This window comes from Bubalus bubalis, chromosome 17 (genome assembly GCF_019923935.1).
Source record: "Bubalus bubalis isolate 160015118507 breed Murrah chromosome 17, NDDB_SH_1, whole genome shotgun sequence".
NCBI lineage: Eukaryota > Metazoa > Chordata > Mammalia > Artiodactyla > Bovidae > Bubalus > Bubalus bubalis.
In genome coordinates, this window is record NC_059173.1 from 50749412 (window position 1) to 50893590 (window position 144179).

At 37.6% G+C, this 144179-nt stretch overlaps 1 protein-coding gene across 1 annotated transcript; it reads left to right on the forward strand.

Annotated features, from left to right (window-relative positions):
* Positions 1-36483: 36483 nt before the first annotated feature.
* LOC123329975 (endogenous retrovirus group K member 25 Env polyprotein-like) lies at positions 36484-116035 on the forward strand. The gene is made up of 3 exons (XM_045163168.1): positions 36484-36695; positions 108519-108621; positions 113679-116035. Exon 3 carries the CDS (start codon positions 114014-114016, stop codon positions 115223-115225), a length of 1212 nt encoding a protein of 403 aa, XP_045019103.1. The 5' UTR covers positions 36484-36695; positions 108519-108621; positions 113679-114013; the 3' UTR covers positions 115226-116035.
* The last annotated feature ends 28144 nt before the right edge of the window (positions 116036-144179 follow it).

Consider the following 144179-nt stretch of genomic DNA (forward strand, 5'->3'; position numbering starts at 1 on the left):
GGCAAGAATACTGTAGTGGGTTGCCATTTCCTTCTTCTAATAATTGATATAAATTCCAATACCTGAGAATTACTAACTATCAATGACAGAATGCTATATTCAGTTTTGCCTTGTAAGGCCTAAATGGCAGTCATGTGCATTATAAAAATTTCCTGCAAAAATATTCTGCTGTTATTTTAAATTTATTTTTATTTTACCCTTTAATTTATTTTCCTTTCTGATCTACTAAAAAGTATTTCATAGGCCATTGCTTCCTAAGTAAATATTGCTGTGAAACTAAAAAATCTCTACACACCCTCCCTTTGCTTACATATTAGGATCAGGAATGTCAGCTTGGATGAATAAATATTTTTTGCAAAAGCATATGGAAAGATAAGTTTACTAATGATGGCCACATTAAAAAAGGTCTTGATTGTCAATCTAAGAAGACGGAGTTTTGTTTTTATTTTTGTTTTTCAAACAAACAAAAGATTTAGAAATTTTTTGATATACAGAGGTACCATGAGCAAAGAAATTTTCTAAAATAACTAATCTGTTTGTAGTATGTCAAATAGAGTTTGCATGGGGGAAGGGGTCAGGATCAAACTCAGTATTAGAGAATGAATTTTAAAAGTTGTAGCAACTCTGGAGATAATAATGGAAAATCAAGACATTAGATTTTAACACCCTGGAGAAAATATAGATCAACCTAGGAAAAAACTCTAATGATTGAATATTGATGTATACTATACTTGAGACGTAGGAGGAAAGATAGAATAGAATTGACCCAAGTGGCTAAGAAAGATACAGAAAAAAGAAAATGCAGTGTTGAATCAGTAAATAAATCTAAAATCTTACTATATTAATCATTGCATGTCCTCAGTTCAGTTCAGTCACTCAGTCATGTCCAACTCTTTGTGACCCCATGGACTGCAGCACACCAGGCTTCCCTGTCCAGAACCAACTCCCAGAGCTTGCTCAGACTCATGTCCATCAAGTTGGTGATGCCATCCAACCATCTCATCCTCTGTCATCCCCTTCTCCTCCTGCCTTCAATCTTTCCCAGCATCAGGTGATTCGTATTTATTTTGTTTAGAATCATTGTTTCCATACTGATAAGCAAGATTGGTTCAAGATTTGCATTGCATATAAACTATATCTTTATATAATACTAAGATAAAATGGACTTGGAAGTTTTATAACTTTTACTTTTGCTTTGGAAATTCTTGGAGGCAAAGAAATAATTTTTTGCTTAATTTTACTTCAGTTTTTATAAAAAATCTTTGTTCAGATACCTCTGTGGATTAAAAGACTTTGTGGGTGGGCCTGGGCATTTTAGTTTTCTTGTTTGTTTAGGTTTTGTTTTTTGTTTTTTTTCTATTTTACATGTATTGGTAAATTTAGCCTTTCTATGATAATTTTATATATATTTGCACAATTCATTTATTTCCTCAAAACTCTATTCCATCTAGATTTCAAAATTAATAAGTATGTAATTGAACATAATATGCTTCAAACTGAGTCAGATCAATGAGGATTAATATATTGGAGTTCATTGGCATATATGTTACAGTCTGTCAATTCCTTTATTAACACAAGTACTATAAATATAAAACATAATAGTTCCATTAATATAGCTATTTTCTTTGTAATTCTTGTTATGGTCATATTGCCAAAAGGACATATTCGGTGATCTTATTTTTATGTATCTGTCTCTTTTTTTCCCTTCTTCTTTAATATTCTTGCTTGACACATTTTGACCCAAGTAAAATTCTCTTCACCTCAGAAATTGCCCTTGTTTCTTTGATGGTCCTTTTTTCTTGTTTACATGTTAAATCTTTCTAAAATTCCTATTAAATACTTTCTCAATTCTATCTTATGACTTAGATCTTTATGTTCGCTCAGTGGAACAAAGAACAGCAAGAACCTACCTGAGATTGCCAGTGCATCCCAAGGCGGGATCCTTTCTGTCTGCAGGATTTGCCTAACTATAGTCTGTTAACCTCAAACTGACTAGGGTCAGTAGGGCATAGATTGATAGAGTGAGAATAGCATTTAGTTGAGAAATTAAAACATTAATGTAATCCTGATAGAAGAATTTAGGAAATTTTCTACTCTACCCAGCATATCTAGAATCTGTTTTTCTACCTCTGTCTACTGTGATGAGATGGAGTTGCCTGAGATCTTTTCTGACCTTTGTTATCACCAAAATGTCTTGTTAGGCACTTATATGGCAAATACTGATGTGCAGAGGCAATGGAACCTAACAGTTTGAAGTAAAATCATACGTGTCTTCTGAGTACAAGTAAACCCTGGGTAGTTCTTTACCCACTTTAATCACTCCAATAAGTACTCTGTAACTTGCTGGGAGTTTACTTTGTTTGGGGGTTGCTTTTCATTTATTTTTGGTGTTCTTAAGGGAAAATCAATCAACAACCACCTCAAATAGTTTACCTCTCTCCTCTTTTGTATATTTGCTCTATTTTTTTTATCTTCTTCTGCTTTAAAACTTGTAAATTTGCTTAACATTTTTAATATTTTTGACATGATTACTTATTTCTAGTGATTGTATGGGTTAATTTATATTTTCATTTTTTTTCAATTGTCTCTGATTATATTGGTGGGGAGGATAATATATAAATTCAAAACTCACTTTTTGATATGAAGTCTTAATCATTTATCTCCAATAACCTTTTAACTTACATTAAAATGTTATACATTCAGATACTTTTTAAACTATCTAGACTGTTAAGATTCTTAATAAACTGGATATTTTAACAATTATCTGAGGATATATATAAATGCCCTAATATTCTAATGCCTATAAAGCCTTGTTTTCTAATATTTGGCATTAAATCAACTGGCTCAGAGTGCTGTTCCTTTAACTTGATTATTGACCGGGAAAATATTCTCACAATTAAGTCAGACCCTTAGTGCTGGTCTTTCAAGTTTTAGGATACAACTCACAGGAAGAAATATATTCTCTTAGACCAGCAGATTTTCCATGAGGACATCATCCAGAAATCTCCACAGCAGTCTGAAATTTTATTTTCAGTTCAGTTCAGTCGCTCAGTCATGTCCGAACTCTTTGTGACCCCATGAATCGCAGCACACCAGGCCTCCCTGTCCATCACCAACTCCCGGAGTTCACTGAGACGCACGTCCATCGAGTCAGTGATGCCATCCAGCCATCTCATCCTCTGTCATCACCTTCTCCTCCTGCCCTCAATCCCTCCCAGCATAAGGGTCTTTTCCAATGAGTCAACTCTTCACATGAGGTGGCTAAACTACTGGAGTTTCAGCTTTAGCATCATTCCTTCCAAAGAAATCCCAGGGCTGATCTCCTTCAGAATGGACTGGTTGGATCTCCTTGCAGTCCAAGGGACTCTCAAGAGTCTTCTCCAATATCACATTTCAAAGGCATCAATTCTTCGGCGCTCAGCTTTCTTCACAGTCCAACTCTCACATCCATAAATGCCCACTGGAAAAACCACAGCCTTGACTAGACGGACATTTGTTGGCAAAGTAATGTCTCTGCTTTTGAATATTCTATCTAGGTTGGTCATAACTTTCCTTCCAAGGAGTAAGTGTCTTTTAATTTCATGGCTGTACTCACCATCTGCAGTGATTTTGGAGCCCCCAAAAATAAGGTCTGACACTGTTTCCACTGTTTCCCCATCTATTTCCCATGAAGTGATGGGACCAGATGCCATGATCTTCGTTTTCTGAATGTTGAGCTTTAAGCCAACGTTTTCATTCTCCTCTTTCACTTTCATCAAGAGGCTTTTTAGTTCCTCTTCACTTTCTGCCATAAGGGTGGTGTCATCTGCATATCTGAGGTTATTGATATTTCTCCCGGCAATCGTGATTCCAGCTTATGCTTCTTCCAGCCTAGCCTTTCTCATGATGTAATCTGCATATAAGTTAAATAAGCAGGGTGACAATATACAGCCTTGATGTACTCCTTTTCCTATTTGGAACCAGTCTGTTGTTTCATGTCCAGTTCTAACTGTTGCTTCCTGACCTGCATACAGATTTCTCAAGAGGCAGGTCAGGTGGTCTGGTATTCCCATCTCTTTCAGAATTTTCCACCGTTTATTGTGATCCACACAGTCAAAGGCTTTGGCATAGTCAATAAAGCAGAAATAGATGTTTTTCTGGAACTCTCTTGCTTTCTTGATGATCCAGCGGATGTTGGCAATTTGATCTCTCGTTCCTCTGACTTTTCTAAAACCAGCTTGAACATCTGGAAGTTCACGGTTCATGTATTGCTGAAGCCTGGCTTGGAGAATGTTGAGCATTACTTTCCTAGCATGTGAGATGAGTTCAATTGTGCGGTAGTTTGAGCATTCTTTGGCATTGTCTTTCTTTGGGTTGGAGTAAAAACTGACCTTTTCCAGTCCTGTGGCCACTGCTGAGTTTTCCAAATTTGCTGGCATATTGAGTGCAGCACTTCACAGCATCATCTTTCATGATTTGAAATAGCTCAACTGGAATTCCATCACCTCCACTAGCTTTATTCATAGTTATGCCTTCTAAGGCCCACTTGACTTCACATTCCAGGATGTCTGGCTCTAGGTCAGTGATCACACCATCGTGATTATCTGGGTGGTGAAGATCTTTTTTTGTACAGTACTTCTGTGTATTCTTGCCAACTCTTCTTAATATCTTCTGCTTCTGTTAGGTCCATACCATTTCTGTCCTTTATCGAGCCCATCTTTGCATGAAACATTCCCTTGGTATCTCTGATTTTCTTGAAGAGATCTCTAGTCTTTCCCATTCTGTTGTTTTCCTCTATTTCTTTGCAATGATCGCTGAGGAAGGCTCTCTTATCTCTTCTTGCTATTCTTTGGAACTCTGCATTCAAATGCTTATATCTTTCCTTTTCTTCTTTGCTTTTCACTTCTCTTCTTTTCACAGCTATTTGTAAGGCCGCCACAGACAGCCATTTTGCTTTTTTGCTTTTATTTTCCATGGGGATGGTCTTGATCCCTGTCTCCTGTACAATGTCACGAACCTCAATCCATAGTTCATCAGGCACTCTATCAGATCTAGGCCCTTAAATCTATTTCTCACTTCCACTGTATAATCATAAGGGATTTGATTTAGGTCATACCTGAATGGTCTAGTGGTTTTCCCTACTTTCTTCAATTTCAGTCTGAATTTGGCAATAAGGAGTTCATGATCTGAGCCACAGTCAGCTCCTGGTCTTGTTTTTGTTGACTTTATAGAGCTTCTCTATCTTTGGCTGCAAAGAATATAATCAATCTGATTTTGGTGTTGACCATCTGGTGATGTCCATGTGTAGAGTCTTCTCTTGTGTTGTTGGAATAGACTGTTTGCTATGACCAGTGCATTTTCTTTGCAAAACTCTGTTAGTCTTTGCCCTGCTTCATTCTGTATTCCAAGGCCAAATTTGCTTATTCCAGGTTTTTTTTGACTTCCTACTTTTGCATTCCAGTCCCCTGTAATAAAAAGGACATCTTTTTTGGGTGTTAGTTCTAAAAGGTCTTGTAGGTATTCATAGAACCGTTCAACTTCAGCTTCTTCAGTGTTACTGGTTGGGGCATGGACTTGGATTACTGTGATATTGAATGGTTTGCCTTGGAAATGAACAGAGATCATTCTGTCATTTTTGAGATTGCATCCAAGTACTGCATTTCGGACTCTTTTGTTGACCATGATGGCTACTCCATTTCTTCTGAGGGCTTCCTGCCCGCAGTAGTAGATATAATGGTCATCTGGGTTAAATTCACCCATTCCAGTCCATTTTAGTTCACCGATTCCTAGACTGTCAGCGTTCACTCTTGCCATCTCTTGTTTGACCACTTCCAATTTGCCTTGATTCATGGACCTAAAATTCCAGGTTCCTATGCAATATTGCTCTTTACAGCGTCGGACCTTGCTTCTATCACCAGTCACATCCACAGCTGGGTATTGTTGTTGCTTTGGCTCCATCCCTTCATTCTTTCTGGAGTTATTTCTCCACTGATCTCCAGTAGCATATTGGGCACCTACTGACCTGGGGAGTTCCTCTTTCAGTATCCTATCATTTTGCCTTTTCATACTGTTCATGGGGTTCTCAAGGCAAGAATACTGAAGTGGTTTGCCATTCCCTTCTCCAGTGGACCACATTCTGTCAGACCTCTCCACCATGACTCACCCCTCTTGGGTGGCCCCATGGGCATGGCTTAGTTTCATTGAGTTAGACAAGGCTGTGGTCCTAGTGTGATTAGATTGACTAGTTTTCTGTGAGTATGGTTTCAGTGTCTTCTGCCCTCTGATGCCCTCTTGCAACACATACCATCTTACTTGGTTTTCTCTTACCTTACTACTACTACTACTACTAAGTCACTTCAATGGTGTCCAACTCTGTGCGACCCCATAGATGGCAGCCCACCAGGCTCCACTGCCCCTGGAATTCTCCAGACAAGAACACTGGAGTGGGTTTCCATTTACTTCTCCAATGCATGAAAGTGAAAAGAGAAAGTGAAGTCACTCAGTCGTGTCCAACTCTTAGCGACCCCATGGACAGCAGCCTACCAGGCTCCTCCATCCATGGGATTTTCTAGGCAAGAGTACTGGAGTGGGGTGACCTCGATATCTCTTCATGGCTGCTCCAGCAAAGCGCAGCCTCTCCTCCTTACCTTGGACAAGGGGTATCTCCTCACCGCCGCCCCTTCTGACCTTGAACATGGAATAGCTCCTCTAGGCCCTCCTGTGCCCTGGTGGAGAGATCCTGTAGAGGTGAGCAGAAAGCTACCTCAACTGGAAGGTTAGAAGAGCTTGTCCTCTTCGTGTTTCTTCTGAGTTTGGTTTCACTTTTCTTTCTCACTGGCAATTTAGCCTGTATTTAAAAATATCACTTTTGAAAATTAGTAAAACTTTGGGGTTTCACTTTTTGCTATTGTAAAGCATCTGCTAGTAACTGAAATTAACAGAAGTCACATACCAGTTAATTCATCCTGAGTTGTAGCTACAGCTCTGCTAGTTAATAAATGATGGCTGTGGGGAAGTAACTCAATCTCTCAAAGCTTCAGCTTCTTATACAATGTAATAAATGTAGTGATGTACTTCTTGCATAAGATAAATAAGAGACTCAAAGGAAAAAAATTACATAAATCAGGTTTAAATATGTCAAGATATTGTGCAAAAGTTTATATGACTTTATTAAATGAATATATTTTTAGGTGACTAAATTTCTGATTCTGATCTACTCTTGCATTGCAGTGTGCCTAACAAGAGGGTCTAAAGCAATAACAATGTAGATACTTAAGAGAATAAGAAATATTACCTGGTGTCTGAGAAGTGCAATCAGACATAGGTTCCCACATTAATAATTCCAAGCCCATGAACATGGACAAACACTTTCATTTCCGCTGTCAATAAGCACATTCTGATATGTGCATGCCCAGACAGTAGCTGTGCTATGTACAAGCTCCTCACATTTCTTTATGATATAGGAGAGCAAAGAGAATGACATCAAGGTACTCGTATCTTGGAACTTACCTTTCTGTCAATATTAGCAGATGCCAGTTGGGAGAGTATGGACAAAATATTGAGAGATGCTTGTCTGCTTAGTTCTAAAAAGACAAATTCTTCTCCCAAAACCATCTGCCATGTAATCAAATTCTCTGGTCATCACACACAGACAAACTCAGTCAAATCAAAGTACAGATGGTCGTTTATTACAAAACAACACAGGAGGCTCAGAATAGATGATACATTTGGTCATTTTTGCACATAAAGTCTCTGATTAAGTATGAAAAATGTGAACATTTGTTTATCTTGGAAAAACTGCTATTACTTGTCAGGCATGACCAATTAGTTATTTCTAAACTGTTATTCATATAATTAAGAAAAACAGCCATCTGTAAAGTCAGAAGTTTGTATCTCTTTTCTGATCCACATGTAAATGTAATTTCCATAATCTGATTTACTTAAAAGAGAATTACCAGGCACAATACCAGACAGATGATAGAAACGGATGTATTTTATAATTTCTTTCTCTGTTTATTCTTTCACTTATGGGAGAATATATAGCTACTGTGGCTGGAATGAGGAAAACCAAAAGAGCCTTACAAGAAAGTTTATCAGTATACTTATTTTTTCAAATACAAGACATGAGTGCTAGAAAGAAAAGTGAAATATTGATAGTTAAATAAGACAGTTTATGTTATTTTTATCACATTTAAGTATTTTACATAGTTAAGACAGGAAAAAAATGAAACATGATCGAGTCTTTAAAGATAATCACACTGGAATTCAATTTTAATGTGCATCTATATATAGATGCACATTAAAAAGTAGGTGCATGTATGTGCTTTATCTTGATAAATATTACTTTGTGATATGTTAAACATAACCTTTTTACTTAGCTAATTACTAACTATTTACAAAATGCTTATTTATATTTCATTTGTATCAGTCAGCATTCTTTATCTCAAACAAAACTCCTACATTATAGGATTCAATATCAAACTGTGAGCAGATGAACTAGTCACATAAAATGCAATTTTTGCTGCTTTTTCAAAAATTTTCCAGTAGTATTCAACACTTCCCTGAATTCCCAGAGTGGCAGTGGAGGATGTCACAAAAAAAAAAAATGCATCCATCACTTACAAATTCCAGATGTCCCTTATACCTACTCTTCTCAATATTTAATCATATACCTAGCTGTCTTTTCTTTGTTCACATAGGATATTTTTTAGTATTAAACATTTTAAAAGACCATAAACTGTTTTAATTGAAATTATTAATGCATAAAGCAAAAATATACTATATCTCTCATAAGCAGTTACTCTTGAATTACTTACTATTAGAATCTGAAGGGGCCAGTAAGAGATAAAATTTCAGAGGAGGTTGTCAGCAGAATAAATTGCTTATTTAATGACTTTATAATACTTTTAATTAGAAAAAAAGGAAAATTCAAGAACCAGGGAATATGCCATTTATACTATATATGTGAGTAGCAAGTATTTCTGCTATGTATGAATAATCAATAGGGAATATTTCACATTTTAAACTTGTAAAATATAATCCAGAATATTTAATCAAGCTCCTGTCTGCATTTAATGCCAGATAGTATATTGGAAGTCTGGCTATTAAATAGAAGCACTTTTTAAAATTTAAAGTGGTCTCTTGTTTTGTTTTTCTAAGAGCTCTTGTTTTTTAATTCTTAATACTATTTAAATTTCTGGGGTGATGACTCATGGCCTTCTGAGTCCTTAAATACACAGTTGTTTAGTCACTAAGTCGTATCTGGCTCTTTTTGGACCCCATGGACTGTAGTCCACCAGGCTCCTCTGTCCATGGGGATTTCCTAGGCAAGAAAACCATTTCCTTTTCATGGTTCTTACCCTTGAAAAATAAAGTATTTAATAATGGGAATATTGGTATTACAGAAAAGACTGAATTCTCGTGTTCAGGATAGAAACAGATGCTATGGAAACTAGACTTACTTTTTGCAACACTTGTCAAATGCCTTCCAGAGCAGAATTCAAGGCCATGAGGCCACAATCCATGTTCTTCCTATCTGAGTCAGTGTTGAAATAAGGAAGAAAAAAAATTGTAAACTGCAATTAAATCATATACAAAAGTTGCCAAATAAGTATTTCTCATGATAGTTATTGTAAAAGAAAAATTTAATGAGATGAAGGAAATAAGTGTTTGAATAAATTAAACATAAAGATCTGGTGTTTTTGTATGGTTAGTATTAGTACTAGTAGGGCTTTCCTGGTGGCTCAGTGATAAAGAATCTGCCTGCCAATGCAGGAGACACAGGTTTGATCCCTGGGTCTGAAGATCTGCTGGAGAAGGATATGGCAACCCCCTCCAATATTCTTGCCTCAGAAATCCCATGGACAGAAGAACCTGGAAGGCTGTAGTCCATGGGATTTCAAAGAGTCAGACACAACCGAGTATTCATGCACATTAGTTTTATAATAGTATTTTTTGTATTGAAAGAAAATTGAAACATTAAAAAATCAGTTTCCATGGTTGTCTTCTAGATCAGCTTTTCAGTCTTAAAAGGCCTTTTCCCTATTAGAATCTATTGAGGGTACCAAAGAGCTTTTCTTTATGTGGCAAATATTTACTACACTAGAAATTAAAACCAATAAATTTAAAACCATTTATTTATTAATCCATTGAAAGCTACAAGAATAAACCTCTTGCAAATTGATGGAAAAAAATAACTATAAAGCCCTAGAGAATTAAAAGGATGAGAAAAGTGATATGGTTTCATATTTTTGCTAATCATCTTTGATGTCTGACCTAAGAGAAATCAGCTGAATTCTTATCTCTACTTTTACATTCAAATCATTGTCATATCACATATGATGTAGCATCTGGAAATGGATAGTTGTAAGAGAACGAGAGTGAAAAAAGGCAAATAATATCGTGATATTATAAACAGATGAATAGTTTTGACCTCACTAAGACACAAAAGGGTTTCAAAATCCAATAGAACCTCAGAAAACACTGAGAACCACTATTATAAAGCATGAATAACACACAAATGACTTCAAACCTATGGAAAGCACTTGACAACCCAGTTCAATCTGTATATTACATGTGGTATGTTTGTACCTAATGTTCAAGTATGAGATAAAAAGTATAGTCATGAGTGTACTATATCTGTTACATCCATTAGATATATAACCATGTATAACTGCTTACACAAAGATTTAACACTGAAATATTTTAAAGTGAACAATGATGAAAAATACAGTGAATGTTTTAATTAATGGTATGACTTTTATTTAAACCAGAATGATATTTAACTGAATATAAGATTTACCTAAATTAGAAAACAAAGCATTGTTTTTTTGGCTTTGCAAATTAATATAGTAGTTTAAATGACGTCATCTAGATTATAAAACAAACTCTCTAGTTAACTGCCTTACCATAAAACACTAATCCCTGTTTTTGTAACACCATGCAATATTGGTGCACTTTATATTTATTCCTTGGCATAATATTAAAGATGAGTTTGTAAAATTGTCAGATGTAATGAGCTATGATAAAGCAGCAACATAGAGCATTTAGAGACATACACCTCATGGTGTTAAATTTCAGTGAATCAGACGCACTACATATAATGCTGACTCACATTATTTTCACTGCCTGCTAGCCTGCCAAAAAACAAAAGAAATTTATCATCAGGCTTTAAAAGCGATGGATTAATTTTTCAGTGAGGAATGCAACTGGAAAATAGCATGCATTATTCAATGATTTGCATGGAAATCCCATAGGATAATCCTTATATTAAAATTGCATGATAATGCCACACTCATCAGGTCAGAGCAATGGTGTTTCATAGAGTAAATAATTAGTGAATAAAGTGGTGAACAGATGAAAGACAAACATGGATTTGCTGACTAGATCTAGAACAGGTTGATAAGTAAGTGAGAAATGGAAAACAGTGTCAAGGAAAAATATAAAGCAGCACCAGATTTGTGATAGCATCTGGAAGAGAGTAAATGTGCTAAACCAAGGAAGACTGAGAGCTAGTCTAGCCAGCCAAGGCAAGCAAAAGCTTTCCAGATGGCAGGTCCACTTAATAAATGAGAGCTTGTTCTCTATCTGATCCAAAACTCACAGTTGGCACCAGTTAATTTTTAGATACTAAATTTCTTTTTCACGTTATCCACTCTTTAACTATAGAATGCTTTCCCCTACGATGAACATCACTGGTCAATATTGCAAAATATCAAAATAATAAGTGAATTTTTCCCACATAAAAACTGATTTGACTGATCAATGCACTCATTCCATTTATATTTCAAAAGTTAAGTTTTAGAATAGACAATTAAAGTGACTGAATTATCTTTAAAAGATGCAGGTTCAATCTCTGGGTCTGGAAGATTCTCTGGAGAAAGGAGTGGCAACCCAGTCCATTATTCTTGCCTGAAGAATCTCATGGACAGAAAAGCCTGGTGGGCTACAGTCCATAGGGTCACAAAGAGTCAGACATGTCTTAGCAACTGAACAAGTATCTGACTGCATTGATTTCTAGGTTTAATCACAGTAAGAGTCAGACTTGGATATTCCAGAAAATGTGTGATTATAAAGGGACCTAATTTCAGATAAGCTTACTGACAATAGAATTTCCTTATGACTTCTTACCAAAATTCCAGTCAACACTTTTCCTTTGTTACATTTGCACTGAGGAAGGGAGAAATTAGGTTATCTGCTGCACTCTGTTAGGAATGAGGGCATCAGAACAATTAAAACTGCAGAACTCTGTGTGCATAACAGCTCTGCCCAAACTTTCCCCCTGAGACACTTGACCAAACTCTAGCACAGCTTTTGGCAGCAGAAGGCTACGTCTTTAGAATGACACTGCAGCGCAACCCCTCACCCCACTCCCAGCCCTACACCCCACTTCCCATCATTAAAATGCCTGCCTGAGAAAGCCCAACATTCCCAGGAAAATATTTTACTATTTGTTCTAGCCAACGCTTATGACCTCCCTTTCTTAGATTGTTTACTAAGAAGGACTTGAAAATTTGAATATGTGCCGCTTGTAACAGAGGCATCTCTCTCCAGGGCCTGGGAACTATTCCTCTGACATGAAATCATTAAGAAGAAAGTCTCAGCCTCCCAGTCTCTGTGGGAAGATAAAACTCTGAATGGATAACTGCCAGCCTGCAAACCTAACTGGCCTATCACATTTACACTGACCACCCTTTGAACATTTTCACCTCTCTAATTCCACTGAGCCCCAAACTGGCCCTCTCTCCTTCTTCCTTAAAGTTCCCAGTCAGCTTTGCAGAATTGAAATGGAGCTCAGCTCTTTCTCTTACTGTCAGGGCTTACTGAATAAAATCTGTTTTTCACCCTTTAAACAAATGCCCCACTGTGTTTATCATTGACAGTATCACAGGCAATGTGTCAGCATAGGTAGAAATAGATAGATAGACGGACAGAAAGGAGGAAGGAGAAAGCATCCCTGAATCACTTAGGAAAGAGATGAAACCTAGTGTCCATTTCCTCTCTATCGTATGGAGACAGACTTTGGTGTTGAAAGTGAACGTGAAAGTCGCTCAGTCATGTCCTACTTTTTGCGACCCCATGGACTGCAGCCTGCCAAACTCCTCTGTCCATGGAATTCTCCAGGCCAGACTACTGGAGTAGGTAGCTGTTCCCTTCTCCTGGGGATCTTCCCAACCTATGGATCGGACCCAGGTCTCCCGCATTACATGCGGATTCTTCACCATCTGAACCACCAGGGAAGCCCGACCTTGGCATTAAAATCAGTTAAATATCCAGGAGTTGTCTGTGTCATTTGCTGTCTCTCATATCTTCTCATCACCTAACTAACCTGGGACTCACACCAACCCTCTTTCTTTTAATTTCAAAATCACAATGAAGTATGATGTGGGAGCATTCCATTATCTTGACCTAAGCCTCCCAGCAGCGCACAGTGGTCATTCCTGCTGACTTCCTGTTATGAGGTAGCAGAACTCCCTGTGTTAGAACAATAAGACCTCTTACTGATATAGATTTGCAAGTTGGAAACATTGATTTGTGGTCATATCTGAGATGTGAAAATTCATAATTGCCAGAGAAAAAGGGCATGATTGCTTGCTCTAAAATTACATTTGTTAAAAGATTTATGCCCTTGGGTGAAGTGTTACAGAGACATTTAAGTCCGGAAGGAAAATAGAAATCGTCAAATTTCCCAAAATAATAGTGAAATAATAGAAGTAACTAGGATGAAATATCTTCAAATTTTTATTTTGCATTACTCCATATAAGTTGGAAAGTATAAAGTGGTCACACAGAATAGGTTTTTACTTAATAAATATTCATATTAGCTAACAAGTTAACTAAAAGAAGTGAAAAATGGATCAAATGGAAATATTTTCTCAATTTTCATAAGATAAATTAATTTACCCCTTATGGTAGTAACTGATAAAATTAGAAGATAATTTTTATTGCATTGCTTCATGCACTTATTGGTTATTAGACTAGTTATGCAACTGGATGCTACAAATATCAATATCTATAGAAAGCATAAATTTATTAACATTTAAGAATTTATTTCTTTTTTGATTCTTACATATGACACAAATACCATCAGAAAATTCATTTTTGCAAAAAAGGAAATACAAATATTAGAAATATGGTTACCTAGAGAATATTATAGAGTGACATAAAAGACAAATATTAATATGGAGGGTATTTCTCAATGCCGATTCCATTAGGAGAGCAATTGTTCCATTTCTAGACACTGTCAATACTATGAATAGATAACTACATATATAATGTTATTTCAGAAGCCCCCAAAATACCCCTATCTGCACCCCCTATCTACAAAAAAACACCATAAATCTATTCACCCTGTTCATCAAAGCCTCATGTTCTAAAAATAATTTTTGGATAGAATTTTGGGCTCATTCAATGTAGTTACTTTGGTTAACAGTAAAAATTTAGACTGATCAGTCATTCATATCTTAATGTAAGTGAATTTATAAACTCTTTGGGAAGAGCAGATTTGCATTTAGATACTGTGAAGACTGAAAGTAATAATAGTCTTTATTGGTTTCAGGGTTCTTCGTTCTCCAATTTACGTGCTTTCCTTGGGTGAAATCTCTGGAAATTGTAAATGCTAATCTCCTAAATCATGAGTGGATATCACTTTCAAAGGAGATTGAGTTTTTCCTTCACAAAGTAATCTTGTCTGTCACATTCGTAATATTCTGTTGAAGTTGTAAATTATGTTGATTAATATTTTAAGCACACCTGCAAAGAAGAAAGGCACATGTGTGAGAGGGGGAAAACTGTGGGAGATATATTTATATTAACATTTATAGATATGTGTTTTCCCATAATGAAAAGCTATAAAACAATCAAAAAAAAAATGCAGAGGACAGGGAGAAAGAAAGCGAAACTAGAATACTTCATACCATGAAATAGTGACTTAGGCAATCGTTTTCCAGGAAAATGATGGGGGAGTAGCATGAACAATTATTTTCCATGCCTGTCTTATGTCCTTATCTCAACCCTTATTAAATGGCATGTTGGGAATGCAGTCTACTGCATGGAGGCGGATTGAGGGCATGTCAGGATGATGCTAAAGTTCTTATGCCTAGAGAAGATAGATAATACTGAAGGTCTCTCATCCTTCCAATTTAAAATGCTCAAGTCCTTCCATAAAAAGCACACTGATCTCAATATTTAAAATAAATATTAGTTTACCATTTTAGTAAACAATGAAAATGATGTTCTTTCACTGATTTGTATTTTGGGCATTGCAAAATACACAATTTTTTTGCATATGATTTTGAAAAATATGACCACCAGCACAGAATCATTTAGAGCTTTAATTAGAAATAGAGCAATCATATTTCTTGCACCTATAATAATGATAGATTTTTAAATATTTCTGAATCATAAACCTAGTAATTTCAGATACTTTTTCAAATGCATCAGTTCTTAGGAAAGGAGAGTATACTACTTATTATACCTACATATAATAAGGAATCCTAAAGGTAATTTGCTATTTTAGAATTAATTGATTTATAACTATTTTGTCTTTGGCTCTGGCAAGCATCAATAACATATATGATCTGTCCTTTATTGTGTTGTTTGCCTCCGTGTTTTTTCCACAGTACAAACATTTAAAAATATATTTACTTACATGTTGACTATTTATATCCTACTACAAGGACATGAGCTATATGAGAGTAATGTATGTTTCATTATACATTCCCATCATTTGAGACAAAGGCTATCTGTAACATTGACAGAGATTGCAAATAAGGTAGGTATCATAGACTTTTAGGAACCAGCACACTTGATAGGAGCAAAATTGTAACATTAGTATGATAATGGTACCTAGCTCAGTTTTCATGAAAATTAAGTGATATTCACATATGACACATATGTCATATGGCTTAGCTTTCTAAGCCAAACGTTTCCACTGATGGATATAGGTCTGAGCATATCACATAACTTAGTAGACAAGAAATCTGGGTATACTTTTCTGCAATGCTTATAGTTTTAGAGACTAGAAGTCCAAGACTGGGGTACAAGCAAGACTGAGTTCTGCTGAGATCCTACTCCCTGGCTTTTAGATAGCTACCTTCTAGCTGTGGAACACAGCCATACTGTCACATGGAGGAGAGAGCAAAAGGAATCAAGGTCTTCTGTGTTTCCTCTTTGATAGGATACTATCTATACTATACTTAGATAAGGATACTAATCCTTTCATGAGGACTCCGCCCTCATGACCTAATTACCTTTCAAATGCCCATTTCCTATTATCATTATCACACCAAGGGATAGGATTTCAAAATGTGAATCCTGAGGAGACAAAAACAGTTGAGTCCATAACATGGGTGGAGTCTCTGATCACCTCCCTTTGGATTTATGTGGGCTCTCTAATTGCTCTCACCAATAGACTGAATGCAGAGACTGGCAGCTCCCACTTCTTGTTTCCTAAATCCATTGCTCTAAAAGCTTTTAGCTGCAATGTGAGAAAAACAATGACCTGCTGGGGAGACCATATGAAGAGAACTTGAAGAAACGGGACAGGGAAAAGGGGAATGTCCTAGCTAACCCCAGTCTTCCAGTCATCCTTGCCAATATATTGTAAAGAAGACTTTTGTGTATGTATGTATGTGTGTGTGTGTGTGTGTGTGTGTGAGTCAGTTCAGTCACTCAGTCATGTCCGACTCTTGGCAACCCCATGAATCGCAGCACACCAAGCCTCCCTGTCAATCACCAACTCCTGGAGTTCACTCAGACTCATGTCCATCAAGTCAGTGATGCCATCCAGCCATTTCATCCTCTGTCATCCCCTTCTCTTCCTGCCCCCAATCCCTCCCAGCATCAGGGTCTTTTCCAATGAGACAACTCTTCACATGAAGTGGCCAAAGTATTGGAGTTTCAGCTTTAGCATCAGTCCTTCCAAAGAACACCCAGGACTGATCTCCTTTAGAATGGACTGGTTGGATCTCCCTGCAATCCAAGGGACTCTCAAGAGTCTTCTCCAAAACCACAGTTCAAGTATCAATTCTTTAGAGCTCAGCTTTCTTTATAGTCCAACTCTCACATCCATACATTATCATTGGAAAAACCATAGCCTTGACTAGACGGACTTTTGTTGGCAAAGTAATGTCTCTGCTTTCTTTTGTTTATTATTATTTTTTTTTTTTACTTTACAATATTGTATTGGTTTTGCCATACATCAACATGCATCCACCATGGGTGTACATGTGTTCCCCATCCTGAACCCCCCTCCCACCTCCCTCCCCATACCATCCCTCTGGGTTATCCCAGTGCACCAGCCCCAAGCTTCCTGTATTCTGCATCGAACCTGGACCGGCAATTCATTTCTTATATGATATTATACATGTTTTAATGCCATTCTCCTAGGTTGGTCATAACTTTCCTTCCAAGGAGTAAGTGTCTTTTAATTTCATGGCTGCAATCACCATTTGCAATGATTTTGGAGCCCCAAAAAATAAAGTCTGACACTGTTTCCACTGTTTCCCCATCTATTTGCCATGAAGTGATGGGGCCAGATGCCATGATCTTCATTTTCTGAATGTTGAGCTTTAAGCCAATTTTTTCACTCTCCTCTTTCACTTTCATCAAAAGACTTTTTAGTTCCTCTTCACTTTCTGCCATAAGGGTGGTGTCATCTGCATATCTGAGGTTATTGATATTTCTCCCGGCAATCTTGATTCCAGCTTGTGCTTCTTCCAGTCCAGCATTTCTCATGATGTACTCTGCATATAAGTTAAATAAGCAAGGTGACAATATACAGCCTTGACATACTCCTTTTCCTATTTGGAACCAGTCTGTTGTTCCATGTCCAGTTCTAACTGTTGCTTCCTGACCTGCATATAGGTTTCTCAAGAGGCAGGTCAGGTGGTCTGGTATTCCCATCTCTTTCAGAATTTTCCACAGTTTATTGTGATCCACACAGTCAAAGGCTTTGGCATAGTCAATAAAGCAGAAATAGATGTTTTTCTGGAACTCTCTTCCTTTTTCCGTGTGTGTGTGTGTGTGTGTGTAGCAGAGTTTTATTAAAGTGTAAAAGGGTAGAGAAAGCTTTTGACATAGACATAAAAAGGGGGATGGAGAGTGCCCCAATAGCTAGTCTTATCAAGGCTTTATATACTTTTCCCAGACCTACTCCCACAACATACATCTTAAATTAGCAAGATTAGAACTAACAATAGAAAACTCAGACGGTAAAGTGTCTGCCTGCAATGCGGGAGACTCGGGTTCGATCCCTGGGTTGGAAAGACCCCCTGAAGAAGGAAATGGCAATCCACTCCAGCACTCTTGCCTGGAAAATTCCATGGACTGAGCAGCCTGGTAGGCTACAGTCCATGAGGTCGCAAAGAGTCGGACAGGACTAAGCGACTTCACTTCACTTACCAGACCCACTCCCACAACTTATGTCTTCAGATAACAAGATTTGTCAGAAGGTTCTTGTTAAGAAGAAACATTTTCTCAAGCAAGATACATTGTTATATTGACTAAGACAAAGCAATGTAGGGAAAAAAAAAAGTCTCTTTCTCTTCCTTGGGGATCCTAGACTTCTTATGAACCTACCTAAGAACTGACTCTCTCATTTCCCCCTTTTCTTTAAGGAGAATTATGTTGCCAAGGGAGGAGGACATTGTTTTTGTTCTATAACTGCTTCCTACTGTTGAAGGGTGCCATCCCTAAATTGTTGAGGCAACATATTCACCTAATCTTCATATTGAGGGTCTCTGATCCAGGGGTCTCAAGTACTAGTTGGAGGAGGCTGTGGCACTCATAGGAGTCTGGACAATCATTTGTAACTTAAGAGCTTTTAGACAAAAACAAATCCAGTTTACACAGTCACAGATGAAGGGAGCAAACAGTAAAAAAGAATAATTAGAATTATTATGATTAAAATAGTTTTCCACCATAGGGAGCTAGTTAATGTTTCCCAAAATGAGGTGACTGAGGCTTTAGGAGTACCCATAGCCTGAATCATCTTGTTCACGTGTTTATTAAAGTGAGTAACATTGATGCTCATATCTGGTATATATTACAACACTGGGTATGAATAATGGCACAAATTCCTCCTTGTGCAGCCATTAGAATGTCTTAGGGCAATCTGTTTGGTAAAACCATCTTTCTAATTTGTATCTATTCAGCATTAAGGGTTGAAATAGCTTTTTGAGAATGTAAAGTCTATTGAGTAAAGTTAGAGCATCAACTCATAGCATAACATCTGTAGTTCCCAGAGAGAACGAATCATTCCTACAACAAATATTGTAGCCAGATAATCATACCAGTAAAAAACAGACCTTGCCCAACAAGTTTTAAGATGTGGCAGATTAGCAAGCTTCTCTAGAAGCTCTGAAAATACGAAGCCATGAGTAAAAGTTAGACCTAAAGCACATCTCCCTATCCAGCCAGGGGAAGCTACACCCATAGGTAAGAGCCGCATATCCAGTAGGTCTGGATTGGAGCAAGCCAGTGTGACTGAGGGATCCAGTCCCAATCAGTGCCTGGCCAGGCAAAAGGAGGACCTGGACTGGGATTGGAAAACACAGGAAGTATTACATTGTATATTTCTTGAGGCAAAAATCCCAATTGTTTCCAATCATTACAAATAATTTGTCATAACTTCTGGGGATGGCTCTATTTGTTCCCAGCATATGGGAGCATTAGATAGCAGGCATCCCTTTACAGGAGTTAGCCATATGACCTCATCCCATATTTAATAAACACCAGATAGAAAATGACCAGATCTAGACCCATTTACCTTCTTATGTGCACAAAATAGTCATTAAACCAAATTAAAACATAATCAAAATGAAAAGTCACATTATTTTCATAGTTAAGGTACAATATGTTATACCAGTCCATTTTAGGATTGTTAGATGTCATAAGATTTGCAGGGTTGAAGAAAGTCCTCTTCCTGAAGTGGAGAAACCCACCATGGAAAGCCTTCTATCGATGAGGAGGGGGAGTGCTCCGCAGACCCAGCAATTAGATTTTTTGTGGAATTCGGTATAGGAATGAGCTCAGGACAGGAAGGCATTGTCTTATGGTCAAAGAGCAGACTCAGGACTTTTGGAGTCAGCAGAAGCAAGCCCATATAGCTTGTCAAACTTATCTGGTAAGGGCTTTCCCAGAGGGGTTCTAGAGATTGTCCTCCAGACTCTAACATCTTTATTAGGACTTCTGTTCCTGGCTTGAACAGCAGCTTGTCTGGCTTGTCTGAGTCAGAAGCTGGGTCAGGAGTTACCTCCCGGAGTTTTCATAATGTCTGTTGAAAAGCTGAAAGCTGAGTCAGATAGTTAATTCTAAGGTTTTAGGATCTATAACAATATTTGTGCACAAAAACAGTCTGCCATAGAGACATAATCCCTTTTTTTTGGGGGGGGGGGGTTGCGGGGGTGGAAGCGGGAGGGGAAGGCAGTTCAAGCCCTCATTAAAGACCAGGCCTTCAAGCCATTCATCTCCAAAAGTAGTAGCTTCTTTCAAAACTCAAGTTGTCAAGTCAAGCAAGGAGTCAGCATCTTTCCCAAGACATACATTACATCTCTCCAAGTTAAGCTCATAAAATAAAGTTAGTCCCATAAAGACTTTGATGTACTTTTGGGATCTTCTAAATAGTCTCAACCACAACTGGGACTGTTTGAATTTCTACTGAGAGATGTCCCTTCTGAGTGTCACCACACCAGTATATGTGATAGCAAAAGAGGTGGTGGAGGGTCGGCCAGTGAGGAAAAAGTGATTTTTGTCCTCAAGCTACTAGGGCCAGTCCTTCCAGCTCATATTCACAGATTCCACAAAAGGAATGTCTAGGGAGTTGAGACAGAAGCCACTGGATAACTTTCTAAGGATTTGAGACAGAAGCCACTGGAGAGCTTTCTCTGGTCTGCTAAGAGCTAGCACTACCAAAGGAAGAAACCCACTGTGCTTCCAATCTGTGATTCCCAACTTATGTTCTTGGAAACCTCATGCTCGATAACAGGGCTTCCATCCATGTAGTTTGGAGGCACAGCTATGACAAGGACTTCTGGCCTCATATGGAAGCAGCCAAGAGAGAGATGCTGCTGAAGCTAAAGTTCCATCTAGTTCCTGAACAAGCTGCTGGAGCTGGAATTCCACCTCTTCCCGAACATACTCCTAGCAAGGCAGGGTGTCTCATGACTACCAAGCTTGGGGTCTAAATAAAAGTACACAGGACTAGCATGGATCACAAGTCCCTTGAAAGTCTATGATCTGACAAGTTAGGTTAGTATTTCTAACTCCTCACACAATTACAAAATGGTCAAAGAGACCAGGAAAATTTGACCGAGAAAGGAAAGTTCAGTCTACAGGCTTTGCCCATTTCTGGCCACTCCCCTTGCAGGGATGTTGGATGTCTTTTGGCATTGGCAGGTCAGTATAAACCCCTGACAAGGCTCCCCTTTTGGGGGCTGCTTTCAGTCATTACCAGGCATGGCAAAACTGTAGAGCAAGGCTCAACGCTCACTTCTTACTTATTTCTGTACATCTGTTTCATTCTACATTCACACAGACAGGCACACCACATAGAGTTAGTAAAGTAAAGCAGAAAACATGTATACTGAGAAAGCAGAGAGCCTAGCATTCTGAGCGTTCTTACCCTGTCTCTAAAATCCCAGATGAGGGACCAAGATGATAGCTTATGGGAAAAGATGTCAGATTCGTGATCTCCAAAGAAGAAGATTTAGCTTTGGGACCAGGGACCAGGTCTGATCACTCAGGAGCTTTTGTGTAGCAGAGTTTTATTAAAGTATAAAAGGGACAGAGAAAGCTTCTGACAGAGACATCAGAAGGGGGATGGCCAGTGCCCCCGAGAAAGGCTTTTTGATCCTTCCAGACCAAACCAATAATGAGCTAAATACCACAACAAAATATGGACCAAAAGGATCACCCTTTTGAGCCTTGCCAGAATTCCTGACTCACAGATAATAAACATAATAAAATTATTGTTGTCTTAAGCCACAAAATCTGGGGTGATTGGTTTTTCAGCAATAAATTCAACATAGAACTAGAACAATGTTTGTGCATTAGATAACTTTCAAACTATCTGTGCTAGTTCTATATTGCTGTGTAACAAGAAATATTCTTCATACATTTATTATACCACAGTTTCTGTGGGTCAGGAATCTGTGCACAGCATAGCTGGGTCCTCGGTTTCCAGGTCTCATAAAGCTGCAACCAATCTGTGGGGCAGGACTGTAGTCTCCTAGAACCTTGATGGACAGGATCTGCTTTCAAGCTCATACAGTTTTTGGAGGAATTAAGTTCCTTTGGGGCTATCAGCATGAGGGCCTCTTACTGGCCATTAGCTGGAGGCCATCTGCATATCCTTGGTACACTGGCATTACCTACATGACCACTTGCCTCCTCAAAGCCATCAAGGAGACAAGCTTCTACCTATATGATTTACAGTCTGATGTCATATAATCATGTGCAGATAGTTACATGCATTTATCACCTTTGCCTAATTTTATTGATTAGAAATAAGCCACAGTTTCTGTTCATAGTCAGGGGCAGGGTTAATACAGGGTATAAAACTAGGTGGCGGGGACCATGGAGGCCACTGCAGAGTCTGGCTGCCATGCTGTCTTACACCTGAACTGTTTTTTTTGTTTTTTTTTTTCATCTGTGATGAAGTAAATTCTTGGAGAATCTTTGTTTTTTAATTGAAGCCTAGTTACTGTTCAATATTCTATAAGTTACAGGCATACTGTATAGTGATTCACAATTTGTGAAGTTTATAGTCCATTTAGAGTTATTAGAAAATTGGGATATCCTCCATGTTGTACAGTATATCCTTGTAGCTTATTTTATACCTAGCAGTTTGTACCTCTTGTTCCCATACCCCATATTGCCCTTCACCTTTTCCTCTTCCTGACTAGTAACCACTAGTTTATTCTCTAAATCTGTGAGTCTCTTTTTTGTTATATTCACTAGTTTTTTTTAAATTTTTTTTTAGATTCCACATTTAAGTGATATCATACAGTGTTTGTCTTCCTTTGACTTATTTCACACAGAAAACTTTTTCATTTGGATTTACTGTTATTTGTTGTATCTAGGAGTATCCTAAGTGACACAGCAACCAGAACTGAAAGAGATTAACAGAAGACTGGTTAGGAAGCTCTGGCATTTAAAAATGTAGTTATAGATTTTGATATATTATAGCATTTGACTAAGAAATTTGCAATTATTAAATTATAATTTTGTCCCCATCAAAATAGGAATTAATATATTCTAATGCATGCATAAAAGACTGCCCTTATTTCCATTCTTCTAACTAATCTGTAAAATTTTAGTAAAAAAGAAAGGCATGGAAGAAAATGGCTGTTTCCTCAATACAATGAGGATAGTTATGAAAAAACAGGTCATTTAGGCATCAGGTTAGGCCATAATAGCAAGAGAACCCATAGTAGGTTCTAGTAAACCATGGATATCCCAGTATGCCATTTGTAGACTTTTGAAAATCAAGGTGTCAGAACTGCTTTTATGGCCCTGCCACTGCAGGCTACCCTAAAGGTCTCCTATGTCCACCCCAAATTAAGGTCTCTCTTTGACATACTATTGATGGAGTATCCTCAAGCACACCCAGTAAATGAACTTTGGAGAAAGACACCAGAAAAGCAGGAGAGTATACTGAGACTCTCAAGGAGAGATTACGGAAGTAGTGCTGCCTCTTTTTAGTTTCTCTTAAGAAAAGTCAGCATTTTAGAAAGAAGGTCCACATGAACAGCCTCAGACACTAAGCTAAGGTAGCCTAAGTGGAGACCTGAAGGTGGTGTTAGGAAACCAGAGAAGCTTCAGCTAGTGAGTCACCTGGACTCTATGGCCTTCCATTTTGTCATCTCACCAGGCAGACAGGATCCTAGAGTGAGGCAGGGTCCTTTGAGCTTACTTCTCAGCTAAGCCCCGGTCTTCACCCCCATCCTGCCTTTGGCTTGCCTGGTCCAATTTTAGCAATAATTATCCTAACTTACTTTCAGAGAGAATCCCACCTTTGATGTCTGATCATCCTTGATAACTCATCAAATTCTTCATCTCCTACTTGATATACAAGTCCTTCGTTAAGCTGGTTTAGTAAAAGTCCTCCCTACCTTTGATGTCCAGTGTTCCATGCCCTTGATCTTCTCATTGGCTCATTGGTTCTAAATCCTACTTGGCTCTAAATCCTACTTGTCTTTGTTCTACTCAAAGTAGAGCCTAATCTCTCTTCCTACTGTGAGAGTTTTGGTACATTTCACAACAGTTTTAGTGAGAGTTGGACCATAAAGAAGGCTAAGGACCGAAGAAAAGATGCTTTCAAACTGTGGTGCTGGGTAGGACTCTTGAGAGTCCCTTGGACTGCAAGGAGGTCAAACCAGTCAATCCTAAAGGAAGTCAACCCTGAATCTTCACTGGAAGAACTAACGCTGAAGCTGAAGCTCCAAAGGGCCACCTAATATGGAGAGCCGGCTCATTGGAAAAGACACTGATGCTGGGAAACATTGAGGGCAGGAGTAGAAGGTGGCAACAGAGGGTGAGATGGTTGTATGGCATCACCACCTCAATGGAGATGCATTTGAGCAGATGGCCCAGGGATGGGGGAGCCTGGTGGGCTGCCATCTCTGGGGTCACACAGAGTCGGACACGACTGAAGCGACGCAGCAGCAGCAGCAGCAGGAGATAATGGAGGACAGGGGAACCTGGTGTGCTGCAGTTCATGGTGTCACAAAGAGCACAAAGACACAGCTTAGTGGCTGAACAACAAAATTTATTTAACTGGCTGTGCTGGGTCTTAGTTGCAAAAAGAAAACTGTTAGTTGGGGCACGTGGGATCTAGTTTCCTGACCAGGGATCAAATCCAGGCCCTCTGCACTGGGAGCATAGAGTCTTAGCCATTGGATCACCAGGGAAGTCCTTCACAACAGTTCTGAATAAAGTCTTCCCCTACTGTTTTAATTAACAAATGTTGGAATATTTTTTTCTTTAATATTGCTGGCCCTGAGAATATGTGCAGGGCCAGAAACACACGCCACCGCCCCTCCCCCTGGGTGAGAACCTGAGATAGGAGAAATCCTAACTTGAGGCACCAAGGGACACTATGGAACTGGGTTGGAAAGCCAGCTGATACCACTCACCCACATGGACCTTCCACAAGACTCATTACCCTCAGGCTCATTTCACAGTTTATAAGTGCATATAACAATTTCATAAACCCAGAGAGATGTCTGTCCAATGTTTAGAACCTTGGATGGCTGAGCTTATTTCTGGTGGAAAAATACATTCTAAGAAAGCTAGTCTCTCAAAATTAAAAAAGTGTCCACTTTTTCCTTCTTGGAGAGCATGAAGAAAGTATTGCCCTGAAAACTTTGTATGAGATACCTGTAGAAAAGTTTGGATGTTTCTGAGATGGAAAGAGTATGCTAAAATAACTAACAACTAATTTTTGAAGTATAATATTTATTGACTAATAACTAGGTTTTATTTCATTGATGACCTGTTGAATAGCTTTATTTAAATTATTTTTACAAATAAAATTATTCATCAATATACAAAATACAAATGAAAACATTTTTTACATTTAAAATAACTTATTAGGAAATTTTTCCTGATATATACTCCTATAGTGGAAATTACTTCTCCACCATATCTACATTTAATATCAGTGTTTATACTTTTCCCTAGAACTTATATTTTTGTATAGTTTTATTTTTTAAATTTTGTCAAAGTTACCTACTATTTCTCTAAATTTATATTTAATGAATAATAAATTCAACTTCCTTGACTATTTAATAAACCCACTCTATGCCATAATACTATTTTAATTGGAAAATCACTCTATAGAAGCTGAAATATCTAGTAAGATTAGAGAAAATTCTGAAAATAAAAGATATTTTCAATTTCATTTCTACTGAAATTTATGTATATTTCAAATTACTTGCACATATAAATTTATTTTTCCCACATGTCATAGTAGCTTTCTTGGACAAATAGTATTACAATAAAACTAATAATATTACATGTCTATGAATCTTTAGAATATTTTATCAAAGTTTGATGGTATAACCAAAAACTTTCTAAATTTTATTTTATTCTATTAGACAATAAAAATATTAATTAAATATAGAAACCCCATCAAAAATAACTTTGGTACAAGTTATATACCAAGGCGAATTTATAAATTTAAAAAAAAAGCACATATTTTTATCTCAAATTATTTGTTTCCTTGCTCCTTTAGACTTTCAGGTGTTTATTTTAATATGAATATGTTCCTGTATCAGTGTTTTTAATAATTGCACATTAAAAAATACTTCAAAATTGAAATTATTTTTGTTATTCCATTATTTGAATATTATATTAAAGGTTTCAAAACAGTTTTGAAGAAAATAAAGCCAAAATGTATTGGAATTGTTTTCAAAATGCAAATGCCAAAGAGTGGTAAGACTAATTATTTATTTATTATAAATATTCAAACCCTTCAAAATTAATGATTGGCCACAAAAACAGGAAGCATTTATTATCATGCTGAACATACATTTTACATTTGATACCATATTTCACACAAAAATTGTAGTTGAGCTATTCTGTTTACACATTTTACATATACATTTGATAATAATAGCTCTTATTATTATTATTGTATAAAGATATTATGTACTAAGGTATTATTATTGTATATGACTAATTTATTGACTATGCCAAAGTCTGACTCTGTGGATCACAGTAAACTGTGGGAAATTCTGAAAGAGATGGGAATATCAGACCACCTGACCTGCCTCTTGAGAAACCTGTATGCAGGTCAGGAAACAACAGTTAGAACTGGACATGAAACAACAGGCTGGTTCCAAATAGGAAAAGGAGTACATCAAGGATGTATACTGTCACCCTGCTTATTTAACTTCTATGCAGAGTACATCATGAGAAACACTGGGCTGGAAGAAACACAAGCTGGAATCAAGATTGCTGGGAGAAATATCAATAACCTCAGATATGCAGATGACACCACCCTTATGGCAGAAAGTGAAGAAGAACTAAAAAGAGCCTCTTGATGAAAGTTAAAGAGGAGAGTGAATAAGTTGGCTTAAAGCTCAACATTCAGAAAACTAAGATCATGGCATCCAATCCCATCACTTTAGGGCAAATAGATGGAGAAAAGTGGAAACAGTGGCAGACTATTTTTCTGGGCTCCAAAATCACTGCAGATGGTGACTTCAGTCATGAAATTAAAAGACGCTTACTCCTTGGAAGGAAAGTTAAGACCAACCTAGATAGCATATTCAAAAGCAGAGACATTACTTTGCCAACAAATGTTCGTCTAGTCAAGGCTATGGTTTTTCCAGTGGGCATTTATGGATGCAAGAGTTGGACTGTGAAGAAAGCTGAGCGCCAAAGAATTGATGCTTTTGAACTGTGGTGTTGAAGAAGACTCTTGAGAGTCCCTTGGACTACAAGGAGATCCAACCAGTCCATTCTAAACGAGATCAGCCCTGGGTGTTCTTTGGAAGGAATGATGCTGAGGCTGAAACTCCAATACTTTGGCCACCTCATGTGAAGAGTTGACTCATCGGAAAGACTCTGATGCTGGGAGGGATTGGGGGCAGGAGGAGAAGGGGACGACAGAGGATGAGATGGCTGGATGGCATCACCAACTCGATGGACGTGAGTTTGAGTGAACTCCGGGAGTTGGTGATAGACAGGGAGGCCTGGCGTGCTGTAGTTCATGGGGTCGCAGGGTCGGACACAACTGAGCGACTGAACTGAACTGAACTGAACTGAATGCTTATTTAGAACTGATATGAACTTTTGAATTCCCTAGCAGTCCAGTGGTTGGGACTGTTTTCACTGCCAAGGGCCTGGTTTTGATCCCTGATTGGGGTACCGAATTCCACAAAGATCTTCTTTTCCACAGGAGAAAAAACAAGTTGATCCAAATATTTAGAAATAATATGAATTTTGTATACACCACCACAAATTCCAAGTACAGTTTTGCTCCATGTATATTTTGCCATAAATATATTATTTATATTACAGTGCAAAAGTAAATCATTTCATCTTCTAACTAGAATGTCTTAACAAAATTTGCAATCACATTTGAATAATTTTTTACGGTACATATCTACAGAATGTACCACTGAATAGTTTACCTTGGTTCTGTGAGATAGGTGAATAACTAAAATGATAGAAACTAACCCATCTTCTATCTGAAGCATCTGATGACTCTGGCATAAATTGAACTTCATTCAACTTTTGCCTATTTTGTCTTCTCCTGACATAATTAAGATATTGCTTCACGTTTAGTATTTGCAGGAGAAAACTTGGACTTGAAAATGAGTAACATTACTTTGGAGAAATAATTTGACCTAAAATAAAGGCCAAGTTTTATCGAGTAATAAGTAAATGCAAGTTCTGCAGTCAAACACTTTAAATTATCTTCATTCGGTACAGGATCCCGAAAATAAAGATTACTTTCAAAGTAATGGTGGCTGCATCTTCTAAGATTTGTTTCTTCTGGTTTTCACATGGTCAATGATGAAGGCTTGCTTTCCATTTATTTTGCAGATTACACACATACATCATCAAACATTAATATTCCTAAGAAATGGAAATTCAGTACTTATTAAACACTTATTCTTTTAAGATTAGTATTTTAAAATGAGTATATTTAAAAATTTTAATGTGTTATGAAGCAAAAAAAGTATCAAAAGTTGAGACTATACCAATAAAATTAAAAACACTGTAGGAAGAGTACTCAAGCTATTCTCTGTATTCTGATCAGCCTCAATTTTCTGTGTGTAATTTACAAATTACTTTATTATTTTGCTGTGTTTTCCATTGACACTATTGGCCACCATTGGCTGATAGCCTGTCTGCATCTTGCATGTTAAAAACCTCATCCTAAACCATGGCACACTGAGCTGTTTTAACAAATTGCAGATTGCAGCAATCCTATCTAGTATTACTCCTGCCATTGTTGTTGTTGTTTCGTCACTAAGTCATGTCCAACTCCTTATGACCCCATGGACTGTAGCCCACCAGGCTCCTCTGTCCATGGGGTTATCCAGGCAAGAATACTGGAGTGGGTTGCCATTTCCTTCTCTAGACTCCTGCCATAATCAGAAATAATTCATTAACCCTACTTACATGTGCCCCTTGTAATTAATTTTATCAGCTAGGCCTTGCCATGCTGACCTTGAAGAGAAGGGCTAGATAATTCTGCAAAAAGTTGAGGGGAAAGAGGGCATATTGCTGGTAGTTATTCATAATTGGCAACATACTAAAATGAGAACTTGGCACAGGGTATAATCATTTCACATATTACCAGCTGAGACCGTGGAAGAACTTGGATGGACAAAGCAACAATCTACCAAATTTATCCTGCTGCTGCTGCTTCTAAATCGCTTCAGTCGTGTCCAACTCTGAGCGAACCCATAGACGGCAGCCCACCAGGCTCCTCCATCCCTGGGACTCTCCAGGAAAGAACACTAGAGTGGGTTGCCATTTCCTTCTCCAATGCATGAAAGTGAAAGTGAAATCACTCAGTTGTGTCCGACTCCAGTGACCCCATGGACTGCAGCCTACCAGGCTCCTCCATCCATGGGATTTTTCAGGCAAGAGTACTGGAGTGGGTTGCCATTGCCTTCTCCCAAATTTATCCTGTATTATTTAATATTAATGATTAAAATTTAAAAGTTTAAAATAGTAACAGAAAATTAATCCATACAGATTTGATATAGCAAAAGATAAAAATGAAGATCAATATAGGCAAAGCAGAACACCTGGTCACCTTATTTGGCAAGCCTGACCAACAACAGAAGACTGAGACACAATGACTTCACGTCATGTGTGTAGGGCAAGTGCAGAGAAAAAGAGAGCAAGCCAGGCAGTCAGGCAAAAGGGAAATTTATTAGAGGGAAATGAGAGGGTGACTGGCCCTTAAGGAGAACCAGTGTCCTCTCTTCCTGATGGGGTCTTTCTTATATCCCACCAGTGAAAAATTCTCTGAAGGAATAGTTAATTTTTAGCCTGTAGTTAAGTCCTGCAGTCATGTAGCCAGAGGTCTGGAATCTGGTGGTCTTGTAGCTTTGAAAAGGTAGGCACCAATGAGAAAACAGAATGCCATTTGGGCAATTTGGTCAGTCTCAAGGTCAGTCTCTTTGTTTGCAAGTTCAACATAATGAACCATTTTAACAGTGAGACCCCATGTAGACCCTATCAACACGATGGCATATTGTAAAAGACCTTCAGTCACGTCCAACTCTTTGAGACCCCATGGACTGTAGTTAGGCTCCTCTGTCTATGGAATTGTCCAGGCCAGGATAATGGAGTGGGTAGCCGTTGCCTTCTCCAGGGGACCTTCCGAACCCAGGGATTGAGCCCAGGTGTCCCATATTGCAGGGGGATTCTTTACCATCTGAGCTATCAGGGAAGCCAGTGGAATACTAGGGAAAAATAAAACATCAGAATGGAAGGACGGGAATTTTCTTTCCTACATGCAAATTAGTTCCAGGGGAATAGCAGGCCAGGATAATTGTTGAGATACTAATACAGTTCTTTTTATTATTGATATTCTCTTCCTCTCCCTTTTCCAAAACATTGGTGTGATTCACAACTCTATCTCTTGGTAATTCTGACATGTTTAAGACCAGAAGCTGCGATAATCATTTGGGGGGCATTTTTGAAAATTGATATTCTTTATAGAAATTGTATTGATCATCCCACAGCATTGTTGGAGAGATGGGCATGGGACTGTGAAATAAATATGAGGAGAGGAATATTATTTAATGTTGGAAAGAGGATAGAAAGTGCAGATTTCTTTTTTTTTTTTTTAATTTGGCCACACCTGGAAAGCTCAGAGTCCTAACCACTGCACTGAGAGGAAATCCCACAAAGTGCAAATCTTATAGACAAAGATTTCTTAGGCCACAGAAAGAAATGACCATACAATTAAAGCAAGACAAAATACAATTTATCAAAATGAAAAATAAGTTTTGTTTGTCAAGACACATCATTAATAAACTTGCTAGGCAAGTCAATCTGGGGAAACTGTCAGCAAATCCTGTTTGGTAAAGCATATTAAGAATACATGAAAAGCTCTTATAAACCAATAATAACAAAAACATTTTCAATTATTTAAGAAAGTATACAAAGACTTGAACAGACACTTCTCAAAAGATGATCTATAAATGTTCAATAATGATATGAAAAGTTGTTTTATACAGTCGTTCATTAGGAAAATGTAAATTGAAACCACATTGAGATACCATTAGGTACCACTGGTATACCCACTAGAATTACTGAAATTTTTTAAAAAGTTCTGAACAGCATCAAATTTTTATAAGAATGTGGCACACCTGGAACATTCATACAATACTGATAGACTATAAAATGATACTACCATTTGGAACAAATTCTGGTATTTTTTTTAAATAAAGTTAAAGAGTATCTATAATTTGACTCAGAAATTTCACCTCTAGGTATTTTTCAATAGACGTAAAGAATATTCATCCACAAAACATTTGTACAAGAATGTCTTCAGCAATTTATTCACAGAGGTGAAAAGAAAAAAATACAGATGACAATAGGAAAATGAATGCAATAAGTAACTCAGCAACTAAAGGAACAAACTACAAAGACATGCAAAACATGGATGAATACACAAGAGGATGCCCAACAGTCCCAGTCAGCCTGGGACTGAGGTTCTAAAACAAGCACAGTCCCAGGAAAACAAGGATAGTTGTACTTTAAAAGAATTATGTTTATGATAAGAGGCAGACACAAAAGGGAACACTTGCATACTGTTGGTGCGAATGTAAGTTGATGCAGCCACGTGAGAAACAGTATGCGGGGTTCTTCAAAAGCTAAAAATACTGTATTGGTGTTTTTCTTTCTGGCTTTCTTCACTCTGTATAATAGGCTCCAGTTTAACAAAAAACACCAATACAGTATAGTAACGCATATATATGGAATTTAGAAAGATGGTAATGACAACCCTGTATGTGAGACAGCAAAAGAGACACAGATGTATAGAACAGTCTTTTGGACTCTGTGGCAGAGGGAGAGGGGGGATGATTTGGGAGAATGGCATTAAAATATGTATAATATATGAAACGAATCGCCAGTCCAGGTTTGATGCAGGATACAGGAAGCTTGGGGCTGGTGCACTGGGATGACCCAGAGGTATGGTATGGGGAGGGAGGTGGGAGGGGGGTTCAGGATGGGGAACATGTGTACACCCGTGGTGGATGCGTGTTGATATATGGCAAAACCAATACAATATTGTAAAGTAAAAAATTTTAAAAAACTAAAAATAGAACTGTAACATGACCTAGCTATTCTATTCCTGGATTTCTCCAAAGAAAACAAAAATACTAATTCTAGATGATTGATTTTTTTTTCATGGTAACTAAAAGATATAGGCCTGGAAAAAGTTATCCTGGTCAAATATGTGAGTAATATTCAGTAATAGTTGAAACTGCAAAGTATTCTCTGAGATAAATATCAACTTTTCTTTACATTATTTATTTATCTGCCCGTATTTTAAGAAAAATACTTGTATACTTTGGCATATGTTAAAAATTAAATCAGTTCAGTTCTGTTCAGTCACTCAGTTGTGTCCTACTCTTTGCAACCCCATGGACTGCAGCATTCCAGGCTTCCCTGTCCATCACCAACTCTCAGAGCTTGCTCAAACTCATGTCCATCGAGTCAGAGATGCCATCCAACCATCTTATCCTCTGTTGTCCCCTTCTCCTCCTGCCTTCAATCTTTCCCAGCGTTAGGGTCTTTTCCAATGAGTTAATTCTTCACATCAGGTGGCCAAAGTATTGGAGTTTCAACTTCAGTATTAGTCCTTCCAAAGAATATTCAGGACTGATTTCCTTTAGGATTGACTGGATTGATTAATTAAAAATCAAATAATTCCTTTTAAAAATCAGAACCCCGTCAAAAATGAAATTATATACAAATATATGTATATCATTTCATATATATGAAATGTATATATTTTAAAATATATGAAATTGGATTCTAAATGCCTTGCTTGGTAGAAATCTGATTGTTTGGCTCTGGAAATCCATTAGAAAGCCAAAGTTGTTGTGGAGATTAGGACAAGTGGCAAATGTACAAAATTGTGTTGTTCATGTCTAAGAATATATTTTCTCTACTTTTGTTTGGAATGTAGAAATAGTTGTTTATCACCAATTTTTCGGTTTTTCTTCTTCAATTTTCTTCAGGATACACCTGAATTAATCATTTTTACATTCATTTTGTGAACTCATAATTTATCAGGATAATCATTTTTAACATAATCAATTCCAGATAACTCTAGTTGACTATCCCTGGAAAGAATCACCCTAATATGTGTTATTAGAAGAATATTACTCTGGACTCTCCGCCAAGTATAAAGTCTTAGAAAACTCTAATTTCAAATATAAATTCAGTATCAATTTAGCAAAGTTTGTGTTCATTCTCTCCACCTTTGCAAATCAGCTTCATTACACTTTCATCCATTTTTACCATAAATGTGATGAAGCTGCTCAAATGAGACTGTTCACAAGTCACTTAAACTCAGTTTAGATAAATGTATATATTGGGCTTCCTAGGTAGTGCTAGTGGTAAAGAACTTGCCTGCCAAGGCAGGAGACGTAAGAGATGCAGGTTCAAACCCTGGTCCAGGAAGTTCCCCTAGAGGATGAAATGTCAATCTACTCCAGTATTCTTGCCTGCATAATTCCATGGACAGAGGAGCCTGGCAGGCTATGGTCCACAGGGTCACGACTTAGCATGCACATATGCACATATTTATACTACATAACTTTGATATAAAAGATACGAGATCACAGAGTTCCAGATAGGAGAAAACCTGAGATAATCCATAGCAATGTATTTAAAACTATGCATAAAAATTAAAAATTGAACTACCATATGACCCACCAATTCCACTCCTGTATATTTAGCTGAAAAAAATAAAAACACTAGTTTGAAAAACTACATGCAGCCCAGTGTTCATAGTAGCATTATTTACAATAGCCAAAACATGGAAACAACCTAAGTGTCCATACAGAGATCAATGGATAAATATATGGGGTGTGTGTGTGTGTGTGTGTGTATATATACACATACATGATCAGATATCACTCAGCCATATAAAAATATATGTGGTGTGTGTGTGTATATATATACATACATACACAATCAGATATCACTCAGCCATATAAAAGAATGAAATTTTGCCATTTGCAGCATCATGTATGGTCTTGGATGTCTTTCTGCTAAGTAAAATAAGTCACAGAGAGGAAGACAAACACTGTATGATATCACTTACACGTGGAATCTAAAAAAATACAACAAACTAGTAAACAAACAAACAAACAAAAAACAAACTCACAGATAAAGAGAACAAACTAGTGGTTACCAGTAGGGAGAGGGAAAGGGGAAGGAGTAAACTAAGGATATGGAAGTATGTGTGTGTTAATGGCTTAGTCGTGGCTCTTTGCACCCCATGGACTGTATCCTGCCAGGCTGCTCTGTCCATGGGATTCTCCAGGCAAGATACCCTTCTCCAGGGGATCTTCCTGACCCAGGGATTGAACCAACGTCTCCAGCATTGCAGGCAGGTTCTTTACCATTTGAGCTACTTGGGAAGCACTAGGGGAGTGCGTGTGTGCACATTTAGTCATATCCAGCTCTTTGCAACCAGCTGTAGCCCACCAGCCTCCTCTGTCCATGGGATTTCTCAGGCAAGGCTATTGGAGTGGGTTGCCTTTTCCTACTCCAGGGGATCTTCCAGACCCAGGGATAGAACCCTGGTCTACTGTATCATCTCCTGCATTGACAAGTGGATACCACTGTGCCACCTGGGAAGTCCAAGATGGGGAAAGAGGACAGAGAAACTGTTGGGTGTAAGATAGGCTCAAGGATGTATTATACAACATGGAGAATATTTGTAATAATCGTGAAAGGAAAGTAAGCTTTTGTAAAAATTTAAAAATTATTTTAAATAAACAAATCAAACTATGCATAAACAACCACTGCTAACAAGGATGTGTGGGTCACAGATTCATGGTAACCTAAGTTTCTCTCCTCCTATCTAATACACTGAGAGAAAATTTCCAATTGAACTGGTAGTATTCATTACACATATAGCCTACTCACTACAGAGACTACATCTTCATACTGTCACATTCCAGAAGCTTTAAGTAGTTAATAAATTCCATTTTTTAATTTGAATACCTCACAAACACTGGTTCAGTTTAGTTGTTCAGCTGTGTCTGACTCAGCGACCCCATAGACTGCAGCAAGCCAGGCTTCCCTGTTCATCACCAACTCCTGGGGCTTGCTCAAATTCATGTCCATCCAGCCAGTAATGCCATTCGACCATCTTATCCTGTCATCCCCTTCTCCTGCCTTCAGTCTTTCCCAGCATCAGGGTCTTTTCCAATGAGTCAGTTCTTCACATCAGGTTGCCAAAGTATTGGAGCTTCAGCTTCAGCATCAGTCCTTCCAATGAATATTCAGGACTGATTTCCTTTAGGATTGACTGGTTTAATCTTGCAGTCCAAGGGGCTTTCAAGAGTCTTCTTCAACACCACAGTTCAAAAGCATCAATTCTTTGGTGCTCAGCTTTCTTTCTAGTCTAGCTCTCACATCAATACATGACTACTGGAAAAACCATAGCTTTGATGAGATGGACCTTTGTTGGCAAAGTAATATCTCTGCTTTTTAATATGCTATCTAGGTTGGTCATAGCTTTTCTTCCAAGGAGCAAGCGATTTTTAATTTTACAAACACTACTGCTGCTGCTGCTGCTGCTAAGTCACTTCAGTCATGTCCGACTCTGTGCGACCCCATAGACGGCAGCCCACCAGGCTCCGCCGTCCCTGGGATTCTCCAGGCAAGAACACTGGAGTGGGTTGCCATTTCCTTCTCCAATGCATGAAAGTGAAAAGTGAAAATGAAGTCGCTCAGTCATGTGCGACCGCATGGACTGCAGCCTACCAGGCTCCACTGTCCATGGGATTTTCCAGGCAAGAGTACTGGAGTGGGGTGCCATTGCCTTCTCCTCACAAACACTAACCAGGACCTAAATGCATGTCCTCAGCAACCACTTTCCTCGTCTATTCACTTCTCCTTCAGTTTGCATCAGCTCATGGGGTTTCTAATTACATTCCAAGAAATAGAAATATAGGTTCCACATGGTTGGTTTTATTCTTTATCTTTTTTCCCTGATATCAGAATACTTTCTTAAGTCAGTTTACTTAGATATTTCTTCCCCCCCAAAAAAATTCATTCTGGGAGAAACAGAGCTGCTCTTGTTATACACATTTCTAAGTTGGTCTGAAACACAGTATTCCCCAGAGCCCTCTTGTGCACACATCTTCTCCCAATTATCAATTAAACAGTACTCTAGCTATCTTCCAGGAGGAATTCTGCAGTTACCAAATAACTTGACCTAACAGGAGCGAGATTAGTGGGCTTGACCAATCACAAAAAGTCTTTAAATCCAGGTCGAGGGCCGAGGCACCCTTTCCGGCTGGAGGTAAAGGCAACTTTGTCCCAAGTGATGAGGGCAGAATATGGCACCTGCGAGCAGCTTCAGAAGACAGTCAGAAAGGAAACAGTGACCTCAGTTCTACAACTGCAAGAAGACCCTGAGCTTTTCTTGGAACTTACATGCTTTAGAATTTAACTTGGAAGCGGACTTTGTCTGGAGCCTCCAGGTAAGGACTCAGCCTGACCCCACGCCTTGGCGTCAGCTTTGTGTTTTCCTGAGCAGGTATCCCAACCATATGGTGCCAGACTTTTAGGACCTAAAAAAATGGTGAGATAAGAATTTTTGTTATTTTAAGCTGTTAAATTTGTGGTAATTTGTTACCAAGCAGTATAAAAATGATACACCTCTAAATGTTCCATCTAAATGTTCCATATGCCCTTTTCCATACGAACAATATGCTTTCAAGTAACTGTCACATAAATTTTAAAGAATGTGTGCTGGTTTACCAAAAGACTGTGTGCTAGTTTAGCAAAAATTTTTGTACACTTGAACACTAGTTACATATTACACTATATATTTGTCAGAACTATCAATCTTTTCGTGTGCACTTCTAAAGGTTATTATAAATATTGCATTGCTTTTAGCCATTTTCCTTTGTAGCTCCTGGAAGAGAAACCCCAAAATAGTTCTAAGTTTTCGCGTTTTTCTACGTAATTAAAATCACCAGATGGCTGGTAAGAATGCCTGTTATGATCTTCTCTGATAAATTTTCAGGAATACTTTTCAGGTGACTCTTTTTGGTCAGAAACTAAAATGTATTTATGTCTGTGTCTTTTAATTCTTTTACTTTGTAAATTCTGAACAGAAAAAAAATTTAGTAAAAAAACTTCACACTTACTATGAAGTCTGTATTTCTTGTGTTTAGCTGCTAATGTTATCAACAATTCTGCATGTGTTGTAGATAGAATTTTATTTGGTGGTACTCAGTTTTATGACTATTTAGCTATTTATTATTTCCAGATATAATATTAGATATTGTTTCATCATGAATGCCACATAGAAAGTTGCAGACTTTTATTATGGAAGGCACACAAATATAGTTTCCAAATTTCATTGGAAAAACCTACAAAGACAGTTGTGATTTGAGAGATGCTATCATATTTTGTATCTATGTATTCAGAGTATTTTTGAGTTCCTATTTGAAATTGGAATGTTCAAATTGATGTTTGAAAGTAATAGTCTGGGTGGTTAATAGTTCTGATAATAACAAGATTTTGAAAGGTAATCCTAGATATTTTAGATTCAGTAGATGGATCTTAATATTCTTTCAAAAAGAATAAAAGCTTCCTAATACCAAAACATAGGCTGACATCAAACTTTTCAACATTTTACAAACTACAAAATTTTTTAAAAGGGTTCTTTGCAGTTTCAAAGGTGTAAAGTGTCCAGTTACCTGTGAAAATTGAGATTATATTTGCTGTTTTCTATCCTTGTGTATCATTTTTATTAACTGATGATATAATGCGGGTAACCATGAATAGATAGAAATGAGTATGCTACAGTGTCCTTTATAATTAAAACATCCAGCTAAAAAAGCGTGATAAATAGAAGAGCAGAAAATATATAAAAGATTGTAAATATGAATGCCAATCACAGATATACTTAGCCTTTTTAAATAAACTGGTATTTAACTGTCTCTGCAAGGTTGGTGTTAAAGCTTGGCTCCACCTTACTGTAATAAATGTAGGGGAGCCACTGTAAGATCAAAGTTGAATCATTAAGCCCCAGCCCAGGATTTTATCAGGATTATAGTTTGCTGCTGATAAGTCACTTCAGTAGTGTCCAACTCTGTGCGACCCCAGAGACGGCAGCCTACCAGGCTCCTCCAGATTATAGTTTACTGCTTATTAAAGCAGTTCATTAAACAATTTCGAGTGACGGTTTGGAGTTTTGTTGGTGCTATTAATATTACTGTGAAGCAGCTGCTTGATTTAATTCGAAAACACTTGTTCTTTTCTTTTACAAGCACGATTAGCACCTACTCTCTTGCCAATAAATTAGTCACTGTACCTATTCTTAAATGAAAACAGCTAACTACTGATTGTAATTAGAGCAGTAACCTATCACACCTGCCTAGGGCCTCTCATTCCAATGTTTTCCCCCACCTTAGAAATACAAGGAACTGATGCATCTTTGATATCAAAGTTCCTGTGTAAATATTATGCATTTTTTATTAAACATCTGAAGTAATGCTCCAAATAACTTAGTTTTGTATATTGAAGGGAGTTCCACTGTGTGTCAGAGTGTAGAGAGGCGATATAATTTATTGGACATTTACTACAGAATTGGTTTTGTAAATACATGAGGCACAATGTTATTCATATGGCTGCCTTAAAACCCATGAGAACATAACTTTAATTTAATAGTGTACTTAAATATTCTTAAAAATCAAAACAAAATAGCTGGGTTTTTTTAGTATCAAGTTAGTAGATTTAAGTTTTTGAAATTTCTCACTAGTTGTCTTGCTAACCCTCTCTCCTCTACTCACAACCCTCCACTCCTCATACACATCTGACAAAAATTTAACCTGAGGTATATAGCAAGAATATGATCACATTTAGAAGAAATTTTCTAAGTGCACTGTAGTATATTAAACCAAATTTTTCTCAGTCTGTCTACAATCTACTAGCTAGGCTGGCCAAAATGATTTAGATTAGATATCTCTATATAGGAATCCCTGGACTGATTCTTTAAAGATATTAATAAATGAAGATGACAAAAGGTTTTGCTGAGAATGCAGACTCTGTAATAAGTGCAAAGAGACATAACTCAAATAGATATTCAGCTGTCTAAACAACTTCTACAACTGAAATATAAATAATTACAGTGAATTTCTGATTATAGTATATTTGTCAATATTCAGTTTTTTCTCATCAAACACAGCCTATACCCAGGACCTGGCTTTGACCTGTCAGACCGTGAAGTGAGAAGCAGATGGATTTGAGTCAATCTAAGTGGATACTGAGCTGGATTTGGTTTTTAGTTTTACCTAGGTCACCTACAGTATGCTTGTCCTGATGGCTTAGTGGGTAAAGAGTCTGCCTGCATTGCAGGAGAACGGTGTTCTATCCCTGACTTGGGAAGAGTCCCTAGAGCAGGCAATGGCAGCCCACTCCAGTATTCTTGCCTGGAGAATTGCATGGACAGAGGAGTCTGGTGGGCTACATACAGTCCATGGGGTCACAAAGAGTGGGATACGACTGAGTGACTAATGCTTTCACTTTCAGGTCACCTACAGTAGGCTTGTAATGTTGTCCTAGGATCCTGGGTCCAGGACTGTTTCCTGCCCCAGCTGCAAAGATGGAGTTGTTTGTTTGGTTTCTTCCCTTGTCCTCTGAGGAGGTATCCAGGCTGGGCTAAGGCCATGTGCCTTTCCTGATACTGCAGCCAGTCACCCCCGTATATGTGCCCTACTGAGGCAGGCTCTCTGATTACCTGCTCTTCCTCTGACTTCCTCCTGAATACCACAAGGCATCTGTGAAGACAGTCCTTTTGTGTGGGGTTCTCTGAGGTCCCTTCATGTCAACCTGTCCCACAGTTGGCCTTTAGCATTTTGTTTAAACTGATTTCTCCTTGCCCACCTAGATAGTGGCTCTCACCACTGTCTACCATGTTCTGGATAGGTGAACTGCACTTGCAAGGTTCTTCCTTCTTGGAATTCAGGAAACTGTTTGTCCTGGCACCCCAGCATTCTGATGATTTCAAGAAAAGTACTAATTTTATGTTACCCTGCTCTTTTTTGTTTCAAAATGGGGAGTTGTATTCTTTCCAATTTTCTGTATCCTAGTCAGAAACTGCCTTATGTATTTTAAGCTCCTGCCTCATCCTCTTGAAAGGCTTTTGAGCTAAATTAGGATTTCATTTGGAATTCCTGCTAAAGTGACTCTAGGTCTGTTTATAAATCAATAAATTACTAAATAATCCATGGCAATTTTAATACTTATAACAATTTGACACTAGTTTTATTATCTAATAGAGAATTTTTTAAATATATGAGTTAATGTGATTAACTTTTATGGCATGTTATTTTGCATGGAAACATAAATCAGAAGAATCACAAACATCAAGTTCCATTCAGTTGAAGAACTAAATGAGAAAATATTCTTACAGTCAACGTTGCAATTTTTACTTCATAAAATTTTTACAAAACTTTTTCATTTGAAATGATATGGCTTAGCTGAAATACTGGATTTCTCTTCTGATGTGTTATAAAATGACCAAGTTTTTACAATGAAGGCTAGTATTTTGCACATTTGATGTAAAGAATCCACCATAGCACTTCTGATACAGTATTTTCATTAAACCTATTGCTGTCCTTTTTAGCAGTGATTATGATTTATCATTTTTGTTTTCCAAACTAGAAATTAATTCTTTTGTTGTTTTTTTAAATTTTATTTTTAATTGGAGGTTAATTACAATATTGTGATGGTTTCTACCATTCATCAATATGAATCATCCATTGGTGTATGTGTATATGTGTATATATATATATATAGCTAAGTTGCTTCAGTCGTGTCTGACTCTGTGTGACCCCATAGATGGCAGCCCACCAGGCTCCCCTGTCCCTGGGATTCTCCAAACAAGAACACTGAAGTGGGTTGCCATTTCCTTCTCCAACACATGAAAGTGAAAAGTGAAAGTGAAGTCACTCAGTCATGTCTGACTCTTAGCAACCCCATGGACTGCAGCCTACCAGGCTCCTCCATCCATGAGATTTTCCAGGCAAGAATACTGGAGTGGGGTGCCATTGCTTTCTCCGATATGTTCCTCCCTCTAAAACCTCCTTCCCATCCCACCTCTCTACACTGTCACACAGCACTGGCTTTGGGTTCCCCGAGTCATACAGCCAATTCCCACTGGCTACCTGTTTTACATATGTTAATGTATATGTTTCAATACTACTCTCTCAAATCATCCCACCCTCTACTTCTCCCACTGTGTCCAAAAGTCTCTTCTCTATGTCTGTGTCTCTGTTGCTGTTCTGCAAATACGATCATCTGTACCATCTTTCTAGATTCCATATATATACATATATATGCATTGATATATGATATTTGTCTTTCTCTTTCTTACTTACTTCACTCTTTATAATAAAGCCTGTTGATCTTATCAACGACTTTATTTGCTGAATCAATTCAAAACTATTAGATGGCCTCATACTACCTAATGGTCCTTGTTTCTCACAGTTGTTCTCTCTATATTCATTCAGCTCAGTTCAGTCGCTCAGTCATGTCCGACTCTTTGCGACCCCATGAATCGCAGCACGCCAGGCCTCCCTGTCCATCACCAACTCCCGGAGCCTATTCAAACTCATGTCCATCAAGTCGGTGATGCCTTCCAGCCATCTCACCCTCTGTCATCCCCTTCTCCTCCTGCCCCCAAATCCTCGCAGCATGAGAGTTTTTTCCAATGAGTCAACTCTTCACATGAGGTGGCCAAAGTGTTGGAGTTTCAGCTTTAGCATCAGTCCTTTCAATCTATATTCATTACTTTACTCAAAATATGTTTTTCCTAATACAAATACATTCTTATTATTTCTATTGTCTACATTTGTTACATATACTACATTCTCTTGCCTCTCATTATGCTTTCCCACTTATTTTTTATAATATTTTCTTTCATGATTTATCTAAACTATCAGCTGTTCTATGGATCTTTCCCCAGTTATCCCATTCGACATACGTCACTGCTCCCTTGCTAGAGTACTACCTCATTCTGTAGTTCAAAGTTTCTAATGAGGGATCTAATTTAGTATATTCTCCAGTCTCTTCTCCTGCAGAAGAATGTGACTTCTAGAGAGCAAGAAATGCATAGTTTTCATTAAATATCATACTTTCCTAAAATATATCTGGTATAGTGCTCAGCACCATTTATTAACCAATAATTAATTGATAAATCATTGGTTAATTATGTAGTGAAATTATATAAATATTTGTTTCATGAAAAAAATCTGTGCCTGTATACATCATTCAGTTTCACTGTAAAAATCAAATTCAGTTCAGCAAAAAAGAAATCTAATTTGGAAGAGTGTACTTATAAGATTCATACCGTGTTCTAAATCATTACATGTTTATTATTTTCAATCGCTTATTTAGAGACATCCATAGAACCATCATTTGTGAATAGGAAAAAAGTCATGATTACTGTCACTAGATATTTCCATTCTTTTAGCTCACTGAACTTTGTATATTAGAACTAAAATTTAAATATCAAATGCTCTAGAGACCAGTGGAAACTTACAACAAAGCATTAAATAATCTAAAGAAATTCAGTTTCTTTCAAACAGTGAGTCATTATTTTTTGAATTGATTTAAGAAATTGCATTTATTTTTCTGGAGTTGAGCTGTAGGAGTTGCTTGTATATTTTTGAGATTAGTTGTTTTAAAAAAAAAGAAATTGCATTTAAGACACTTTGATATGTACTTGAATACTAAGTCAGAAATTTTCTACCAAATTTTGTTATAATTTTATAAAACCCTTTTGTATATAAGTACTTGCATATTTATTTTCTTTTTATCTTTTAATAAAGGTTTTTAAAATTTAGTACAGTTTTAGACTTCAGATGGTTTTGGAAAGAGTTTCCATATGTCCCAAACCCATTTTCCCTTATTTTAACCTCCTCACATAGTATAAATGAGAAAGAAATGGCAGCCAGCCCACTCCAGTATTCTTGCCTGGAAAATTCCAGGGAGGGGGAGCTTGGTGGCTGTAGTCCATGGGGTCAAAAAGACTTAGACACTAGTGAAGTGACTTAGCAGGCACATAGTATTAACTTTTTACCCCCAAATAACATTTATTATACCACAAAACTAGATCCTAAGTATCTGTGAAAGGAAATGTTTGAGATCTTTAAGCTATGAATTTGTCTTTATATGAATACAGTACTTGTGCAAATATATACAAAATTGAGACCAGCAGCTGATTAATATGAGACTTAAAGTTCATTTAATAATAGACTTAAATACATTTAGGAGAAGGCATTGGCACCCCACTCCAGTACTCTTGCCTGGAAAATCCCATGGATGGAGGAGCCTGGTAGGCTGCAGTCCATGGGGTCGCTAGGAGTCGGACACGACTGAGTGACTTCACTTTCACTTTTCACTTTCATGCATTGGATAAGGAAATGGCAACCCACTCCAGTGTTCTTGCCTGGAGAATCCCAGGGACATGGGAGTCTGGTGGGCTGCCGTCTCTGGGGTGGCACAGAGTTGGACATGACTGAAGCGACTTAGCAGCAGTAGCAGCAAATACATTTATCAAAAATATCAACTATGTAGGCCTTAACATTTTTTCCAAGATTTAATTTGTTGTCTTCACTTTTCACTTTCATGTGTTGGAGAAGGAAATGGCAACCCACTCCAGTGTTCTTGCTTGGAGAATCCCAGGGACACGGGAGCCTGGTGGGCTGTCGTCTATGGGGTCGCAGAGTCAGACACGACTGAAGTGACTTAGCAGCAGCAGCAGCAGCAGCAGTTTATATTTTATGAAGTTAAATTGTAATTGCATTGTGTCTATGTGTGCTCAGTCACCTCAGTCGAGTCCAACTCTTTGCAACTCTGTGGACTGTAGCTCACCAGGCTCCTCTGTCCATGGGATTCTTCAGGCAAGAATACTGAAATGGGTTGCCATTCCCTTCTCTAGGTGATCTTACCGGCCCAGGGATCAAACCAGGGTCTCCTGCACTGCAGGCGGGTTCTTCACCACTGAGCCATCAGGGAAGCCATATTTGCATTGTAGTAATCTCAGAAGTGGAAATTTGCACACTGGTGTGTGTGTGTGTGTGTGTGTGTGTGTGTGTGTGTGTTGGGGGAGGGAGGTGAGCTGTGGAGGAAGGGTCAAGGAGGCAATATTGCTGGTTTGAAAGATGGAAAAGAGGTCATGAACCAAGGAATGCAGTAGAACTCTAGAGGCTAGAACATGCCGAGAAACAAATTCTCCCAGAAAGAAACATGATCCTTACATAAAGAAATACACTCCTGACAACACTTTAATTTTAGCTCAGTGAGATACAAATCAGCCTTCTGACCTGAAAACAATAAGATAATACGTTTGTGTCATTTTAAGCTTCTAAATTTGTAGTAATTTGTTGCAGCAGCATTAGAAAACTAATGTACTACCTCATGTAACAGATCATCTAAAATTGATGTGGGAAAGAGTGAAATAAAGTTCAGGAAAAATCCTACTGGATTGCTGTGGTCAGCTTGACTTGCCATTGGAGTGCTGTTGGGATCCATTTCATGGATTTGTGAGAAAATAACCTGCCCATCCCAGGAGAACTCACTCACTGTCCCATCCATATTATGCTTGAATGCTTTTCACTTGCTTGGTCACTGAGTTTCTTAGGTATGCAGCATTGCTCTCACATCTTTTATCTCCTGAGTTTTCTTTTTTTTAATTAATTTATTTATTTTAGTTGGAGATTAATTACTTTACAATATTGTAGTGGTTTTTGCCATACATTGATATGAATCAGCCATGGGTTTACATCTGTTCCCCATCCTGAAAACCCCCTCCCACCTCCCTCTCCATCCCATCCCTCTGGGTCATCCCAGTGCACCAGCCCTGAGCACCCTGTCTCATGCATTGAACCTGGACTGGTGATCTGTTTCATATATGATAATATACATGTTTCAGTGCTATTTTCTCAGATCATCCCGCCCTCACCCTCTCCCACAGAGTCCAAAAGACTGTTCTATACATCTGTGTCTCTTTTGCTGTCTCGCATATAGGGTTATCGTTACCATCTTTCTAAATTCCATATATATGTGTTAGTATACTGTATGAGTTTTCATCATTGCTTTAGGAAACCTTGAACCTGAAGAGTGGTAACTGTAGGCCACCTCTTAATCACATAGCACACAGCTAATCAGTAGGAGCAGTTCCTATACTCTTGCTTATGAGAGAATGTGGAACTCACAGAAACTTGATAGCTTGCTCAAAAATTGTTTGACCTCCTATTTGACCATTGTGTATCCTCCACATATCCTGCAGTGCCAGTCCTGCAGAATGACCCATTTGGATTATGGATAAAATTTTTATCTATTGTTGAGAAGTCAAATATTGGAATATACCAGTTAGGAATTATTTGAGTTACAAATTGGCAGAGTACTTATCATGGTAGTTAGTACATGCATTTAATTGTTTTACATAATTAGAGATCAGAGGTAGGAAATCTTAATACTTGGCACAATGCCACAGTGATGCTACAAACCTAATTTCCTTAATTTCACTCACCTGTCTATATTGCCTTTATCTTTTGGGTTGCCCATCTCAAGAAAAAGCAACATATTTTCAGAAAATAATAAGGAAGAATAGGTGAAAAGGCTTGGAAATAGAATATTTTTATGTATCTGGCTCTGTTACCAGAAAACTGAATATACCTCAGAAACCACTTAATTTCCATAAAACTTCCTCTTGGGGACTTGCTGACAATAACTGAGCTACATAACCACTTTGTCAGAAAAATGAATGAATATTTTAAATTTTTGAGAAAGAGCTAAAGTTTTTGCCTTTATAGTGGTTAATTTTATAGTGAATATAAAGAATAAAAAAATGAAGAATTTTGAATGATTAACTCTCATCAGTAAATTATTTAACAGGTACAAATATAATATTTTAAAGCATGTGATATATGGAGCAGGTAAACCATATACTCCATAAGGAAAAGTCCCCAAATCAGATCAAGAGAAAGAAATTAAATGGTTCTATTTTTAGGAGACCATAAAAAGCTAAGACCCAATCATTATTCATAGATTTTTACATATTCAAAACACTGTCATTATTATTTTGTGATGAATAGACTAAACAGTTATACCGTCAAGGACACATAGACAATGCCTTTTCTCCAAATTAGCTTTTATCAAGTTGACTATAGCTCCAAGACATACATTAGTTTAGGAGGAGATGATTTATATAGATTCCAATAATAGTCTGGCTGTCCTGGATACCAATCAATAGAGAATTTCTCTTACATTATTCACTTGACTTTGTCATTTATGCTGACAGACAAAGATCATTGTACAAGTTTATAAAGAGAGAGTTTTGGTGTGTTAGAATAATGCTTTTAAAAAGAACTTTCAACTTGAGTAAAGTATGTTTAATGACCTGATAGAACCAACTAACAATGTTTTAAATAACAGCAAGACATCTCTCACCTTTACCTCCTTATTTAAATATTCTTCTTCAAAGAAACTTCATTAATTCATTGCCACTTTGAAGTGCTACCTACTGAATTCAATTGAGTGCAGATTTCTTCTAGATTTTAGTAGTAATGGTAATGAAAAGATACACTATATGTTTAACATCAAAACAATAAGATTGTGCTTTAAATTAGTTCAGGATATTTTAAAGTGAAGTGAGTAGTGCAGTGGGGGATAAAGAAAGGGACATGTTGAATAGATTGGGAAATTAAACTCCTAGTTACTAAAATAGATCATGTTTTCTTGTACTCCTGTGTTCAAACTCTTAACAAATAATGTTTATTGAAACAAATCTCTTAAAAGAGATTTTTGGTTCCTGTTGATTTCTTAAAATACATTCTTAATATAAAAATTAAATATTAGAAATCAATATAAGCTTATTCTGTATGGAGGTAAAATAAGAAAGGGTGTGAAGAAGAATATATCTATGTACATTATAATATATAGTGATTTGTTACTGCCATTATATAAAATAAATTGTTTTAGTATTTTTCATCTGAGATCCAAATATTGCTGGCTCCTTTATATAACTTTAGGTTTACTTATGAAAAAAAATCTCTAAAATAATGGCTATTTCAAAGATACTATTTGTATGGAATATTGGAAAATTATTTCATAAAGTCACTTCCACAGTACAAGTTAGAAAAAAATTATATACACCCTAGGTGTCACCATAAAATCATGCCTTAAGCTAAAAACAGCTACAAAAAGATAGTATAAGGAGATTTTCAACTCCAGATGAACAAGTGACTGAGCACTGTTACTATAGTAGATTCGACTTCATCCCCATTGCTGTTAAAAAATCTTAAAATAATTTGACAGCACAATTTGTATCTCAGGAAGGGAAATGGGTATGATTTCATTTTGCTGCTACAAAAAAATACACAGAAACATTGAGAAATCTCTGTCTCTCACCCATTTTTATTATAAAGTGCTTCTTATTTTCAAATATTGAAGGAATCCAGAAGTAGATAAAGAGGAAAGTAATGCTTGCTTCTAAATGCCACCACTCAAGGGTATCTTATATTTCAAAATGCCTCAAGATTATTATCTGTACTTTCTCTCTCCCTTCCCCTTTCACACATAACCAACGTTTTCATGGTTTCATGAATTGCTTATAAATATTTTTGATGCATCTCCAGAAACTGGTTTGTTTTTGAAGTTGATGGCACTGATAGATCCCATTTTAAGATATGGAATATGAGATATCCATTCACTAATCTAAAATATATTCTTGGCAAAACTATTTAACTTCCTAGTATATTCACTTCCCACTTTCCCACTGCCCAAGTGACTGTTATACACCTCTGTCTTCAACACTCCAACAAAACCTTGGACTCTACTTACCCTTACCTGATGCTTTTGTCTCATAATTAACTGAGACTATGTAAGCAAACATTTAATAATCGTCTATCTTTCCACCAAATCTGCCTGCAATGCAGAAGACCCAGGTTCAATCCCTGGGTTGGGAAGATCCCCTGGAGAAGGGAATGGCAACCCACTCCAGTATACTTGCCAGGGGAATTCCATGGACAGAAGAGCCTGGCAGACTACAGTCCTTGGGGTCACAGAGAATAGGACATGACTGAGAGACTAACACTTTCACTTTTCTTCCACCACCAAATCTGTCAACAAGCCATCATCCATATGTGGCGGCCAACTGTGTATGGGAAATCTTTGTACTTTCTTCTTAATATATTTTCCTGTGTATGAACCTAAAACTGCTCCTAGTGTTCCCGCAAAAAGTGTGTATAAAGATAATATTTTGGCTAAACATTAAGTGACTATAGTTTTTTCATCTTTTCCCCCTGTTTTTTATACTTTTAAGAACTCATCAATTACATTTGCAGTCTCTGTAATCTTAGAGAAAAGGCATGTAGAATGTGTGTGCTGAGAATTTTATAAATACAAAGGCAAACCTCACCTTCTGTTTCACTTTGGCCACTAGACACAACCAATAAGATGCTCTCAATTTAACATTTACTCAATAATATGAACTTTTGCATTCATTCTCTTTTAGCAGTATTCTCATTATATTTCTTTATCAGGCCTATCTTTCCCAAATTCCTAAGATGCTCATATTAATCCAAATCTTATTGAAGCTACCACTTTTTAATTTCACCCCACACCATGTTCTGAATATCGTCTCGCCTCTACACTGTATATAATTTCCTTTCCTATAAATCCTTCAAATGAAGGTGCATATAATGAAGAGCTGGCTTAAAACTAAATATTTAAAGAACTAAAACCATGGCATCTGGCCCATCATTTCATGGCAAATAGAGGGGAAAGGTGGAAGTGGTAACAGATTTCCTCTTAGGTTCTAAAATCACTGTGGGTGGTAACTGAAGCCATGAAATCAGAAGATATTTGCTTCTTGGCAGGAAAGCTATGACAAACCTAGACAGTGTGTGAAAAGCAGAACTATTACTCTGCCAACAAAGATCTATATAGTCAAGCTATGTTCTTCCCAGTGGTCATGTACAGTTGTGAGAACTGGACCGTAAAGAAGGTGGAGCACCGAAGAATTGATGCCTTCGAACTGTGATGCTGGAGAAGACTCCTGAGAGTCCCTTGGACAGCAAGGAGATCAAACTAGTCAATCCTAAGGGAAATCAGCCCTGAATACTCATTGGAAGGACTGCTGCTGAAGCTGAAACTCCGGTATTTTGGTCATCTGACACGAACAGCTGACTCATTGGAAAAGTCCCTGATGCTGATCTGGGAAAGACTGAGGGCAGAAGGAGAAGAGGACGTCAGAGGATGAGATGGCTGGACAGCATCACCAATGCAATGGACATGAACTTGGGCAAACTTTGGGAGATGGTGAGGGACAGAGAAGCCTGGTGTGCTGCAGTCCATGGGTTGCAAAGAGTCAGACACGACCGGGTGACTAAACAACAATAACAATGAAGAGCATGTGAGCAAGCCCTCACACCTGTGTCTACATGTCTCTTTCCATTCCCTTTTTCTGGGGATATAAACTCCAGCTTCCAAGGTTTGAAAACCAGGACCAATACCAGGGAGAAGGAGACTGCGTCCTATTCCAGGCTCTGCAACTTTATAAACTAATCAGATATTGCCATTTCGAGCTCAGTTTTCTTCATCCACAAAATAGAAATGAAATCATTGTCTTAAAAAAAACAGGGGACTCTTAAAAAGTGAATGAGTCTTTCATTAATCAGATTGAAACAAGACCTGGTTGTCAGGGAGGGAATGAGAACTCCAATGCTGTACTGCAGTGGATTCAAATGAACCACATATTGAAAGGGAAGCAGTGACTTCTACAGAAGCTCTAGAACCTGAATGGCATGAAAGTAATATTTAAGGACTGTGTATATCTGACTAATCTAAGAACTCAAATAGATAATTACATGCTCAGGTTAGCAAATTATCTTACACAGCATGCTTTGAGAACAGGAGGGCTTATATGGAAGGTATGTTTGTTTCCAACAACTACAGAGCAGACTGTGTTGAAAATCAGACACAAAATGTCAAGAGAGTGGCAGAGTTACAAATTAAATGGGATTTTCCAAGAGTTGGACACTTAGAATGAGAGATTATCTGAGTGTTGAAATATAAATACTAATATCAATATTTAAATTTGTAGATTAACACTAGATGAAAGTACAGTTGGGTAGGGACCTATTTGTAATATTATGGCATTTGATTATGATGACTGATGGAGAAAGGCTAACTTTTATTGAGGAACTGATGTGCCAGAATTGTTTCAGTCTTTATGCGATAGCAGCATGGTAATACCTATTTCATGGGGAAAATTGAAGAGCTATTAAATCCTTTGCCCAAACCAAAAATTTAGAAATCCTGGAGCCAAAATTTCAACCTAGGTACATTGGCTCCACTTCACCATGTAAGAAAAAAAATGCTTTGTGTAATGTAAATGGGTTTGGCCTTTGCCTTAAGAACTGTTGAAGCTGTCAAATATTTGTATGAGCTTTGATTTAGGAGTTTGGAATTTATTTTAGTGTTCATACAGAGGATATTGTCCTGCTTTAGAATATTTACATGAATCTTCATGTGAAGATGGAGAGAAATTGATATATTGCAAAAAGCCTTATGAGGTGGAAATTATAAGTCTCGGAGACTGATTAGATGTGGTGTGGAATGTAATCAGGTATAATATTCATAGTATTCAAAGAATAAATACGACATAAGTAACAAACAGATTGCATGTCAAATCAATAAGAATAGATAGGAGCAACTTTACAATACTACTGGCCCTGGCCCATTCCCAGCTGGCTCATTATCATTATGAATAAGTGGGAGAGGCTGAAAATGTGTAGTCCATTTTTTTTTTTTTTATGACTTAAGTGAATTGGTAGATAGTAATGCTGATCTTTCTGACTGGGACATACTTTTGTACTGAAAGATAACGTGCTTATTCCCTTCACAAAACAATTTTGTATTAGCTTTTTATAGATGTATTGTGAAGATTAAAATAAAACATTTTTGTTGTCAGTTGCCTCAAAATTGAAAAAAAAATGCATCAGAAATATTATTTAATTAGATATGACCTTGTGAAGGAACTATATATTTAAAATACTAATGGTTATTACAATGTTAGAGGTATTGACATTCAATATTAAGTTAGTTTCAGATATACAACATAATGATTCTATATTTGTATATATCAAAAAATGATCAGAATAAGCCTAGTTGACATCTATCACCATACCTAATTACAGAACTTTTTGTGGTAAGAACTTTTAAGATTTACTCTCTTAGCAACTTTCAAATATGTAATATGGTATTGACTATAGTGGCCATGCTGTGCATTACATCCCCACGACTTATTTATACTAACTGAAAGTTTGTGCCTTGACTACCTTCAGCCATTTTGCCTACCATTTAACCCCCACCTCCTCCATCAGCTTTCAGTCTGTTATCTGTGTCTATGAGCTTGTGTGTAATTTTTTGGTTTGGGGGTTGTTGCTTTGTTTTAGTTTTATTTTTAGATTTCACATAAACTGAGATCAATCATATGGTATTTGTCTATCTGATTTATTTCACTTAGCATACTACCCTCAAAGTCCACTCATATTATCACAAACGGCAAGATTTCATTCTATTTTTATGCTGAATATTATTCTTGAAGTGTTCTAAAATACTTGCACCACAGCATAGACACATAATGACACCTTTGTTCCAAACATAGTTCTCTTAATATTGATATACATGAAATTAGATATAACTTCAATACCCAGATTTTGTAGGATATTTTAACAGCTTATGGTAAACTAACATGATGCTATATACAGACACTTACTGGTGGAATTATAAACTGTATGCACCCGCAACAAAAAAAGGTACACATTTATTTTGTAGATTTTAATGTGTATGTTAGTTATATTATAGGTGGTCTTGCTCTAATCACCTTTCCTCAGTAAATGACCCAAGGTAGCTTTTGACAGAGGACCATGGAAGGGTAATAAAAATAGAAGGAAAATTAATATTGATACAACTTTCCAAGTCTTTGTTAGGATAACAAGTTGATACAACTTATTTCAATGTAATTTAGATGTCAATAAAAATTTAAATGTTCATACACATATACTCATATATGTTCAAGTGAACACATCAACAGATGCTCATATTTTGATTTTTAATAGTACAATATGTGTGTATGTGTGCTAAGTAGCTTCAGTCATGTCTGACTCTTTGTTATCCTTTGTACCATAGCTTGCCAGGCTCCTCTATCCATTGGATTATCTAGGCAAGAACACTGGAGTGGATTGACTCCACTTCCAGTGGGTTCCCCTTCCAGGAAAAGTACCATATATAACATTAAAATCAACTTATGTATGTATATACAGGCAGACAACAGAAAGTATATTTTGTATACCCTGTGCCAGTTAAATCCAAAGCAGATTTTGAAATGAGCAAGTTGAATTTAATTGCTGACCCTCAGAGACAATGCGTTGTTAAGTGACAAAAGTGATTTCTTAGTTTTATATAGTATGAATGATACCTTTGGTAAAATCCTCATTTGGTAAAATGAATTCTATTCTAAGGACTCCAAAGCTTCTCTGTGTTCCTCTATGCTCTGATGCCTTCCAGCCATATTAACAAAAATTAGCATAAATATAGCCCTTGTGCCTTAGATTCCCCTGATAAAAGAACCTCTGATTAATTTTAGATTGGGGCATGGGTGCCTGGCAATATAGATCATCCTTAATTTGATTTAAGTCTCTGCTTGATTCACAGGAGTGTAAAATAAACCCATGAACTTATTTGTTTACACTGGAAAATGCATTCATAATCACTTATAAGAAAATACTTATAAGGCAATTAAGAAAGAACTCTAATTACAGGAAAACAGCATCATTAAATGTTATACCTATTGTGGAATAATGTGATAATCTTTTTAATAGTCAGATATGTGGAAAATATTAGAGTAGGAAGGAGAGGAGGGGGAATGAATGGAGAAAGAAGATAAGGAGTGGAGTTTTATTTTGCAAAGTATTCAACATATAATTCTTTATACTTTTACTAATCTACGCCCCACCCACATTCTTAAATTTGTCATAAATGGAGTAACTGAATGGCTCTACTTTTCTCTGTATATGCTCTGAAGTTTCTGTTTCCGTGACTTTGCTACTGCTATACCCTCCACCTAAATGTCCTTTCTCAAATCTGTGTATGTCTAAATCTTACTTGATGTTAAAGAGCATTCAGTGACCACCCTCTTCACAAAGCCTTTCTTGGTTAATCACCATGCCAGCCAAACCCGCAGTGAAATAAATCTAAATATACACAACCGTATTTTATCTGGAACTTTTAACAACATGTAATCTTTCCTAGAAGTGCTGGTATAAATGTCAGTATTTTGGTTTTCTAGTTCGCCTCTAAATAATATTCCTCATTTTTCACCATGGAGATATTGATGTTCTTTTTTGGCGTTGTGCTTTTTGCTTTTTTTTTTTTTTTGAAAAAACAAACCTTTGTTTATTCTGAAGTATGCTTGCCTTTTTGGAGTTTTAATGAATCATCTGCAATTTTGTTTTCCTCTGAAGTTTTTACAAAGCTATAACCAAGTTTGAAAGTGAAAGTGAAGTTGGTCAGTTGTGTCCGACTCTTTGTGACCCCATGGACTGTAGCCTATCAGGCTCCTCCGTCCATGGAATTTTCCAGGCAAGAGTACTAGAGTGGGTTGCCATTTCTTTCTCCAGGGGATCTTCCCGACCCAGGGATCAAACCTGGGTCTCCTGCATTGCAGGCAGATGCTTTACCGTCTGAGCCACCAGGGAAGCCCATAACTTTGTTGCTTATTGAAACAAGGACATATAGATTATTAACAGTAGTATCATATACATATTGATTAAAATAAATCCTATTTTGTCATCAGTACTGCTTAAAAGATGTTTCTACGCAATATCATAACTTGATTTCATTTATTATTTAAGTATCAATCTGTGCAAGCTGCTCACTGAATCTGTTTTAAGAAATCCTAAAGGCTTACCGCTACTGCTAAGTCACTTCAGTCGTGCCCGACTCTGTGAGACCCCATAGATGGCAGCCCACCAGGCTCCCCTGTCCCTGGGATTCTCTAGGCAAGAACACTGGAGTGGGTTGCCATTGCCTTCTCCAATGCATGAAAGTGAAAAGTGAAAGTGAAGTTGCTCAGTCATGTCCAACCCTCAGCGACCCTATGGACTGCAGCCTTCCAGGCTCCTCCATCCATGGGATTTTCCAGGCAAGAGTACTGGAGTGGGGTGCCATTGCCTTCTCCCCTAAAGGCTTAAAGTAGGCACAAATCAAAGTTACTCTGTATATCATTACAGGAAATGGGTTCTAAAGCTGCTTTTGGATATTAAAGAATTTGGCCTAATAAATATTTTATATAATATTAGTATATTGTATTATAAAACAGTATCATAAATATAGTATCAGTTCAGTTCACTCAGTCATGTCTGACTCTTAATGTATATATTAATGAAAAATATATTGATATATTAATGTGTATATGATTACTTATAAAATAACAAGCTGGGATTAGTAATATTCTCATTTCATGTAAAGCTGACCCTTGAACAATGTGGGGGCTGGTTAATCCACATATAACTTAAATTGGCCCTCAATATGCCCAGTTCCTCTACATCTGTGGATTCAAACAACCATGGACTCTGTAGTTCCATAGCATTCACTGTTGAAAAATACTTACTGTAAGGAGCTGTAAGTAGAACACTTGGACAAGTCTACCTGATGCAGTGAAGTTTTCACAATATTAAGGCTTTCACCTGTTTATTCCACCAGATAGTAATATGCCCAGGCTTTGAATTTAAATATTCATAAATGTATTATAGATTGTATTTGGTATTGATAGAGAAGATTTGCTTTTTTAAAATCCTGAATTACTTTATTATAAAAACAGCAAAAAATAGTTTTAGATTGTTATACATATAAACACTTAGATCAAGGCCAAACAGTATGATCATTTCAATGAAGAATGATATGTGGAATCGAAAAAAAAAAAGATACAAATGAACTTGTTTACAAACAGAAACAGACTAACAAACATAAAGAATGAATTTATGGTTATGGGTGGGAAGAGTTGTGGGGGGATAGATTGAGAATTTGGGGTTACATACACACTGCTATAGTTAAAATAGATAACCAACAAGGACCTACTATTACAGCACAAAGAACTCTGCTCATATTCTCAAATACCTAAAAGAGAAAATTTTTTGCAAAAGGATATAAGTATATATATAACTGAATCACTTTGCTCACACCTGAAACTAACACAGCATTGTTAATCAGTTATATTTCAATATACAATAAAAAATATTGACTACAAAAAGAAAGAAATGTTGCTACATTCTCTGTGCATTAAGAATTGGCCACTGTAGATTGCACAGTTTTGCATGCATGATAAAGTGAAGGGCACCAATCCCACAGACAAAAAGAAGCAGTTCCTGCTCTGTAATGATGGAGCAGCTGCTGTGGAAGACCAATTGTTGCTAGTTGTTTCAGCTTTTCCAACTTGAATAGACTCGGAAAGAGAGAGAGCAAGAGAGAAAAAGATGAATTGTAATAAATTCTAAGCCCCAAATATATTTCCTAACAGGAATGGGGGGTGGAGCATGGGGAGATAGAGAAAACACAGACATTATGTAGAAACAGATGAATATTTACTAGCGGAGGGGAATATGTGTGTTTGTGTATTCTTTACCAGAGGTGTGAAATTCAACTCAAAAAAGAAATTTAACTCAAAAATCACGTCTCCTTTTCATCATAGCACAAAGAGCAGAGGAGGGAAAGATAGCTCCTGCAATGAAAATGATGTGCTATTACTACCAGCTGTCTTGGATGGTTTGCCCAGTTTTTGAGTGATTAAAAGAAAAGTTACAAACCACAACACTTCACCTGCTTATTCATATTGATCTTTGATGTTAGAACACAGTACTTGTTTTGGCATGGATGAATATATGAGTTTATCTCATTAAGACCATAAGGGAAGTTAAGCTACTAAAGATGTTATTTTGATTTTAATTACATGATTTAAAAAAAAAATAAGGCATGCAAAATATATTGATAAATATACTTAACTTATAATAAAAATTTCTTTACAGAAACCACTCCTGAACATCTTTAATTGCAGTATGGATTGTTGTTTACTTGTAAAGTCGTGTCTGACTTTGTGACTCCACAGGGTACAGCATGCCAGGCTTCCCTGTCCATCACTATCTCCCAGAGTTTGCCTAAACTCATGTCCATTAAGTCAGTGATGCCGTCCAACCGTCTCATCCTCTTGCCGCATTCTCTTTCTGCTCTCAGTCTTTCCCAGCATCAAGACCTTGGCCAATGAGTTGGCTCTTCGCATCAGGTGGCCAAAATATTGGAGCTTCAGCATCAGTCCTTCCAGTGAATATTCAGGGTTGATTTCCTTTAGGGTTGACTGGTTTGATCTCCCTGCAGTCTAAGGGACTCGAGTCTCCTCCAGCACCTCAGTTCAAAAACAACAATTCTTTGGTGCTCAGCCTTCTTTATGGTCTAACTCTAACATCCATTCATACATGACTACTGGAAAAACCATAGCTTTTACTATATGGACCTTTTTGGCAAAGTGATGTCTCTGGTTTTTAATACACTAAGTTTGTCATAGCTTTTCTTCCAAGGAGCAAGCATTTTTAAATTTCATGGCTGTAGTCACCGTCTGCAGTGATTTTGGAGCCCAAGAAAGTAAAATCTTTTACTGTTTCCACTTTTTCCTCAGTCTATTTGCCATGAAGTGATGGGACCAGATGCTATGATCTTAGTTTTTTTTAATGTTAAGTTTTAAGTCAACATTTTCACTCTACTTTTTCACCCTCATCAAGAGGCTCTTTAGTTCCTCTTCACTTTGTGCGGTTTGAGTGGTAACATCTGCATATTTGAGGTTGTTGATATTTCTCCTGGTAGTATGGAAACCAAAAGATAAAAATATTGATCTATGTATTCATTAAGATAACCTACCAAGATATAACTAGATGGGACATTTTGTTAATCACCGCAACTCTGTGGCTAGATATATATAATATCAATTTAAATAAGATTATTTTGAGTGTTTTTATGAACTTTTGATTCCTTTTCACACTATTATGGATAGAGTGTTTGTTCATGTGCTACTCTAATAGGTCCCTTTATTAGTTGGACACATCTAGGAAACTGAAAACACTAATCAAGACTGGTCCATTTCTCCTTAGCAAATATTAACTAGAATTACTAAAACTGTACATTATCAGCAAATTTCAACTATCAAAGTCCAACATTTATAAGAAAAATGCTTATATTTCTATTCAATTTTGAGGTATTTCCTGTATTTTCTTTCACAATGACTAAAATTCTTCTAAATGGACCATTGTATTCCAGGCTTCTAGACTTCAAATTGCATTTGTTCTAAAGGGAAACGCTGCACTTCTGTGCAGCATCAAAGTTAATTTTGTCAGTGTGTTAGACTAGTTCAAGAGGGAAGGAGTAGCTATTAAGTTAGTTTTAAAAACGTCCCTCTGTGGGAGAGGGAGAGGGTGGGATGATTTGGGAGGATGGCATTGAAACATGTATAATATCATATATGAAACGAGTCGCCAGTCCAGGTTTGATGCACAATACTGGATGCTTGGGGCTGGTGCACTGGGACGACCCAGAGGGATGGTATGGGGAGGGAGGAGGGAGGAGGGTTCAGGATGGGGAACACATGTATACCTGTGGCAGATTCATTTTGATATATGGCAAAACCAATACAATATTGTAAAGTTAAAAAATAAAATAAAATTAAATTTAAAAAAAAGAAAGGGAAAAACAAATATCAGATAATATCTAGAGAAATGGTACTGCTGTGTGCTGTGCTTAGTCATTCACTCATGTCCCACTCTGCAACCCCATGGACTGTAGCCCACCAGGCTCCTCTGTCCATGGGGATTCTCCAGTCAGGGATACTGGAGTGGGTTGCCATGCCCTCCTCCAGGGCATCTTACCAACCCAGGGATTGAACCCAGGTCTTTCACATTGCAGGTGGATTCTTTACTGTCTGAGCCACCAGTACAGATGAACTTATCTGCAAAGCAGAAATAGAGACATGGATGTAGAGAACAAACTTATGGATACCAAGAGGGGAAGGTAGAGTGGGATAAACTAGGAAATGGGGATTGACATACACACACTGCTGCTGCTGCTGCTAAGTCGCTTGAGTCATGTCCGACTCTGTGAGGCCCCATAGACGGCAGCCCACCAGGCTCCCCCATCCCTGGGATTCTCCAGGCAAGAATACTGGAGTGGGTTGCCATTTCCTTCTCCAATGCATGAAAGTGAAAAGTGAAAGTGAAATCACTCAGTCGTGTCCAACTCCTAGCGACCCCATGGACTGCAGCCCACCAGGCTCCTCCGTCAATGGGATTTTCCAGGCAAGAGTGCTGGAGTGGGGTGCCATTGCCTTCTCCAGTACACACACTACAATGTATAAATGAGATAACTAATGAGAACCTACTGTATAACACAGGGAACTCTACTCAATACTCTGTAATGACCTGTATAATGAATCTAAATAAGAGTGGATATTTGTACATGAATAACTGATTCACTTTGCTTCACAGGAGAAACTAACACAACATTGTAAAGAAACTATACTCCAATAAAATTTATTTTTTTTAATAAATGAAGGGACAGGAGGGGCCCCGGGAGTTGGATCTGGGGAGTGGGTACATGCGGGTTTGCTTTTCTGTTCATGCTACTTTGTATGTTTTTTTAGTTTTGTACAATAAAAAGTTAAAAATAAAGTTGCAATAAACATCAATAAATAAATAAATAAAAACGTCAATTCAAAGGGTTTTTCTGAATTTTGTCAATCTCACTCAAAAGTTAATACACATTTAAAAGCAAGAGATACTATTTTATTCATCTACTTCATGCAATCAATTAGATCTTGTAGATTATATGTCAGATATACCAAATACTTTGGCATTCCTTTTTCTGCTACTGTAGGTCTTATGAAAGCTTACATTAGCTTTCTAATATGTGTTTCTCCTTTTACCTGTTTCCCAAGAATTTCGGCCTTATAAAAATAAAAACTATTGTAGGGAGTATTTTCCCACAAGTTTGAACTTACCTATTTCTTTCTAATTTGGTAGAAAATCCTGTAAAACATTTATGTATTCAATGTTTTATTGGTTGTTCCAAGTTTATTAGATGAAGTTCACATGGCATAAAATTAACAAGTGGCATTAATACATTCACATTGTTGGACAGCCACCAACTCTATATAGATCAAAGCTGTTTCAGGCACTGCAAAGTAAAATTTCTTACCTATGGAAAAGTTTCTCTCCATTTTTCCTTCCCCCTAACACAAGTAACTGTCTCTATGGATTTAATCTATTCAGTGTACTTCATATAAATGGAATCATAGAATGTAGGACTAGACAAGGTCAGTTTTCATTCCAATCCCAAAGAAAGGCAATGCCAAAGAATGCTCAAACTACCGCACAATTGCACTCATCTCACAAGCTAGTAAAGTAATGCTCAAAATTCTCCAAGCCAGGCTTCAGCAATATGTGAACCATGAACTTCCTGATGTTCAAACTGGTTTTAGAAAAGGCAGAGGAACCAGAGATCAAATTGCCAACATCCACTGGATCATGGAAAAAGCAAGAGAGTTCCAGAAAAACATCTATTTCTGCTTTATTGACTATGCCAAAGCCTTTGACTGTGTGGATCACAAGAAACTGTGGAAAATTCTGAAAGAGATGAGAATACCAGACCACCTGATCTGCCTCTTGAGAAATCTGTATGCAGGTCAGGAAGCAACAGTTAGAACTGGACATGGAACATTTTCCAAATAGGAAAAGGAGTACGTCAAGGCTGTATATTGTCACCCTGCTTATTTAACTTATATGCAGAGTACATCATGAGAAACGCTGGACTGGAAGAAACACAAGCTGGAATCACGATTGCCGGGAGAAATATCAATAACCTCAGATATGCAGATGACACCACCCTTATGGCAGAAAGTGAAGAGGAACTCAAAAGCCTCTTGATGAAAGTGAAAGTGGAGAGTGAAAAAGTTGGCTTAAAGCTCAACATTCAGAAAACGAAGATCATGGCATCCGGTTCCACCACTTCATGGGAAATAGATGGGGAAACAGTGAAAACAGTGTCAGACTTTTTTTGGGGGGGCTCCAAAATCACTGCAGATGGTGACTGCAGCCATGAAATTAAAAGATGCTTACTCCTTGGAAGGAAAGTTATGACCAACCTAGATAACATATTCAAAAGCAGAGGCATTACTTTGCCAACAAAGGTCCATCTAGTCAAGGCTGTGGTTTTTCCTGTGGTCATGTATGGATGTGAGAATTGGACTGTGAAGAAGGCTGAGCGCCAAAGAATTGATGCTTTTGAACTGTGGTGTTGGAGAAGACTCTTGAGAGTCCCCTGGACTGCAAGGAGATCCAACCAGTCCATTCTGAAGGAGATCAGCCCTGGGATTTCTTTGGAAGGAATGATGCTAAAGCTGAAACTCCAGTACTTTGGCCACCTCATGCGAAGAGTTGACTCATTGGAAAAGACTCTGATGCTGGGAGGGATTGGGGGCAGGAGGAGAAGGGGACGGCAGAGGATGAGATGGCTGGATGGCATCACCGACTCTATGGACGTGAGTCTGAGTGAACTCCGGGAGTTGGTGATGGACAGGGAGGCCTGGCGTGCTGTGATTCATGGGGTTGCAAAGAGTCAGACATGACTGCACAACTGATCTGATCTGATCTGATGACCTCTTGTGTCTGACTTATTTCACTTGGCATAATATTTGGAGGTTTATGCATGTGGTAGCACGTATCATACCATTTCTGCACTTAGTATGGCTGAATGTTCTATTGAATGTACATATCACAGTTTGTTTAACCATTCATCCACTGTTGCATATTTGGGCACTTTCCATGTCTTAGATATTATGAATAATTCTGGCATAATGAATTTGTATGTACATATATTTACTTGAGTGCATATTTTCAATTATTTTCGATATACTCCTTTGCCTCTAATAATGCATATTTAATTAGAGTATTATTTGTATAATATCGATATAATGGTTCTTAAAAAAAAAAAAGATTTTCTTGATGTAAAATTTCCACCATTTTTTATACTAAATTTTTTTCTTTTTTGGCCATGTTGTGTGGCATGCAGAACTTCTCCAATCAGGGACTGAACCTATGTCCCTGCATTGGAAGCATGGAGACCACCAGACCATGATGGAAGTCCAGTCTTCATCATTTTTAAGTGTGCAGTTCAGTAGTGTTAATTATATTCACATTGTTGTTAGAAAAAATGCCTAGAAATTTTTCATCTTAAAAATACAAAAAACTATGTATATTGTGTGATTAATCTCTTTTCCTCTTTCCCAACAGTTCCTGGTAACCATAATTCTATTTTCTGTTTATATGAATACAGTATTCTTGCCTAGAGAATCCTGTAGACAGAGGAGCTTGGTGGGCTGCTGTCCATGGGGCCGCACAGAGTCGGACACAACTGAAGCAATTTAGCATGCATGCATGCATTGGAGAAGGAAATGGCAACCCACTTCAGTATTCTTGCCTGGAGAATCTCAGGGATGGAGGAGCCTGGTAGGCTGCCATCCATGGGGTCGCACAGAGTCAAACATGACTGAAGCAACTTAGCGGCAGTAGCAGCAGCAGTGTGTGTATGTTGGGGGTTTCCAAGGTGGCGCTAGTGGTAAAGAACCTGATTGTCATTGCAGGAGTTGTAAGAGATGCATGTTCAATCTCTGGGTTGGGAAGATCCCCTGGAGTAGGGCATGGTAACTCACTGAAGTATTCTCGCCTGGAGAATCCCATGGACAGAGGAGCCTGGAGGACTACAGTCCATAGAGTCACAAGGAGTCAAATATGACCGAGGTGACATAGTGTGCATGCAGGCAGTGTGTGTATGTTCATGTCAACCTCCTAAATTATCCCCTCACTGTTTCCCATTTGGTAACCATAAGCTTGTTTTCTGAGTCCGTTTCTGTTTTGGAAATGTTTGTTTATATCATTTTTTAAAAATTAGATTCCATATATGAGTAATATCATGGTATTTGTTTTTCTGTGGTTTATTTCACTTAGTAACTGTAAAATAATCTCTAGGTCCATCCACATTGCTGCAAATGCTAGTATTTCATTCTTTTTATAGGTGAGTAAATTTCCATTGTGTATGTGCACCACATCCTTATCCATTACTCTGTCAATGAACACGTAGGTTGCTTTCATGTCTTGGCTTTTAAAAAAGTGCTGAAATGAACATTTGCTGGATAATATGGTAATACTATTTTTAGATTTTTGAGAGAGCTCTGTTATTTTTCATAGTGGTTACATAATTTGACATCATTACCAAAGATGCAGAGATCAGATCAGATCAGTCACTCAGTCATGTCCATCTCTTTGCGACCCCATGAATCGCAGCACAACAGGCCTCGCTGTCCATCACCAACTCCCGGAGTTCACTCAGACTCACGTCCATTGAGTCAGTGATGCCATCCAGCCATCTCATCCTCAGCCGTCCCCTTCTCCTCCTGCCCCCAATCCCTCCCAGCATCAGAGTCTTTTCCAATGAGTCAACTCTTCGCATGAGGTGGCCAAAGTACTGGAGCTTCAGCTTTAGCATCATTCCTTCCAAAGAAATCCCAGGGCTGATCTCCTTCAGAATGGACTGGTTGGATCTCCTTGCAGGCCAAAGGACTCTCAAGAGTCTTCTCCAACACCACAGTTCAAAAGCATCAATTCTTCAGTGCTCAGCTTTCTTCACAGTCCAACTCTCACATCCATACATGACCACAGGAAAAACCATAGCCTTGACTAGACAAAACTTTGTTGGCAAAGTAATGTCTCTGCTTTTGAATATGTTATCTAGGTTGGTCATAACTTTCCTTCCAAGGAGTAAGCATCTTTTAATTTCATGGCTGCAGTCACTATCTGTAGTGATTTTGGAGCCCAGAAAAATAAAGTCTGACACTGTTTCCCCATCTATTTCCCATGAAGTGGTGGGACCGGATGCCATGATCTTCGTTTTCTGACTGTTGAGCTTTAAGCCAACTTTTTCACTCTCCGCTTTCACTTTCATCAAGAGGCTTTTGAGTTCCTCTTCACTTTCTGCCATAAGGGTGGTGTCATCTGCATATCTGAGGTTATTGATATTTCTCCCGGCAATCGTGATTCCAGCTTGTGTTTCTTCCAGTCCAGCGTTTCTCATGATGTACTCTGTATATAAGTTAAATAAACAGGGTGATGATATACAGCCTTGATGAATTCCTTTTCCTATTTGGAACCAGTCTGTTGTTCCATGTCTAGTTCTAACTGTTGCTTCCTGACCTGCATACAAATTTCTTAAGAGGCAGATCAGGTGGTCTTGTATTCCCATCTCTTTCAGAATTTTCCACAGTTTATTGTGATCCACACAGTCAAAGGTTTGGCATAGTCAATAAAGCAGAAATAGATGCTTTTCTGGAACCCTCTTGCTTTTTCTATGATCCAGCAGATGTTGGCAATTTGATCTCTGGTTCCTCTGCCTTTTCTAAAACCAGCTTGAACATCAGGAAGTTCATGGTTCACATATTGCTGAAGCCTGGCTTGGAGAATTTTGAGCATTACTTTACTAGCGTGTGAGATGAGTGCAATTGTGCGGTAGTTTGAGCATTCTTTGGCATTGCCTTTCTTTGGGATTGGAATGAAAACTGACCTTTTCCAGTCCTGTGGCCACTGCTGAGTTTTCCAAATTTGCTGGCATATTGAGTGCAGCACTTTCACAGCATCATCTTTCAGGATTTGGAATAGCTCAACTGGAATTCTATCACCTCCACTAGCTTTGTTTGTAGTGATGCTTTCTAAGGCCCACTTGACTTCACATTTCAGGATGTCTGGCTCTAGGTCAGTGATCACACCATCGTGATTATCTGAGTCATGAAGATCATTTTTGTACTGTTGTTCTGTGTATTCCTGCCACCTCTTCTTAATATCTTCTGCTTCTGTTAGGTCCATACCATTTCTGTCCTTTATCGAGCTCATCTTTGCTTGAAGAGATCCCTAGTCTTTCCCATTCTGTTGTTTTCCTCTATTTCTTTGCATTGATTGCTGAAGAAGGCTCTCTTATCTCTTCTTGCTATTCTTTGGAACTCTGCATTCAGACGCTTATATCTTTCCTTTGCTCCTTTGCTTTTCGCTTCTCTTCTCTTCACAGCTATTTGTAAGGCCTCCCCAGACAGCCATTTTGTTTTGTTTCTTTTTTTTTTTTTGCATTTCTTTTCTATGGGAATGGTCTTGATCCCTGTCTCCTGTACAATGTCACGAACCTCATTCCATAGTTCATCAGGCACTCTTTATATCAGATCTAGGCCCTTAAATCTATTTCTCACTTCCACTGTGTAATCATAAGGGATTTGATTTAGGTCATACCTGAATGGTCTAGTGGTTTTCCCTACTTTCTTCAATTTCAGTCTGAATTTGGCAATAAGGAGTTCATGGTCTGAGCCACAGTCAGCTCCTGGTCTTTTTTTTTGCTGACTGTATAGAGCTTCTCCATCTTTGGCCGCAAAGAATATAATCAATCTGATTTCGGTGTTGACCATCTGGTGATGTCCATGTATAGAGTCTTCTCTTGTGTTGTTGGAAGAGGGTGTTTGCTATGACCAGTGCATTTTCTTGGCCAAACTCTCTCAGTCTTTGCCCTGCTTCATTCTGTATTCCAAGGCCAAATTTGCCTGTTACTCCAGGTGTTTCTTGACTTCTGCTTTTGCATTGCAGTCCCCTATAATGAAAAGGACATCTTTTTTGGGTGTTAGTTCTAAAAGGTCTTGTGGGTCTTCATAGAACCGTTCAACTTCAGTTTCTTCAGCATTACTGGTTGGGGAATAGGGGTTTCAATTTCTCCATATCCGGACCAACACTTTTTTTTTTTTTATATAGTAGTCATCCTAATGGGTATCATGTAATATCTCTTTGTGGTTTGAATATGCATTTTTTCAGATAATAAGTGATGTTGGGCATCTTTCCATATGCTTCACTGGCAATTTGTATATCATCTTTAGAGGAATATCCAAGCCTTTCACTCATTTTTAGATAGGTCTATTTAATTTCCTGCTGGGTTTCAAGAGTTCTTTATGGTTTCTAGATATTAGTCCTTTACCAGATATACTTTGCAGATATTTTCTCACATTCTCTAAGTAGCCATTCAATGATTGTGTCATTTGAACAAAAGTTTTTTAAGTTTGATATAGTTCATCATCTATATCTGCTTTTGGTGTCGGATATATCCAAGAAATCATTGCCAAAACCATTGTTATGAAATTTCCCTCAATATCCTTCTAGGAATTTCATAGTTTTAGGTCATGCATTTATGTCTTTATATCAAGTTCAGTTTTGGATATAGTGTACTATAAGAGTCTAACTTCAATTTTTGTATGTGAATATCCAGTTTTCCCAGCACCATTTGTTGAAGAAACTGTGCTTTCCCCAGTAGATGGTGTTGGCATCCTTATTGAATATCATTTGCCAATATACACAAAAGTGTATTTCTGGACTCTATTTCATTGCACTGTTTTAATGATCTGTCTTCATGGCAACACCAAATTGTTTTGATTTCTGTAGCTTTGTAATGTTTTTAAATCATGAAGTGAGTCCTCCCAATTTGTTCTTTTATAGTTTTTTAACCGTAAAAGGTCTTTCAAAGTTCCACATAAATTCTGAGATGAATTTTTCTATTGTGAAAAATGATAGTGGAGTTTTGATTGGGATTCTGTTAAATCAGTAGGTTGTTTTGGATAGCACAGATATCTTAATGTTAAATCTTTAACTGTACACTGGATATCTTCCATTTACTTGTACTTTCTTAAATTTCTTTCAGCAGTGATTTATAGTTTTCAGTGTACAAGTCTTTCACTTTCTTGATTACATTTATAATTTTATAAATGGAATCGTTTTTAGTTTCCTTTTTTGGATTGTGAATTGTTACTTTATAAATGCTTCTAATTTTAATACATTAATTTGGTATCCTGCAATTTAATTGGTTTACTAGTTCTAGCAAGTGTTTTGTTTGTGTGCATGTGCACATTGCAAGCATAACTTTCCTTTTTCCTTTTCTGCTTGGCTAGCTGGGTGCCTTTTATTTTTTTCCTGATTGCTCTGGCTAGGACTTCCAATAATATGTTGAATAGAAATTGTGAAAGCAGGCATCCTTGCTTTGTTACTGATATTTTAGAGGAAAAGATAGGAAAGCACAGGGGAGGAGCTAGAGATAGAGGGAGATATGACATTGCTTGTATTTAACTGGAACTAGATACATTAAATTTATTGTGATTATTTATAGATCGAGTTTTACTTCTCCTGTTGTGTTTTTGCTTTTTCTTCCCCATGTTCTTTGGCCTTCACTTTTTCTCAACAACTTTTAGGTTTATTGAGAGTTTCTGTTTACATCCCTTCTGTTTTTTACATTTCTCCTTCTGTTTTTGAAAACCTGATCTTTATTTCTCTACTTTAATCATTACTTGTAAATTTACCATGTGTATTTAGTTTTATAATCAGTATCTTTAGTATATTTATCTCTGTGAAAGGCATATAATACAGAATTGAGGCAAACACTGACAAGCTTACAAAGAAGAACCTGAGGTTGCAATCCTGATAGTAGATAAAATCAAATTCAGGACCACAGCAATAAATTAGACAAAGAAGGATAACTTATAATGCTAAAAATTACATTTCAAGATGAAGATACATCATTTGTGAATGACTGAACCAAATGATGCAGAATCCTCCAAAATAAAATAGAATCTACTGAAAATTAAAGCTTTACTAGGAGGTTGAGGTTAATTCACATATTGAAAGATATTTCAAATTACAACATAATGCAAAATTAATTTTATGCTCTATACAGAGAATAGTTATTTTAAAAGTTAATAAAATGACTAAGAATTAAAATGTAGACCACACAAAACAGAGCACTGGACAGAAAAAACTTAGTCACTTGGTGGGGTTTGGAGAAACAATCTCATATATTGGTAATGTAAAATGAATGTACCTAACAGATTTGGGGCAATATTTAACAAAAATATGAATCTATCCTTCAAGCAACCAATCTCACTATTAGGAAGATATCCTAAATATACACCTCCAATAATACAAAAACACATATGTACAAACTGATTAATTGCAACAGTGAGAATTACTTGAATGTCAAACATAAATAGTAAACCATGATACATAAACATACTAGAGTGGTTATACAACTGTAAAAAAGAATAAGAAAGATAGCAGTGAACTGAAACAGAACTATTTCTCAGAGTTATTTTTATATGAAGAAGCAATTGAAAAATAGAATATATATTATGCCACATTTGCTATAGGAAAGGAGAAACAGTAAATAATAAGCATAAGTTTCTTGTCTCTGAAAAGAAATGAAAAAGAATAAAACATGCAAAATGATGTCACCAAGAGCTGGGGTTGAGAAAGTGGATAAGAGCAAGTGATATTTCTATAAATAATATTTGTAAAATGCTGATTTCTGCAAACATGTGAATACTATTTATATTTCTTATGGTTGCAGTAAAATGGGAAGGATAAACTAAAAATGAAAACAGAAGCAAATTAACCCAACTGTATTCAAATGAATAAGATACCCAAATTGAAATAATTAATTGAATATGAATACACTATTTTTATTTAGAAAATGAGTGAATATTTTGATGTATTGGAAGCCAGAAACCTCACTTTGGAACAAAAAATAGCAAATATTCAAAGGCGTAAAGAAAGAAGATTATTGGCCAGGTTGAATTGAAGGTGTTCATAGGGACTGATCATTTCTAAAATAATGTATGTGCATGTCCTTGGAGAAATAGCTAATTGTATGGCTGGTTCAGGAAAGTACAAGATGAGACTAGAACATATTGCCATGCCAGAAAGTAAAGAAGCCTTAAAAAAAAAAAGAGTGCATGTGATAAGGACACAGATACCCCCCTCCCACTTTCCTCCCCATCCCATCCCTCTGGGCCATGGTGGATTCATGTCAATGTATGGCAAAACCAATACAATATTGTAAAGTAAAATAAATAAAACTAAAAAAAAAGAAAAAATAAACAGTACACAAGCTGAAAATAATTTACTGAAAATAAAAACTTTTCTATTAAAGCAAAAAAAAAAAAAAAAAAAGACACAGATACCACTTGAATGGGCTTCCCTGGTGGTACAGTGGTTAAGAATCCGCCTGACAATGCAGGAGACACAAGAGATTTGGGTTCAATTCCTGGATTGGGAAGATCCCCTGGAGAAGGAAATGGCAACCCACTCCAGTTTTGTTGTCTGGAAAATTCCATAGACAAAGGAGCCTGGCAGGCAGGCTATAGTTCCATGGAATCACAAAGATTCAGACACGACTGAACATGGACGTGTATAGGCAAGCTCACCACCTGAATAGGCTTCCACTGGCCAAATCTGGGACAATTTGATCTACAAAATAATTAAGGAGGGTGATGAATTATAAATTTTGAAATAAGATGTAATTCAAGAGACCACACCTATAACAAATGCTGGTTAGTTGGATAGCTCAGAAGGAAAAAGTAGACTCATTCAGTAAAAAGGCCAAATGTGGATCAGTAATTTTGGAGGAAATTACAGAGATAGAAATAATCACATTGTAATCATCACTAGTAAATGTCGGTGAGGATCTTAAAGTGTTTCATCATAGATTAAATATTGAAGATAAAATGAGTATCTTAGTGTCTCAGCATAATTTGCCTTTTAATTACAATGGAAAATAATAGTAACTATACAGCAGAGAATCTTACAACCCTTAGTACAATAGCTGAGTAATTTTTAAAATAATTCTACTGATCCAAAATAAATACCAAACAGCTCTATTTAATAAGGAGATTCAAACAATTTAATAATAGTTATATATGAAGGCTTAATAACCATTTAAAATATGCAAAATGTGAAAAGAAACATAAAACCATTTCCTTTCTTTCCTAAATAAATTCCTAATGGGATGTGTGGACATTTTGGACCTGGAACAAATTCTCAGATTTGAAGTCAGATTAGACACGGAGCATTTACATTGCTTTGCTGTGTTCTTTTCATCACAATGAACATTGAATACCTAGGTTTGCAATATTATGACATCTTGAGAAGAACACAGGATGATCTAACTGAACTGACCTCAAGCTAATAGTTTAACTAATAGTTTATGCAGTTACCAGCAGATAACAAGTGTTACTGTGGTTCCTTCAAAGATTAAAATTACCTTTGGTCACCCTATGTGTTCATCATGGGACCCTAGGGTGAGAACCCTGTGTATCATGAACATATCGGATAACACTTTGACATTATGATAAAAATTGACATTATTAACAAGAGGCAGGTAGACATTGTGTGCCTCAGATAGGATACCTACACTGAAAGGGACAAAATACAGAATAGTCAAGCTAGGAATATAAAACTTGAATCTAATCATAAGAAAACAAGACAAACTCAAAGTTTTGTTTTTAAATAAAAATTAAAGCAACATCCAGAGGGATGATAATTTTCAGTAATGCCAATTTATAAAATGCTAAATAAAAGCTGACAATTTTTTCTAGATCCAAGGAGACTGAAGAGAAATGACAACTCAATATAATACCTGATCCTAGACTGAATTTCTCTTTTAATTTTTTTCTATAAAATTTTGGGGGTTTTTTTGAAGTATAATTGATAGCATATTAGCTTCAGGTGTACATGATGATTATTTGATATTATATATATTGTAAAATGATCATCACAATGAGTATAGATAACATCTGGCACCATACATAGTTACAAACTGTTTTTTTTTTAATTGAAGTATAGTTGATTTATGATATCATTAGTTTCCAGTATATAACACAGTGGTTCAGTTACATATTTTTTCGGATTCTTTTCCCTTATAGGTTATTAAAAATTATTGAATATAGTTCTTGTGCCATATACTTTCATTCTTTTTATGGCTGAGTAATATTCCATTTTTTAGATATACCACTTCTTTATCCATTCCTTTGTCCATGGACATTTAGGTTGCTTCCATGTCTTGGCTATTGTAAATAGTGCTACAGTGAACATTGGAGTGCGTGTGTATTTTTGAATTATGGTTTTCTCTGGGTACATGCCCAGGAGTAGGATTGCAGTATCATATAGTATCTCTGATCTTATTTTTTTAAGGAACTGCCATGCTGTTCTCCATGACGACTATAGCAATTTACATTCCCACCAACAATGTAGAAGGGTTCCTTTTTTTCTACACTACAGAATTTATTATTTGTAGACTTTTTGATGAAGGCCATTCTGACTGGTGTGAGGTGATACCTCATTGTAGTTATGATTTGCATTTGTCTAAAAATTAGTGGGTGTTGAACATCTTTTCATGTGCCTTTTGGCCATATCTTCTTTGGAGAAATGTCTCTATAGAGCTTCTGCCTGTTTTTTTATTGGGTTTTCTTTTTTTGTTTAATATTGAGGTGTGAACTGTTTGTATATTTCGGAGGTTAATCTTGTCATTTGCAAATATTTTCTTCCGTGCTGTAGGTTGTCTTTTCATTTTATTTAAGTTTCTTTTGCTATGCAAAAGTTTTTAGTTTCAGGTCCCATTTGTTTATTTTAGTTTTTATTTCCATTACCTAGGGAGATGGATCCAAAAGGATTTTGCTGTAATTTATATCAAAGAGCATTCTGCCTCTGTTTTCCTGTAAAAGTTTAACAGTATACAGTCTTACATTTAGGTCTTTAATCTATTTTGACTTTATTTTTGTGTATGGTACTAGAGGATGTTCTAATTTCATTCTTTCAAATGAAGCTGTCCAGTTTTCCCAGCAATGTTTATTGAAGAGACTGTCTTTACTGTATATTCTTGCCTTCTTTGCCATAGATTAATAAACCATAAATGCATGGTCAAGCTTTATTTTTGAGCTTTCTCTCCTACTCCACTGATCGATATTTCTGTTTTTGTGCTAGTACCCTACTGTTTGAATTGGGCTTCCCTGGTGGCTCAGTGGTAAAAAAAATCTGCCTATCAATGCAGGACATATGAATTTGATCTCTGGGTTGTGAAGATCCCCTGGAAGAGGGCATGGCAACTCACTCCAGTATTCTTGCCTGGAGAAGTCCATGGACAGGTGCCTGGCGGGCTGCAATCCATGGGGTTTCAAAGAGCTGGACATGACTAAGTGACTAAACAACAGTACCACCATACTGTTTGGATTACTGTAGCTTTAGTCTGAAGTTAGGGAGCCTGATTCCTTCAGCTCCATTTCTTTTTCAGGATTGTGTTGGCCATTTGGTGTCTTTAATGTTTCTATACAAATTAAAAAATTAATTTTTAACTTTGTGAAAAATGCCATTAGTAGTTTAATAGTGATTGCATTGAATTTGTAGATTTCCCTGAGTAGTGTGGTCATTTTGACAATATCAACCAAAGAACATGGTATGTTTTTCCATCTCTTTGTGTCACCTTTAAATTCTTTCATAAGCTAGACTGGTTTCTTTACTAGAGGAAAAAAAAATGCTATACAATACAGTGGATTATTTTAGCAATCAACAAACTAGAATATGGAGAGCAATTTAGATAAAAGTCACTATTACATGTTCATAAATTCACTGTGGTTATATAAAAGAATATCCTTATTTTTAGAAAATACATACTGAAATGTTAGGGATAAAGGGAGATGACATATACAGCTTACTTTGTTCAGAGTGAAAGAAAAAGATAGGAAGAGAAAGAGCATGTGTAAAAGATAAATGGAGTAAGGTTATATAAAAATTGTTACTTATCTACTTTGTAAGTGTTTTGCAACGAAAGGTTGTCTTTTTAGGAATTCTTGAGAAAGTAAAATATTTTCATGTTTCACTCTGTATTTATTCAATAGGATACTTTTCAGAAAATAAGAGTATGGAAGAATTATTTTAAAGATGTCAGGAAATTCCTCTTACTTTGAATACAAGTTTTTTTTTAGATACGTTTTTGTTATTAATTCCATAATCTCCCTTTCAAGTTTGTCATAGTCAAACCAGATTAATTATGCATTTATATTACTCATCCAATTTTGAGCTAATTAGATTGTAAATAGCTTGATCTCTTTCATATTTTAATCCCTATTTTAAAAACCTGTGCATTTTAATTAATGTAGAAACACTCACAGATAAATTAAAATTACAACCTCATGCAGATTTTTCAGATACATAAGATACTGTTTTATGTCTTCTGAAATTAACATAAATTGAAGGATCATAATGTTAAAACAGATGCATTTATTTTACTTACTTCACCTTCTAACACAATGTTAATGCTTTCATGATGAACAGTATTTATGCAAATACCAAATGTTTCAAACTGATGTGTTTGAAAATACAATGATGGGCAGCCTCCAGTAATGAGAAATGATCATGAATATGCACATATCATTCCATCTGTGTTTTAACTTGCTCCAGTCTTACAGTACCCAAGCATATTATCTGATATATTCATAAAATAATCAACAATTTTTGAAATAATGAAAGAGGAATTATATTTGCAGGCAGTGGATACAGATTGCTACCATGTTGATCAATTATCCTCACCTCTGTTAGTTTAAGAAAGAAAACCAAAAACAAAAGAAAAAAAAACCCTGATCATTATACATGATATTTTGTCAAAGTTAAGAGAGTAGGTAGGAGTTAAGGGAGTAGTAGGGACAATGAGCCTATTGTCCCTATATGATTTTGAACCACAGAATGGAATGTAAAAAGATAGTAACCTCTTATTTAAATTTTATGCACACTACCAAAAGAGTCTGCACTGAAAATCATAGTGTCCTGTCTTCCTCATTCAAAATCCCATACCCTTCCCATATTTTATCCTTATAATCTATCATCTACTGCAGCTTCCTTCTTCTCAGAAAGATTTAGTGACCCACTCCAGTATTCTTCCTTGGAGAATCCCGTGGGCAGAGGAGCCTGGTGGGCTACAGTCCATGGGGTCACACATATGTTATATGCTGTCCATTCTACCTTTTAGAACTACACGCATTAAACAATATCTATGTGTTCTTAAGTGTTTCATGCCTTAAAGGAAGCATATATCCTTCCTTGAGAGTTACTGTATCTGTAACCCTACTGGTAGTGACTATTTACTCACCCCTTATGCACTTTGTTTGCTGTGCTTGATGTTGTTTGTACCTTGTTATAAGGTCCAGATCTATACTCACTAATCTGGTAGATATTCTGCACTTTGAAGCATGTGTCTTTACCTTATATTATCCAACATTTCCTCCTCTTGTTATGATCTATAACAAGTAGGCATCTCACTTAAGTATTCCTGTCCATCCTATTTATTGACAATATTCTGGGTGACCACACTTTCCATATAGATGACTATCTCAACACTCAGTCTCTCTGTTCTTTAATATCTTTATCTCCAATGATTTTTTTCCTTCTCCTTCCTCAGCCACATAATCCTACATCATAAGTTAGATCTTATTTCACCCATTAGTGTTCCTACCACCCACCTTTGCTCTTTGCCTTCTCAGCTCACTTGGGAATTACTTCCATTCATACATTCTTTTGGAGAAGGCAATGGCACCCCACTCCAGTGCTTTTGCCTGGAAAATCCCATGGTCAGAGGATCCTGGTGGGCTGCAGTCCATGGGGTCACTAAGAGTCGGACATGACTGAGCAACTTCACTTTCACTTTTCACTTTCATGCATTGGAGACCGAAATGGCAACCCACTCCAGTGTTCTTGCCTGGAGAATCCCAGGGATGGTGGAGCCTGGTGGGCTGCCTTCTATGGGGTTGCACAGCATCCGACATTACTGAAGTGACTTAGCAGCAGCAGCATACATTCTTTTCATCCCAGGTGAATCTCCACTTTCCTGTATTTCCATTTCTTGCCCTCATCATTTACCCTTCCATATTCAGTCTTTGCTATTTCGTTATTTTTATAACTCTCATGCCAACACCCTAATCCTCATTCATTTTTTTTAATTCTCATTGAATACACAGGGAAAATTCTAAATCATAATCATCTTTTTTTTTCTACATTCCAAACAAGGTCATATGTACTGCTGGAGAAACAGTACTCAACATATTTGTGCATTAGCACTATACATACTTTTCAGAACCTCAACAATGTCATCTCCACCCTCCTTCTAAGGAATTCTACATAACCTACTTTGTCAACTACTAACTTTATAATAAAACCTTTCAATGGTCAATGAAGCATGCTTATCAAATTATTTTTAAAATTGTCTATTAGACCATAGTGTGCTTAGTCGTGTCCCACTCTTTGCAACCCCATGGACTGTAGCCCACCAGGATCCTCTGTCCATGGGGATTCTCTGGGCAAGATTACTGGAATAGGTTGCCATGCCTTCTTCCAGGGCATCTTTCCAACCCAGGGATTGAACCCAGGTCTCCTGCATTGCAGCAGATTCTTTACCATCTGAGCCACCAGTGAAGCCCCTTCACAATGATGTTTCTTTAGAGTGGTTGACATGTGCTACATCTACTTCCTCACTTCTTTTTTTCCTCCTCAGACCCATTCAGTTGTCTTGTGCTCCAATCAGTCCATCAAAACAACAGTTACTATAATTACTCAGGACCTTCTGGAGGTTAATTTGGAAGTGTTTTTTAGGTTTCTTAATTGACTGGTGAATTACTTCCTTTTAAAAACATTTCCCTTGGCTTTTGCCACTCAAGCTTTATGTATCTCATTCTGCTGTACCTGGCCCTTGTTTCTCAATCTTTTTTTCTAGATCGCCACCTCTCTCCCTTACAACACTAGAGTTCCTCAAGACTTAGTGGTGTACCTTTTCTCTTCTTACCCTCACTTTATTTGTGTTAAAACTTACGTTGTCATCTGTGCATCATCTATATGCCAGTTTTTTTGCAAATTTATATTTAAACTTCTTCATTGAGCTCCAGAATCATATCTCTAATTGTCCACATAATACCTAAAGAACTAAAGCTTTTCTTAGCACAAAGTAGAGTAATAAAAATATGTTAAATAAAGCCCAAAAGTTGCCTTGAATTGAACATTTTCCAAATAAGTTTATAATCTCTTCCCCTTTTCTTCCCTAGCAAGAAAATTGAATGTATCTCTTAAAGTGTTGGCATCTCAGTGACCGATACCACTATTCATGTTTATGAATATGACTGATACTGAGAAGTCACATGTACTCACCCTCACATATTACATTCTTTTACCAATAAGTCCTGACTATCTCCAAAATTCCACTAAAAAACTTTATTTTCTTTCCACTGACATCATGCTAGTTCAAGTAGCCATCTCACCCTCCTGCTATTCTAACTATTGACTTGAAACTCAGAGGCCCCAACCTTTTTGGTAGCAGGGACTGGTTTCATGAAACACAGTTTTTCCATGGACTAGGATTGGAGCTTCCCTGATGGCTCAGTGGTAAAGAATCTGCCTGTCAGTGCAGGAGGCCCAAGTTTGATCCCTGATTCGGGAAGATCCCCTGGAGAAGGAAATAGCAACCCACTTCAGTATTCTTGCCTGGGAAATTCCATGGACAGAGGAGCCTGGCATGCTACAGTCCATGGGGTTACAAAGAGTTGCACATGACTGAGCATACATGCATAAAATGATTAGATATTTTCTTTAATAGAAGTTTGTAGATTGAAGATATAAGATATAGTCAACTGAGTAAATAAAAAAGTATTTCTTTTTACTACATTGCAGGCAGATTCTTTACCAGCTGAGCTACCAGGGAAGCCCCCCAAAAGTTTTTCTACAGAGAACTAAAATGACTTTTGTTGTTGTTCTTAAAATCTTAATATAGTAACAAATTAGAACACGAGTTACAAATGCTAGAATGTCAGTCATCTGAAGTAGAACAAATTAAATCTCCCAGGATTAAGGAAGGGATTTGTTTCAGAATCTTGGATGTAGCTGAGCCTGTAAAATATGCTAACTTGTTCTAGGTATATGGATTGGAAGATATCAAGAATAAATAGCCAGGTAAATGGTTACAGATTCTTTGTCTAAGTGAGGTTTCCAAAAGTCTTAATTATAATTAATTCATAATTAAATGCTTTGCATGTCTGAAATGCAAATGTCTTAGTTGTTTATTTAAAATAATCCATATGGTTTAGATACCAGATGTTCTGGTGACACAATAGGTAATTCTGTTCTAAATTTTAAAAATGCATCTATTCCTTTCTAGTTTGAAAGATAACCTCAAGAGAGTAGGCCAGAGTAGTCTGTGACCTAAGATTATTATATTTATGAAGGATTTAGAAGTATGCCTGACACATAGCAGCTGATTTATAATGGTAAAATTATTATTATACTCTTAAAAAGAAACTATTCCTATATGAAATGTACATTCATTTATTTATCACATCCCCATTAAAAATCCAGAATTTAGTTTTGAAAGTATGTATCTGGACAAATTAGTATACCATGAACAGATTTATTTTGAAATTGAAAAAAATTCATGGAATAATTATGTAGTATTCTACAATTTACTTGTGCTGATAAAAGGTTAATCCCAGTTACTGAAAACATAATAATTAAACTGTGAATGAAGTTTGACAGTTATTTACATATAAGAAGTTAAGCTTTCAAACAACATTTTCATTACTTCAGGGTTGGATTATCTTAATGAATTTAATTCAAGAAAATGTTTTAAGTTTCTCTTATATTCAGTATGTAACAAGAATAGTTGAGGAATGAAATAAAAAATTATCCAATTTGATCTTTATTCCTCAAGAAAATTTAGTCTATTTAGAAGAGATAGGCACCTATATAATAATAGTAACATGAGAAATGCCACAAATATTGGTACTTTGAGGTGTTAACACATAAAATTCAAAATGAAATTGGCTTTATTCAATGATTCATGAATCACACAGCATCCCATCTAGCAGATAGAAAGCAGCTCTAAGGAGCTGTACAAAGTGGAAGGCTTTTATAATCAGAAAGAGGGGAAAAGGAAGTTCCTAACAAAGAGTGGATTGTTTCAGACAAAACCATCTTCCTAGGGGGACAACTGGGGTATATCCAATGGATTACCTTGCTAGTGGTGACCAGATAATCCCAGACTAACTGGTTAAAAGTCACATTCCTGGGAGAGACCAAAACTGCCCATTAAGTCTTGGCTTGCTGACATGGGGCTTTGCACAAGTGACTCATTTGGAGGACTTTTATTTTTTAACAGAGCAAACACCTACTTCTGTACAGAGTAAGTGACACAATTTTTTATGTAAGGTACTTAATGTATCACTTAAGGATGTTCTTTGTGGGATTTTGCTGATCCTTTTGCTCTAGGGACCATTAAACAATTTACTAATTGTTTGGGTTAATGAGGGAGGTAATATCTCTGCAATGATTAACTGAAATTTAAATTATTCAAAGTTGTTTTCAAGAGATGGCTTAGTTCTCTCACCTCTGAATCTCCTGTTTGCCTATTATGTGTATACACCCTTTTGTAATGAGGTGAGGTACTTCCACACAATCAGTGGATTGGTAAACATTTACTGAAAACTTTTAAGTAATCTGTTTAAGCATTAGTAATTGTCATGTCTACCTTTAAAAAAAATTCTGTGTGATATATAATGAGTTGAATTCTTTCAGAATAATACCATGGAAGACAATTTATGTGCATTTTGCATTAAGAATGGAATTCTTTTTTCCTGAATAATAATCGATTTTTCTTTTTCTGACTATCCTATATTCTAACATATTTTTGATGGGCATATGTCTAGATGAAAAAATAAATGAGTTAGGTGCCCTCAGAACGTGCTTGATTCAGGGGGGAGAAATAAACAATTATCCCTTTTTTGGTTTTAAGTCTTGTGAATAAAACACCAGTGGGAGACACAGTATGGTGAAGCTGAAGTTATTTATTCAGTGTTTCCCTGATGATTCTGTTGGTTTCTGACTGTATCTTCACAAAATGTAAGATCTAGCTAGTATGCTGGTGGTGTTAGAACTGTGTTTTCTGTAGAATTTTCACTTACTCTCTTCATCCAGTTATAAGGCAAGGGAGCAGATGTATAGAATAAAGGTGAAGTTGTATTCCCTGCATATAGGGGACCATTATTGCCTTGAAAGAAAAATAAATCAAGTTAGAATTGGTAATAATTTAACATTTTTAATATTTGGTTGTACTTTTCTCAAGAACTTTATGGTATAGTTTCATTATAAATGTACCCTGTGACTTAGTAACTTTCTGGAAATCTGTTCTTCCTTTCAAGGCTACAGAATACAGGCTCTTCAGAGTACAAATGGGAAGTCTTATTCACCTTGGTCATGTCCCCTGGTGTTATTCCCTAAATGGAATTTGAAATGACTGTCAAGAAATCTAGTCTAGCTAAAGGAATGAAAATGACTAAAAAGCTCAATCATAATGTAATGAATAAAAGGATTTCACCAGAATTGTGGTCATCTGTAGCAAGAGATAAATTTTATTTAAATTTTATCAACAGTATTTCACAAATAGCTGCCTCTAACAATTGCTATAAATGAGGACAAATGACTTTACATGCATGTATAAATGAACAAAACCTCACCTGTTTCATTGGGAAAAGGGAACAAAGACATTCAATTAGAATGTTCCTGTTGCTGGCACCAGCAGCTTCAAGGTGTCCAGTTTGGCCTTATCTTAAAAGGCAGCCAGGTTCCAGCAATGAAACATTTCAAGACAAATGTACAGCTTAGAAAGGTGCCATTTTACAGAAACCTAGGTGAGTCCAAATATGGAGGTGGAGGGCTTTTGATATCTAACAATCCAATTATCCAGTATTCTCAGAACCCTTTGGGTATAACCTTTATATTGCTCATTTCTATTATAAGCTCATGGTGAGAAGTGAGATATATGTTTAGAATTATTTAGACCTTAGATTTTAATGAAGGCATATGGAAAACTGATAAATTTGTGTTCTGTATCATGCACTAGCCACTTCCATTTTTAATAAGTGAGTTATCATTAACATGTCCTTATTTTAAAAAGTAAACATCTTTTCATATTTCAGGAAACTGAAATTGTTCAATATGTTTTCCCTTAGAACAAAACAGATTGCTAGAGATATGAACATTTATATCCTTAGTCTCTGGACATAACATATCTCCACAGCCAGATTATGAAACACTGAATGAAATTCAGTGATTTGCTTATGGAATATGATTAATATAATTATTTGTTTTATATAGTAATTTAGTATAATTAAGTAACATTCTGGAATTCAGGCTTTTAATACCCAGCTTGTCTAAAATTCCCTTCAGTTCAGTCGCTCAGTTGTGTCTGACTCTTTGCAACCCCATGGACTACAGCACACCAGGCCTCCCTGTCCATCACCAACTCCCAGAATTTACTCAAACTCATGTCACTGAATCGGTGATGCCATCCAGCCATCTCATCCTCTGTCATCCCTTTCTCCTCCTGCCTTCAATCTTTCCCAGAATTAGGGTCTTTTCCAATGAGTGAGTTCTTTGCATCAGATGGCCAAAGTATTGGAGTTTCAGCTTTAGCATCAGTTCTTCCAATGAACATTCAGGACGGATTTCCTTTAGGATGGACTGGTTGCATCTCCTTATGGTCCAAAGTGCTCTCAAGAGTCTTCTCCAATACCACAGTTTAAAAGCATCAATTCTTTGGCGCTCAGATTTCTTTCTAGTCCAGCTCTTTCATCCATACATGACTACTGGAAAAACCATAGCTTTGACTAAACGGACCTTTGTTGGCAAAGTAACATCTCTGCTTTTCAATATGCTGTCTAGGTTGGTCATAACTTTTCTTCCAAGGAGCAAGCGTCTTTTAATTTCATGCAGTAACCATCTGCAGTGATGTTGGAACCCAAAAGTATAGTCTGTCACTGTTTCCCCATCAATTTGCTATGAAGTGATGGACCAGATGCCATGATCTTAATTTTCACATGGGCTTCCCTTGTGGCTCAGCAGGTAAATAATCTGCCTGCAATGTGGGAGACCTAGGTTTGATCCCTGGGTTGGGAAGATCCCCTGGAGAAGGAAAAAGCTACCCACTCCAGTATTCTGGCCTAGAGAATTCTACAGACTGTATAGTCCATGGGGTCGAAAAGAGTCGGACATGAGTGAGTGACTTTCACTTCACTTCACTTAATTTTCTTACTATTGAGCTTTAAGCCAACATTTTCACTCTCCTTTTCCACTTTCAACAAGAGGCTCTTTAGCTTTTCTTTGCTTTCTGCCATAAGGGTGGTGTCATCTACATATCTGAGGTTATTTATATTATTCCTGACAATCTTGATTCCAGCTTGTGCTTTATCCAGCCCAGCATATCTCATGATGTACTCTGCATAGAAGTTTAAATAACCAGGATGACAATATACAGCCTTGACACACTCCTTTCCCTATTTGGAACCAGTCTGTTGTTTCATGTCCAGTTCTAACTGTTGCTTCCTGACCTGCATACATATTTCTCAAGAGGCAGGTCAGGTGGTCTGGTATTTCCATCTCTTTAAGAATTGCCAACAAAGGTCTGTCTAGTCAAGGCTATGGTTTTTCCAGTGGTCATGTATGGATGTGAGAGTTGGACTGTGAAGAAAGCTGAGTGCCGAAGAATTGATGCTTTTGGACTGTGGTGTTGGAGAAGACTCTTGAGAGTCCCTTAGACTGCAAGGAGATCCAACCAGTCCATCCTAAAGGAGATCAATTCTGGCTGTTCATTGGAAGGACTGATGCTGAAGCTGAAACTCCAATACTTTGGCCACCTCATGCAAAGAGTTGACTCATTGGAAAAGACTCTGATGCTGGGACGGATTGGGGGCAGGAGGAGAAGGGGACGACAGAGGATGAAATGGCTGGATGGCATCACCGACTCAATGGACATGAGTTTGAGTGAACTCCGGGAGTTGGTGATGGACAGGGAGGCCTGGCGTGCTGTGATTCATGGGGTCGCAAAGAGTCAGACACAACTGAATGACTGAACTGAAGAATTTTCTGAAGTTTGTTGTGATCCACACAGTAAAAGGCTTTGGCATAATCAGGAAAGCAGAAGTAGATGTCTTTCTGGAACTCTCTTGCTTTTTCGATGATCCAATGGATGTTGGCAATCTGATCTCTGGTTCCTCTGCCTTTTCTCATTCCAGGTTGCACATCTGGAAGTTCACAGTTCACGAATTGTTGAAGCCTGGCTTGGAGAATTTTGAGCTTTACTTTACTTGCATGTGAGATGAGTGCAATTGTGCGGTAGTTTGAGCATTCTTTGGCATTGCCCTTCTTTGAGACGGAAATGAAAACTGACTTTTTCCAGTCCTGTGGCCACTGCTGAGTTTTCCAGATTTGCTCGCATATTGAGTGCAGCACTTTCATAGGATCATCTTTTAGGATTTGAAATAGCTCAACTAGAATTCCATCACCTCCACTAGCTCTGTCCATTGTGATGCTTCCTAAGGCTCACTTGACTTTGCATTCCAGGATATCTGGCTCTAGGTTGGTGATCGTGATTATCTGGATTATGTTGATCTTTTTTTGTACAGTTCTTCTGTGTATTCTTGCCACCTCATCTTAATATCTTCTGCTTCTGTTTGTCCATACCATTTCTGTCCTTTATTGTGCCCATCTTTGCATGAAATGTTCCCTTGGCATCTCTAGTTTTCTTGAAGACATCTCTAGACTTTCCCATTCTATTTTTTTCCTCTATTTCTTTGCATTGATCACTGTGGAAGGCTTTCTTATCTCTCCTTGCTATTCTTTGGAACTCTGAATTCAAATGGGTATTATCTTTCCTTTTCTCCTTTGCCTTTTGCTTCTCTTCTATTCACTGCTATTTGTAAGGCCTCCTCAGACAACCATTTTACCTTTATTTTCCTTGGGGATAGTCTTGATCCCTGCCTCTTGTACTATATCATGAAGCTCTGTCCATAGTTCATCAGGCACTCTGTCTATCAGATCTGGTCCCTTGAATCTATTTCTCACTTCCACTGTATTTTCGTGACGGATTTGATTTAAGTCATACTTGAATTGGTCTAGTGGTTTTCCCTAATTTCTTCAATTTAAGTCTGAATTTGGCAATAAGGAGTTCATGATCTGTGCCACAGTCAGTTCCTGGTCTTGTTTTTGCTGACTGTATAGAGTTTATCCATCTTTAGCTGCAAAGAATATAATCAATCTGATTTCAGTATTCCCTAGTCTTAAAATAAATATATGTAAGAATCACCTTGAGAGCTTGCCCTGTCCTAAAATATTCTTATTTAGTAGTTCCACAGTTGGGGATAAAGTCTGTGAATTATTTTTATCAAGTAACTCAGGTGATACCACCAGAAATCTGCAGAACTGGAAAAAGAGTATTCTAGGTTCTGTGGTACTGGGTTGAGTAGATTCTCAGGAAAGAAAGTTAAATGTCAGTGTCTTCTCAGGACATTCAGTATCATTCTGCATATAAAAGCAAATGTCATAAAGATCAAAAGAATTTCTAAATAAGTAATGGCTCTTCTTTTCCTAATTCTTTTTTCTCTTGGGTCACATAGTCCTCAAATACAGTTCACATTAGATAGCAAAGTAGAGATTGCTCATTGACCCCAGTATCCACTGTCCATTTATTCCTTAGAAAACTCACCCAGGATTTTATATCGATTTGGGTTGCTTAGCATAAAGGCTCTGTGTCCCAACATACATGAAAGGATTGAAGACTTGTAACTAAATATTGTCCAAATTTTGCCTTAAAATTTGCGTTCAAGTGGCCAGTCATAGTCTTTGAGTGGAGTTTCATGTAACAAATACATTAGATGTCAGGCTTCTTGGACATGGAGATTCTGAAAGTGTTTATTTCCTTATTACTTATCCTTCAAGACTGTAACAGTTCATGAAACACAGCAGACTAAAATATTCAAGCGAATTCCTTTTTTTCATATCTATTTTCAATTAAATATTACTTTTTAAATTTAAAAATTAAATCAGAACCCAATGTTTACATTTGTCACTGAAAGAATGAGAGTGAATTGCCACCACTGAAATTCTCTTAGAAATAATTCATGTAGTGAAGTTCTTTGCTAGTTATGGCTATCACCAGTGCAATTAAATTAGATTAAAGTTGCAAACATAATTATACAGTAGTTTTCTAGCATGTTAACTGGCAATTCTTTGGTAGATAGGGGTTATTATTTGGGAATAACCTTACAACTACTAAAATGGCAATTTAAATTGTAGCTTCACTCTAGTTTATAGGTTATTCATATCTATATGCAAGCCAAAGGCAGGGGTGGGAAGAGAAGAAATTCATTTAATATTATATTGTGCCATTAATAATTGACATAGCAGATAAAATTAAAATAGGCATTTTATTCTTGGCGATAAAAGTTCAGGCCTCTTCTGAGGCTCCATTTCCCCAGATCATAAGTACAGGGATTTTTTCCAAATTCTGACAGCAAGTTCTTTAATTAGATAAAAAATCTTGTAAGATAGTGACACAATTCTTAACTTTGTTTTCATATTTAATTATATTATTTACTGTGTGAAAACTAGTGGTTATTCAAATGCAGTAGTGAACATTACATAAATCTTAATTAATTTGCAAAAACATAGATAATATACTTTGCAGTGTTCCAGAAAACAGGATGTGCAAACAAAAGTTATGAATATATTTGTTCTCTCCCTTTTTACCTTACATATATAAATGATATCTACTTCAGAAATTTTCTAAGCAATTGGCATTTTTTCATATGAAAATCAATAATCTAGTTGCAGTTTGGTGAATTTGTAACTATTTGCCACAACGTTCATGAGACCCTTTCCTTCTAGGTTTTCCCAGCAGCACATTATCCTGGTTCTCCACCATCTCAGCTTGTTCTATATTTTCTTCAAGAACTCCTTATTTCTCCCATTCCCTAATTATGAGAGGTACATCATCCTCAATGTCTGTTCTGGTCTTGTAGACTGCTGACTTCATCTTTGTCTTTAAGATTAACTCACATGTTTAAATCACAAAATATCACATCACCTTCAGTTTTCAGTATGGATTTCTTTCTGCCTTGTTCATTTGCACCAGAATTGAAGCCAGAATCATTCAACATGGAATACATCCAAACTGGGAACTAATTTTCCTTCCCTCTTCCACATTCTAAATCAGCTTGCTCTTCAGAGTGCCAATTTCATTTCATTCCACTATTTTTTTTTTTAAGTGTCCTGATAAAACACAGAAGAAATGGACTTGATCCCTAAATCAGGAAAATCCTCTGGAAGAAGAAATGGCTACCCATTCCAGTATTCTTCCCTGAGTAATCCCATGGACAGAGGCCTCACAGCCTACAGTCCATTGGGTCACAGAGTTGGACCCGACAGGGCAACTGAATATGCAAGCACATCTTGCTAAAAACATTTCATGGCCATTTATGTGTACTTAAACATTTATCACTGCCATCATCTAATCATTACCACTTCTGTTTATTCAAAAATTTTGACCTCAAATTAAGTTAGCAAGAAAAGTTATTATGGTCCTTCTCTCATCTCATATTTAATTATTCTAAAACATTTTCATTTCGTTTTGAAGACTGCACTTTTAAATACCACATTACTTGCTTAAAGGCTTCCCAGGTGGCTCAGTCAGTAAAGAATCTGCCTACATTGCAGGAGACCATCTGTAGTATAAAAGACCTAAGTTCAATCCTTGGGTCTGGAAGATCCCCTGAAGAAGGAAATGGCAACCCACTCTAGTATTCTTGCCTGGAAAATTCCATGGGCAGAGGAGCCTGGTAGGCTACAGTCCATGGGTTGCAAGAGTTGGACATGATTTAGCAACTAAACCACCAACCACCACCACTACTTGCTTGAAGCATAAATCATTGCAATCAATCTTAAGTTGAAATGTTAAATTTGCTGATTTATCTCTGTAATTTATAAGAAAAGATACCAGAATACCAAATTCATTTTATTTGAAAATAATCATTTGGAAAATAGGAAGAAAATGTAATTAATCTATACATTTTGATTTAGATTGATCAGCATTCCTTATATTATTAGCATTAACATTCCTTGTATCATTCAAATTGAATGGATTTGTATACATTAATTTAGCTAATATAGTTTTTAATAATGTAAACACATTATTATGACAGCACAATTATTTTCCATTTTATTTTCAACTCAAACTATACCACCTAAGCAAAATAGCATAGACTACATATTTTTAGGGAGAGATTGCCATGGAATAGAATACTATTTAAATATTAATGGCTGTGTTTCAGCTTTCACTTCATCCCTTCTCCAACATTGCTCACTATTTCTACTATTTCTACATTTTCTACCATTCCCTGAAAAGCTGCCCATTGAAAAAGCATAAGGAAACTGGGCTAATGCCATTACACTTTATAGTAGAGTTGAAAGCCTGGAAGGCAAACTGAAAGTTACCAAAAGCTACTAGAGTTTCAGATCAACACAAAAACCCTAACTTCATCTTAACATGTTCTTTAAAATCCATCAAAATAGCTTTGTCTTGATTTCAGAAATAAGTTTTTAACTCATAGTGAAGTTCATTTTCTGAAAGATTGCCAATTATTTTAACTCAGACAGTGGCAATCAAAGTACATTATTATGATCGTTAATGATAATATATGATTACAGTTGACCCATCAATGGGTTCTTGAAACTGCACAGAAAGGCTCAGAATTTGCTGGTAAGGTTGTTTTGAATAGTAATTTTTTGAACTGGAACAGTTACCCACTCTGACCGAACGTGACCTGTTCAGATAGGCCTTCCCTAACTGGGTGCATGCATGCACGTTCAGTCATGTCTGACTCTTTGCAACTCCATGGACAGTAACCTGCCAGCCTCCTCTGATTATGGAATTCTCCAGGCAAGAATACTGGAGCGAGTAGCTATTTCCTCCTGCAAGGGATTTTCCTGACCCAGGGATTGAACCTTCATCTCTGGCATCTCCTGCACTGACAAGCAGATTCTTTACCACTAGCCACCTGTGGAACCAAGGAGGCCTTCAGGTTGGCATGGTTTAAAGTCTTTGTAGCCTTCATAAGCAAAACCTAAGCCAGTAAATGCCTCAAGGTTAAGAACTCAAAACCTAAGGACAAATAGTAACAAATAGTCAACTTGACTCTCCCCAAAACTACAAGAGCTTAAGCCATAGCCAACCAAATAATTTTCTTGCTTTGCTTTGACCATTTCTCTATAAATGGTTTTCCCTGAACTCTGGCCTGGTGGAATTCTCCTACCATTTCTGGTTTGGGACTACCCAATTTTAATCTGTTTTTACTAAAAAGCAAAACCAAAAATCCCTTAACTCTTTAAAAAAAATTTTGAATATGCTCCAGTATCTTTTAACATATCTAAGTGTGCCTGTCACCTTTTATGCTACTTACATTTTTTCACAACACTTATTATAACCTAAAATATTTATGTACTTGTTTATTGTCTATCATCATATCAACAATGAAAAGTGGATGTGGGAACATGTCTCATCTATCTCTGCAAGTAGAGCTAAGTGTTCTAAAATGGTTTTGAATGAAGTAAGGAATATTTCCCAAGTTTTATTTTTTTCATAAAATTGAATTACTGCTGTTAATGTCATCTAATTTAAACATTTTTGAAAGACCAAGGATATACATATATCATCAGCATCATATCATCACATTTAAAGTAGGGTGATATCTCAAAATTCCCAGCATGAAAATAGATAACTACTACATATAAAACTCATTGTAATGTAACAAAGTTTGCAGAAAAGTAAGCATAAAAGACACTAAGATTTATATAATAAAATGCACCTTAGATAAATAAATCTATTTTGCGATATCATTCCAAGTTGTTGAATACTGTATGATCTAGATTTAAAAGTGAGTCTGAACACAGTTAACATCATAATCCTTCTGGGAATATTTACAATATTCTATTACTGAGGCCACACTTAAGGAATCCTTGTTAAAATAGTTTTGTATATAAACTGAGGCTCAGTATTTTTGCAAAGGTCCCCACAATAATTCTAATTCAGTATCCTCACTGCTATATTTCTCTTTTTTCTAAAATAACATTTTGAATTCTAGTTGTCCAAAATTTCCTTCACTTTGTATTTCACATTGCATATGCTACTCTTTCTTTAAAATTAATTTTTATTGGAGTATAATTGCTTCACAATGTTGTATTAGTTTCTACTGTACAGCAAAAGGAATCAATTCTACATGCACATATTTCCCCTCGCTTTTGGATTTCCTTCCCATTCAGGTCACCACAATGCGGTACGTAGAGTTCCCTCTGCCATATAGTGTGTTCTCATTAGTTATCTATATCATACATAGTACCAATAGTATAAATGCGTTAATCTGAATCTCTCAGTTCCTTTCACCACCCCTCTTCCCCTTAGGTATCCATTATCTGATTTGTATCCATTTTTCTAGATTCCACATATATACATTAATATACAATACATGTTTTTCTCTTTGTGACTTACTTCACTCTGTGTGACACTCTCTAGATCCACCCATGTCTCTGCAAATGACCCAATTTTGTTCCTTTTAATGACTGAATAATACTCCATTGTATACACATGTATCACATCTTCATCCATTCCACTGCTATTGGATGTTTAGGTCTGGCTATTGTAAATAGTGATGCTATGAACCTTGGGGTGCATGCATCTTTTAGAATTGTGGTTTTCTCTGGGTATATGCCCAGTAGTGGGATTACTGGGTCATTTGTTAGTTCTATTTTTAGATTTTTAAGGAACGTCAATACTGTTCTCCATAGTCCCTGTATCAATTTACATTCCCACCAACAGTACATGACGGTTCCCTTTTCTCCACACCCTCTCCGACACTTATTGTTTGTAGATTTTTTTTATTATAAGCCATTCTAACCAGTGTGAGGTGATACCTCATTGTAGTTTTGATTTGCATGTCTCTGCAAGAAGATCCTGGTGGGCTGCCATCTATGGGGTTGCACAGTAGGACACGACTGAAGTGACTTAGCAACAGCAGCAAGAAGATCCAACCAGTCCATTCTAAAGGAGATCAGTCCTGGGTGTTCACTGGAAGGACTGATGCTGAAGCTGAAACCCCAACACTTTGGCCACCTCATGCGAAGAGTTTACTCATTGGAAAAGACTCTGATGCTGGGAGGGATCAGGGTAGGAGGAGAAGGGGACGACAGAGGATGAGATGGCTGGATGGCATCACTGACTCAAAGGACATGAGTTTGAGTGAACTCCGGGAGTTGGTGATGGACAGGGAGGCCTGGTGTGCTGCGATTCATGGGGTCACAAAGAGTCGGACACGACTGAGCAACTGAACTGAACTGAATAATTGTGAAAGTGAAAGTGAAGTCCCTCAGTCGTGTCTGACTCTTTGCGACCTGTGGACTGTAGCCCACCAAGCTCTTCCGTTCATGGGATTCTCCAGGCAAGAATACTGGAGTAGGTTGCCATTTCCTGAAGCGACATGCAAATAAGTTCATATGCTATTATTTTTTATCACATGTTCTAAAATTGCATTCCTTTGTTTTCACTCATATGAAAGAAAAATAGTAATTGAAAAAATAATTAAGAACTTCCCTGGGGGTCCCGTTGTTACCACTCCATGCTTCCAGTGTAGGAGGCACAGTTTTGATCCCTGGTCACTGAAATAAGATCCCACAGGCTATGAGGTATGGCCAAAAAAATTTTTTAATCATTTTTTCATAAAATGAAATATGATTTACAATTATATGTGAGACTGGTAGTTTCAACTTTCACAAAATGCTTTAAAAAAAAAGAAAACTAGGTTATTTTTATTTAAAATATTTCTATTGAAAATTTGGAACATTTTATGTTATGTGTAAGCTCTAGCTGACTTATCTTTGGGTTGTTTGACAAAACATTATTGAAATAATCTTACTACAATTCAATACTTACCTATGACAGCGTGGTCTACTGATTATTTTCACTAAATTGATGAGGTAACAATTTGTTATTTCAGATTAAAACTATGAGAAAGGCATAAATGTCTTGGTAATAAAAGAAGAAACACACTGAGTATACTGTCTCTATACTCCTGAAATTTTACACAGCATAGACACCAACCTAAAATGAGTGTTACTGTTTATGGTGCAACCTCTTTAGCTCTTAGTAAAATATGTGAGAAATGTGGCTGTATAAGACAAAATTGGATAATGGTGCTTGCTTTTTTCAATTTTCTTGAGTCTTGACACCACAATTTAAGAGTTTACCTGGTCCAGGGGAGTATGTAACACTATCTTTAGACTACTTCTCTAAATTAGTGCTTTATTAAAATATCAAAGGAATTTCCTTCCAAAACAATATATATTGCCTTTATGAGTGTGCATGCATACATTGTGTGTGTGTGTATAGTACAGCCCTTAATCCATGCAATTTAAGATCATTGTAGCAAGCCAGCCTAAATACTCCTTTCAGAATCTCATTTTGTTTTTATCCCACATATGTTTGGAGCTTTGATCCAAACATGATGGTTGCTGTGTTTCAGGCCAATAAAATAGGCCAATTAATGCTGTTCACGCTCTCACCTTAGTCTCTGGATGGCTGCTTGCTTTAACAATGCCAGGACTCTGATTACATTGTAGTGGTAAGAGTGATTTAAATCCAAGTAGAGAAGAAGCTTTCCAACTGTTCACACATCATAGGAACCTTGACATTTCCTATGAAATGCCATTAAGTGGACCCCTGCAGCAGTGACTTATTGTGCTAAAAGATGGGGCCTATCTGGTTGTTATGGTCACAAAACTTTATACATTCACTTACTTTGTACAGTAGTAAGGATTAAAGTTAATTTTTTTTTCAGTTTTTACAATATCTAAATGGCCTAACTGAGTTCTATTAAATGTTTAATTAATCAAGTTATTTAAATCTTCTAATACTGAACCTTGATTTTTTTTTTTTTCAAATGAGTCTTTTAACTTTTAAAAAGTGATATTTTAGACAGTTTCATTTAGGTACAATTTACATACAATAAAAGGGCTTTCCTGGTGGCTCAGTGGTAAAGAATTCATTTGCCAATGCAGAAGACATGGGCTTGATCCCTGGGTTGGGAAGATCCCCTTGAGGAGGAAATGGCAACCCACTCCAGCATTCTTGCCTGGGAAATCTCATGGACAGAAGGGCCTGGTGGGCTACAGTCCATAGGGTTGCAAAGACTCAGACACAACTGAGCAACTAAACAACAACAATCAATCAAATTCTCTGTTTTATGTGTATAAGTCAATGATTTTAAATAAACGTAGTATTGTGCAACCAGTACAGCAGTCCAATTTTAAATCCATCATTTAAAAAATATCATTTGTGTCTGTTCGCAGTTAACTGTCTCTACCTTGGCTGCAGGCAATTACTAATCTATTCATATTTTATATATCTAGAGATTTGCTTTTTCATATAAATGCAATCATACAATATGTGGTGTTTTGTGTAAGATTTCTTTCATAAACATTATGTTTTCAAGATCTGTATTATAGATGTGTTTTTTTGATCTTTATTGTTTAATAGTATATTTCATTGCTTGGAAATACTACACTGGTTTATCTGTTCAATAGATGGACATCTGAATTATTCCTGGTTTTTTGGATTTTATGAGTAATTCTGCTAAAAACATTTCTGTAATAATACTTGTGTGGACATATGTTTTGATTTTTTCTAGGTGGATCCTAAAGATGGAATTGCTTTGTTGTATAGTAAATGTATGTGTTTTTTTTTTTTTTTTTTTAAGAAACTGTCAACCTTTCTTTTTCAAAGTGACTGCTTCATTTTTCTGTTCTTACCTGCAAAATATGAAGGTTCCAGGGTTATCTAGTGGTAGAAACCACATGGAGAACAAGTCCCCACCAACTGACGCAGTTAACTGCCAGGCATGCGCATGATACAAGCAAGTTGAGCATAAACCTTCCAAGCTGAGCTCAGTCCAATTTAGAGTATCATGAGTAAATATATGCATGTAAATCTGGTTTTAAATATCATTATGTCCCGTAAAATCTTACTTGTTGCTAATTCATATAAAGAATATTCTTCCCTGGTGGCTCAGCGGTAGAGAATCTACCTGCCAATGCAGGAGACATGGGTTCGATCCTTGGGTCAGGAAGATTCCCTGGAGAAGGAAATAGCAACCCACTCCAGTATTCTTGCCTGGGGAAATTCCATGGACAGAGGAGCCTGGCTGGCTACAGTCCATGGAGGTGGTAAAGAGACGCAACTGAGCAACTAAACAACAGCATAAAGAATATTGGATCATGTGACAGTTTTGTGGTAAGTAGCAGTTGCTGTTCCTAAAGAACATTTCTGCTTTGGGGCTATTGGTGTTTCCCCTGGGAATCGTTGGTTATCAGTGCTGCTGCTGACTTAAATCAAGGGCATGGAAAAGAATATGATCTTTTGCTAGCAGTAGTATCCTTTTGGCTCTGCCAATGAGAGCCACTAGTACAGTGTTGGAGGGCTGGGACAAGACAACCCCATTCTACTTCTCACTCCTTCACTGAGTGCAGTGTTAAGCTCTGACACTGCATTGATTCACTCCTTCAGTGACAACAACAACAAAAAAACCATGATGCTCTTGCAAATGCCAAGAGCACCTTTGATACAGATGGCTATGCCCTCCTGAAACAGTAGAAGGACCTTCTTTCTTGTATTTTCTGATCTTTAAATAAGATTGCCCAGGCCATTTTTTAACCCTTCCCTCTAACTTTTCTGATAATTTTGCCACCCAACTCATTGCATTAAATTTCTGTGCATGAAATGTCAAGAGTAGGTTCATAGTGTTCTGACCAGTCCCTGACTGATACTTAGTGAAATGCCCCTTGAAAATCAGTTTCAAGAAGCTTCCCTGTCCAACCCCAAAGATAGAGACATATTTTACTGACACAGCTCTTTTAATACATATTTTGACAAATTTGTCATAATCTGACAAATTTGTTTTCTGTTAAACAGGAACTTACCTGGGGACAATAACACGTTAGGTTGTATTGAAGGAAGAAATGCTCCCCAGGTTTCAACTGCCACCTGCTTATCCTGTTTCTAGAACAACATGAGTCCTTTTTAACTCAAATAATGGCAGAGAGGGACAAAACAGTTACACGTTCTCTAAATTCTTCAAATTTTGTTCCTAAATTGAAAACTTTAAACATCAAATCTCCTCCACCCCACCTCTTGCCTATTTTACTTGTTCCATCAAAGCTTACTCACCCTTTCCTCATGGAAATCTTCTTCCCTGACCTTTCTAATTAGGTATACACCTCCACCCAAACATTTCACAGAACCATGGGTCTTTTTTCCTGCTATAGTGATGTAATTTTATAGTTGTTTGTATGATTATTGAATTTGAGGTTGTCCCTACTACTTACCTGTAAATTTCAGGACTATGAAACCATTCATTTGATCATTTTTGTTATTCTCACCATGTAATCTCCCTGTTAATTGACAATTTGAATTCTAGCTTGATATTCTGTTGTCTTTCTCCACCTTGTGAAAATCATTCCATCTCTATACTTCAGTATCCTAATTCACTTAATAGCTATGTTACTTTAAGCATATATGTAATTTGCTAAGCCTCAGTTTAATCATTTATTAGCCGTATAAGTTAGGGAGAATTTAAAATCCTCCTTAGTCGCCATTGTCATAGGAATAGGATACAGTGTTATTTGGAGGCTAAAAATTAATATGATATGATTACCATAGTGCTTTGTACTTGATAAGTGCTCTAGAAAGGTTATATTTTTCTCTTTTTCTTTTTAATGGAGGTAATATCCAAATAGTTGCTGTGATAATTACATTTTAAATAATAAAATCTATGCAATGTATAGATTGCATAGATTTACCTTTAATAGTTGAATCACAATACATTAAAAATTATAGTAGTTTTGTATGATAGGAGCAATCTTAATTGTAGGGAACTGTCTTTATTGTTAGGTGAAAATGTAGTCACAGGAGATGATATCAGATTGAAGGTTCTATTTTGGGTTTTGCCATTCAGTTCAGTTCAGTCACTCAGTCGTGTCCGACTCTTTGCGACCCCATGAATCACAGCATGCCAGGCCTCCCTCTTCATCACCAACTCCCAGAGTTCACCCAAACTCATGTGCATCGAGTCGGTGATGCCATCCAGCCATCTCATCCTCTGTCGTCCCCTTCTCCTCTTGCCCCCAATCTCATCCAACATAAGGGTCTTTTCCAATGAGTCAACTCTTCGCATGAGGTGGCCAAAGTATTGGAGTTTCAGCTTTAGCATCAGTCCTTCCAAAGAAATCCCAGGGCTGATCTCCTTTAGAATGGACTGGTTGGATCTCCTTGCAGTCCAGGGGACTCTCAAGAGTCTTCTCCAGCACCACAGTTCAAAGGCATCAATTCTTCAGCTCTCAGCTTTCTTCACAGTCCAACTCTCACATCCATATATGACTGCCATTAAGTATCACTAATTAGCAATGGGGTAATAGTGATAAGAGGACTAATTATAACAATAGAACTACTATTTATTTGGAAGGTCTACCATGTGCCAAAAGCTATCAAAAGTAACCCTAAGTGGTTAGTCAGACAAGACCTTGAGCTCATTGTTATCGTTCAGTCACTCAGTTGTGTTCTTTGTGATCCCATGGACTGCAGCATGCCAGGCTTCCCTGTCCTTCACTATCTCCTGGGGTTTGCTCAAATTCATCTCTATTGAGTTGGTGAGTTCCACCTAACTATCTCATCCTCTGCTGCCACCTCCTCCTTTGTCTTCCATCTTTCCTAGCATCAGGGTCTTTTCTAATGAATTGATTCCTCACATCAGGTGGCCAAAGTATTGGAGCTTCAGCATCAGTCCTTCCAGTGAATATCCAGAGTTGGTTTCCTTTAGGATTGACTGGTTTGATCTCCTTGCTGTCCAAAAGACACTCAAGAGTCTTCTCTAGAACCACAGTTCAAAAAAATAAATTCTTTTTTATGGTCCAGTTCTGGAGTAACAAGCAAATTTGGCCTTGGAATACGGAATGAAGCAGGGCAAAGACTAATAGAGTTTTGCCAAGAAAATACACTGGTAATAAAAAACACCCTCTTCCAACAACACAAGAGAAGACTCTATACATGGACATCACCAGATGGTCAACACCGAAATCAGATTGATTATATTCTTTGCAGCCAAAGATGGAGAAGCTCTCTACAGTCAGCAAAAGCAAGACCAGGAGCTGACTATGGCTCAGACTATGAACTTCTTATTGCCAAATTCAGACTTAAATTGAAGAAAGTAGGGAAAACCACTAGACCATTCAGGTATGACCTAAATCAAATCCCTTACGATTATACAGTGGAAGTGAGAAATAGATTTAAGGGCCTAGATGTGATAGATAGAGTGCCTGATGAGCTATGGAATGAGGTTCATGACATTGTACAGGAGACAGGGATCAAGACCATCCCCATGGAAAAGAAATGCAAAAAAGCAAAATGGCTGTCTGAGGAGGCCTTACAAATAGCTGTGAAAAGAAGAGAAGCAAAAAGCAAAGGAGAAAAGGAAAGATATAAACATCTGAATGCAGATTTCCAAAGAATAGCAAGAAGAGATAAGAAAGCCTTCTTCAGCGATCAATGCAAAGAAATAGAGGAAAACACCAGAATGGGAAAGACTAGAGATCTCGTCAAGAAAATCAGAGATATCAAAGGAACATTTCATGCAAAGATGGGCTCGATAAAGGACAGAAATGGTATGGACCTAACAGAAGCAGAAGATATTAAGAAGAGTTGGCAAGAATACACAGAAGAACTGCACAAAAAAGATCTTCACAACCCAGATAATCATGAAGGTGTGATCACTGACCTAGAGCCAGAAATCCTGGAATGTGAAGTCAAGTGGGCCTTAGAAAGCATCACTACAAACAAAGCTAGTGGAGGTGATAGAATTCCAGTTGAGCTATTCCAAATCCTGAAAGATGATGCTGTGAAAGTGCTGCACTCAATATGCCAGCAAATTTGGAAAACTCAGCAGTGGCCACAGGACTGGAAAAGGTCAGTTTTCATTCCAATCCCAAAGAAAGGCAATGCCAAAGAATGCTCAAACTACTGCACAATTGCACTCATCTCACACACTAGTAAAGTAATGCTCAAAATTCTCCAAGCCAGGCTTCAGCAATATGTGAACTAGGAATTTACTGATGTTCAAGCTGGTTTTAGAAAAGGCAGAGGAACCAGAGATCAAATTGCTAACATGTGCTGGATCCTGGAAAAAGCAAGAGAGTTCCAGAAAAATATCTATTTCTTATTGACTATGCCAAAGCCTTTGACTGTGTGGATCACAATAAACTGTGGAAAATTCTGAAAGAGATGGGAATAACAGACCACCTGACCTCCCTCTTGAGAAATTTGTATGCAGGTCAGGAAGCAACAGTTAGAACTGGACACAGAACAACAGACTGGTTCCAAATAGGAAAAGGAATACATCAAGGCTGTATATTGTCACCCTGTTTATTTAATTTATATGCAGAGTTCATCATGAGAAATGCTGGACTGGAAGAAACACAAGCTGGAATCAAGATTGCTGGGAGAAATATCAATAACCTCAGATATGCAGATGACACCACCCTTATGGCAGAAAGTGAAGAGGAACTCAAAAGCCTCTTGATGAAAGTGAAGGTGGAGAGTGAAAAAGTTGGCTTAAAATTCAACATTCAGAAAACGAACATCATGGCATCCGGTCCCATCACTTCTTGGGAAATAGATGGGCAAACAGTAGAAACAGTGTCAGACTTTATTTTTCTGGGCTCCAAAATCACTGCAGATGGTGACTGCAGCCATGACATTAAAAGACGCTTACTCTTGGAAGGAAAGTTATGACCAACCTAGATAGCATATTCAAAAGCAGAGACATTACTTTGCCAACAAAGGTTCGTCTAGTCAAGGCTATGGTTTTTTCCTGTGGTCATGTATGGATGTGAGAGTTGGACTGTGAAGAAGGCTGAGCGCCGAAGAATTGATGCTTTTGAACTGTGGTGTTGGAGAAGACTCTTGAGAGACCCTTGGACTGCAAGGAGATCCAACCAGTCCATTCTGAAGGATCAGACCTGGGATTTCTTTGGAAGGACTGATGCTAAAGCTGAAACTCCAGTACTTTGGCCACCTCATGTGAAGACTTGACTCATTGGAGAAGACTCTTATGCTGGGAGGGATTGGGGGCAGGAGGAGAAGGGGATGACAGAGGATGACATGGCTGGATGCCATCACTGACTCGATGGACGTGAATCTGAGTGAACTCCGGGAGTTGGTGATGGACAGGGAGACCAGGCGTGCTGCGATTCATGGGGTCGCAAAGAGTCGGACACGACTGAGCGACTGATCTGATCGGATCTGATGGTCCAGTTCTTACATCCAAATATGACTACTGGAAAAACTACAGCTTTGACTTTGTGAATCTTTGTCAGCAAAGTGATATCTCTGCTTTTTAATATGCTGTCTAGGTTTGTCGTAGCTTCTTCCAAGGGGCAAGCATCTTTTAATTTCATGGCCGCAGTCACCATCTGCAGTGATTTTGGAGCCCAGAAAAATAAAATCTGTCACTGATTCTACTTTTTTCCCTTCTATTTGCCATGAAGTAATGAGGCTGGATGTCGTGATTTTAGTTGTTTGAATGTTGAGTTTCAAGGCAGCTTTTTCACCCTCATCAAGAGGCTCTGTAGTTCCTCTTCACTTTCTGTCATTAGAGGGGATACCTGAGGTTGTTGATTTTTCTCCCAGTGTTTGATTCCAACTTGTGATTCATCCAGCCTGGCATTTCTCATGATACATTCTGAATATAAGTTAAATAAGCCGGGTGACAGTATTCAGCCTTATTGTGCTCCTTTCCCAATTTTGAACCAGTTTTTCCATGTCCCATTATAACTGTTGCTTCTTGTCCTGCATTCAGGATTTTGGGAAATGGGTGAAGTGGTCTGGTATTCCTGTCTCTTTAAGAATTTTCCAGTTTGTTGTGATCCACATAGTCAATGAAGCAGAACTAGACGTTTTTCTGGAATTCCTTTGCTTTCTCTATGATTCAGTGAGTGTTGCAATTTGATATCTGGTTCTTCTGTCTTTACAAAATCCAGTTTGTACATATAGATGTTCTTGGTTCACATACTCCTGAAGCCTAGCTTGAAGGATTTTGACAATAACCTTTCTAGAATATGAAATGAGCACAGTATTGCAGTTGTTTGAACATTTTTTGACATTTCCCTTCTTTGGGATTGGAATAAAACTGGGCTTTTCTAGTCCTGTGGCCACTGCTGAGTTTACCAAATTTGCTGACATATTGAATGCAGCACTTTAAAATCCTAAAGATGATTCTGTTAAATACCTTAACTGGAATTTCATCACCTCCTCTTGAGGTCATACTGACCATATATTAACATTTTATCCTTGGAAAATATTTAACCACCTCCAGACTCTTTTTCCTCACTAATAAAATGAGATTATAATAATTCTTATTCTCTTATGTGGTGGGAAATAAAACGATGTAATTTATATTCAATCTCAGTATAGTGTTTACTGGAGCAAGCAGTGGCAACCCACTCCAGTATTCTTGCCTGGAGAATTCTAAGGACAAAGGAGCCTGGTGGGCTATAGTCCATAGGGTTGCAAAGAGTTGGATGTGACTGAAGGAATTGAGCCACACACATACTATTGGATCCACTGTAGAGCCTCAGTGTGTGTCAACATTGATGTTGGTGCTGGTATTCATACTTCTGTATCATACCTGACTTCAGAGCCTCCTGAAGTTTTTCTCCCACTTGATTTATTTAACCAGTTTCTATACTTTCCTAAAGTGAAAGTGAAAGTCCCTCAGTCATGTCTTACTCTGCAACCCCATGAGCTATACAGTCCATGGAATTCTCCAGGCCAGAATACTGAAGTAGGTAGCCTTTCCCAACCCAGGGATAAAACTCAGGTCTCATGCATTGCAGGGAGATTATTTACCAGCTGAGCCACAAGGGAAGCCCAATAGTCATGTATGGATGTGAGAGTTGGACTATAAAGAAAGCTGAGAGCTGAAGAATTGATGCTTTTGAACTGTGGTGTTGAAGAAGACTCTTGAGAGTCCTATGGGCTGCAAATAGATCCAACCAGTCCATCCTAAAGGAAATTAAGTCTGGAACATTCACAGTAAGAACTGATGCTGAAGCTGAAACTCCAATACTTTGGCCACCTGATGTGAAGAACTGACTCATTTGAAAAGCCCCTGATGCTGGGAAAGATTTAAGGCAAGAAGAGAAGGAGACAACAGAAGATGAGATGGTTGGATGGCATCACCAACTCAATGGACTTGAGTTTGAGTAAACTCTGGGAGTTGGTGATGGACAAGGAGGACTGGCATGCTGCAGTCCATGGGGTTGCAAAGAGTTGGACACGACTGAGGATTACAATAAACTGTGGAAAATTCTGAAAGAGATGGAAATACCAGACCACCTGACCTGCCTCTTGAGAAACCTGTATGCAGGTCAGGAAGCAACAGTTAGAACTGGACATGGAACAACAGACTGGTTCCAAATAGGAAAAAGAGTACGTCAAGGCTGTATATTGTCACCTATTTAACGTATATGCAGAGTACATCATGAGAAATGCTGGGCTGGAAGAAGCACAAGCTGGAATCAAGATTGCCGGGAGAAATATCAATAACTTCAGATATGCAGATGACACCACCCTTATAGCAGAGTAAAGGAGAACTAAAGAGCCTCTTGATGAAAGAGGAGAGTGACAAAGTTGGGTGAAAACTCAACACTCGGAAAACAATCATGGCATCTGGTCCCATCACTTCATGGGAAATAGATGAAGAAAAACTGGAAACAGTGACTGACTTTATTTTTTTGGGTTCCAAAATCACTGTCAATGGTGACTGCAGCCATGAAATTAAAAGACGCTTCCTCTTTGGAAGGAAAGTTATGACCAACCTAGACAGCATATTAAAAAGCAGAGACATTACTTTGCCAACAAAGGTCTGTCTAGTTAAGGCTATGGTTTTTCCAGTAGTCATGTATGGTTGTGAGAGTTGGACTACAAAGAAAGCTGAGCGCTGAAGAACTGATGCTTTTGAACTGTGGTGTTGGAGAAGACTCTTGAGAGTCCCTAGGACTGCAAGGAGATCGAACCAATCCATCCTAAAGGAGATCAGTTCTGGGTGTTCATTGGAAGGACTGATGTTGAAGCTGAAATGCCAACACTGTGGCCACCTCATGCGAAGAAGTGATTCATTGGAAAAGACCCTGATGCTGGGAAAGATTGAACTCCGGAGGAGAAGGGGATGACAGAGGATGAGATGGTTGGATGGCATCACCAACTCAATGGACATGAGTTTGGGTAAACTCTGGGAGGTGGTAATGGACAGGGAGGCCTAGTGTGCTCTGGTTCATGGGGTCACAAAGAGTCAGACACCACTGAGCGACTGAACTGAACTGATACTTCCCTAGTATGCATACTTTTCCATAAAATGTAACTTTTTCATTGTTTTTCTAAACATGTCATCCAATTCCCATGTAAGTCTGCTCGCACATGTCAGAGGCTTTGGCTGCCTCTGATGGCAGTTTGAAGAGAGAGCCAAGTGGGGCCAGATGTACTCCTCTAGTCTGGCTCTTTGACATAGCCTTCTTTCCTTTGATGCTCAGTTCAGTTCTGTTTTATGAAATTAGTTTCTCTGACTGTTTTAACCCATTTCAATACTTAGCAGGTATTAACACCTTACTCCGAGAAGGCAATGGCACCCCACTCCAGTACTTTTGCCTGGAAAATCCCATGGACGGAGGAGCCTGGTAGGCTGCAGTCCATGGGGTCGCTGGGAGTCGGACAAGACTGAGCGACTTCACTTTCACTTTTCACTCTCATGCATTGGAGAAGGAAATGGCAACCCACTCCAGTGTTCTTGCCTGGAGAATCCCAGGGACAGGGAAGCCTGGTGGGCTGCCATCTATGGGGTCGCACAGAGTCGGACATGACTGAAGTGACTTAGCAGCAGCAGCAGCAGCAACCCCTCACTGCTTTTGTGTTTTTAATAAGCATAGGGGTCTGGTCCATACAAGAGGATTAGCAAACGGTATTAACTGGAATCCAGGGATTTTGCTAAGGCCTTTTTTACTTATCAAATATGTCAGAAGAGTGGTGACATTTTTCCCCACTAAAATATCTGTGAGAACTTGGGATAACTGAATGTGTGCATCATGTCCTTCACATATTAGCTCTAGGTCACAAAATATTCATATTTGTGCATCTTTATGCATTTGCAAGTAGAAATTCCTCCAAGACTTCGTAATAGCCTGGCTCAGTCCTCTAACTGTGAGGCTGATCGGGAAATTGAGAGTTTGAGGAAACTCAGTGGGAATTACAATGTCCAGTTTAAGTCCAACTGGACATAGTTTTCATTGGGCACAGATAGAACCAAAATATACCACTTTTAACCTGATTCTCCGCAGGCTAATTTAGTTTTCCTACCAACTTTTGAAGTTTGAAAAGCATGTTACAGTAAAATCTCCTTCATCAAGTAAAGAACAGGATGCAAAGTGGAATTGCATTGCTGTGTTTAAATAGAGTATCATATTTTTAAAATAATGAGAAATTTTCAAAGAAGAGGACACATCTATGTGTGCTGAAAACTAATCTGTTTGATTTGCAAATATCATTTTTTCTTATGGGAAAGATTTGAACAAGGTAATTTTAGGCAACAAGACTACTTTAGCTATTTTTGTCTAAATTTAAATTTAAATGAAAGCTCAGCAATCACTCCTTTCAAACCAGTGTTTTTCATTGTTATTAATTTATTTTGTCAACAGTGTATTATAGACTAAATCAGTGGTGCTTTTTAAAAATAATATTGTTAAGTAAAGGGTTTATTTTATTTCTTATCTGATTACATAATGCAAGCCACTTCTGGAAGCTTAACAGAAAATTACAAAGGCTTCTCTGGGCCAAGATAGGGGAACTAATTCAATTATAATAAAAAGGATTTAAACCCAAGCCATAAGAGTTCTTGCTTTTATTGATTATTTTTCAAGCCTTCTGAAGATTAAAATCGAAAAGCTTTAATGCAGGATTATAGACTAAGCTAATAATCTTAGAAAACCAGTCAATTCAGTAATGTTCGTATGAATTAGAATAGTTTAGCAAATATAATTAAAACATTAAAAGTCTAACCTCTGGCAAATAAAAACTTGCAAAATCCAGTGGATTTATAAAAGGAAAATATGTATTAAGTCATATCATTTAGATTTTTGCCACTGTATTGAAGCAGAAATTATATATGAAAATAAAAAATATTTGGTCCTCCTCAGAAAACAAGATGACCAATCTTGGATTTCTCTCTTGTGTTGCACAGCTTCTGATATTTTTATACCTCAGAGTTCACTATAACCCAACAACTGACTGAAAATAACAAACTGCTACTCTTCAGTCAAAAACAGATTGAGCTTACTGATCCGTAAAAGTGTAAGGATAGCAAAGGTGCTTAATACTGTTCTTAAAGGCCTCCCTCTGGTTATGTCACTCACTATTCTGTTCAAAATCTTCGAGTTCCCATTACTAACATGCTGCTGCTGTTGCTGCTAAGTCACTTCAGTCGTGTCCGACTCTGCGTGACTTCATAGACGGCAGCCCACCAGGCTCCCCTGTCCCTGGGATTCTCCAGGCAAGAACACTGGAGTGGGTTGCCATTTCCTTCTCCAATGCATGAGAGTGAAAAGTGAAAGTGAAGTCACTCAGTCGTGTCCGACCCTCAGCGACCCCATGGACTGCAGCCTTCCAGGTTCCTCCGTCCATGGGATTTTCCAGGCATAATAATAGTCAAATACCTTTGTATAAATAATGTGACATAAAAGTAGGATTGTCCTTTTAGCTGGTTTGTTTCCAAGAAATGCATGTGCAGGGCATGGGGCTGATTGTAGGGAGTCGACATTGACTTCTGAACCCTTAAGTTTTATTTGCGCAGCACACATTATTAGTCTGGTTCTGGTGCTTCCAGAAGAAAGGAGTAATCTTGACCTGTGTCTCCTGGAGGTTTTAGAGATGAAAAAGCTTCCTGAGAAAGTCTGTCTTTCCTGTGAAAATTCCAAAGGCACAACAATGACTGTAGCTGCCTCCAATGGCTAAATGCAGAGAACAGCATAGGGTTTGAGCAAGCTACAGTCACACAAGTGGTGGGGAAAGCTGTTTGGTCCTGTTGACCACATGCATACCTAGTGGAAAGAGGCCAGGACTTGAGTCCTTTGGAAAGAACTGTGGTCACGAGGCCAGATTAGAGGGTCAAAGTTACCTAGAAAGATGCAATATGAGGTGGATCACTGGAAGTCAGGGACTGATAGCAGAGGTGTAAGCTGCCGCTTAGCAGCAGTACGACCTAAACTGGAAAATGCAGAACAGAGATGGGTGAAGTCCTTACAAAACAATCAAAATGAAATAATTAAATGTAAATGAAATAATTCAACATCATCAACCACGTAAGACCTGTCCACCTTTGTTACATCGCCCATTTAGCCTTCCATTTTCAAAAGCTTAAAAAAGCAAAAAGTATACCGAATGGTGGGAGTTGAGGGAAAAAAGTCAGAATTAAGGAGGAAGAGTAAAACAAATACCAAAACTGACCAATAAAAAACACTTGGCCTTATTTACCACTCCCCTACCTTTCTCATGGAAGGGTTTTGAGATTATGGAAATTAGGTGGAAATTCTAGTTTGTATCACACAGTATCGTGTGTTTAGATTTGACCATATTCTATTGTGATTTTAAAAAAAATAAACTGAAATAGATTGTCCAATAAGATGCAAAAGTAAATAAAAGTGCTTCAGGATTCGTTTGATATATCTCCAGGACAGGGTGATTAAAAGGAGGTGCTTTAAGAATGCAGTTACTTTTTGTCTCATATACCATAAGTCTAGTTCACTAAAATAGGTGCCTGGAACTCTTGATTTTGACATTATGAATCTGATAATATATTTCACTTTCATAAACTTGACTAAGTCTCAAACCACATATGCATTTTCTAATACTACGCTACACTGAAAACACTTTTGATGTGTGTTTAGCCCATAATTAGCCCTCAATAGAAACTATTTTTTTGTTTTATTTTATTTTATTTATTTATTTTTTTTTACTTTACAATATTGTATTGGTTTTGCCATACATCAACATGCATCCACTGCGGGTGTACACATGTTCCCCATCCTGAACCTCCCTCCCACCTCCCTCCCCATACTATCCCTTTGGGTCATCCCAGTGCACCAGCCCCAAGCTTCCTGTATCCTGCATCGAACCTGGACTGGCGATTTGTTTCTTATATTATACATGTTTTATGCCATTCTTCCAAATCATCCCCCGCCTCCCTCTCCCACAGAGTCCAAAAGACTGTTCTGTACATCTGTGTCTCTTTTGCTGTCTCACATACAGGGTTATCATTACCATCTTTCTAAATTCCATATATATGTGTTAGTAGGCTGTATATTGTCACCCTGTTTATTTAACTTATATGCAGAGTACATCATGAGAAACGCTGGACTGGAAGAAACACAAGGTGGAATCAAGATTGCCAGGAGAAATATCAATAACCTCAGATATGCAGATGACACCACCCTTATGGCAGAAACTGAAGAGGAACTAAAAAGCCTCTTGATGAAAGTGAAGGTGGAGAGTGAAAAAGTTGCTTAAAGCTCAACATTCAGAAAACGAAGATCATGGCATCCGGTCCCATCACTTGGGGAAACAGTGTCAGACTTTATTTTTCTGGGCTCCAAAATCACTGCAGATGGTGACTGCAGCCATGACATTAAAGACGCTTACTCCTTGGAAGGAAAGTTATGACCAACCTAGACAGCATATTCAAAAGCAGAGACATTACTTTGCCAACAAAGGTCCGTCTAGTCAAGGCTATGGTTTTTCCTGTGGTCATGTATGGATGTGAGAGTTGGACTGTGAAGAAGGCTGAGCGCCGAAGAATTGATGCTTTTGAACTGTGGTGTTGGAGAAGACTCTTGAGAGTCCCTAGGACTGCAAGGAGATCGAACCAGTCCATTCTGAAGGAGATCAGCCCTGGATTTCTTTGGAAGGAATGATGCTAAAGCTGAAACTCCAGTACTTTGGCCACCTCATGCAAAGAGTTGACTCATTGGAAAAGACTTTGATGCTGGGAGGGATTGGGGGCAGGAGGAGAAGGGGATGACAGAGGATGAGATGCCTGGATGCCATCACTGACTCGATGGACGTGAGTCTGAGTGAACTCCGGGAGTTGGTGTTGGACAGGGAGGCCTGGCGTGCTGCGATTCATGGGGTCGCAAAAAGTCGGACACAACTGAGCAACTGATCTGATCTGATCTGATACTGTATTGGTGTTTTTCTTTCTGGCTTCACTCTGTATAATAGGTTCCAGTTTCATCCACCTCATTAGAACTGATTCAAATGTATTCTTTTTAATGGCTGAGTAATACTGCATTGCGTATATGCACCACTGCTTTCTTATCCATTCCTCTGCTGATGGACATCTAGACTGCTTCCATGTCCTGGCTATTATAAACAGTGCTGCGATGAACATTGGGGTACACGTGTCTCTTTCGATTCTGGTTTCCTCGGTGTGGATGCCCAGCAGTGGGATTGCTGGGTCGTATGGCAGTTCTATTTCCAGTTTTTTAAGGAATCTCCACACTGTTCTCCATAGTGGCTGTACTAGGTTGCATTCTCACCAACAGTGTAAGAGGGTTCCCTTTTCTCCACTTCCTCTCCAGCATTTATTGCTTGTAGACTTTTGGATCACAGCCATTCTGACTGGCGTAAAATGGTACCTCATTGTGGTTTTGATTTGCATTTCTCTGATAATGAGTGATGTTGAGCATCTTTTCACGTGTTTGTTAGCCATCTGTATGTCTTCTTTGGAGAAATGTCTATTTAGTTCTTTGGCCCATTTTTTGATTGGGTTGTTTATTTTTCTGGAATTGAGCTGCAGGAGTTGCTTGTATATTTTTGAGATTAGTTGTCAGTTGCTTCATTTGCTATTATCTTCTCCCATTCTGAAGGCTGTCTTTTCACTTTGCTTATAGTTTCTTTTGTTGTGCAGAAGCTTTTAATGTTAATTAGATCCTATTTGTTTATTTTTGCTTTTATTTCCAATATTGTGGGAGGTGGGTCATAGAGGATCCTGCTGTGATGTATGTTGGAGAGTGTTTTGCCTATGTTCTCCTCTAAGATTTTTATAGTTTCTGGTCTTACGTTTAGATCTTTAACCCATTTTGAGTTTATTTTTGTGTATGGTGTTAGAAAGTGTTCTAGTTCATTCTTTTACAAGTGATTGACCAGTTTTCCCAGCACCACTTGTTAAAGAGATTGTCTTTTCTCCACTGTATATTCTTGCCTCCTTTGTCAAAGATAAGGTGTCCATAGGTGCGTGGATTTATCTCTGGGCTTTCTATTTTGTTCCATTGATCTATATTTCTGTCTTTGTGCCAGTACCATACTGTCTTGATGACTGTGGCTTTGTAGTAGAGCCTGAAGTCAGGCAGGTTGATTCCTCCAGTTCCATTCTTCTTTCTCAAGATTGCTTTGGCTATTCGAGGTTTCTTGTTTTTCCATACAAATTGTGAAATTATTTGTTCTAGCTCTGTGAAAAATACCATTGGCAGCTTGATAGGGATTGCATTGAATCTATAGATTGCTTTGGATAGTATACTCATTTTCACTATATTGATTCTTCCAATCCATGAACATGGTATATTTCTCCATCTATTAGTGTCCTCTTTGATTTCTCTCATCAGTGTCTTATAGTTTTCTATATATAGGTCTTTAGTTTCTTTAGGTAGATATATTCCTAAGTATTTTATTCTTTTCATTGCATTGCTGAATGGAATTGTTTCCTTAATTTCTATTTTCTCGTTATTAGTGTATACAAATGCAAGGGATTTCTATGTGTTGATTTTATATCCTGCAACTTTACTATATTCATTGATTCTCTCTAGTAATTTTCTGGTGAAGTCTTTAGTGTTTTCTATGTAGAGGATCCTGTCACCTGCAAACAGTGAGAGTTTTACTTCTTCTTTTCCAGTTTGGATTCCTTTTATTTCTTTTTCTGCTCTGATTGCTGTTGCCAAAACTTCCAAAACTATGTTGAATAGTAGTGGTGAGAGTGGGCACCCTTGTCTTGCTCCTGACTTTAGGGGAAATGCTTTCAATTTTTCACCATTGAGGATAATATTTGCTGTGGGTTTGTCATATATAGCTTTGATTATGTTGAGTTATGTTCCTTCTATCCTGCTTTCTGGAGAGTTTTTATCATAAATGGATGTTGAATTTTGTCAAAGGCTTTCTCTGCATCTATTGAGATAATCATATGGCTTTTATTTTTCAATTTGTTAATGTGGTGTATTACATTGATTGATTTGCGGATATTGAAGAATCCTTGCATCCCTGGGATAAAACCCACTTGGTCATGGTGTATGATCTTTTTAATGTGTTGTGGATTCTGATTGCTAGAATTTTATTATGGATTTTTGCATCTATGTTCATCAGTGATATTGGCCTGTAGTTTTCTTTTTTTGTGGGATCTTTGTCAGGTTTTGGTATTAGGGTGATGGTGGCCTCATAGAATGAGTTTGGAAGTTTACCTTCCTCTGCAATTTTGTGGAAGAGTTTGAGTAGGATAGGTGTCAGGTCTTATCTAAATTTCTGGTAGAATTCAGATCTGAAGCCATCTGGACCTGGGCTTTTGTTTGCTGGAAGATTTCTGATTACAGTTTCAATTTCCGTGCTTGTGATGGGTCTGTTAAGATTTTCTATTTCTTCCTGGTCCAGTTTTGGAAAGTTGTACTTTTCTAAGAATTTGACCATTTCTTCCACGTTGTCCATTGGAGAAGGCAATGGCACCCCACTCCAGTACTCTTGCCTGGAAAATCCCATGGATGGAGGAGCCTGGTGGGCTGCAGTCCATGGGGTCGCTACGAGTCTGACATGACTGAGCAACATCACTTTCACTTTTCACTTTCATGCATTGGAGACCGAAATGGCAACCCACTCCAGTGTTCTTGCCTGGAGAATCCCAGGGATGGCGGAGCCTCATGGGCTGCCATCTATGGGGTTGCACAGAGTCAGACACGTCTGAAGCAACTTAGCAGCAGCAGCAGCAGCAGTAGTCTCTTATGACCCTTTGTATTTGTGTGTTGTCTGTTGTGATCTCTCCATTTTCATTTCTCATTTTATTGATTTCATTTTTCTCCCTTTGTTTCTTGATGAGTCTGGCTAATAGTTTGTCAATTTTATTTATCCTTTCAAAGAACCAGCTTTTGGCTTTGTTGATTTTTGCTGTGGTCTCCTTTGTTTCTTTTGCATGTATTTCTGCCCTAATTTTTAAGATTTCTTTTCTTCTACTAACCCTGGAGTTCTTCATTTCTTCCTTTTCTAGTTGCTTTAGGTGTAGAGTTAGGTTATTTATTTGACTTTTTTTCTTGTTTCTTGAGGTATGCCTGTATTGCTATGAACTTTCCCCTTAGGACTGCTTTTACAGTTTCCCATAGGTTTTGGGTTGTTGTGTTTTCATTTTCATTTGTTTCTATGCATATTTTGATTTCTTTTTTGATTTCTTCTGTGATTTGTTGGTTATTCAGCAGCGTGTTGTTCAGCCTCCATATGTTGGAATTTTTAATATTTTTTCTCCTGTAACTGAGATCTAATCTTACTGCATTGTGGTCGGAAAAGACGCTTGGAATAATTTCAATTTTTTTGAATTTACCAAGGCCAGATTTATGGCCCAGGATGTAATCTATCCTGGAGAAGGTTCCATGTGCGCTTGAGGAAAAAGTGAAATTCATTGTTTTGGGGGTGAAATGTCCTATAGATATCAATTAGGTCTAATTGGTCTATTGTATCATTTAAAGTTTATGTTTCTTTGTTAATTTTCTGTTTATTTGATCTATGCATAGGTGTGAGTGGGGTATTAAATTCTCTCACTAATATTGTATTATTGTTAATTTCCCCTTTCATACTTGTTTGCATTTGTCTTACATATTGTGGTGCTCCTATGTTGGGTGTGTTGGGAGGCGCAGTGCAAAATAGCCTTGAAGGAGAAGGTCCTTGGGGAAATGGCGAAGGGCCAGAAGTACCCAGGCATTGTGTACTGATAGCTGAAAAACATTTCCTGCCTTTGGCTATGCTCAGAGCCAAAATTTAGCAATTAAACATTAAAGACATTGCTTGAGAAAATGGGTCATGGATAAACACATGGGTCGTTAAGAACGTTAAGAACATGGTCCTTGAAGTATCTTTTACTGATTATATCTTAGCCTTGTACGTGCTCTGCTGGCCATATATTCTAAGCTCTTTGTTCCTTGCTCCTATAAAAAGGTTTGACTGCAGAAATAAAGTTGTCAGTCCTTGCGGAGACTGTCCGAGCATTGTTCTTTCAGGTTCTCCATTTCCAAGTCCCGGGAAAGAAAATTCCCACAGGTGGCACCCAAAACAGGGACTTGATAGGAAGACTGAACAAAGCAGCGAGCCCTGCAGAAAGAGGTAAGCAGGATGGGACAACATAGCAGTAAGATTCCTTTCATTTCTATAATACATCACTTTTTGAAACAAAATGGTGTTAATGTTTCAAGAGATCAGTTGAACGACTGCTATCATATATGACTGGAACATAATCCATGGTTCCCAGAGGAGGGGGCGCTCGATCTAGACATATGGAAAAGGGTTAAGAATAATGTTTTAAAAGCATATCGGCAAGGAGTCCGTATTCCCCCTCAATGGTGGGTTACATGGTCACTCATATGGGCTGTCATAGAACAAATTGAAGGACATAATGTTGATTTGGAAGTGGAGACTGTTCGGTCTTTACATGAATATGAGCTTGAGGAACAAGATTGCAAGGTGCTTTGAAATATAAGAATGTTATGCTCAATCAGACACAATCCCTGGAAAAACAGCTTGGAGACGTATGTATACAGGATGTGTTGAAACTGAAACCACTTAGAGCGGAGGTCATTTCATTCAACGGGCAGCCCAAATCTGAGGTTTTCCCTTCTACTCCGCCTGTAACAGCAGTTGCTAACTTTGCTCGTACTAACCATTTCACTCCTCCTCGGGAGGTGCCTGCTTGCACTTTCGCTTTCCCAATACAGTTTGATCAACCTGCCCAAGTCCAGAATTCTTGGGCTGGTTTAGATTTTGGTATGTTGTCTAGCTTTAAGAAAGCATGCACTCTGTATGGACCTACTTCTCCTTACTGTGTAGAATTCCTCACAGGATGGGCTGATCATTGGATGCCATATGATTTTTTTCAAGTAGCAAAGATGGTTCTAAATCCTCAACAATTACTTCAGTGGCAAATGTGGGTTGATGATGAAGTCCAACAAATGATGATTGACCAGCAATCTCATGGTAACCCCGCCAATTTAACCTATGAAATACTCACTGGAACGGGAGCCATGGCTGATATGACTGTGCAATTAGCTAATATTACCCCTCAGATGCTGTATTTCATTAAAGAATTTTCTTGCAGAGCATGGGCAAAGGTTGATAGTGTTAACTCTGATGGTTCATTTGTCAAGATTACCCAAGGGCATGAAGAGGCATATTCCCAATTTATAGGAAAATTAAAGGATGCCATTGAAAAATCTATCAAGGATAAAACCTTACAAAATATTATTTTAAAACAACTTGCCTTTGAAAAAATGCTAATGAGGAATGTCGATCCCTGCTTAGACCAATTCGAGAAACAGGTTCTCTAATGGAGTATTTGAAAGCTTGTAGAGATATCGGATCTATGTCCCATAGAGCAAAATTAGTGGCACTAGAAACTTTTAATGTGCAAGAGGCTGCCAATGCTAAATGTTTTTAACTGTGGGAAGGCTAGCCATATGAAAAAACAATGCCACATGCCAGTGCAAACAGCTAAAAATAATACCGCTAAGTCGCTTCAGTCGTGTCCAACTCTGTGTGACCCCATGGGCGGTAGCCCACCAGGCTCCCCCATCTCTGGGATTCTCCAAGCAAGAACACTGGAGTGGGTTGCCATTTCCTTCTCCAATGCATGAGAGTGAAAAGTGAAAGTGAAGTTGCTCAGTCGTGCCCGACTCTTTGCGACCCCATGGTCTGCAGCCTACCAGGCTCCTCTGTCCATGGGATTTCCAGGCAAGAGTACTGGAGTGGGTTGCCATTGCCTTCTCCAAAAAATAATACTACTTCTAATAAAAAAAAGGCCCCCAGGAGTTTGCCCAAAATGTAAAAAGGGATTCCATTGGTTGAATGAATGTCGTTCCAAATTCGATAAGGATGGAAATGCATTAACTACAGAGGCACAACAGAAACAACAGGGAAACTAGTAAAGGGGCTATCCTCTAGCCCCACAACAAAAGAAGGACCCCACATCATGACACTACAAGTAGCTATATCTAAGAGTGCTTACATTGATATACGTAGTCCTTATGACATGCAGTTAATAGAATTATACAGTCCTCATAAAATCCCCACTGGATATTACGGTCCGATCCCATCTGGAACAGTGGGACTGATTTTGGGATGTAGAAGTTATACCATGAGAGGTTTAGTAGTGTTGACTGAAGTTATGGATGAAGATTATGAAGGAGAGATACATGTCATGGTGAATGTCGTAAAGTTAGGAAATGTATACTTACAAAAAGGGGAGCACTTTGCACAACTATTACTTTTGCCATATGTCATACCATTTAGGGCATCTAATAAAATTAGGCAGGGGTGGTTTGGTAGCACCAATCTTGCTGCCGCACTATCTACCTTATTAAAGGAACATCAAAAGCCTATGCTTACTCTAAAGATATAGGGAAAAAATTTCACAGGTATGTTGGATACAGGAGCCAACATTTCCATTATTAGAACTGAAGAATGGCCCCTTGAATGGGGTAAGACTGTGGCTCCTTCCAGATTGTTAGGGGTAGGCAAGGCTAATGCTACACAAACTTTCATCAGTGCATCCTATTTACAAGCTTATGGTCCTGATCAAATTGTAGCTTACATCAAACCATATATTACCAGTATCCCTATTAATTTGTGGGGAAGGGATATTCTTGAACAAACAAAGCCACAATTTCTCTAAATGAGGCTTTTTGATGGGGGGCATTGAGTTAACACCGCTGCCTATTGACTGGGAATCTGATACCCCAGTATGGACACCTCAGTGGCCCCTGACTAAAGGAAAGTTGGCAGCTCTCACACAATTAGTAAATGAGCAACTACTGAAAAATCATATAGAGCCTTCATTTTCCCTATGGAACTCTCCCATTTCTGTAATAAAAAAGAAATCAGGAAAATGGCGAAAGTTGATAGATTTAAGAAATGTTAATAATACTATGATTCCTATGGGGCCCTTACAACCTGGATTGCCCTCCCCTTCCATGGTGCCAAAAGGATGGCCTGTAATTATTATTGATTTATAAGACTGCTTTTTTTTACTATACCTTTGTATCCTAAAGATAAAAAACGTTTTGCTTTTTCTGTTCCTTCTATAAATCACATGGCTCCTGTTAAAAGATTTCAATGGAAGATTTTGCCTCAGGGAATGATGAACTCTCCTATCATTTGCCAATATCTCATATCTGTTTTATTACAACCCATTAGAGATAAATATCCTATGGCTTTCATAATTCATTATATGGATGATATACTCCTCTCCATGGAATCTGAACTCTGTTTACAACAGTTATATGACGAAGTCACTACCACTCTTCAAAATCATGGCCTGCTTGTTGCGCCAGATAAGATTCAATTGAAAGCACCCTTTAATTACTTAGGACATGTTATGGAAGAGTCTAAGATAAAACCTCAAAAAACTCAAATCTCTGTGCATTCTCTATGCACATTAAATGATTTTCAAAAATTTATAGGAGATATTAATTGGCTTCAGCCATCTATTGGCATTCCCACCTATGCATTACAAAATGTATTTAAAATTTTAGAGGGGCCTCTTGACCCTAATAGTCCTAGACAGCTAACAAAAGAAACAGAAGAAGAATTAAAATTTGTTGAAAAACGCATTCAACAATCTTTCTCAACTTGGCTGGATCATACCCAACCAGTCTATTTATATATATTCCCCACCAAATATTCACCTACTGCAATCATAGCTCAAAACAGCCTGATAGAATAGATATATCTACATACTAAACAGTCAAAGAAAATCGTATCATACATTGAGAAAATAGGGCAACTAATTGTATCAGGAAGGAGCCATGTACAAACCTTAACTGGATTTGATCCATATGCAATACATGTCCCCTTGACAAAAAAGGAATTACAAATTGCCTTACAGTATAACATGACCATGCAAATAGCATTAAATGATTTTCAGAACGTTATCTCATTCCATTTGCCAAAAGGAAAATTATGGGACTTTCTACAATTTACTAAAATTTTAGTAACTAATATCATTGCCTCCCAGCCTATTTCAAATGCACCTACCTATTTCATTGATGGCAACAAGAAAGGGATAGCTGGGATCATGGGCCCTGATATCAAAGAGAAATTACCCACTACCTATTCTTCAGTACAAAGAGTTGAATTGTATGCTTTATATGCTCTTTTGTCTCTTCAACCATTATCTTTCAATGTATATACTGATTCCAAATACCTTGCTTCCCTTTTCCCCAATTTTGTTACCGCCTTTTTATACAACCTAGATGAAGAATTATATATTCTCTTTTCAAGGACTCAAGCCTTAATTCAATCACGTACGGAACCTTTCTTCATTGCACATATACGTGCTCATTCAGGTTTGCCTGGCCCCCTGGCAGCAAGAAATGATGCTGTTGATAGGTTCATAGCTCCTGTCTTTACGTCTGCTATTGACAAACACGCTAATCTTCATACCAATGCTAAAAGATTGCACTCTAAATGCCATATTCCACTCACTGAAGCGAGACATATCATTAAATCCTGTGACGTCTGTGCTCCTCTGCACTTACGTACCACAGTTTCGGGAGTTAATCCTCATAGGCAACAGCCTAACTCCCTTTGGCAATCTGACTTCACTCATTGCTCCTTAGGAAAGTTTTCTTTGCTTTTTGTTTCAATTGATACATTTTCAGGTTTTATATGGGCAGTGCCTTTCTCTTCAGAATCCAGCAAACACTCCATTTCCGCACTTTTACTCACCTTCCCTGTTATGGGGATACCTTCGGTCTTAAAAACAGATAATGGGCCTGCATTTACCTCTCACTCATTTCATTCATTTCTTATGGAATGGAATATAACACACATCATGGGGATACCCTATAATCCCTAGGGTCAAGCAATTATTGAAAGAGCCCATCATACTCTTAAAATTCATTTATTAAAACAGAAATGGGGACTATGGAAGAGAAGATACACTTCTTATCCTATGAACCCTCAAGTGTTATTATCTTTAACTCTTTATTCCTTAAACTTTTTAAATTTAATAAAAGATAGTTCTGATACTTGTGCAGACAGACATTTTGCAGAGGAAAACAGTAAGAAACTGTTAGAAGTCAACACACCAATATGGTATAAACAGTTTAATCAATGGTCGCCAGGAATCTTACGACTCCTAGGCAAAGGTTACGGTCTTGTCGTTGCAGATGGAGAAGAAATCTGGGTTCCACTTCGCCATGTCTATTATCGAGAAGGACCCCGAGACTGGACTCCCTCGACAGGTGATGCAGCTGACATGAGGGGTCTCGTCAATGACCATAGAGGAGCCGAAGAGAAAACGTCAACGTCTGAACCCCTACCCGACATGGGCTCAGGTGAAAAACATGACTCATCAGGCTGAACAAACACTGAAAGTTACTGAAACTCCCATGACTCCAGATAAGCTGTTTCTGGCAATGCTAGCTGTTCTCTCTTGTTCCTCTGGGGTAATTGTGGAATATGTTTACTGGGCATACATACCTAATCCCCCTTGTTATCCATAATGGATTGGGTCGACAAGGTCCCTATGGTATTCACCAGTGACAGCCTGCACTTCTCAGCTCCATGGTCGACACGAAGACCAGTTCATGAAGAAAATGAAGGAAGAAAAATAAATATTTCTATTGGATTCAAAACCTTACCCAAATGTTTCAGATCTCACCCTTTATGCATAACCATATTCCCACAATGGCGGGCTTACTCAGCACACAATGGTTCTGCCTATCGTATAGGAATGTTTGCAACTGCATCCTTCCTGCTAAATGGCCCTGAGAGGCATTATCCTGGACAAATAGTTAACTATACTAATTCACTCTTCCAGCCTGAAGAACAAATATGTGATGTTGTATCATGGAGAAGGAAGCAATCAATTCAATCTCTATATTGGTCAGATTGTCAGGGACAGTTTGGGAAAATCTCTATCATTCAGCAAAATCAATCTATATTTAAATTCATTGACTGGGGGCCCCACGGATTGTTTGTGAACTGCTCTGAGGAACAAGAAAAGAACCATAACTGTTCCTGGTATAATAAGTCCAACGTGTGGGGATTTCATAAGACCAATACTAGATTTTGGACTGATAAGGACGTACTGTTAAATTGGTATAATGGGGGATTGTCTCCACCTCGACCCAGAATCATAGTCCCTATCGTGGGACCTGAGCAATGGCATGTGTGGAAGATTCCTGCTGCATTGGAGCACTTTGCCAGTGTGTATGGGACTGTGAAAGCCTTAAAACCTCAAAACTATACCTTTTTATACAATAGTACAGGTTATATCCAATCTTGTGTGCACCTCCCATACATGTTTATTGTAGGTAACTTTGATATAGATCTTTCTGCTAAGATTGTTAATTGTATAGCATGTGCCTTGTATACATGTTTAAACCATACTATTTCATATCATAATGTCAACATTGCAATAGTCAAGCAGAGATCTGAATTGTGGCTTCCTGTTAACCTAACAGAACCATGGACCGACTCTGTATTTCTCTCAGTGTTACTCAAAAATGGCTTAAAGAAGTCAAAGCGCATAATAGGATGGATTATTATTGCTGGTATCCTTAGTCTAATATCTATTGTTAGAGTAGGAACCCTATCTGGTATGGCAGTACACAATTTTATACAGAATCATGATTTTATAACTGCTTGGCACAAAGATTCCCATGATCTCTGGACTCAACAAGCTCAAATAGATCAACAATTGCAAACATGAATTAATGAATTACAAACAGTGGTAATTAATATAGGAGATCAAGTACAGCAACTTACTTTCCGAACACATATACATTGTCATTGGAATTTTACTTCTTTCTGTCTGACTAACATGCCCTATAATGGCACTGAGTATCCTTGGGATAAAGTTAAAGCACATTTGCAGGATCTCACAGATAACTCAAGTTTGGACAGCAACCTTCTAGAATGACAAATTGCTAATTTTCAAGTTAAAATATCTAAGGAATTATATAGCACCCAATTTTATGATACTTTAACCAAAACATTATCCTCTCTGGATCCCAGGACTTGGTTTTCAGGAGGCAACCTTTATATATATATATATATTAATTGCTCTGCTTTTTCTGTCATTGTTTGTGGGATACAGATGTCTCTACTCAAGACTCCGTGCCTCCCACAATGGAGTCCAACTAGCAGCTGCCATGCTTAAACTAAAAACAAAAGAAGGATATGTTGGGAGGCGCAGTGCAAAATAGCCTTGAAGGAGAAGGTCCTCAGGGAAATGGCGAAGGGCCAGAAGTACCCAGGCATTGTGTACTGATAGCTGAAAAACATTTCCTGCCTTTGGCTATGCTCAGAGCCAAAATTTAGCAGTTAAACATTAAAGACGTTGCTTGAGAAAATAGGTCATGGATAAACACATGGGTCGTTAAAAACACGATGGTCCTTGAAGTATCTTTTACTGATTATATCTTAGCCTTGTACGTGCCCTGCTGGCCATATGTTCTAAGCTCCTTGTTCCTTGCTCCTATGAAAAGGATTGACTGCAGAAATAAAGTTGTCAGTCCTTGCAGAGACTGTCCGAGAGTTGTTCTTTCAGGTTGGCCGTTTCCAAGTCCCGGGAAAGAAAATTCCCACAGGGTGCATATATATGTATAATTGTTATATCTTCTTGGATTGATCCTTTGATCATTATGTAGTGTCCTTCTTTGTCTCTTTTTACAGCCTTTGTTTTAAAGTCTATTTTATCTGATATGAGTATTGCTACTCCTGCTTTCTTTTGATCTCTATTTGCATGGAATATCTTTTTCCAGCCCTTCACTTTCAGTCTGTATGTGTCCCCTGTTTTGAGGTGGGTCTCTTGTAGACACCATATATAGGGGTCTTGTTTTTGTATCCATTCAGTCAGTCTTTGTCTTTTCGTTGGGGCATTCAACCCATTTACGTTTAAGGGAATTATTGATACATATGATCCCATTGCCATTTACTTTATTGTTTTGGGTTCGAGTTTATACACCATTTTTGTGTCTCCTGTCTAGAGAATATCCTTTAGCATTTGTTGGAAAGCTGGTTTGGTGGTGCTGAATTCTCTCAGCTTTTGCTTGTCTGTAAAGCTTTTGATTTCTCCTTCATATTTGAATGAGATCCTTGCTGGGTACAGTAATCTGGGCTGTAGGTTATTTTCTTTCATCACTTTAAGTATGTCTTGCCATTCCCTCCTAGCCTGAAGAGTTTCTATTGAAAGATCAGCTGTTATCCTTATGGGAATTCCCTTGTGTGTTATTTGTTGTTTTTCCTTTGCTGCTTTTAATATTTGTTCTTTGTGTTTGATCTTTGTTAAATTGATTAATATGTGTCTTGGGGTGTTTTGCCTTGGGTTTATCCTGTTTGGGACTCTCTGGGTTTCTTGGACTTGAGTGATTATTTCCTTCCCCATTTTAGGGAAGTTTTCAACTATTATCTCCTCAAGTATTTTCTCATGGTCTTTCTTTTTGTCTTCTTCTTCTGAGACGCCTATGATTAGAATGTTGTGGTGTTTAATATTGTCCTGGAGGTCTCTGATATTGTCCTCATTTCTTTTAATTCATTTTTCTTTTTTCCTCTCTGATTCATTTATTTCTACCATTCTATCTTCTATTTCACTAATCCTATCTTTTGCCTCCGTTATTCTACTATTTGTTGCCTCCAGAGTGTTTTTTATCTCATTTATTGCATTATTCATTATATATTGACTCTTTTTTATTTCTTCTAGGTCCTTGTTAAACCTTTCTTGCATTTTCTCAACCCTTGCCTCCAGGCTATTTATCTGTGATTCCATTTTGATTTCAAGATTTTGGATCATTTTCACTATCATTATTTGGAATTCTTTATCAGGTAGATTCCCTATCTCTTCCTCTTTTGTTTGGTTTGGTGGGCATTTAGCCTGTTCCTTTACCTGCTGGATATTCCTCTGTCTCTTCATCTTGTTTATATTGCTGAGTTTGGGGTGGCCTTTCTGTATTCTGGCAGTTTGTGGAGTTCTCTTTATTATGGAGTTTCCTCGCTGTGGGTGGGGTTGTTTCGGTAGCTTGTCAAGGTTTCTTGGTTAGGGAAGCTTGTGTCGGTGTTCTGGTGGGTGGAGCTGTATTTCTTCTCTCTGGAGTGCAATGAAGTGTCTAGTAACAAGTTATGAGATGTCAATGGATTTGGGGTAACTTTGGGCTGCCTGTATATTGAAGCTCAGGGCTGTGTTCCTGTGTTACTGGAGAATTTGCATGGTATGTCTTGCTCTGGAACTTGTTGGCCCTTGGGTGGTGCTTGGTTTCAGTGTAGGTATGGAGGTGTTTGATGAGCTCCTAGCGCTTAATGTTCCCTGGAGTCAGGTGTTCTATGATGTTCTCAGGATTTGGACTTAAGCCTCCTGCTTCTGGTTTTCAGTCTTATTTTTACAGTAGTCTCAAGACTTCTTCTATACAGCACCATTGATAAAACATCTAGGTTAAAAATGAAAAGTTTCTCCACAGTGAAGGACACCCAGAGAGGTTCACAGGTTTACACAGAGAAGAGAAGAGGGAGGAGGGTGTTAGAGGTGACCCAAATGAGATGATATGGAATCCAAAGAGGAGAGAGCAAACTAGCCAGTAATCACTTCCTTATGTGCGCTCCACAGTTTGGACCACTCAGAGATGTTCATGGAGTTATACAGAAAAGAGAAGAGGGAGGAAGGAGACAAGTGGCCAGGAGGATAAAAGCGGGGAATGAAAAGGAGAGAGACAGATCCAGCCAGTAATCAGTTCCCTAAGTGTCCTCCACCATCTGGAATACACAGAGATTCAGAGAGTTAGGTAGAGAAGAGAAGAGGGAGAGAGGAGACAGAGGTGACCTAGTGGAGAGAAAGGAGAGTCCAAAGGGGGAGAGAGCAGTCAAGCCAGTAATCTCGCTCCCAAGTAAAAATAGGTACTGAAGATTGGGTTCTTAAAGGTACAAAATTGATAACAAATACCAAAAAGCAAAGATTAAAATTCTAGAGTAGAGGTTGTATTTTCAAAAATACCATATTAAAGAAAAGAAGAAGAAGAAGAAAAAAAAACAAAGTCATAAAAGTTATTTAAAAATATATATATATATATGAAGTTTGCTTTAAAAAATAGTCTTTTTTTTGAAAAGTAATAGTAGGTTATAAAAATGAAAATTAAAGGAATAATAGAGGATTTAAAAGTTAAAAAAAGAAAATAAAAAGAAAAAAAAAGAAGAAAAAATAAGAAAAGAATGACCATAAAAATAGTAAAAATATATCTAGGACTTTCTCTGGTGTTGTTGTGGGCAGTGTAGGGTCAGTTCATTTTCGGATAGTTTCTTGGTCTGGCTTATATTTCTCAGATCTATAGGCCCCTTCCTATGCAGTCGGTACTAACTACACGGTTTTAGTCTATTGCACCTGTCACTTCCAAGGCAGCTCCCTCGGGTTTAGCTTCTGTTTGCTGGTCTCTTCAGTGTCTGATTTCTGTCCTGACACAAGAGTGGTGGTGGTGGACACTTTTTTAGGCTCACTTGTTCAGTTGTGCTGTGGGGAGGGAGGGATGCTGCAAACAAATAACACTGGCGTGTGCTCGTAGTGTCTCAGCCACACTGGGCCTGCACCCGCTCACGGCGCGTGCACCCTCCCTGCCCACACAGCTCAGGTTCTAGGTTGCTCTGCCAGGAACTGTCCAAGGCCGCCCCTGGGCTGCATGCACCTCCCAGGTCTAAGCCACTCAGGTTCAGGCACTCAGGTAGTCCTCAGAGGCTCAGACTCTGTTGGGCCTGCGTTTTGTGCCCTTCCCAGCTCCGAGCAGCTCGGGTGATGAGGTGTTTGGCGAGCACGGTCACTGTGACTTATCGCCTCTCCCGTCACTGCCACTCGGTTTTCTGGATGTACAACCAGTGCACCTTCTCAGGCGGATGACTGTCCAGAACCCCAAGAAGTCTTAGTAAGCAAAGAAGCCTGCTTGCAGTTTGGTAGATAATGTCTCTCTGAGGCTGTGATTGCCCTCTTCCAGCTCTGGCTGCCTGTTACCGGAGGGGGAAGGTCTGCAGCCGGCTAGTTCTGTTCCGCCCTTTGTTCTGTGTGTGGCCCTGGTAGTGTCTTAGGGCTTTTAACGTGGTAGCTATCCCACAGTCTGGTTTGCTAGCCCAATTAGTTCACTCTGATTACCCTCGGGGGCATTCAGGCCCGATTCTTACTCTAAGCAATGCAGCCCGCACCTCCCTGCCCAGCCCCTGCTTGCTAGTGGCGGGCGCAGGCGTCTGTGCTGCTTCTCTGCTGGGGGAGTTACCATTGGGCTTGTAATCTGTGGGTTTTAATTATTTACTTATTTTTCCTCCCTATTATGTTGCCCTCTGTGCTTCCAAGGCTTGGCACAGACTTGGCAGTGAGAGTGTTTCCTGGTGTTTGAAAACTTCTCTCTTTTTAAGACTCTCTTCCCGGGACAGAGCTCTGTCCCCACCTCTTTTGTCTCTTTTTTTGTCTTTTATATTTTTCCTACCTCCTTTCGAAGACAATGGGCTGCTTTTCTGGGTGCCTGATGTCCTCTGCTGGCTTTCAGAAGTTGTTTTGTGGATTTTACTCAGTGTTTAAATGTTCTTTTGATGAATTTGTGGGGGAGAAAGTGATTTCCCCGTCCTATTCTTCCACCATCTTAGGACCGCCTCTGAAACTATTTTTTTATATCTCAATTACAGTTCCCATGGTGTGTATTTCAACAAATGTTTGGACTATAAATTAATTTTCAAATTAATAAGATGGTATGTGTTCATGTGTAAAGATTATGTAGATTAGATTAGTTCTTCCCTGCTGGCAGGTAATACCAGATATATACCAGATAAATATATATGTATATATACATACATATATACACATGCACATTATATATGCCTGTAAAAATGCCTGTGTATATGTATGTATGTTTACATATACATGTAGATGTATATACATATGTATTCTTTTCCTTTACTCTCTATTTTATTCATCTATTTATTGTCAATATAAATATAGGCTCTCTTACTTAAGTTTATAGTTTCTTGATATCTAACTTGTTCTTATTTGCAGAAGCCTTGTGTTCTATGGTCCTTTTAGTTCCCATTGGCATATTAGAATAATTTGTCTAAGACAATAATAACTGTAAATCAATTATTTCCCTAAGAATCCCTGATTTCTTATATTGGAGAAAACATATACCAAGAAAAGGTATGCTTATTCTACTGGGTGTCCATTGCACCTAAGCCTTTTCAACGTACAGAGCTAGGAAATATATGAAATATATGTAGACACACACATGTGTATCCATATCTGTTTTAATTGCAGTCTATATATTGATCAAACTCCATTCATTCATCCGGAGAAGGCAATGGCAAGCCACTCCAGTACTCTTGCCTGGAAAATCCCATGGGCAGAAGAGCCTGGTAGGCTGCAGTCCATGGGGTCGCTAAGACTCCAAAATGACTGAGCGACTTCATTTTCACTTTTCACTTTCAGGCATTGGAGAAGGAAATGACAACCCACTCCAGTGTTCTTGCCTGGAGAATCCCAGGGATGGCAGAGCCTGGTGGGCTGCTATCTATGGGGCCGCACAGAGTCAGACACAACTGAAGCGACTTAGCAGCAGCAGGAGCATTCATTCATACTTGTATCTCCAACACCATAGAGTTCTCTCAGGTCATTCACCCGTTATTTGCAATTCCTTTCTCTGACAATAGCAAGCTGAGTTATATTGTCTACAATATATTTACTGATTTTTGCAGCCCAAGTTAAAGCAGTGTGAGAATTGGTATCCTAAAACTGTGAAAAGCACTTCCAAAATAGAGTGCTGTATTTTACAGCATATTCAATATTATTATTTATTCAACATTTTTGCACATCTTTTCCTTTCTTACATAAAAGGTAGCTTATTAAGGATATTCTTTTGCACACAATGCTTTTTCAATGAAATTACCTAAAAAAGAGAAAGTTAAATGCAACAGAGTCTGGCAGTTTTAAAGTAACATGTCATTTTAAAATCCTAACGCATTACATAAAAGACATTAAACATTAAAGTTAGGATTTGTTATGGCTCTAGTTTTTATTCTTACCAATTGGTGTTGGTATCAGCAGACGGCCAACACTGAAATCAGATTGATTATATTCTTTGCAGCCAAAGATGGAGAAGCTCTAAACAGTTAGCAAAAACAAGACGAGGAACTGACTTTGGCTCAGATCAGGAACACTTTATTGCCAAATTCAGACTTAAATTGAAGAAAGTGGGGAAAACCACTAGCCTATTCAGGTATGACCTAAATCAAATCCCTTACGATTATACAGTGGAAATGAGAAATAGATTTAAGGGACTAGATCTGATAGAGTACCTGATGAATTATGGATGGAGGTTTATGACATTGTACAGGAGACAGGGATCGAGACCATCCCCAAGAAAAAGAAATGCAAAAAGGCAAAATGGCTGTCTGAGGAGGCCTTACCAACAGCTGAGGAAAGAAGAGAAGCAAAAAGCAAAGGAGAAAAGGAAAGATATAAGCATCTAAATGCAGAGTTCCAAAGAATAGCAAGGAGAGATAAGAAAGCCTTCTTCAGTGATCAATGCAAAGAAATAGAGGAAAACAACAGAATGTGAAAGACTAGAGATTTCTTCAAGAAAATTAGAGATACCAAGGGAACATTTCATGCAAAGATGGACTCAATAAAGGACAGAAATGGTATGGACCTAACAGAAGCAGATGATATTAAGATGAGGTGGCAAGAATACACAGGAGAACTGTACAAAAAAGACCTTCACGACCCAGATAATCACGATGGTGTGATCACTGACCTAGAGCCAGACATCCTGGAATGTGAAATCAAGTGGACCTTAGGAAGCATCACTATGAACAAAGCTAGTAGAGGTGACGGAATTCTAGTTGAGCTATTTCAAGTCCTAAAAGATGATGCTGTGAAAGTGCTGCACTCAATATGCCAGCAAATTTGGAAAACTCAACAGTGGCCACAGAACTGGAAAAAGTCAGTTTTCATTCCAATCCCAAAGAGAAGCAATGACAAAGAATGCTCAAACTACCACACAGTTGCACTCATCTCACACACTAGTAAAGTAATGCTCATAATTCTCCAAGCCAGGCTTCAGCAATACGTGAACCATGAACTTCCAGATGTTCAAGCTGGTTTTAGAAAAGGCAGAGGAACTAGAGATCGAATTCCCAACATGTGCTTGATCATCAGAAAAGCAGGAGAGTTCCAGAAAAATATCTATTTCTGCTTTATTAACTATGCCAAAGCCTTGACTGTGTGGACCATAATAAACTGGAAAATTCTGAAAGGGGGGAATACCAGACCACCTGACCTGCCTCTTGAGAAATATGTATGCATGTCAGGAAGCAACAATTAGAACTGAACATGGAACAACAGACTTGTTCCAAATAGGAAAAGAAGTACATTAAGGATGTATATTGTCACCCTGCTTATTTAACTTATATGCAGAGTACATCATGAGAAATGCTGGGCTGGAAGAAGCACAAGCTGGAAACAAGATTTCTGGGAGAAATATCAATAACCTCAGATATGCAGATGACACCACCCTTATGGCAGAAAGTGAAGAAGAACTAAAAAGCCTCTTGATGAAAGTGAAAGAGGAGAGTGACAAAGTTGGCTTAAAGCTCAACATTCAGAAAACTAAAATTGTGGCATCCGGTCCCATCACTTCATGGGAAATAGATGGGGAAACAGTGGAAACAGTGGCTGACCTTGTTTTTGGGCTCCAAAAATCACTGCAGATGGTGATTGCAGCCATGAAATTAAAAGACGCTTACTCCTTGGATGAAAAGTGATGACTGAGATAGACAGCATATTAAAAAGCAGAGACGTTACTTTGCCAACAAAGGTCTGTCTAGTCAAAGCTATGGTTTTTCCAGTAGTTATGTATGGATGTGACAGTTGGACTACAAAGAAAGCTGAGCGCCAAAGAACTGATGCTTTTGTAGTGTGTTGTTGGAGAAGACTCTTGAGAGTCCCTAGAACTGCAAGGAGATCCAACCAGTCCATCCTAAAGGAGATCAGTCCTGGGTGTTCATTGGAAGGACTGATGTTGAAGCTGAAACTCCAACACTGCAGCCACCTGATGCAAAGAAGTGATTCATTGGAAAAGACCCTGATTCTGGGAAAGATTGAGGGCAGAAGGAGAAGGGGATGATAGAGGTTGAGATGGCTGGATGCCATCACTGACTCAATGTACATGGGTTTGGATAGACTCCGGGAGTTGCTGATGGACAGGGAGGCCTGGTGTGCTGTGGTTCATGGGGTCGGACAGATTCGGACATGACTGAGCAACTGAATGACTGAACTGAAGTGAACTGAAGAGACTGATTAAATTAACCATGGAAATCACAAAGTTATACTTTCCCAGAACAGAGAAGACATCTTATAGGCAGCATGTGAGGAAAATGCTATATGAAAACATTTACATATTTTACAATAATAATTTACAATAAAATTATCTTAAATATTTAGTAGGGGATAAAAAGCATTTAATGTACTCGTTGGATCTGTTGATGGGGAAACACTTTTTCTATGGTTATTGTAGACTACACAGATCATGCTAAATCATTGTGCTGATTCAACAACTCTAGGGGAAAAGTAAAACCCTGATAGTAATGCAGAATGGACTATCCACCAACAATTAGCAAAATTTTCATACATTTTACATAAGGCCTTCCATCTTACAGAATTCTTTTTTTTTATTTATAACCACCAAGTCTCTCTGCGAATATTTTCCTATAAATGCTTTACTAAAGAGAAGGAGATAGAAAAAACTTTATATTATTTTCTGCAAAGCAAAATAAAAATTACCAGTTTGGTAAAATATCATTATTTCTAGTGAGTTCATTAAGGTTTCACAAAACTGGGGAAAGTCTAAGAAACAACTACATACACAACATATACATGTACAACATAAAGAACAAATCTCACAACAGATTAAAATGTTTTCTTTCCAAAAATATGACTGTCTCTAGGGACCTTTGTTACCCTTTCTCAAAGCATGTCTCCACATTGGTACCAGAAGCACAGCAATTACTAAAAATCTACATTATACATGCTATATGATTTGATCCTAAATTGGATCTACCTTATCACTGAAGTAACATGAATGTATTTATTTTCCACCTGAAATGAAAAGGTGTCAGATCAATTCTTACTCTCTGATTTCTGCCTTTGACTCTGACATTATTACAAATTGCCCTAAGGCATATCTTTTCTTTTAATACACTGTCTCAAATGCAAATGTTCAACGGTAGTTATTGTTCAACATTATATAACCAAGAAGAAATGCCACCTAGTTATTAAACTGTCAGAACATTAAAAGTGAATAAATCGTAACAGGCTTCATAGTCTATAAAGCCATAGCAACAGTCAGTTTCTTCAGAAGAGAACTTGGAAAGTGCATAGAGGGAACTAAAGGACCAAAACTGAGAGGAGCAATTTATTGTCTTCAAACATTTTTAACTCTGTCATGAAAATTAGTAAGGATGTAGAATTTCCCTTGTACTAACCATCCTTTTATTTTCTAATATGTGACATAGTTAAGGGAATATTTCTAACTATTAAAATATAGTTCCTTGCTGAGTAGCTCTAACAAAGCACCACCATCTGATATTTAATTGTAAATTGAAGTCACCCCAGATATCTATTTGTGAATACTTTGAATTTAGCTTTACATAAGTTTCTGTTACATGAGAAACATATTTTTTGCACATGAAGGAAATATCATAATTTTCTTTCATATTCTCTCAGTGGCCATATCAACATAATTGAGCCATATCATCTTTAATTACAGATTTTTTTCTACAGTGTGTAAAAATGGATGCTTTCATCAGGCATCCTCTTAGGACAAAGATAGCAAAAGGTTTTGTATAGTAACTCAAATGGAGTTTTGTTGAGTTTAATTAACATAATGCACTATTTACCTTTCATTGCAAACTGAACAAACATAAAAGTAGATCCTATGAAAGCAAAGTCTTTGAGGTGTTTATAAAGTCCTAAATTAATGTTGCAAATTACACAGCTGTACAAAACAAAAGTAGCATGGTATCAAGTGACCTAAATGTCTGTTCTTTCAGAAAGCAAATAGGGAAAGATATAAAACTGGGCATTCCATGGCAAACCATGTTACAATGTCTTTCAGCTGCTCCCTGTATTTTGGACACAGTGTAGCCAGTGGAGATTGTCAGCAGGTACTGGAGTAATATATGTGTTTTCACTCCTTCTGACCATCTGAAGTGACCACCAAAGTTGAGAATTGAAATTTCAACCCCAACTAATCTATTTCAGCTATTCTAATTAATCTCTCATCAATAATCTCAGCTAATTTCTACAATAAATTCTAGTCCTTATTGCTGCCTAAGAATATAACTGAATCTCAAACTCTTTTAGCGTACCATAAACAATGAACTTTAATAGGTAGATATGCATTCCTTGTACTAGTTGGTGAGACATTAACTGCCCATAGTTTTCTTAGCACAGGATGATTTGATGGATGATGGTTGTCATCTTCTTATCTTGCAAATTTATTTTAATAATGGGACAATATTTGGCATGTTTTGTTACATAATTGACTTCCAGGTACAAAGGCAGAACAGGCCAATCTGCACATGTAACTCTTTGTTGCCATCAGATATAATTCTATTAAGGTATAATCTAAAAGATAAAATTTCATATTTGATATTTCTCACACAGATGTGTAATTCCTTCCATTCTTTGACCTATGATCAGGAAGGAACTTAGAATATCTCTACTTTATAATGAGGGAGAAAGAGTAAGTCTTTTGTACTTTTCTAATTCTGATTTTCAGATTTAAAGTGATAATGGCTCACTCATAGATAAAAGAGAGAATGCCAGGCAAAACACAAAAGAATGTCAAGAAGGAGATATATCTGACACTTACTTCTAAATAACATATACTATTGTACATCCTTCCAGGGAATCACTTAGTACATTTGTTAGTGAGGAGGCTGTTACCGTATTCATCTACTCATCATGTAGTAGCTGTTAACTTCATTGTCACAGATGAGATGCACTTGGATTCCACAACAACAAAAAAAAGGGGAGGGGGGAGTGAGAATCAACATAAAAAATGTATTCAATTTTATTTTTATTATTTCATTTTCATGTTCATTTGGTAATAGTTCAGCTTTTTATTTTCTTACATATAATTAAGCTATTTGAACAAATAAAATATCATGTAGGAAAAAAGCAACAAATTGGTTTTAATGCAACAATTTGGTTTTTTAAAGATTGTTTCCATTACTTAGTGCAAACAATAAGAATGAGGTGGTGCTCCAGAAAATGTTGGAGAAGGGGAATTTTTGAATTTTGGGGTGGAAGGTTTCAGCATCCTATTGTGAGAAACTTGGTATAGAAAGATACCTTTAAGTGCTGTAAACTATGTGAGGAGATATCAAAGGATGAAAGGTCAAATAGATTTAGGAAACACTGAGTTTATTAAAAGTAAACAAGTTTCTTTCATTCAGATCTTCTTTGAGCTTTAAATAAACAATTTGAGCCCATGTGAGAAGATAGCAAGATAGAAAATGTGGAGAAACCAATGAGGAATGTTATATAAGGGAAGCTTTGAAAAGATAAGGTCAGGCTTTATAAATTCCAGATCTGTTGTATAGCAGATTACCTTGGATGAAAATTTTAATTTATTTAAACTTATTGCCTAATTAATAAAAAATTTAAAATTATACCTACCTTTGAGGGATGTTGTGAGATATATGTGAGGAAAATGCTAAATGCAATTTCTAGGTAATAATAACAAACCTAATCTTCCAGGTATATTAATAAACTTTATACTAGCAAAAAAAAGACCAATGAGATCATGTTTTATGGGCCATAAAATCTTTAGGAAGATAAAAATAATTTTTTTCTTTTTTCATTGTTCAATTGGTGTATCTTAGTGCCTGAAAGTGATACAATGAGTCAGTACTCAAATGATTTTTTTAAAATTAAGTGTATGAATAAACTGAGAAAGCACCATTTAAAATCTATGCAGTTTGATCCCAGAATCTCTGTTCTCAATCACAGTGTGCTGTGGACTTCAGGGCGAGGTGTAACTTTTCTGTTTTTAATGTTTTCTTTGAGGAAGTACAGCTTTTAAAATTCAAAATATACAACTAAATAAATGCATCTAATTTTTTCTGCTTTTGTGAAATTCTCATATTCATCCAGTTACTTGTCAATCATTTGTTAAAGTATAACTATGTGTGAAATACTGAACTGGCAATGGAAAAATTCAAACAAAATTGAAAGACAAAGCTTCTGCTTTCAGCTCTAATATAATGGAGAAGTGCATGTGTGAGTGCTCAGTCTCTTCAGTTGTGTCCAACTGTTTGTGACCCTATGGATTGTAGGCCGCCAGGCTCCTCAATCTGTCCCCCCTCCCCTTCTCTAGGGGATCTTCCAGACCCAAGGATCGAACCAACATTTCCCGTATCTCCTGCATTGCATGAGTATTCTTTACTGCTAAGCCATCAGGGAGAAGAGCAGCATGTAAACAGTTGCTTATAAACACAGTTCAACTTCTCATTTATTTATTGTTTACTGGATACCCACTGTGTTCTGGGCACTGCCCTCTGAACAGATGAGATAAATGAAGAACAAATAAATAACTTTATGTGCTTTATACAAAAAGAGCAGAAAACTTTTAGAAAAGGGAAGTCGTTAATCCAGAGGTTACAAGCAGCAAGTTCAAAAACTGGATTGGATATTTCTAAAAACTGTATGCAGGGCACAAAAATAGAACTGAAATTTGCTTGTGCCTACAATTATTGAGCACCTATGAAGTTCATGGCATATAATGAGATCTCAAAGTATTGTTCTAATAAGTGAATGAATGATGCTTTAAAGAATTATTTTTAAAGAGTTGGGAGTAGAAGGGATTTACATTGGGAAAATATTTTTAACATTCATTTTGTACTTTTTTTTTAGTTAGGGAAAAATGTTTAATATTTCTGGATCAGTTCAGTTTAGTCACTCAGTCGTGTCTGACTCTTTGCAACCCTAAGGACTGGAGCACGCCAGCCTTCCCTGACCATCACCAACTCCCGGAGCCTGGTCAAGCTCATATCCATCGAGTTGATGATGCCATCCAGCCATCTTATCCTCTGTCACCCCCTTCTCCTCCCGCCTTCAGTCTTTCCCAGCATCAGTGGCTTTTTCCAGTGAATCAGTTCTTCACATCAGGTGGTCAAATTATTGAAGCTTCAGCTTCAGCATCAGACCTTCCAGTGAATATTCAGGACTGATTTCCTTTAGAATTGACTGGTTGGATCTCCTTGCAGTCCAGGGGACTCTCAAGGGTCTTCTCCAACACCACAGTGCAAAAGCATCAATTCTTCGGTGGTCTGCTTTCTTTATAGTCCAACTCTCACATCCAAACATAACTACTGGAAAAACCATAGCTTTGACTAGATGGACCTTTGTTGGTAAAGTAATGTCTCTGCTTTTTATATGCTGTCTAGGTTTGTCATAGCTTTCTTCCAAGGAGCAACCATCGTTTAATTTCATGGCTGCAGTCACCATCTGCAGTGATTTGGGAGCCCAAGAAAATAAAGTCTGTCACTGTTATAATTATTTTCCCATCTATTTGCTATGAAGTGTTGGGACCAGATGCCATGATCTTAGTTTTCTTAATGCTTAGTTTTAAGCCAACTTTTTCACTCTCCCCTTTCACTTTCATCAAGAGGCTCTTTAGTTCCTCTTCACTTTCTACCATAAGGGTGGATTCATCTGCATCTCTGAGGTTATTGATATTTCTCCCAGAAATCTTGATTCCAGCTTGTTCTTCATCCAGCCTGGCATTTTGCTTGATGTACTCTGCATATAAGTTAACAAGCAGGATTCAAGGTCAGGAGAGGTGGCCTTGAGGAGATACCCCACATCCAAGGTAAGAGAAACCCAAGTAAGATCGTAGGTGTTGTGAGAGGGCATCAGATGACAGACACACTGAAAGCATAATCACAGAAAACTAGCCAGTCTGATCACATGGACCACAGCCTTGTCTAACTCAGTGAAACTAAGCCATGCCTTGTGGGGCCACCCAAGACAGGAGGGTCATGGTGAAGAGGTATGAGAGAATGTGGCCCACTGGAGAAGGGAATGGCAAACCACTTCAGTATTATTGCCTTGAGAACCCCGTGAACAGCATAAAACAGACAATTTAAGCAGGCTGATCGCTAGAAGGAAATTGAAATTATTTTTAAAAAGTTAAAAACATATAAAGAACTAGCATCCATCCTTTAAAAACTATTCCAAAAAAATTGAAGAGAAAAGAACACTTCCAGATTCATTCTACCTGAGCACCATTACCCTGATATCCAAATCAGACAAACACACCACAAAAAAAAAAAAAAAAAAAAAGGAAAATAAAATTACAGGTCAATACCTTTGAATATACATGCAAAGATCCTCAACAAATATTAGCAAACTGAATTCAACAATATATTAAAAGGACCCAAATCCAATGATCCAATTAGATTTATTTTAGAGACGTAAGAATGGTTCATCATTCAAAAATCAGTTGATACACCACATTAACAAAATTAAGGATAAAAATCACATGATCATCTCAATAGATGCAGAAAAAGCCCTTGAGAAAATTCAACATTTATTCTTGATAAAAACTGTCATCACAGTGGGAACATATTTCAATAAAAGGCCATTTATGACAAACCCATAGCCAACATACTACTGAATGGTGAAAAGTTTAAATCCTTCCCACTTAACTCAGGAGCAGGACAAGAATGACCACTCTCAGTGCTGCTATTTAACACTGTATTGGAAGTCCTAGCCACAGCAATCAGACAAGAAAAAAGAAATCCACATGGAAAGGGAAGAGGTAAAACTATTTGCAAATAACATGATACTCTGTATAGAATACGCTAAAATTTCCACTTAAAAACTCTTAGAACTAATAAGTAAATTCAGTAAGGTAAAATACAAGATTAATGTACAGAAATATGTTGTTTTTCTATACACTAATAATGAACTATCAGAGAAAAATTTTAAGTCTCATTTAAAATCACATCAAAAAGAACAAAATAGCTAAAAGTAAACTTAACCAAGGGGGTGACATACCTATACTCTGATAAACTATAAAATATTGATGAAGAAAAGTGAAGATAAGATAAAGAAATGGAAAGATATACTATGGTCTCAGATGGGAAGAATTAATTTTATTAAAATGGCTGTACTATCCAGAGCAATCTACAGATTAACACAATTTCTATCAAAATACTAGTGACATTTTCACATCACTAGAAAAAATCTATAATTCATATTGAACCACAAGAGATCCCAAATTTCTAAATCAATCTTGAGCAAAAAGAACAAACCTAGAGGTGTCATCCCTCAATACGTCAAGCTATACTACAAAGCTACAGTAATTAAAATAGCATGATATTGGTACAAAAATAGACATATAGATCAATGAAACAGAACAGAGAGCCTAGAAACAAACCCATGCAACTGTGGTCAGTTAATCTATGACAAAAGCAAAAAATACACAATGGAGGAAAGGCAGTCTAGTCTCTTCAATAAGTGAGGCTGGGAAAAATGGACAATTACATGTGAAAAATAAGACTAGAAAGTAAACTTAAAAGATATTGAAGCCCTAAATGTTATAACTGAAAGCATAAATCTCCTAGAAGAAAAACATAGAATACTCTTTGACATAAATCATAACTGCTTTTTTAAGTCTACCTCCTAAGGCAAAAGAAAAAAAAAAAAAGTTAATATGAATGAATAGGACCCAATTAAAATTTAAATATTTTTAACAATGGAAACCATTGACAAAACTAATACAATTATGTAAAGTTTAAAAATAAAATAAAATTAAAAAAAAAAAAGAACACCAGAAAAAAAAGAAAAGAAAAAGAAACCATTGACAAAATGAAAAGACAACGTACTGAATGGTAAAAAATATTTGCAAACATTATGATGAACAGGGGATCAGTTCAGTTCAGTTCAGCCACTCAGTCATGTCCGACTCCTTGTGACCCCATGAATCGCAGCACGCCAGGCCTCCCTGTCCATCACCAACTCCCGGAGTTCACCAAGACTCACGTCCATCGAGTCAGCAATGCCATCCGTCCATCTCATCCTCTGTCGTTCCCTTCTCCTCCTGCCCCCAATCCCTCCCAGCATCAGAGTCTTTTCCAATAAGTCAACTCTTCACATGAGGTGGCCAAAGTACTGGAGTTTCAGCTTTAGCATCATTCCTTCCAAAGAAATCCCAGGCCCGATCTCCTTCAGAATGGACTGGTTGGATCTCCATGAAGTCCAAGGGACTCTCAAGAGTCTTCTCCAACACCACAGTTCAAAAGCATCAATTCTTCAGTGCTCAGCCTTATTCACAGTCCAACTCACATCCATACATGACCACTGGAAAAACCATAGCCTTGACTAGATGGACCTTTACTGTCAAAGTAATGTCTCTGCTTTTGAATATGCTATCTAGGTTTGTTATAACTTTCCTTCCAAGGAGTAAGCGTCTTGGAGTGACGCTACACAGTGATTTTGGAGCCCAAAAAAATAAATTCTGACACTGTTTCCACTGTTTCCCCATCTATTTCCCATGAAGTGATGGGACCAGATGCCATAATCTTAGTTTTCTTTAAGCTAACTTTTTCACTCTCCTCTTTCACTTTCATCAAGAGGTTTTTTAGTTCCTCTTCACTTTCTGCCATAAGGGTGGTGTCATCTGCATATCTGAGGTTATTCATATTTCTCCTGGAAATCTTGATTCCAGCTTGTGTTTCTTCCAGTCCAGTGTTTCTCATGATGAACTCTGCATAGAAGTTAAATAAGCAGGGTGACAATATACAGCCTTGACGTACTCCTTTTCCTCTTTGGAACCAGTCTGTTGTTCCATGTCCAGTTCTAACTGTTGCTTCCTGACCTTCATACAAACTTCTCAAGAGGCAGGTCAGGTGGTCTGGTATTCCCATCTCTTTCAGAATTTTCCACAGTTTATTGTGATCCACACAGTCAAAGGCTTTGGCATAGTCAATAAAGCAGGGGATAATGCCCCCAGTATATGAACAGCTTATTATAACTCAATATTAAAGAAACAAACCAAACAACAAATGGGCAGAAGACATGAGTAGATGTTTCTCCAAAGAAGACATACAGATGGTTGGCTAAGGGACCATATGAAAAGATACTCAGCATCACTATCTATTAGCAAAATGCAAATTACAGCAATGAGATAATCCCATCACACCTGTCAAAATGTTGATCATCAAAAAGTCTACAAATAACAAATGAAGAAGAGGGGAGCCTATATGCTGTTGACGGGAATGTAAATTGATGCAGTCACTACAGAAAACAGTATGGAGGTCCCTCAAAAAAAAAAAAAATAGAATTGCCACATAATCCAACAATTCCAGTGCTTGGAATATATCTGGAAAAGAACAAAAAAACTAGTTCAAAAATATGCATTCACCCCATATTCATAGCAGTACTATTTACAATAGCCAAGTTATGGAAGCAATCCCCGTGTTTATCAACAGACAAATGGAAACAGTATATACAATAAAATATTACTCAACCATAAAAAAGCATGAAATTTTGCCATTTTCAGCAATGTGGGTGGACCTATAGAATGTTATGCTTAGGACAGTAAGTCAGACAGAAAGACAGAAAAATACTACCTGACATCCCTTATACATGGAATCTAAAAAATAAATGAATGTATGTTTAAGACAGAAATGGGTTAATTGATACAGAAAACAAACTAATGGTTACCAGAGAGGAGATGGAAGGGCAAGTTAGGGTATGAGATTAAGAGATACAAACTATTATGTATAAAATATATAAACAAGAAGGATATATTCTTTAGCATAGGGAGTTATAGACATTACCACATAATAACTTTTAATATATAATCTGTAAAAATACTGAGTCTTTATGCTGTACACTTGAAACTAATATATTAAATCAACTAAACTTCAATAAAATTATTTCCTTATAAACCTAAAAAGCTCCCCATTGTAATAAAACTTCAATTGTTAGAAAGACTTTTTATCAAATAGACATTATTTATGATCTTAGAAAGATCTTTCTAATGAGCCATTTGTAAAACTAGCTTGAGTTTAAGAAAAGGTACATTGGTAAAGAGACCAGGAAAAGGTGAATCAAATCAGAGATCAGGGTAAAAATAGACTCACTAAAGTTGCAGATTATCATAGCTTTTAAAAAATTTTTTCATTTGTGATTGTTGTTTCATAAGCCAAGACTAATACATAATGGTGCCAAATTTTTCACAAAATATTCTGTAGTCAAAATAATCTTAATTAAATTTCGGAAGCATGTTGAAATTTTATATGGGTAAATTTACTGTCAGTCATTCAAAAGCCTTGGTAGAGTGGGATGTGCTTGCCTGAGAGACCAGCTAGCCAGCCCCAAGGGCCTCCCAAGGCCACATTAATCACCTTCTGTTTACCAGATAGTTTCTTCCCTCAGTCTTTCAAAATTAGATGGCTAATTTTTTTTTTAATATCCAAATGTAAAGTATATCTCTCAGAAGATTCATGTTAACTAAGCTCATAAAACTGATCTGTACAGTGTAAGTGGCTATTTACTAAATTGTATCTAGGAATTGTTGTCATAGATTTAGATCCCTAAAATCATAATAAATTACATGGAAACAAAACAAGGTTGCAATAGGATACCAAGGGGCAACTATAGAAGTTAATTGAATGTTTGTGTTAGATTGCAATGGTGACCTCATTTTTTAATTTTCACCTTTATCTGCCCTTTGTCATGTGGTACTACAGTTTCTCACAGTAAGGTAGTGTTTTTATCCCTAAGACTTGTGTTGGTGGGACTCTTTCAATTTGCCACAGATAAATGATTGAAGTAAAAGCAATAATATACTTGTCTCAAGGCCAGGCTTCAAGAAACATTGTGTGGTTTTCATCTACGCCTCCACCTTCACTGGGATAATAGAATTGGGGAGGGTTTAGCCAGTCAGAAGATGAGTGACCGTAGATGAAACCTGAGGCCAGCAGAGGTCAACTGACAGATCAGTGATTCCAGGACTCGTGAGCAAGTCCAGCCAAGATTATGAGATACAAGAGCATAAACTCTTACTGTCATATGCCACTGGGCAGCATGATTGTGGTAATATTTGATAGTTAACTGATACATTATTAAACAGAATCAGGTTACACTGTTCTAAAGACTCCAATTAAAACAAGCATACTTTTGAGAACATGCTTTTGCATCTGTCTCAAAAATATGACAGTGGCGCTGCATATGTTTTTGCACTACACTGGCTTAAGATGTCCTTGTTGCTGCTGTTTAGTCATCAAGTTGTGTCCCACTCTTTTGTGACCCCATGGACTGTAGCCCACCAGGCTCCTCTCTTCATGGGATTTCCCAGGCAAGAATACTGGAGTGGGTTGCCATTTCCTCCTCAGGAGGAATCTTCCCAATCCAGAGATTGAACCTGCATTTCCTGCTTGACAGGTGGATTCTTTACCACTGAGTCACCTGGGAAGCCCTAAAGATGTCCTTACCCAGAGCCGTATGCATGGATATATACCAATGATATTTGTTTCATTTCTCTTTTTATGCTTCTGAATTAACATTTTGGCACACAGCTCTCATTTATGACTACATGTGTTATTAGAGATCTAATTCTTTAGAGAAAATAAATCACACAAAAATACACATATCTTTGTATGTATGAAATATAGTAGTCTCACCATTGACACAAAATTCCATTTACTTTCAAAATATGTTCCTTTAGCTTATACTCATGTTTTCCACTAATTTGCACAACTTTATGACCACTTTTTTGTCTTTTGAAATCTTTCTGATACTCCAATAATCATTTTATTTTATTATTTTTTTTAATTTTTTTTAATTTTATTTTATTTTTAACTTTACAATATTGTATTGGTTTTGCTATGTATAAAAATGAATCCGCCCCAGGTATACCCATGCTCCCCATCCTGAACCCTCCTCCCTCCTCCCTCCCCATACCATCCCTCTGGGTCGTCCCAGTGCACCAGCCCCAAGCATCCAGTATCGTACATCGAACCTGGACTGGTGACTCGTTTCATATATGACATTATACATGTTTCAATGCCATTCTCCAAATCATCCCACCCTCTCCCTCTCCCACAGAGTCCATAAGACTGTTCTATATATCAGTGTCTCTTTTGCTGTTTCGTATACAGGGTTATCGGAGAAGGCAATGGCACCCCACTCCAGTATTCTTGCGTGGAAAATCCCATGGACGGAGGAGCCTGATGTGCTGCAGTCCATGGGGTCGCTAAGAGTTGGACACGACTGAGCTACTTCACTTTCACTTTTTACTTTTGTGTATTGGAGAAGGAAATGGCAACCCACTCCAGTGTTCTTGCCTGGAGAATCCCAGGGATGGTGGAGCCTGGTGGGCTGCCGTCTATGGGGTCGCACAGAGTCGGACACGACTGAAGCAACTTAGCATCAGCAGCATACAGGGTTATTGTTACCATCTTTCTAAATTCCATATATATGCGTTAGTATACCATTTTGGTGTTTTTCTTTCTGGCTTACTTCACTCTGTATAATAGGCTCCAATTTCATCCACCTCATTAGAACTGATTCAAATGTATTCTTTTTAATGGCTGATCAATCATTTTAAATCAAACTCCTCATCTGAATGTTATTTAGAAACTGTTTACTCCTGAAGTATACAGTATTTAAAATTTTGGATGTCTAATATCCCTTTAAGTCCTTAGCTCATTAAGAGAATGAAAAAATCTTTTCCCTTATATTTCTTTTGCTCTCCTGCTTACCTCTTTCTGTCCCCTAGCATAAGAGTAAACCTGTGTACATAGTAAATACATAGTAAGTGTGTGTTAACCTCAGTTTATTCTTGAAAGTTAACTTGGTACGTAATTTGAGAAGCTTAACACCTAGGATTTTATTGTCACCAGTCAGTTTAAGCTCCTCATGTCATTGATTTGAATTTAATGATGCTAATGCACTTTGCACCTGTATTAACTTCCTAGAGTTACTATAACAAGGTAATACCAATTGGGTGGCTTAAAATATCAAATGTATGTTTTCACAGTTCTGGAGGCTAGACACGTACAATCAGGTGTCTGCAGAGCTCTGCAGACACCTGATTGTACGTGTCTAGCCTCCAGGAGACTCTGGGTAGGATCCTTCCTTGCCTCTTCCTAGCTTCTCCTTGTGGCCAGGCTTCCATCTGCATCTCTCCAATCTGTCATCATACTATGTTCTCCTCCTCTTCTTACAAGTAAACCAGTTATATTGGGTTAGGACCCACCCCAGTGACCTCATCTTGACTTGATTACCTTGGCAAAGATCCTGTTTCCAAACTTAATCACATTCAGAGGTACAGAATTTAAGATGTTAACACATCATTTCGGAGGACACATTTCAACCCATGACAGCCCCTGAGTCCCAGATGATGTTTTGCCCAACTCAGAATTATTAAGAATAAATCCTAAGTAACCAGTGAAATTCTAGAAAATAAATTTGTTCTACTGAACTATAATGCGGGACAATTTTCTGTCAGGCTATTGCAATGCCCACTTAGAAAACCAGTGATAGCATTTACAAACTAGAGACCATTAACCATTACGTTAAAAGGAAAGGGAGGCGGCTGCAACAGGCGCGCTAAAGCTCAGGCGGCTGCAACCGGCACGCTAAGAGCGGCGGAGAGGAGCTACCCCATGTCCGAGGTCAGGGGCAGAAGCCCAGAGGACCCCATGCCCGAAGGGCGGCAGCCAAGAGGAGTTACCCCACGTCCGAGGTCAGGGGCAGTGGCCGAGAGTGCCAAGACTGCAACAGCACAGGAACAGCGGAGAGGAGCTACCCCACGTCTGAGGGCGGGGACGGCCGAGAGGAGATACCCAGCGTCGGAGGTCAGGGGCGGCGGCCGGGAGGACCAACCCCATGCCGTGGCTGCGCGCGGGCACAGGAGGGCCTACAGAAGCTATCCCACGTTGAAGGTCAGGAAGGGTGGCAGTGAGGAGATACCCCTCCTCCAAGGTAAGGAGCATTGGCTGCACTTTGCTGGAGCAGCCGTGAAGAGATATCCCATGCCCAAGGTAAGAGAAACCCAAGTAAGACGGTAGGTGTTGCAAGAGGGCATCAGAAGGCAGACACACTGAAACTGTACTCACAGAAAACTAGTCAATCTAATCACACTAGGACCACAGCCTTGTCTAACTCAATGAAACTAAGCCATGCCTATGGGGCCACCCAAGATGGGCGGGTCATGGTGGAGAGATCTGACAGAATGTGGTCCACTGGAGAAGGGAATGGCAAACAATGTCAGTATTCTTGCCTTGAGAACCCCATGAACAGTATGAAAAGGCAATATGATAGGATACTGAAAGAGGAACGCCCCAGGTCAGTAGGTGCCCAGTATGCTACTGGAGATCAGTGAAGAAATAACTCCAGAAAGAATGAAGGGATGGAGCCAAAGCAACAATAATACCCAGCTGTGGATGTGACTGGTGATAGAAGCAAGGTCCAATGCTGTAAAGAGCAATATTGCATAGGAACCTGGAATGTCAGGTCCATGAATCAAGGCAAATTGGAAGTGGTCAAACAAGAGATGGCAAGAGTGAATGTCGACATTCTAGGAATCAGCAAACTGAAATGGACTGAAATGGGTGAATTTAACTCAGATGACCATTATATCTACTACTGCGGGCAGGAATCCCTCAGAAGAAATGGAGTAGCCATCATGGTCAACGAAAGAGTCCGAAATGCAGTACTTGGATGCAATCTCAAAAATGACAGAATGATCTCTGTTCGTTTCCAAGGCAAACCATTCAATATCACAGTAATCCAAGTCTATGCCCCAACCAGTAATGCTGAAGAAGCTGAAGTTGAATGGTTCTATGAAGACCTACAAGACCTTTTAGAAATAACACCCAAAAAAGATGTCCTTTTCATTATAGGGGACTGGAATGCAGAAGTAGGAAGTCAAGAAACACCTGAAGTAACAGGCAAATTTGGCCTTGGAATATGGAATGAAGCAGGGCAAAGACTAATAGAGTTTTGCCAAGAAAATGCACTGGTCATAACAAACACCCTCTTCCAACAACACAAGAGAAGACTCTATACATGCACATCACCAGATGGTCAACACCGAAATCAGATTGATTATATTCTTTGCAGCCAAAGATGGAGGAGCTCTATACAGACCAGGAGTTGACTGTGGCTCAGACCATGAACTCCTTATTGCCAAATTCAGACTGAAATTGAAGAAAGTAGGGAAAACCACTAGACCATTCAGGTATGACCTAAATTAAATCCCTCATGATTATACAGTGGAAGTGAGAAATAGATTTAAGGGCCTAGATGTGATAGATAGAGTGCATGATGAGCTATGGAATGAAGTTCGTGACACTGTACAGGAGACAGGGATCAAGACCATCCCCATGGAAAAGAAATACAAAAAAGCAAAATGGCTGTCTGGGAAGGCCTTACAAATAGTTGTGAAAAGAAGAGAAGCGAAAAGCAAAGGAGAAAAGGAAAGATAAAAACATCTGAATGCAGAGTTCCAAAGAGTTCCAAAGAATAAAAAGAAGAGATAAGAAAGCCTTCTTCAGCGATCAATGCAAAGAAATAGAGGAAAACAACAGAATGGGAAAGACTAGAGATCTCTTCAAGAAAATCAGAGATACCAAAGGAACATTTCATGCAAAGATGGGCTCGATAAAGGACAGAAATGGCATGGACCTAACAGAAGCATAAGATATTAAGAAGAGGTGGCAAGAATACACAGAAGAACTGTACAAAAAAGATCTTCATGACCCAGATAATCACGATGGTGTGATCACTCACCTAGAGCCAGAGATCCTGGAATGGGAAGTCAAGTGGGCCTTAGAAAGCACCACTATGAACAAAGCTAGTGGAGGTGATGGAATTCCAGTTGAGCTATTCCAAATCCTGAAAGATAATGCTGTGAAAATGCTGCACTCAATATGTCAGCAAATTTGGAAAACTCAGCAGTGGCCACAGGACTGGAAAAGGTCAGTTTTCATTCCAATCCCAAAGAAAGGCAATGCCAAAGAATGCTCAAACTACCACACAATTGCACTCATCTCACATGCTAGTAAAGTAATGCTTAAAATTCTCCAAGCCAGGCTTCAGCAATATGCGAACTAGGAACTTACTGATGTTCAAGCTGGTTTTAGAAAAGGCAGAGGAACCAGAGATCAAATTGCCAACATCCGCTGGATCATGGAAAAAGCGAAGGAGTTCCAGAAAAACATCTATTTCTGCTTTATTGACTATGCCAAAGCCTTTGACTGTGTGGATCACAATAAACGGTGGAAAATTCTGAAAGAGATGGGAATACCAGACCACCTGACCTGCCTCTTGAGAAATTTGTATGCAGGTCAGGAAGCAACAGTTAGAACAGGACATGGAACAACAGACTGGTTCCAAATAGGAAAAGGAGTACGTCAAGGCTGTATATTGTCACCCTGTTTATTTAATTTATATGCAGAGTACATCATGAGAAATGCTGGACTGGAAGAAACACAAGCTGGAATCAAGATTGCTGGGAGAAATATGAATAACCTCAGATATGCAGATGACAGCACCCTTATGGCAGAAACTGAAGAGGAACTAAAAAGCCTCTTGATGAGGGTGAAAGTGGAGCGTGAAAAAGTTGGCTTAAAGCTCAACATTCAGAAAATGAAGATCATGGCATCTGGTCCCATCACTTCATAGGAAATAGATGGGGAAACAGTGGAAATAGTGGCAGATTTTATTTTTCTGGGCTCCAAAATCACTGCAGATGGTGACTTCAGCCATGACATTAAAAGACGCTTACTCCTTGGAAGGAAAGTTATGACCAACCTAGATTGCATATTCAAAAGCAGAGACATTACTTTGCCAGCAAAGGTTCGTCTAGTCAAGGCTATGGTTTTTCCTGTGGTCATGTATGGATGTGAGAGTTGGACTGTGAAGAAGGCTGAGCGCTGAAGAATTGATGTTTTTGAACTGTGGTGTTGGAGAAGACTCTTGGGAGTCCCTTGGACTGCAAGAAGATCCAACCAGTCCATTCTGGAGGAGATGAGCCCTGGGATTTCTTTGGAAGGAATGATGCTAAAGCTGAAACTCCAGTACTTTGGCCACCTCATGCGAAGAGTTGACTCATTGGAAAAGACTCTGATGCTGGGAGGGATTGGGGTCAAGAGGAGAAGGGGACAACAGAGGATGAGATGGCTGAATGGCATCACTGACTTGATGGACATGAGTCTGGGTGAACTCCGGGAGTTGGTGATCGACAGGGAGGCCTGGCGTGGTGCGAATCATGGGGTCTCAAGGGTTCGGACATGACTGAGCAACTGATCTGATCTGATCTAAAAGGAAAGGGAACTACAGATGGAGATTTTTCATGTATAGCAGCACAATGATCAGCAATGCTGTATGGATGGTTTGCCAAGCAGACAAGTGCCAGTAGCAGTTATTATTAAAAAAAAAATTGAGGGTGTATTGTATATCACATGGAAATATAGCATTTATCATGTAATTTTTAATGTAATATAATCTATAAAAATACTGAATCACTATGCTATACACTTGAAAACTAATGCAACATTATATATCAACTATATTTCACTTAAATAAATAGAAATAACATTTTTTAAAAGACTTGAAAAACTTTAATGTCAAAGGATAGCGTTTCCCTTCTCCAGGGGATCTTCCAACCCAGGGGTTGAAGCTGTCAAACCCAGGTCTCCTGCTTTGCGGGTAGGTCCTTTACTAGCTGAGCCACCAGGGAATTCCAGGAATACTGGAGTAGTATTCCCTTCTCCATGGGCTCTTCCTGACCCAGGATTGAACCAGGGTCTCCTGCATTGCAGGTAGATTCTTTACCAACTGAGCTATGAGGGAAGCCCTCACTATAGATGGAAATTTTTCACATGTAGCAGCACAACTATCAGCAATGCTGTATGGATAGTTGCCAAGTATACATGTGTCTATAGCAGTTATTAGATTAAAAAAAATAATCTAATTGCCTAGAGCTGTCCATCATTTGGATGAATCAGATCTTTTAGATAGACACTTATCTAGGAACATTGCCAAACTTAGATAACCAATCTTTGTAGTCATACAAACAGCTCATTTGTATACAAATATTGATAAATCTACTAAGAGTAAAAGGAACATAATGCTCATTTTGTGAATTGTCAATTCATAAATTTGATCCATAAGCATAACTTTATGCAGAAGATTATAAAATGGTATCTCATCACCAATTTAAAAGCATATAATTTTAATATTAATAGCAGTCTTCACATGTTGTTAACAAAATAATTACTATTGGAATTTGTATCCTGAATGGCCTAGTTCTCAGTAACATTTTTAATATATCATTTAAGATATATGATATGTGAGATTTGTCTCACAGTCACATAAAGACATATATGCTGTACTTTAGCACGTGTATTGAATTGAAAGGGCTTTAAGCCATCAAGGCAGTGGTATATTATCACAGTAATGTTATACTATAAATAAATATATTTTCCATCAACACCATCAAAGTTTTTTTCAAGTCTTTTTAAAAATGTTATTTATTTGTATTTATTTAAATTAAATACATTTAAATACATTTATTTAAATGTATTTACAATGTATACAATAAATAATTTATTTAAATGAAATACATTGATATATATATTACTTTAGTTTTCAAGTGTATAGCATAGTGATTCAGTATTTTTATGGATTATATTAAAAATTATTAGATGATAAAGGCTGTATTTCCATGTGTTATAAGATACATATAGTGGTTTGTATTTATTAATCCTATACCCCTAACTTGCCCCTCTCTTTTTTCCTCTCCCATCTGGTAACCACTGGTTTGTTTTCTATATCTGTGAGTCTGCTTCTGTTTTGTGTATAAATTTATTTATGTTTTCCAGATTCTACATATAAGTTATATCATACAGTGTTTGTCTTTTTCTGTCTGACTTATTTCCCTAAGCATACACAATATTCTCTAGGTATATCCATGTTGCTGCAAATGGCAGAATTTTATTCCTTTTTGCGACTAATATTCCATTGTATGTCTTCTTTATCCATTAGTTTGTTGATTTCATATCTTAACTATTGTAAATAGTGCTGCTATGACCATGGGGTGAATGTATCTTTTTTAATTACTATTTTTGTTTTCTTCCACATGTATACCTAGGAGTGGAATTGATAGATTGTATGGACGTTCTACTTTTAGGTTTTTAAGGAACCTCTTATTGTTTTTTATAGTGGTTGCATCGGTTTACTTTCCTACTAACAAGTGTTCAAGGATTCCCTTTTATCCACATCTTCACCAACATTTGTTATCTGTAGACCTTTTGATGATGGCCTTCTGACAGGTGGGAGATGTTCCTTCTTCCTGTTGTGATTCACACTTCTCTAATTAGTGATTTTGAGCATCTTTTCATGTACTTGTTACCCTTCCATATGTCTTCTCTATAAAAATGCCTATTAGGGCTTATGCCTATTCTTTTTTTTTTTGGTATCGAGTTGTATGAGCGGTTCATATATTTTAGATGTTAATCTCTGTTGATCATATAATTTGCACATATTTTTCCCACTCTATAGGTTGTCTATTGTTTTGTCAGTGGTTTTCTTTCACATCATCAAATTTTCATTCCAAAATAAGATATTAAAATTAGATCCAATTTTAAAATGACTTACCTAAAGTCTTATAGATATGTGAATATTGTCATTTGTATAACGCAAGTAAAGTCCATTTCACTGAATTATCAAAGTATAGAGACGTTGAGACCTTGAGGTGCTATTATAAGCCAATCAAGGAATTGGTTTATGTGATTTTATACAGAAGAGATATCAATTACCTAATTTTAAATTATTACTCATTAATTTCAGAGGTTTCTCCAAAGCTTATTAATACCACAGCTATTGGATATGATTACAATTAATATTTCATGATTTAAATGCCCAATATGAGAGAAAATTTGAACATAAAACCAGAGCTTTATCTAAATAACTGTTTGAATTATCTAATTGTTATAACTATGACTTAGTATGTATATATAATTACTATAACTATTAAATGAGGCTTCCCAGATGGCTCAGTGGTAAAGAATCTGTCTGCTGGCATAGGAGATGCAAGGTTCAATCCTTGGATCGGAAAGATCCCTGGAGAAGGAAATGGCACCCTACTCCAGTATTCTTGCCTGGGAAATCCCATGGACAGAGAAACCTGACGGACTGCAGCCCATGGGGTTGCAAAGAGTCAGACACAACTGATCGACTAAGCATGCATATCTATTAAATATACAATTATAAAAATCAGGAATAAAAATCTTGTTATATAACTGTAATATGACATCATCATAAAAGTACATATATTTATACATTAAAGAAAAGATATTTTCCAAATTCCTGGCACAGAGCTACTAAAACTTTTGGAATTTGCTGAATGACTGATCTTTTGTTATTCATAAAGAGTTTGCCTGCAATGTTGGAGATCTGGGTTCCATCCCTGGGTTGGGAAGATCCCCTGGAAGAGGACATGGCAACCTCCTCCTGTTGGAATGATTGACCTCTAGTCAATCATTAGAATTTTCAGGCCTACCCCCAACCTCTGGGAAAGAAGGGGTGCTGGATATTGATCCACTGGGCAATGATTTTTGTCAAT

Excerpts from the sequence above, each read along its gene's own strand:
- LOC123329975 (XM_045163168.1), top strand. The coding sequence starts at position 114,014 with ATGGATTGGGTCGACAAGGTCCCTATGGTATTCACCAGTGACAGCCTG.